We start from the raw sequence: 144179 nt of genomic DNA, 5'->3' as shown, positions 1-144179 counted from the left end.
ACATATTAGGTATAAAAAATATAGAAAAAATTAACTCCATAGCCTTTTCTCAGATGTTGGGAAAAGATTTCATTATTTTACAAAACTGGAAAAGCAAACTGGCATAAACTAGGACAGGCCAACATCACACACCTGTATTTCATGATAAATTTCAAATGAGTATGTGACCTATACATCAAAAAAATTTAAAGGAGCAAGAAAAGCATTACTTCTCATATATATCTATGAGTAAGGAAACAATTGATGGCCAAATATGGAACAGAGGGGACCATAGAAGATGATATGGATAATTTTGATTAAAGCAAATACAATTTTTTTTTGCACAAGCAAAATCAATGCAACTAAAATTCAAAGGGCAACATTAACTGGAAGAAAATCTTTGTAGTAAGTTTCTCTGAAAAGTAAGTTTCTCTCATTTCAAACATAAGGAAGTGAGTTAAATGTATAAGACCAAGAGTCATTTCCTAATAATAAAAGTTCAAAGGATATGAAGTCAGTTTTTAAAGGAAGAAATCTTAATTACCAACAAACACAGGAGAATGTTCCAAATCATTAATTCTTAGAGAATTGTAAATTAAAATCAATTCTGAGGCTCTACTTCATACCTAGCAGGATGAAAAAATGAAAATTGTTGGAAGGGCTATAGGACAATAACATCAATGCACTTTTGGAGAGCTATAAATTAGTCTAACCATTCTGGAAAACAATTTGAAACTATGCCTTAAATTTTACTAACCCAGCAATAACACTATTAGATCTGTAGATCTGTATGTCAAAGAGATGAAAGAAAAAGGAAATATACATGTCCAAAAATATTTATGGTAATCCTTTTTGTGGTGAGAAAAAATGAGAACTAAATATGTGCCCATCATTTGGAAAATGACTGGAGAAAATTAGGGTAAATTAATAGAATATTATTGTGCTATAAGAAATTACAAAAGGAATAGCTTCAGAGAAATCTGGAAGATATATGGGCTCATGCAGAGTGAAGAAAGCAGACTCAAGAGAATCAAAATAACGGCAATATCATTGAGGAAAAACAATGTTTAAAGACTTGAGAACTCTGATCTTTCTTCCAGAGGATCAATGATAAGCATGGAATACACTCTTCTAACAAAGAGATGTTGGTTCAGGGTGCAGGTTACAGAATGAGACATAATTTTTTTGAAAATGGTCAGTGTAGGCGGCTAGGTGGCACAGTGGATAAAGCACCAGCCCTGGAGTCAGGAGTACCTGGGTTCAAATTCAGTCTCAGACACTTAATAATTACCTAGCTGTGTGACCTTGGGCAAGCCACTTAACCCCATTTGCCTTGCAAAAACCTAAAAAAAATGCTCAATGTAACTATTTGCATTGTTTCACTGTTCAAATGTTTTTTTAAATATAGAATGAAGAGGAAAAAATACATTTTCATCAATTAAAAAAAAGAAAATTTTAATATTTAGATTTAAAGGAATTCCCAGAACTCAGAAAGACAGTTTTTCTCTCTCCACAGTTGCCATTTCTAGGGCTGAAAGATAATACCTTTGATAATGCATGGTTGGAGCCAGAATCTTGTGCCCAGTAATTCTTCTGGGACCAAGTGGTTTAGAGGTTTGCCACTTCCTTTTGTTGAAACCTTTCCAACCCTGTGGATGAAAGCACACATGCTTGTAATATGTTTGCTCCAAAGCTGTCATCAGGGATTCCCAGAGGAAAGGTTCTATTATTGTACAAGTTTCTGGCCCCTTCTCTATTGCATCTGCTTTTGTGTCCAGTTTTCTCTCTAGATCTTTCAAAAAGTCGTCTCAGGTTTTTAAACTTTCTCTTAGAGGTTCAACTATAACCTTCAGAACCTAAAGCCAACTCCATAATCCCCAATTAAGGAGATTTAAAAAGATGCCTTCAGTTTTCTTAAAGAAATACATGCTTACAATTTCCATAAGAAGATGCTATCAAAGTACCCAAAAAAGGATATAACTGCATATAAATTCATAAACCTGAGCAAGTTTCTCTGATCAATGGAATTTCTCTCCCATTCTCCTTCCTCCTCCTCTCTTTTCCTTCTGTCCTTTTCTTCTGTTTCTGGCCTCCACACTTTTGCACAAATGTCCCTATATTGGCAACTCTTTTCTCTCTCATCACCACATCTCTGAACTTTTATTTTCTTCAGGGTGCTGCCCTAGTTTCATTTCCTACAAGAGGATTTTCCTGATTCTGTCAGTTATTAATTTGTATTCAACAAATTATTTCATATTTCTTTTCCTATATATTTTATATTTACTTCTCCAGTGTAATGTAATCTCCTTGAGTATGATAACTGTTTGTTTTTGTCATTGTATCTCCATTAAAGCACAGTGCCTAACATGTACCATACACTTAATAAGTGCTTGGAGGTTTGAATTTAATTGAATAGAATAAATGACATATGAGTGATACAAATTAAGTGTTGTAAGAGTTCTTAAGAGGGTGCAATTGCTTCCAGCCGGAGTGAACAGAGAAGGAATCTTGAAAGACGTGTCATTTGAGTGGATCCTTAAGGGATGCATAGTATAGGGCTAACATAAATTAAATGTGTTATCCTTCAAAACACTCCTCTTGAGAAGCCACCCATTTATTCCAACCTTGTTATTAGATGGGTTATTATACTATCATTGCTCCACAAGTCTATTGAAATTTGGATTGGGGGAAAATTTCCTTCAGAGTCAGCTTCTGAGTCACAGAAGAAAGTTATTCTTAACATTTTATCTCATTTCCTAATTTTTTTAACCTAAATGAAGATTGCCCTCTAGCTTGAATGAATAACTTTTGGATATCTCAAAAAATGAATAACTTTTAGATATCTCAAAAAAATATATAATCCACCCATAGTGAATCAGGTTTGCCACCACTAAGGATAGTAAAAATCATGTGTTATAGGTCTGAAGGCAATTCCTCATGTGGATTTTAAAAAATACTTTGGTCAAGTTAGAATAATTAGGATTGATATAATTCCTTTCAAGACATCTTCAAGATGACACTTATTTGAATTTGTAAGAAATGTTCTGGAACTACTATCCTAATTCCATCTCAGAATGTGGCTATCCCTTTTCTCAATTCAGGACTCCAATAATATTCTGAAATGGAAATGGGGAAGGACGAGTTTGTATTATCAGCTCAAACTCCCAATCTAATGTGTTTTCTCTGGGATATGAGTTGAAAATGGGTATTTAATAAGGTGGAACAAAGCATCCCTCCAAAAGTCTATGATATTCTCTCCCTCAAGTACATATTGAATCCAGGGAAAGGTGGGCTCAAACTTGGGAAGCATATGTGAAGAGTGAATAATTTATAATTTCTTGTTTATAGAAATCCCTTTCTCCCCTTCTCAGAGGTACTCAAGAAATTTGACTTAGGCATGGTGTATTTTCTTTACAAAACTCTTTGTAGAGCAGTGTATGTGTCCAATCTGTTTTTGATTATTGATATAGCCCTGCTACCTGCTACTATTATTCCAGGGAATGTTACTAGGATGCCAAGGGAAAGATGGGAATTCTAAAATTCTCTGAAAACTTCACTGGGTCTCCTTCAGCAAAAGTGGGGGGGGGGGGCAGATCCTGTAATTTATCTTTTGTTTTTGAAGACCACATAGGTGATGCTATGAATTTAAACGAGGGAGGGCTATGCAAGTTACCAACCTCACTTTTTCTGGATCCAGTGACAAGATAAAAATCAGGACAACTTGGGGATGACCCTGGATATAGAGGGAGACCTTGGCTTTTTTAAGTTAAGGTCTTTAACCACTCTTAGTTTGCCTGAGTCAATAGAAAGACCTAGACTAAGATCAAAACAGAGGTCTCTCTTTCCCTGCCTACAATCTCTACAGAGATTTTACTAAAATACCATACTTATTCTAGCTTTGGAATAACCTCCGTTCTCCTGACCTCTTTTATTCAGTCTATCCAAGCATGAATCCTGTGTATTATCACTCTAGTTCCAAGATTTCTTTTTCACACATAGCCTAAAATCTATGATTAATTGATTGATTGAAATTAAAACCTAGTATTGAGATTTATTGCTTGTTGTCAACTGGTTAAGTTACCAAGGCATCTTATTGCTTTCTCTAAAGTATTTATTTTTTTTAATTTAAATTTAAGGGAGGGAGTAGTGACTTGATTGATTCTCTCAATTAGTATCTCACTCGTAAGTTCTGATGAAAGCATTCACACATAGTATGTCCTAGGTATGTTCTGGATGTCTTGTAAGCTCAATTCAACAAAGATTTATCAAGCACCAACTACTATACAAAGGCACTATTCTAAATTTTGGGAATACAAATGCAAAACTGATACATTATACATTTCAGTGGGAAGATACAGCTTGCATGTAGAAAATTATGAGTTAATTTGAGAAGGGAACAATATAATAATAAAATATAATGGAGAGAATAAGGAAAAACTTCTCAGATGAGGTGGCACCTGAACTGAGCTTTGAAGTTATCAAAGATTCTGAAAGTCAGAATTGAGGAGGAATATATAAGGCCTGGGGAGCCAGGAATACAAAGGTTGGGGATGTATGGGGGAGGTATAAATGGAATAAAATGTTAAGTCTGAGGAGCAGCTAATTAGCTAGAAAATGAAGTACATGAGAGGAAGTTGTTTAAAATACAGATGGAAAGGTAGGTTGGGGCCAGATTGTGGATGTTCTTAAATGCCAGGCTAAGGAGTTTGTATTTTATCCCAAAGGCAATGGGAAGTCAGTGAATTTTTTTGAGCAGGAAAGTAATACAGTGAGGTCTATGGAAAGGTAGCTTTATGGAGGAAGGAGAGGTGAGAGCTCAGAAGCTGTGAGACTAATAAGAAAGCTATTAGAGTAATCCAGACAAGAGTAGATGAATGGAGAGAAGGGCTCAGAATGAGGGATATTTTAGAGACAGAATTTATGAGTGATAGAATGTGGGTTGAGAGTGAAGAAAGAAGGGGGAAGAAAATATCAGAATACAAATATCATCCCATATCTCATTCCTTTTGTGGCTCAACTCTTTTATGCCCTCTACAATAGGTGTCTCCACTTCCTTTCCTCTTATTCCCTTAACTCTATAGTTTGACTTCCAAGCTCATCTGTGGAACAGAAACTCTCTTCAAAATTGCTAATGTCTAAAATCCTTTTCTCAATCTCCATCCTTCTTAACCTTTCTGTAACTTTTGACACTGTCAGTCACTTTCTCTTCAATATTCTCTTTTCTCTAGGTTTTTATGATACTTTTCTCTCCTGGTTCTTCTCATCTAATCCCTCATTCTCAGATTCCTTTGTTGAATTTTTGTCAAGGTCACACTTGTTAACTCTGGGTGACCCTACAGGTTCTATCCTGGCTTCTCCCCTCTGGGTGACCCTACAGGTTCTAACCTGGCTTCTCCCCTCTTCTATCTATATACCACTTCACTTGGCAATCTCATCACCTCCCATGGACTCCATTATCATTTTTATACTGATGATTTTCAAATCTAATTATCCAAACCTAATCTTGCTACTGACCACAGGGCTCAATTTTCAACTGCTTATTGAACATCTTGAATCAGATGTCCTATAGACATAAAAAAACTCATCATCTTTTCCACCAAACCCTCCCTTTTCTTAACTTCTTTGTGATTGCAGTGAGTGGCATCATCTTCCCAATAACCTAGCAGCTCTACTTCTCACTCTCTCTTACACCCCAACCAGTCATATCCAATTCATTATCAAAGCCTGACAATTTTAACTTTGTAAGAAATCTAGTATATGTATATTTCCTTCTTTCTTCTACACCAGCACCTAGACTATTGACATAACCTGCTGGTTGATCTCTCTGCCACAAATCTCTCCTTTTTTTAATTTCATTCTTTGGCTGCCAAAGTAACTTTCCTAAAGCATAACCATGCCATTACCACCCAATAAATTCCAAAGGCTCTCTTTTGTCTCTAGGATCAAATATAAAATCCTCTGTTATTCAAAATCCTTCATAACTTGCCTCCTCCCTTTTTTTTTTCTAGTGTTCTTATACCTTACATTCCCCTCTTCTTATGTGTTCTTGAGTTCAGTAGCACCAGTCTCCTTGCTGTACCTGGAAAAAGATTCTTCATGTCCCCACTCCCAATATAGCTGTCCCCCATATCTGGAATGCTCTCCTTTTTCATCTCCAATTAAGTTCCAGTTAATACCATACCTTCTATAGGAAACCATTATTCATCCTCAATTTTAATGCCTTCCCTAAATGATTTTTTTCTTGCCTGTTGATTGTTTTCAAGTTCTCAATTATATGGTTTGTACTTAGCGATTTGGGGTTCTCTCCACATTTTGAGCTTCTTTTATTTTTGTCTTTATCTCCAGTGTTTACTTAGCACAATTTCTCATCCACTGCATTCATTTTTATTGACTATAAGAAAGTTTGGAGGAAGATGATGAGTTTGACTTTGGAGGTGGAGTTTGAAATGCTATCCAGCTGATGATTGAGGGTGTGGGGCTTGAATTCACCTGAGATACTAGGATCAGATATATTGATTGGGGGGGGGGGTAAGAATGTCCTATAATTTCAAACTTGATATCAGGGTAATGGGATTTGCTTCCTCCATCCTACCAAATTCATAATTCAACTCATTCAGTAAAGATTTATGGAGTATTCTATTTAAGGCTTCACAAAACAGTAATGTAGAATCCACAGGGTCAGCACATTATAAGCAATAGCAAGATTTCAGGAGAACTTAAAAGTTCTACCCATCCCTCCCTTCTCTCCTGTCCCATCTCCATTCCCCACCCCACCCAACCTCAATCTGCTCACTGTCAGCTAAAATGCTTTTAAGTAGGATAATCCAAAAATCAGAGAGAAAATTCAAATGCAAATACTCCTGGGTATGGTCCTTTCTTTAAGGTCTTTTTTGTTGGAGGGAGGGTCAGAGAATGAGTGAGTTAAAGTGGGAGGGAGAAAAATGGGGTACCAGAAGTGGAAAAATGAGAAAAAAGAGTTGAAAAGGGAGGTTTTGGAAATTATCTCTATTCCAGTTTTATTTTTCCCTAGGGCTAACTCTTTAAGTACTCTCTGAAGGTCACAAGAATTTACTGAAGATTAATCACTCAGAGTGGTTAGTCCAGTAGCCCATGGTCTTGGTCTGCAAGTGAAAGTGCTAAAGTCCACACTTTTTCTTAAATGTGTTAAAGCCAAAGGAATAACCTTTGCACTGTTGGTGGGCTAGGTATCTGTTTATTTTCCAGTTAAAGATTGCTGAAGACTTTATCCATTTGTTTGTTTGCTTATTTTGGGGCAGGAGCTCCCAAATTTCTAGCTGCAAACCTTTCCTTCTGAAAAAAAAAATTGCCTGACATTCTGTATAAAGACATTCTGCATTCCTTTGGGTATTTTACCTACACTTTGATGGCATCTGTTTCTAACTTAAGTGAAGTTCGAGAACTGTTATCAGAGCCTTAACTAGAAATTCTGGGGTCAGAGACTAGTTTTGCAAACTACACCTAACCCAAGCTAGGTACATCAAAAATATATGCAAACTAAAGTGCAATGAAAATCTCAACATGAAAACATCCTACAACCAGTTTTTTAAATTACAAATTCCATTGATCTACATTGATCTACCTTGTCCACAGACAAGGTTCTGTGGCCTTAGAGGCTCTGGGGTACCTGATACCTCACTGTGGGTAGAAAAGAGCAAAAAAGGCAGTCCAGGCAGGTGAGGCCAGAGTCGCTTACTTTGCATCCTTTCTCCCTTTCTGTGAGGGGTAGGAAAGATGCCATCTGGTAGGTTCCTATTTTAGCTAATTAATCTTGCTAACTGGGTGCTAAGCTCAGTTGTTTCTATTCTTGAGCTAGTCAGATTTGGGGAATTCAAGGAAAACGATTGCCAATTAAGCTAGCCAGGCTTGGAAATTCAAAGAGCGGAGAGCAACAACGTTTACTTTAAGGTGACTGCAAGGTCTATTGGATAGCAGCAGGCAGGCAAGCTACCAGTTGAACACTTCCCTCCTTGCCCCCTTCTCCTCCAGTGCCATTGATACAGAGAATTCCCAGACAGTAAAGTTTCTTTATCAGTGCTGGTCAGCATTTGCTCTATTACTCAAAGTCTTGTTTGTTTACATGTAGGCTTTGAAAGAGAGAGTGGGGCTGATGACTTTGCATAGTTCTGCCTCCCTTGAATTCAACTCACTTGCAAGTCTAGATGTCACCCTCCTAAAGTCATTGGTCCTTTTCAAGAACAAAGGACAAACAACAACAGAGAATTTCCTTTAAACACTTAGAGGTTAAATGACTCCCCCAGAGGAAATAGATCTCAGACTAAGGAACAGTTTTTCTGTAGTGACAAGGAAGGTGAGGGGATGTCTGGGAGGTGAATCTGTCACTGAGGGGTACCAGTAACTAGATGCACAATTGAAAAGACTGCTAGGCTTAGAATCAGGAATACTTGAGTTCAGACCTAGCCATGACTAATTCTTCACCCTTGGACACAACCTGAGTTTGCCTCAGCTTCCTCAACTGTAAAAATGATAGCACCTACCTCCCAGGATTGTTGTGAGGATCCAGTAAGATAATATTTATATATTGTTTAGCAATTTGTCATAACTGATGAGGCACAAAGGTCCTGGGTTTGGGAGGAACATTACTTCCTGGCATGTGTTCCTGTACATACAGGTGGTAGTAGTAGTAGGCATGTAGTGCCTAATTAATAAATGCTTATACTGTCCCTTTTTGTACTATGTAATACATGTGATTAGAGATGCATATCTTGCAAATTTGGGAATAATCCAAATTAGCATGACTTTAGCATAACACACTTGGGAATTATTTAAGTACACCTTATTGTTACTTTGCTCTCTTGATTATTTCCAGTTTATCTTGTATATAGTATATTTTACATAGTTATTTGCCTGTTGTCTACCCCATTGGGCTACTCATTGAGTGCAGAGACTATTTTCTGTCATTTTTTTCCCCCTTTTTTTGTATCACATAGTAGGCACTTAAATGTTAAGTGACTGACTGACCTAGTTTCCTCTTCTGCACTCCCCTCACCCACCCGCGAGGTTGTGTCTAAGAGGCTATATACCAGCTAGTGAAAGCTGTTTGCCCTCTTCCCCACATTCCTGTCTAGACCTCTGGAAAGCTCGATCTCGTCTCTATTAATAGCTCTTTCCTCTGTTGTTGGTATCTCCTGCTGACAAACTCTGGCTACTTCTAATCATCCATGGTGCCACTGGGACTTTTATTAGCTTCTTTTTGCTATCATCTATGTCCCCTCTTCCCTCCTCCTTCACAACTTTTGTGTGAGAAAGGCAGGCCTTTAGAATCAGAGCAAGCTTTTCTTTTTGTCAGCAAAATGTCCAATTTCATCTAGTTAGGGGTAATCATTAGGTTTTTGGTGCCTCTCAGTTGTTTCTGTCACTGTTTGTTGCTCAATGTTTAATGAAAATCCTGGGAAGACGATCTGAGTTTTTCATCAGACCTGCCTTCTTCTCTTTCCCCTTTTTCTTCCTCTCCTTCCCTACTTCCTTCCTCCACTCTTCCACTTGTGCTAGAAGACTGGGTTACACTACAGCTTCGTGAACATAATGTTCTAACCAACTGAACTAAATAGTTATACAAGCCAAGCCTGGCTAGTAAAGGTATCCAGGAAGAAAAATTAGGAAATTAACTTATTTCTATTTCAATTGTTGAAAGTAAAAGTAAATATGTTAAATAATGTTTTCTGTCTAGCAGATATATGATAGCATAAAATATGTTGAAGCTTACTTCCTAAATTTGAAATGTAAGGTGATATATAATAGGTGAAGTGAAAAGAATATTACATTTGGTATTTGGTGGAGCCTAGATTAAAAACTATCTCTGACACTTGGTAGCTACATGACAACCAGCCTGTATTTTGTAGCAATTAATCAATAAATTGATCAATAAATATTTATTAAGTATCTAAGACACTAAACACTGGGAATACAAAAGAGCTAAAGACAATCCCTGCCTTCAAGGAACTTATGTAAAAGGGGGATTATGTCTGCAATATTTGCATACCCCCCAAGTTGTCATGACAATCAATAATATATGCAAACTAAAGTGCAATGAAAATGTCAGCTATAATTATTTCTAACATAACGATAGTTTATTAATAAGAACATCATTAATTAGTTTGGTCTTAAAGTAATAATTACATTAAATTCTCATTAATCTCCAGAATTTGTCCTTATACAGAACAAATGTTAACCTTCAGGGTTTGGATTTAAGAAAGATCAAAACAGAAATAGGTTAATATACATATTCATTAACATTTCTCTAAGCTTGCAAGTATATGGGGTCTGTCTAGAGAAACAAACTCTCTAAGATACACCTTGGAACTGAGTCTTTATACATTCCACTATCTGAAAAGTTACTTCCCCATCAAGGAAGGAAGTGGCCTTCAATTTAGAATGGGGCTGAATATCAGACACACCTGTATGTCCAGGACAGGGCTCTTCCTAAACTCAGGATCTTTGTGCCTGCCAAGCCCTCTGAATTGTCAATCTTCCCCCTCAAGATTGCACACCCAGTGACCTTTGATTCAATAGAATTTGTTATTAGGGGTCAAAACTACTCATCAATAATGATTAATAATGAAAGCATCAAATGCTAGTTTAAAAGTAGCTTCTTTGTTTTAAAATATAAATAGCATATAATTCAGATTTAAACTGTTATTCCTTTTCATGAATATTAGCAGCATTTAATCTTTTTCCACTTTGTTTTGTTCTGAACTTAACAGAAAAACAAAATATAAGCATCTAAATAAAGTGAGCATTTCCATAAACATTATACAAGAAAGATTTGCACATGAAATTGCAAATCTCTAGTATACTGAGCTTGCTTTTCTTTTTAAATATGTAATGAATTCAACATGTAATTTCAAACCTTTACTATCTATAATTCCTTATGGCCTTCCTTATGTTCTTTTCTAATTTGGAAGGGGTGGGGTGGAGAGAAGAGTAACTAGCCATCCTTTCCCTCCTAACTCCTTACCCTAATTGAAAAAGTAAGAAAAACAAAACCCTTATAACAATTATGAACAGTAAAGGAAAAAAAATTCCCCCCCTCAGCCATGACCAGAAATATATGTTTATTTTGCATCTTAAATTAATTATTTCCCTATCAGGAGAGGAGCTGCACAATATTCAGTCTTCAATCCTGATGCAATACACATCTGTAACCATAGGAAAGTGAATTTATAATGCTTTTGTCTACAAACTGATGGATTTGGGAGGTCCTAGAATTGTATTCTTATACACAATTCTTAGTTTGCCTCTGTCAGGGTATGAAATGGACTGTGTTTAGTGAGGATAGTGACCCAGAAAATGAACCAGATTGATTTGTCCTTCATTTTGTCCTTTACCACACATCATCAATCGCTTTCCTGTTGCTTGGCTCAGTAAACTGAGCATAGATTTAATTGGACTCACTGACCCTAGTTTTGGTGACCTGAAGGGGACAAGTACACTCCATTGCTCTTCTGTGTCACATGTAATAATAATAATAATAACCACTGACATTTAGACTGTGCTTTGCAATTTATGATAGACTTCACATATATCTCATTTGATCAGGTATTCCTAGATCCATTTTACAGATAAAGTCACTGAAACTGAGAGATATCATGATTTATGTAAAGTCATATTGTTTGGTTCTTATCTTTCATTATCGAAGAAGACCAAAATGACATCACTATGTTTGAGACAAATTACAATGTATCTGACTGTGGTTGATCCGACCAATATGAGCTTGGAATGCTCCACCACAGATCTGGGACAAATAGTCCAAAATCATATTAACTTTTATGTGGTAGACCTGTGGTTTTAATCTGTTCATTTGACCCTAAATCCAATGTTCTCTCTACTATAACACTAAATGAAAACTATCAGGCAATAATGAAGAGTCACAGTTTCAGTTCTATGTCCATAACCAACACTTCTTAGGAGGATATTCTTTAAATACTATGAAGCCAACCCATTAATTACAGCATCACAGAATGTCAGAGTGGCAAGGGACTTTAATGATCAACAAACTCTGTTATTTTCTTTCTGTGGATAAGGAAGCCAAGAAAAGACCAGTGCCTAGCTAATTAGATGATGAGCTCCCTGAGGGTGAGGATTGTCTTAATTTTCCATTTGTACTCCCAGTACTTCGAGAGTACCAAGCACTTAAGTGCTTAATAATGCTTCCTTCATTCATTTCAGCTGCATGAAGCTATATAAATCTCTTCCCCCATCCCTCCCTCTCTCTTTTCTCTTTGTCCTCTTCTCCCTCTCTTCCCCTCTCCTCATCCCAGATGGTTCTGACTCAAGACTCTAAGAATCCCAGCTAAAGATTTATTTTGAATCACATTTATGCCAAGATTTAGGCAGATGTGAGTGTGCATATGCTCCCATCAGAGCCTCAAATTCATTTTCAGGAGAGTAAACTACCTGATGCTCCTTTTTCTGGGTGGTTTATGGCATTTCATTGAATGGGGCTATAAATTTCTGCACGAGAAATAAAAATTCCACAGTAAGCATCCATTCCCATGTCATTGTGCCGCCTTCATCCATAACAAATATGGCCCATTCTGTTTATATCTGGAATGGAAGGTAGATATTGACTCTGAGTATTTGGCTGCTTGAACCAGAAAAAAGCATCCAGAGAAAAACCTCTTCCAGTTTAGAGCAGCAGTTCTCAAAGGATATTCTGAGAGCCCTCCAGCTGGAAGGGGTTAGTACACTAAATGTGAGCAATACACTAATTAGTTCATTGGAGCACAAATTTTAGACTAGATGATCCTGCAAAAAAAAAGGGGGACATATAGTCCACCACCACTTCCTTTTATAAACAATAAATACATAACCAATGGAAGTTAAGGTGACTTTGGACAAGGTCACACAAGTAGTAAGAATTTGGCAGGATTTGAACCAGGTTCTCTGACTACAGAACCTCTATATAACTATTGTACCATGTTGACTCTCCCAGATTTTTCAGGGAACTCTGATAGTATTATAAATCACTCCTGAATACTTAGTTCAGAGTGATTAAAATGATTTTTTATTAAGACTTCTTAATAAATGGCACTCCTCTCTCAAGGAGGGGAGGGGCACGCCTTGTGGCCCCTTCATGCCAATCATTGGCTGGGGTCACAATCTAATTAATACATTGGTCCTCATACGTTTCTCTGCCCTGCTCATTATACTGAGCCTCCTCCTTAAGCATATGCAAAGAAGAAGGTTGAAGACCCTAGGTTAATTTAGAAATAGGTGGGGGCAGACCTGTCCTAATCTCAGTTTTTGATCGGATTGAGGCTAAATCTTTTAACTCAGTACCTGACCATAGGCAACAATATAGGTAGACCCCAGTCTTTGTAAAGTCACAATTCTCCCTTCACATTCTTGTGGAACCCAAACACCCCCACATTCCTCACATTAGTGCTCAAAGTGAACTTTACTCCAGATAATCAATTAGAATTTATGAACTTTTGCTCAATGGAAGAAACAGATACCAGTAAAGATTGGGAATGTGAGGGCTTCAAATTTGGCATAGTGGATACAGCACTGACTTTGGATGTAGAATCCAGTCTTAGACACTTGCCACTTCCTAGCTGTGAGATCTTGGGCAAGTCACCTAAACCTGATTGCCTTACATCCAGGTTCATCTCCAGTCATCCTGATTCATATCTGGCCTCTGGACCCAGATGGTTCTGGAGGAGAAAGTGAGGCTGGTGACTTAACACAGCACCCCCCCCCAACTCAAATGCAATTCACATGTATGTCATAGCATTACCTCCCTGATGTCACGGTCCTTTTCAAAAATAAAGGACAAACATGAGTTGTCACTTGGCCTCATGAACCTAACACCAGCTTGAACATAATATCAGCATTCTAAATATCTCTCTGGTGTATGTCAAATAAAATAGTTAATTGTTTATGATCATAAAATTGCATAATGGGAAAAAGGGACTGGTTTTGGTTCCAGGCAAATAGTGCTCACTGCTTCATTTTGCCTCTGAGTTAAATAATTTATGGCATCAAATCATTACAGGTTCTGACTCACTCATTAATAGTTTGCAACATGTCAATTTACCCTGTTGGCTGATACAAGAGAATCTCATAATACATTATAAAGCTAGCAAAAGTATCTTCTCCTAAATTAATACAGATTGTGTTTTCTTAATTTTTTCATTAACAGGCTCCTAAACTTGCTGAATTATAAGAGCAGTTTCATGATCTTTCAAACATTTCCCTCATACATGGCCTTTTAAAAAAAGAAATGGTTTGATTATTATGCAGCAGCTAATTTGGATAAAGGACAATGATATCTGTTCAATTTGGCAAGCTAAAGAATCTACAACTACCTGGAAAATGTTGATCCCCAGGCAGGCGTATTCAGAGCTTGTGTCAATGGACTTAATAGGATTTTGATTTTCAAAATCTCCAAAATTGGCAATGGTTAAAAAAAAAGGACTTAATTTATTGTTGTGTTGATTGTTTAGACTTAAGAAAGTGGTGAAGATATTAGCAATGTAAATCAAACTTAAAAGTGTGTCATGAGAACATTTTAGGGGGGATAACCTGTGGTTCAATGTTTAACAGAAATACTGATCACAGGTCTACTGTTTGTGAAGAATGGAGATCCCCAAATGCCATTTTCATTGGCCTAATGTGTATCAATTAGACAATTATTGTTTTGTTGCTAAATAGTATACCTTCCATAACCAGAGAATAATTAACTTTGAGATGGATAGAATTTGGCTCCAATTATTTTAAACATCATTGAGTTAAATGTCTAGAAGAAATTGAATTTTTCAAAACATAAATAAAATTCATGACTCTGATCCCAAAGAGTTTAAATGTAAAGAAGAGAGAGCACAACTGTAGCTACACTACAATCCAAAAAATAAAGCTATCTACAAAGGTAAAATAAAGTAGACATTGTAGTTAGATTTTGAGGTTTAATTGTCTTGTGTTTTATACCTCCTCCATCTCTGATGTCTGGACTCACAGCCGAGTCTCATGGATTACCCAACCCTCCTTCAACTCCCCTATACTCCAAAACACATACCATACATCCCTACTCCCACCAATTTTCAATCCTTTCTTTTTTTTTTTTTAACAATTCAACAAACATTAATTTAGTCCTTGCAATGTACTGAAAGGAGAAATAAAACAAAGTATCCAAAGACACAGTAAAGCAGATGGTTTCACACACCACTGTAAGAACAATTTGTGTAGTTCTTAAATAGGAGATGCCTGTGGATATCTCTAAAATTCAAGAATAAAACAATGATATTACCTCAATCCTGCTATCATAGATTAAATGGATTTCTTTAAAAATTGTAAAAGTATTTGATCATCTCTTCTTTTCTTACCTTGAACAGGGATTAATGTTCTCTTTCCAACTATTGACCACCTGGCTTCTGTTAAGTCCCAACTAAGGTACCATTTTTGACTAGAAGCCTTTCCTAATCTACCTTAATCCTTGTGCCTTCTGTTATTTATTTCCTTTCTGTTGCTATTGCTCATCCTTCATTCTCAAAGAGGACCATGACATCAGGGAGATGATGTCATGACTTGCAAATGAATTGGATCTGAGTGATAGAAGACTTTGCAAAGTCACTAGTCCTACTTTTTCTTCTGGAGCCATCTGGGTCCAGTGACCAAATATGCATCAGAACAGCTGGAGATGGCTCCAGAAGTAGTGGGAAACCTTATTTCCTATTTATTCTATATTTATCTTGCTTCAAATAGATTTGTTAGTTTGTTGTCTCCCCCATTAGACTGTAGGCTTCTAGAGGACAGAGTCTTTTTTCTTTTTTTTTAGATACTTAGTAAATGTTTACTGATTGACATTGTGTAATTCTAACAAAAAAAAAATCTGTCGGTTGCATTCTTACTACTTCTTCCCCAAACTCCTTTTCTCCTCTATTATATATTCCACCTTCTTCTGCCCTCTCTCCCCCCTGGGAAAAGTGTTACTTATCTTTCCTAAATTACAGTAGTGTACTCTAAGTAGGGTTGAAAAAATCACAAAAATCTATGTCTGCTGAAGCTACTACCAGCAAGATATCTTCCTTAACATACTAGTAAAATTTTTTTTAATGTTAAATTAAAGAGTTTGTATTTTAACTCAGAAGTTAATAGGCAGTCATTGAAGGCTTTTGAGTAGAGTGTAACCTAGGCTTTAGGAATATCAGTTTGGTATTCTCTTAGCCTTGCTCCATATGTTGACCTCTCTCAGTTCTGAAACTTTTGATCTTGAACTCAAGTGTATTACTTTTTGCCTTAACCTCTGAATTGGTTGGCCTGTCTTTCTATTTACCTGCTTAACCCTTGATTTGGACCATGTCTAGAACACCCCAGATGTCTTCTTTCCTTCTGGAACTTATGTCTACCAATCTCTACTATGTATTGAATCAGATCTTATTTTTTCATTCTTTTCCCTCTATGGAACAGGGTCCCAACAGCTGGTATTTGAGAATAGATACTAAGTAAAAAAAGATAGTCTCCTTTCCTTCTTCATTAAGGATGATTTCACAAAGGAAATATGTGGTAGGAAATCTTTGAAGTGCTGTTAAAAATGAAACCTGGAAATGTGTTCTATGAAAGAAGAAACCACATTTGAAAGAAATGAAGGGCTAAGTGGAAGCCAGTTGCCAGGGAAAATAGGGGGTTAAACATGGAAAGTGAAGATAGACTGAGAAAATCATTGCTTAGTATGGCTGAGAAAGGAAAGCTGTCAATTATCTTTTTCTAGATTTTGGATCAAATTTTGATTTAATAATGTTAATAAAATTCTTTGAACCTAAAAAGTACTAAATCAATGATTACAGTTGGTAGTAGTAATAGTAGCATCATTATAAGATGGATTGTAGTGGATGATCTAGTTTTAGAGTCAGGAACTCTTGAGTTCAGGTCCTTTCACTGACATTATACTGACTGTGTGGCCTTTGGCAAATCACTTGACCTCTAGGAGCCCCAGGCAACTTTCTAAGGTATAGCTTTCCTTACCAGAAGATTCCTACACCACTGAAGTCAGTAGTTTGGGGAGGGGGGGGGGGAGAATGGGTAGAATTCATCAAAACAATCTATTACTCCTTTTAGAAAAGCAGTTCCAGGATCATGTCCTACAGTTGTGTATCAAGGACAACACATCAAATTGAAACAGTCCATTTTAAACTTGCATCATAAATCTATACTGTTATTTTTGAAAGATCCCTTTATCTGGCAGAGAGAATCTATTTTTCATGCTCTAACCTAAAATATACCACATATACTATGAAAAATGAAGACAAGAAAGGGAGTTGAAAGTTCTATGCTTAGATGGACACAAGATTTAAGACATTAGTTCACATGGAGTTTATCCTTGTGTTCCTGCTTCTTTAAATTATATTCTGCAGGCATTTCATATATATATATATATATATATATATATATATATATATATATAAAACACATGTATATACACATGCATGTATTCGCATGTTTATATATGTGCACACACATTTTTGCTGTAATTACTTTATCGTTATAGAAGAATAATCAACATTTTGGTCAAACTCAAGGCTTACACAGTATAAAATTAATTTTACCTGATAACACTCACATTTGAACATCAACTTTTTTTAAAAAATCTTAACAGTATTTCATTTTTTTCCAATTACAAGTAAAGATAGTTTTCAACATTCATTTTTGTAAAATTTTCCTTCCCCCCTCCCCAAGAAAGCAACCTGATATCAGTTATACATGCACAATTATGTTAAACTTATTTTCATATTAGTCAGGTTGTAAAAGAAGAATCATAGCAAAAGGGAAAACCCATGAGAAGAATACACACATATTCTTGAATATTATTAAGGATTTGAGAAAGACTAGCAGCCTATATTTGCCATCTTCACTGTCTGACAAAGGTTAAGGAGTTAAAGTGGTCAATTCACTTATCTTCTCTTACCTTTAGTTTCCTTATCTGTGAGATGATAATAGTAGAGCTCTACCTTACAAGATTATTGTGAACCTCAAATGAGAATATGGATATAAAATTGTAAGAGGCTGAGCCTTTGAGGTTTGTCATTAGGACAACTAGGTGCTGCAATCGGTATAATGCCAGACCTGAAATCAGAAAGACTCATCTTCCTGAGTGTAAATTTTACCTCAGACATTTACTAACTATATGACCCTGGGGCAAGCCACTTAGCTCTTTGTCTTGTTTTTCTCATCTATAAAATGAGCTGGAGAAGGACATGGAGAACCACTATAGTAACTTTGCCAAGGAAACCTCAAATGGCATTGAAGAATCAGACATGACTGAAAATTATGGAACAAGTATTTAGAGATATAAATTTTCCTCTGATTACTGCTTTTGCACAAATTTTGAAAAGGTTGTATCATTATTGTTAATCTGTTTCTATCTTTAACCCATTCATTCTTTAGGATTAGGTTATTTAATCTCTAATTCATTTTTAATCTATTTCAATGGTTTTTTATTAAATTTAATTTTTATTACATTATAATCTGGAAAATATGCATTTAATATTTCTGCTCCTCTGGATTTAATTATAAAGCTTTTATATATGGTCAATTTTTGTAAAAATACTGCCAAGAAAAAGGTATATTCCCTTCTATTCCCATTCAATTCTCTCCAGATATCTATCATATCTAGGTGTAGAAACCTGGGGTGTGGATTCATTAATCTATAAAAAATCATAATAGTTTGTACCCTTTTCAAGCAGGAAAGTCAGGATAAGAGTTTTTGAGCAAAAGTCTCTTGATAAGGGGCCGCTAGGTGGCACAGTAGATAGAGTACTGGACCTGGAGTCAGGAGTATCTGAGTTCAAATGTGATCTCAGACACTTAATAATTACCTAGCTGTGTGGCCTTGGGCAAGCCGCTTAACCCCATTTGTCTTGCAAAAAAAAACAAAAGTCTCTTGATAGTGAAGTTCATGATTTGGGTTTCCAGCAAAAGTTTCTATCAGTGAAAGCCATAATAAAAATGAGTCCGTTTACTCAATTAATAATGTAAACCAAATGTAAGCCAAAACCAAAAAAGCATAATGACCAGAGTACAACCAGTCCATAGACTTGCATGCTTAGAACTGTAGCCAAAACAGAACTGTTTTGGTACATATGTTTAGTATTCATATTACTTCATTATCTATGATACTTTCTAATATATTGTAGTTTCCCCAATTATTGCTTTTTGATTAAATCTATTTTAGCTTTATCTTTGCCCAAGATCATGATTGTTATTCCTGATTTTTTTCTTTTGACATCATTCAAAGCACAAAAATTCTATTTCTACCCTTTATTTTTACTCTATATGTTTCTCATTGTTAAATGTGTTTCTTGTAAACATATTATTGGTTTCTGGTTTTTGATCTATTCTACAATTTATTTCCATTTTATGAGAGTATTCATCCCATTCACATTCAAATTTGTAGTTCCTAGGCATATACTTTCCTTTACCCTATTTTTCCCTTCATGTTTATCTTTCTCTCTCTCTTTTTACCCTATCCTTCCTCAGAAATATAATTTACTTCTGACCCTTGTCTACATAAACAGTATACCCTTCTAAAAACTCTTCCTTTATTTTTTTTGCCCTTGCTCACATATTTCCCTGTAAGTGAAGATTTTTATACCCTCCTAAATGCATATATTATTCCCTCTTTAATATAATTCTGAGAAGAATAAAGTTCCCCACACTTCCTGACTTCCATCCTATCCTCCAGTCCTCTATAACGATTCTTTCATTCACCTCTTTTGTATGGGTTAATTTACTCTGTTTTACTTCTTTCTATCTAATTTTTTTTAGGATCATACCATCATAATCAACTCAACCCCAAATTTTCTATCACTGTATACTTTTAAAATCTACTCTAGTAATAGCATTTTTTCTTTTTAATATTTTTTCCAATTACATGTAAAAAAGTATTAACACTCATTTTTAATAAAATTTTGAGTCCAAATTTTTCCCTTTCCTCTCTCTCCCTAAAATAGTAAGCAATTTGATATTGATTTTATATGTGCAATCATGTAAGATTTATTTCCATATTAGTCATGTTGTGAAAGAAGAAACAATTTGGAAAAAAAATTTGTCTGCAAAAAGAAAAAACAAGAAAAAATAAAGTGAAAATAGTATGCTTTGATGTACATTCAGACCCTGAATGATACCATTCTTTTTAGATTTTTGCAAGGCAATGGGATTAAATGGCTTGCCCAATGTCACACAGTTAAGCTAATTATGAAGTGTCTGAGGTGGGACTTGAACTCAGGTCCTACAGACTCCAGGGCCAATCCTCTATTCACTACACCACCTAGCTGACCCCTCCAAATGATACCATTTTTAAGAGTTACAAATATCATTTTCCTATATCAGAAGTAAATAGTTAAGCCTTATTAAATTCCTTATTAATCTTTCAAATTAACTTCTGTTTCTCCTGGTTCTTGTAAACAAAATTTTCTATTTAGTTCTGATCTTTTGCTCAAGATTATCTGAAGATCCTTCAGTTCATCAATGTCTAGTTTTTCCATGCAGATTTTAACTCAGTTTTGGTGGATAGGTTATCTTTAGTTGCAAATCCAATTCTTTTGCTCTTTGGCATGTTATATATTCCATGTCCTTCAGTCTTTTAATGTATTAGATATGAAATTTCATGTCCTGATTGTAGCTCCACAATATTTAAATTGTTCTTTCTAGTTGCTAGTAATATTTTTTCACTGATTTGGGAGTTTTGAAACAGCTATAATGTTCTCCATTTTAGGATTTCTTTCAGGCAGTGCATCAATTTCTATTTTAGTATTTCAGGGCAACTTAATTTTTTTGAGGGGGTGAGGCTATCAAGGTTAAGTGACTTACTCAGGGTCACACAGCTAATAAGTGTAAAGTGTTTAATTTCTTGATGCATAGTGTTTAGATACTTTCTAAATCAAAAATTTCAAGTAGTCCAACGTGTTATATTACCTTTTCCTATTTTCTAGGTCATTTGTTTTTCTGATGAGATGTTTCACATTCTCTTCTATTTTTCCCATTCTTTTGGTTTTGTTTTATAATTATTTTTAATTGGAGACAATTAGGGTTAAGAAACTTGCCCAATGTCACAAAACCAGTAAATGAACTCTGGTCTTCTTGACTTCAGGGTCAATGCTCTATCCACTATGCACCTTCTTTTTTTTTTCCTTCAAATCAAATGTAATTTTTAAGAAGCCATTTTTCTTTAGAAAGTTTTTGGCTTTCTTCTTCCAATTGGTTGACTTTCTTTTCATACTTTTCCTTTATTTTCTTGTATTACTTTTATTTTTTTCTTCCCATTTTTTTCCTAAACCTCTTTAAATTCTTCTAAGAACACTTTTGGAGCTTGTGATCATTTTATATTTTTCTTTGAAACTTGGCAAGAACTATTTTATCCACTGAGTTTGATCTTCTCTATCATGATAGTAGCTATAGTCAGGGTTTTTCTCTGTTGTTTTTACTCATTTTTAAGTGGCTTATTTCTTGACTTAATTTTTTTTTTTATTAGAATCCTGTTTTGCTGCTAGGGTGTCTCAGGCTTCAAGTTTTTCATGCTGTTGTTTTGTGGGTCTTTGACTTTTTGGTTCTTCTGTTGAGGTCAGATGTGGTCACTGTTTCTCTGATTCAGACCTTGGTTTATAAGTAACCTCAGGTAATTCACTTTGCCACTGTACCATAACCAAGGCACTCTGTCCTACTGCCACGCAAACATTCTAGTTCCCTGAACTCTTTTGTATGACTAAGTGTCAGATTATCCCTCTACCCCTGTACTAGCAGAGGGTCCTATCATAGTCTTTCCCAAATCAGCCACCCAATTCCCACACATTTTGTGTATATATGTGTAAGTTCCTCTTCTAAGTCATTTGTGGGGGAATTTGGGAGAGTCAGGTAGTTTCCTATCTTATTCTGCCATCTTCCTTTTTTTTTCTTTAAACTAACTACTTGATTGAAACTTGTTTTCTTGACATTTTGGCGGGGGCTGTGCTCCACACTGCCCATTGCAGTTCTAAATACAACTTTCTTTAATAAATCTTTCTTGATTTTTTTCTCCCAAAAATGTAGGGAATAAAAAATTTCCACTAGAGCAAATTCTATTGTAAATTTAAGAGACAAGGGACAGCTAGGTGGCGTAGTAGATAAATCACCGGCCTTGGAGTCAGGAGTACCTGGGTTCAAATCTGGTCTCAGACACTTAATAATTACCTAGCTGTGTGGCCTTGGGCAAGCCACTTAACCCCGTTTGCCTTGCAAAAAAAAAAAAAAACCTAAAAGAAAAAGAGACTATACTTGAAGGTTACCTCCCAATAGAATTATATTTTTGAAATAAAGAAAAATGGTGGAGCTAGCCATATCCTGAGATGATGTCAGTTTTCCAATTCACAGGAGGCTTTCAGTGTTGGTTAATTAATACAATATTTATGCCAAACCTCTACAACTAAGCATTTGCCAAATGATTAAAAAAAATTCCACAAAGTTTTCCTTTGAAATACATGCAGGTGATTCACCTGCAGCAATGAGATTTGCGAGAAAGCTGATGATTTTTTTTTAAATGGGGTGGCTAGGTGGTGCAGTGGATAGAGTACTGGCCCTGGAGTCAGGAGGACCTGAGTTCAAATCTAGCCTAGACCTTAATAATTGCCTAGGTGTGTGGCCTTGGGCAAGTCACTTAACCCCATTGCCTTGTTTTTTTGTGTGTTTTTAGGTTTTTGCAAGGCAAACGGGGTTAAGTGACTTGCCCAAGGCCATACAGCTAGGTAATTATTAAGTGTCTGAGACCAGATTTGAACTCCGGTATTCCTGACTCCAGGGCCGGTGCTCTATCCACTACGCCACCTAGCGGCCTACCCCATCGCCTTGTAAAAAAACAAAAAACAAAAACAAGAACTATTTTATAATCCCGGGGCGGGGAGGGGGAGGAGGAAGATAGAACTTTAAAAATACATGGCTTAACATAGTTATACATGTAGAGCCTATATTAGATTGCTTTCTATCAGGGAAGGGAGGGAGAAAAATGTAAAAACTCAAAACCTTGCAAAAAATGATTGTGAAAACTACCATATAGTTGGAAAAACAAACAAATTTTAAAATAAAATACATGGCGTAAGCCTAAGGGAATCATGAAAGAATGATGATCACTACAGTATTGCCTGTGCCTTATTAACTACCCTCTGAAAGTCCAGAAGTGGTATTTTAGATTAGAACCACTATGAACAAAGCCTCTGGGAATAGGCAGACTTAGAGAGAGGAAATGGAAAGGATACTTTCAGATGCCTTCCCTCTTTTGATTTGTGAATGACCTACATTGAGCTTTGTACATTAAGCCTTTTGCAGGCACATGTAACTGTTGAACAACACACACACACGCGCGCGCACACACACACACACACACACACACACAGATAACCCGTACAATGTTAACCCATCATTTAAATACATTGCCACCAGTTGGTTAAGGTGCCTTAGTCACAGACTTGGGACTGCATATGAAATGCATGTTTTATCTTAATGGGGCTTTTGACTCAAGCTCTTCATAAATTTATAATTTTAAAAAAATTTTTTTTTGCCTTTTTGCAAAGCAGTGGGGTTAAGTGACTTGCCCAAGGTCACACAGCTAGGTTAATTATTAAGTGCCCGAGGCCACATTTGAACTGAGATCCTCCTGACTCCAGGGCTGGGGCTTTCTTTACAAGTAAGTATTCCTTTAAAGCTACAATCTTTTAAAAAAAAATCAGTCAATTCTAGGTACAATTGATTATCTTTCTTTTGATTATCACTCACAAATTAAATGAGTCAATCCAATGAATGGTTTAAGAGACATCAGACATGAGGTTAGTCAAGATCACAACTCCCAAGACTGGATACATTGTGCAACCTTATCCTCTCAAGTTCATGTTTAAATTATAGGCAACAGTGAGAGAAAAACTGAAAACAATAATTTCTGACAATGTTGGTTAGAAATCGAAATGATCCCTCTCTCTGAAAACTCCTTTTCCCATAATGCCGTGGACTCAGAGCTAATGGGGAGGAGGGGAATGAGCTGAAAATACTAGAGCAAAGAACCAGTTTCATTGATGGATAGAGTAGCATCTGGTGAGGATGGAAAAGAATTTTAGCTGATTGGACAAAAGTGCCTGAGGAAAGCTAGGAATTACAGAACAGAAGATGACTGTGGCAAGCAGGTGGTGGTAAAATCTAGGAACCAGGCTAAAGGGATCCCATATCAATTCAACCAAACTATTGAGATGTTACTGATTACTATCATGAATCTGGCTAAGACAGTTATCAGAGATATGGGAGAAGGACCAGAAAACTCAGTTTGATGGACATTGCTTTGAGTTTAAATCTCGGTAACATCAATTGCCTACACAAAGGAAATTAGTTTCTCCTTGGGAAAGGGGGGCTAAAATGATTCTAATATTTTAGAATCTTTTGGGTGGGGGCAAGTATATGTCCTGAAAGTATTATTGAGAAACTTTTAACATTTAATTGGGTCTCTCTAAATTTAAAGCTTTTTTTCCTATAATGATAACAGATCATTGATTACACCCAGATTGTAATTAAAATTGTCTTTCTAACTCAACAAGCCTAACTTGATTCTTCCAGGTCTAGGATATACCTTCAGGACTTCAGGCCAGCTTGCTATATCAGCCCTTAGAGTTTTTCTCATCTCTCAAATAAATGTCTCAATTTGAACAATTATTTCCTCTTTTGTTTTCTTTGGCTGCGCAACTAGGCAGTGCAGTGGATACAACACTGGTATTGGAATCAGGAGGATGGAAGTTCAAAATCAGCCTCAGACACTTACCACTTACTAGCTGGGTGACCTTGGACAAGTCACTTAACCCTGACTGCCTCACATCTTGGGCTATTTCCAGTTGCCCTGATTCACATCTGGCCACTGGACCCAGATAATTCTTGGAGGAGGAAGTGAGGCTGGTGACTTAGCACAGCACCCCCTCACTCAAATCTAATTAATGTGCTTGTCATGGCATCGCCTCCCTGATGTATTGGTCTTCTTCAAGAATGAAGGACAGGGGCCGTGTGGCCTTCGGCAAGCCACTTAACCCCATTTGCCTTGCAAAAAAAAAAAAGAATGAAGGGTAAATATTAGTGTTTAAGTAATTCCCCACAGAATTCATTTCTTTGTCCTTTTCAATTTCTTTGATCTTCTCTTTTCTCATTTTTCCATGGCAGGAGAAATGAGAATTGCTCTGTGAGAAGATTCTCTTCATACAAGGGGTATGTAATGCTCCAGTTTATTCAATTTTGTAGTTAAAAATATTTTTGTTTTATTTTTAATATCACAATCATTTCCCCTTCACTGTATTCTACTTCTACCACTTAAGCTTTCCCTATAACAAAGAAGCATATTCAAATAAAGCTATATGACACAACAGAATTGACAAAGTATCCTTAATTTCATATTTGGGAGCTACACAAACTATTCTTCCTTTAATAATACCATAGCTTAGTTATCTCCAGCTTTTACTGATTACATCAGTAAGAAAATTCTTAAATTATTGTATGAAAGATTCTGCATTCCTTAGAGTTTTTTAATTTTGCTCAATATTTTTTAATATAGATTAAACTGGTTTTATTTCGGTTTTTCTCTTCCCAATCCACCTGTCTCTTTCTACTTAGTTCTGAATCTAGCCCACCTTATCTGTAACACCTATCCAAGAACCAGGTAGATCCTGTAAATAATAGCTGACATTTTTATAACCCATGAACAGGATCTTTAACTTGATCAAAGTTTGACCCCTCTAGTTAGAGTTGCCACTTATATAAAAATAAGTTAAACATAATTTCACAGATTAAATTTTAAATGTTTTGCACAACTAAAACAAATACAGTTGAGATCAAAAGGAAAGCAAACAATTAGGAAGAAATTTTTGTGTGCAAATTAAAAGATAAAGGTCTCATCAAAAATATATAAAAAACTGCTAAATATATAAGAATATAAGTCATTCCCAAAGGTAAATTGTCAAAGGATATGAATAGGTAGTCTGGACCATTATATAGCAATCATCACTATCCAGGTCCCATTTTTGTTTTTACTTTACCATGAAATGATTTAATTTTACCTGCTTTTCCTCTAACTTAAGGGCCATGTGTGTGAACTCTATGTAAAAGTTTAGAGTTGCCGGGAAAGTCCCTCCTTGTTTTGGTAAAAAAAGCTGGATTTGAGGATTTTCATTGAAATTGCTAAAGAGCAAACTACTCTAGTGGCTTGCACTGCTCAAGAAATTCCCCTCTCATTAGAAGATCAAATTTTAGGACTGAGTTCTAGCCAGGAAATCTCCCATACACAATCCAAAAGACAAGGATTCTGTTATTTTCCCTCACTTGGACATATAGTTATCTTCTCTCCAGGCATCTTAGGCTGAGAGATTGTATCACTGCTTATTCAAGACTAGGATGAGAAACTGTAGGCATAATAGCACATGAAGCTTCCACATCCATTTGCCTCAGGGCAGTCATTAGTATCTTCTAGATGGAAAGGGAAGTAGTGATAGACCTACAGAAACTAGATCAACTTTGCTGTACTCTGATCTGTCCTCCATGTTTGGGGGAAACAAAAGAAAAAGCCCAGAAACAAAACAGGCCCAAGTCAGAAATTGAAGACTCCCTTTTATAGATCAACACAAATGATGGCCCCTTCTATAAGTCTTTATTCTATAGGGGTTCAAGCCAATCTTTTCATCTATGATCAGTGAGATTTATCTTACAAGAGGCTTCAAGATATATGTCTGAACTCCTTTCAAGTAGATATTCAAAAATTCCAATTAAAGCATCACAATTCTGTAAATTCATCAGTTGGATTATAATCTCCTTCTGACTCTAAGTATGTTACACTATACTATCTGTTAGAGAGTTAGGTGGTCAGATGAATAAATATGGATCAATCCACTTGACTGTTCATGAAGCTACTTTTCATAATTTAAGCATAATACCTTGTCACTTTCTTTGTTTTTTCCAGAATGGATGGTTAAACCAGTCTCCTTCAAATAAGCAAAAAAATTTCTTCTAGAAATAGGAACATTTGCAGAACCCTTTCAGTAACATGGACACACTTCTGCTTGAAACTCTATTCAAGATACCTTCCTCGACTTTGACAACTACCTTAAGCAGTAGAGTTTTACAGGAAAAACCAATGAACAAAGCTATCTACACAGTCACCACTGTCATAGGACCTAATACTCTTAAATGTATGGGAGATAACTTTTGAAAAGACACTTAAAAGATGCATTCTCACGTCAAGTTAGCAAGTATGTATTAAGTACCTATTAAGTGCCAAAGACCTTCTCAATAGGCTGATCTTTCACCTGGAAGATGGTCACCTTCCTGAGAACCAGTGTGGCTTCATAAAGGGTCAAGAACATCAATATGGTGTTTACTGCCTGACAACTCCAGGAAAAATGCCAGGAGCAGAAGACACATCCATATACAACATTGGTAAATCTGACCAAGGCCTTTGATACTGTCAGTCATGAATTTTCCATTAATGGAAAATTATGTCAAAATTTGGTTGCCTGGAGAAGTTCATCAATATTGTACTTCAATTTCACAATGACTTGCTTGCCCAGGTTTGGGATAGAGGATGATGCTCTTGAGATTTCCCAGTCACCAATGGAGGTGATGAGTCCTTGCTCCCATGCTTTCTAGCGTAATGTTTTCAGCCATGCTATCAAATGCCTTCTCTGAGGATGAACATGACCTCAAGGTCAGCTACCTCACTGATGTCAAATTCTTCAACTTGAAAAGGCTACAAGCCAAGACCAAAGTGGAGGGAATGTTGGTGCATGATCTTCTGTTTGCAGATGATTGTGCACTCAATGTGGTCTCTGAAGCTGAGATGCAACAAAGTATGGATCAAGTCTCAGTTGCTTGTGTTGATTTTGTTCTAACAATTAACACCAAGAAAACACAGCCAGCACCACACCATACATATGTGGAACCAAATGGAGAAGTTTTGAGTACTTTGGACAAGTTCACTTAGCTTGGCAGTGTCCTTTCCAGGGAAGTATATATACATTGACAATGAGGTTGACATTCACATTACCAGAGCTAGCTCAGTATTTGGGAGGCTCCAAAAGAAAGTGTGGGAGAGAAGAGGGATTAGATTGATTTCCAAACTGAAGGTCTACAAAGCCATTGTGCTGACCTCATTGCTATATACATGTGAAACCTGGACAGTCTATCAGTGCCATGTCAGGAAACTGAATCACTTCCATATAAACTATCTTGGGAAGATTCTGAAGATCACATGACAGGAGAATATACCAGATACTGAGGTCCTTTCTCAAGCTAAACTGTCTAGCATTCCAACATTATCATAGAGAGTGCAAGTATGATGGGTTGGTCATGTTGTTAGAATTCCAGAAGCTATGCTTGCCCAAAAAACTGTTCTGTGGAGAACTCACACAGGACACATTCTCACAAGGGGGGTCAGAAGAGCAATATCAGAACACCCTGGTGGTCTCTCTTAAGAACTTTGGAATTGGTTGTACAGCATGGGAGACACGAGCGCAGGATCATCTAGCATGGCATGCCCTCATCAGTGAGGGTGCTGTGCTTTATGAGGACAGAACTGAAGCAGCTCAAAGGAAACATGACATCCCTAAGTTTAGAGTACCCATCCCAGGTGTTCACATGGACTATTTGTGCCCAACCTGTGATAGAGCATTCTGAGTTGAGTCCTGATGAGTCACAATTAGACACACTGTAATTTATCTCAAATATAGTGATGTCATTTTGGTCTTCTTTGATAATGAAAGGATAAGAACCAACCAAGTGCCAGAGACTGATCTGAATACTGAGAATACAAAGACAGTTCAAAGACTACCTCAAGAAGCTCACATTCAAATAGGAGAAGCAACATGCAAAAAGCTACCTAGATACAAAACATAAACAGGATAAATTGGAGATAATTTCAGAGCAAAGGTGCTTTTATTGAAAAAAAAATGAAAAAGACTTTTTGTGGAAGGTAGAATTTTAGCAGAGACTTGAAGAAAGCCTTGAGAAACTAGGAGGGGAAATGAGGAAGAATGCTCCAGGGACTGCCAATCAAAATGCACAAAATTGGAAGATAGAATCTTTTGTAAGGATTAGCAAGGAAGCTATTAGATTGTAGTATACACAGAGAGGAGAATTTTAAGAAGACTAGAAAGTAGGAAAGACGGAATTCAGAAGGGATTTAAAAACCAAATAGAAGATTTTATATTTGATCTTGGAAGTAATAGGGAGCCCTGGGGTTTCTTTCTTGGCCCTGAAACATGACAAATGTATGATCATGAACAGGTCCCTTAAACTCTCTCTGAGAGTCTTCATCTGTAAAATGGGAGAAATAATTGCACTGACTCTTGTTGGGTTGCCATTGGAAAGCACTGAAAACTTTTAAAAGCCATAAACATGGCATTGCTATTATTCAGATAGATCTTCACTTGACAAGATTCCCAACACTAGCTGCAGATATCTCTGTTTACTGTCTCTCTGTCAAGTTAATAAATATTTATACATCATAAGGACACTCCTCTGTTTACAAAAAGATTCATGACAGTATTCTTTAAAATAGTTACACTCTTTAATGAAATTCTGGTGTCTCATTGGCAATCACTATTAACCAAAAAGATACTTGTTTTGTAAAATCTCTAGAATTAAATATTCTTTTACAAAAAGTGTTGCTACCTTCAGATAAGCATGAACTAAGCACAAAATTAAATAAATGTAGACTACTGGGATGGATTGCATTTGGGAAACTGCAGTGCTTACTGATCCTAAGGGGCCTGCTACAGCAAAGCCCTATATATTTTTAATTAAATTTTGTATTTTCAATTAACCAGCATTTGTTTTCTTTCCTTTCTACCTCCTCTCCCATTGGAAAAAGAAAAAGAACAAGATTCTTATAACAGATATGTATAGTCAAGCAAAATAAATTTCCATTTTACAAAGCCCCATCTTTTTTAACACTAATATTCTACTGGAGATTAAATGGCTGCAAATAACTGAATGTCACAATTTTAGAAGAATTGAAATTTCAGGTAATCTAATGTTACCAGTTATAACTACATACAAGAAGTGTCCAAAAAAACAAACTCCAGTATACAGGACATGTATGGCAAGAAAAAGGAGGGGGACAAGAAAAGAATAAGGAATATTAGATGTGCAGCCTGAATGTTGCACCAAGATTAACAAACTATTAAAAGAACTAGAGAAAGGCTCCCAATACATTGAATAAATCCTGAATGAAGGATTTACGGGTAAGAAAAACAAATTTAAAGGCTTTTCTCCAACATTTCTATCATATAAATGTCAAAATTGTGCAAGAATCCTTGAAAAACAAAGACAACCTTGTTCAATGACTTTCTGATCAATATTAGTCAAAGTACAAAACTGGAAGATATGTTCTCTACTGACATGAAAGATCTAATATGAGTTAAAGAGGAACTTCCTCTCAATGGTGAAGTCCTCCAGATTCCTTTGTGGATAACATTGTCTTGATGGCATTACGGTCATAAGACATTATAGAGCCTCCAAAATGATACTGATAATTTGACTCATCCAAATAGGAAAAACCAAGTAGATGAAGATGATAATCTTCCAGATGATAATATAAATCCAGAAGAACAATATGAAATTCATTCATCACTATGTATATCTTGGAAAAATTATGAAAATTGGCAAAAGAGTTGAATCCAGAATTGAACTAAAAGGAGGAGAGTGAGCTAACTGCCTTTGGAAAACTGAATCCACAAAGCTGGCAATAATGCTCATACAGGACTTGTGATCTTATTGCTAGAGAATTGCTTCTATTTAGCAAAACCATTATGGAATAAACAATAGTAAAGCAGCGCAAATTTTGGCTAGTACTGAATTGTAGGCAAGTTTATTTTAAGAATAAGAAGTGGGGGGGGGTGCAGTTAGGTGGTGCAGTGGATAGATCACTGACCCTGGAGTCAGGAGGACCTGAGTTTAAATCCAGCCTCAGACATATAATAATTACTGAGCTGTGGGACCTTGGACAAGTCACAACCCCATTGCCTTATACAAAAAAGAAAAAAAATACAAAAAAAATAGAGTGAGCAGTGAACAAAGAATATTCACAGTTATGACATCACAAGTTCATTAAATTGTCCAGATTTAGAGTTTTTAAAGGGCCATAGTTTGCTCATGAAAGAGTCACTTCTTTAAGGTTTTCCCAACTGTCCCTGTCCTCAAGTCCAATCTGAAAGTTATGCCTCTCTCCTCAGATTTCTCATAACCCCTTACCTAGATCTCTCTTTTTGTTAGAGGCAGACTTAATGGCAGACCTCTCTTAGTTGAAGTTTTTGTTAGTATGAAGTTATTGAAGCATTTAAAAGTTAGTAAACCATTAACAAGAGAAGGTTTACTTTGCCCTAATATGACAAGGTTACATAACCTGATAACACTTAGCCATCAGGGTATGGTGACTCGTGTTGTTTTGTTTTTTTTTGATTTGGAGGTAAATTCAAATCAAGGAAGGCAAGAGTCAAATCCTAGAGATAGATTTGTTGCCTTTTAGGGAAATCCAATCTCGTTAGCAAGAAAAAAAGACAGGTGGGACTAACCCATATGAGGACAGAGACTTGGGTCTTCCTCATCAATTTTATGAGAAAATGCTTGTATGTATTAATCCTTAGACACCTTTGTACTTAGCATGTTCTCATTTGTACCACAGTTATTTGAGAACATATCTTTTTCCTTTCTTAGACTGTATGTCCTGTGAGGGGATAATCTGTGCCTTCATATTCCTAGAATCTAATAGTGTCTTGCACATAGTCAGAACTTAATAAGTTATCTATAGAATTGAAATAAAATTAATAAGTCCATATTTTTATTAAGTTACTACATTTATAATAATAATCTAATGGACATGGTATGATTCAACTAGGGATATAAACCCAAGTGGAGCATCCCTGTTGTCCAGGCTTTTTCAAGGAAATTTAGAAGAAACAATGGGGATTCTCATTCCACAACTTTACGTTATATGTATCTGAAGGAACTCTGTTGGCATGTAAAGGTTACTTCTCTATCAAGAATCCCATAGACTTGTTTGAGAACTTTAGAGTTAATGAAATAGGGAAAAGATGGGCACAAAGTGAGGGAGCTGAGACCTGAAACCACTGATTTCATCACTTGACACAGCTTCTGGGATATATAGGTACTTAATGTTTCTGGCTGAATTGATGGCTCTTCCCAACATATTATATACTACTACTTTTAAAATAAGAAGGATCAAACAGAATGGTAGCAAATTGCCAATGATTCTCATGGAGCAGCTCACTGAGGCAGCTAGGTAGTATAGGCCAAATCTAGCCTCAAATAATTATTAGCTGTGTAACCTTAGGCAAGTTACTTAATCTCCGCAGTTTCCACTGTTCCTGAGAATAGTAATAGTGTTTGTCTTAGAGAGTTGGTGTTAGGATCAAATGAGATGATAATTGTAAATGTTATTAGTACAAAGTTGAATACTTAGTTGGTGCTTAATAAAAGTTTATTTCCTTCTCCTACCACAGGCAGATATAACCTTACCCTACTTTTCAAATGAAATCCCTAGAATAGAGATAACAATCGGAGATTCAGATTTGGAAGACTCTTAGTGGTTCACAGTATCATATGAGATTTAGAGCTGGGAGACATCTTAGAAGTCATGAATTCCAAGCTCCTCATTTTGCACATGTGGAAACCCAGACCCAGGGAAGTGAAATCTAACCCAAGATTAGACAGGTTAAAATGACTGAACTGGAATTCTAACTCATTTTCTCATTTAGTGATGATTTGATGTGGAGACCATGTTTTCCTTTTTAAAGGAGAACGTAACCTAGTGCATAGCTGCTGTGTTATCTGAAAGATCATAACCTCATGAAATGAAAGTTGACTACATTTTAGGTTTAACAGTAAGATAATTAAAACTTTAAGCTTGTAATTGAAGCATCCATAAAATCAAGTTAACAAGTATTTATTAAGGTGCCTACTATGTGATAGGAAAATAACCACACACATATTTGCCAACTGCAGATTTCTAGCATCTCTTTGGCTTTATAATGCTACATAGGTAAAGACACAGTGCAATGACTGTGGTGATTATAAATAAAAGCCCTTTTCTTACAGGCAAAATGATTTTTCACAGACAGTGTCAAATGTCTCTTAACCCTGGAACAATTGTTAGAACACACAACTCCTTCAGGCATAATGGTCCTGACATTTAATCAGTATGCAATTAAAACACTTTTTCTAAAATACTGGCTCCAAATTCTTGATGGATAGGGAAAAAAAGCAACTGTATTGTGTATGTGAGAATTGAGAAGTCTGTCTTCCAACTCTTGGTTCTTTGCTTCCTGCAAAGGAAAAGAAAAGGGAGCTGAAGAATGGTAGTGCTCTCTATTGGCCTAATGCTGAAATGTTCAGTGTTTGTACACTAGTGTATCTTTATTAAAATACTTCCCCATCATCTTCCAGGGAAAAATCATAGAGAAAACAAAAGCCTATCAGAGCTTTTGAACCCAGTGTCTTTTCTTCCAACATAAGAGAAACCAAATAGCCTAAAGAATCATTGGGGGAAACCAAGAGGAAATCAAATCTACAAAGAATATGAGAAATATGACTGGCTAAGTTTAAATTAAAGGAGGAATTAACTATGAAAGAAGAAAGGAAAAGCAATGCCAAAACATTAATCTTTTTCCTAGAAGTTATATGACTGGTAAGTGGTAAGAACAAGGACTGAAACCCAAGTCTCTCAGACCAACCCAAATATGTTAAAGTGAAAATTCAGTTATAACTATTCTAAGCAAGTATTTTGAGTGTCCTTTTTTTGGCATGGACTGGTACCTACTTGGAAATTTGCTTGCTATAAATTATAAGAATTTATATTAATCAATCAACAAGCATTTATTAAGTGCTGATGATTCAAAAAGAGCCAAAAGACAGTCTCTATTCCAAGGAGCTTATAATCTAACAGGAGAGACGATTTGTAAAGCAATATATACAAAGCAAGCTATATTCAGGATAAATAGAAAGTAATTTTCAAAGGAAAGACACTACAATTAAGAGGGGTTGTTAGAAAAGGGTATCTAAAGAAGGTGATATTTTATTTGGGATTTAAAGGAAACTAGTAGGTGGAAATAGAAAAACATTCTGGAACCAAATGATGGAATGCCATTTGTGGAACATCCAGGAAGACCAATGTGACTGGATCAAAATATGTGTGATAGGAAGTAAGATGTAAGAAGGTTAGAAAGGTAGGAGGGGGGTAGGTTATAAAAGACTTTGAGTGTCAAATAGCATTTTCTATTTGATCCTGGAGGCAATAGGGAACCACTAGCCTATCGAGTGGGAAAGTGACATGGTCAAACTTGATAACTTTGTAGAGAGCACTTTTGGTGGAATGAGGACAGAGGAGAGAAAATAAAAGTACCTATTGTAGACAGCCTTTTTGAGGAGTTTAGGTGCAAAGTGCACAAGAGGTTTAAGATAATAATGAGCACAAAAGAATCAAGTTAAAGTGTTTTTCAGAATAGGAGAGACACAGGCATTTTTTTTTTTTTTTAGAAAGTAGAGAATAAGCCAGTAAACAGGGAGAAAATGAAAATAAATGATAGATTGGGAATGACAGAGGAGGCAATTTGGAGGAGATGGGATGGAATAAGATCACTTGAATAGATAAGAGCAGATAACCTTGTATCACTCTCATTTATTTTCCTAATTTTTCTTCTACCTCTCTTATATTTGATTTTTTTAAAACTCCTTTTGAAGTCTGCTGTGAGTTCTTTCCTGGCCTAAGACCAATTCCCATTTTTCTTTGGGGGTGGTTTTGCCCATAGCATAGGTGTTTTGACATTGGTGATCAACATGTGTTGATCTTCTCTGTCATTATATTAAATTTGTATGGGGAGACTCTTTTGTTGTCCTTATTGTTTGCTCTTTTTCTCTGACTTTTCCCCTTACTTTAAATTTCAGCTCTGTTTCTGGGGTGGAAGAGAGGCATAGTCCCTTCCTGTGCCAGGAGCAACAAGCTCTGGCTATTTACCTGGTTCATTGGTGTTGCCCTGAGAACCAAGGGGGACCCTCTTACCTGGTACTGAGGGGCTGGTTGAAGTGGGTCTAGTAGCTTACCTGATGCTGAGCTGAGGCATTTTGTTGGGGGGGGGTGGGATTTGTTCTGCTGCTGGTAGTTGCTCAGTGCTGAGGCCTGGGAGGGGCTCAATGTTGGCATTTGCCTGTTTGCCTTGGACTACACTGAAGCACGAAGTGGATCCAGTTGCTGGAATCAGCCCCATTTTCTTGACTATGCTGAAGCCCGTGGGGAGGGGGGAGAGCAAGGGAATAGAGAAGGGGAGTCAGGATTCTTGGCATTTGCCTGTTCTGCTGCACTAAAACTCAAGACCCCCCGGGGGTTTAGTAAGTGGTGAATTTGGGGGGCGTTGCTGATGGCTTGCCAGTTTGCTTCCTGATCTGGACTGAGCTCCCTTTCACCCAAGTGAGATCAGGGGCGTGCTGTTTCACCTGGCTTGTGCAGCAGGTGTATTGAGCTCAACCCTTCTCAGTCAGAGGTCAGGCTCAGCTAGCTCTGCCTCACCTGCCACCCTCTCACCCCCAGGTCCCTGGGCGAGACAGACCTTTCCTACGAACCATCCAAATTTCTTAGGCTAGAAGATTGTTTCACTTTGTCTTTTTGATGGTTCTGCTGTTTCAGGATTCATTTGGGGGGGGGTTATTATTTGGGGGGGTAAGGCGATTTCCTACTTATCTTCCATCGTGGCTCCTGGAAGTCCAAGTACAATAGATAATAGTATGAATCTCAAAGGAAAAGATATCTGTGAGGCAGGGTTTATTTCTCATCATAAAAAGTTCAAATCTTAAATTATCAGACAATTTTGTTTCATTTGAGAAATAGAATTCTGACATTGGGGTTTTCTTTTGGGATTTGTTACTGGCTACTTTATATGGAAGACACTGTTCTACAGTAGCTAAGTAAAATTATCAGAAAAACTAGGAAAAATTATTCACAATGCATTTTTCACATTTTTGGATTTTTTGGTAAAGATTTTATTTGTTTTGAGTTTTACAATTTTCCCCTAATCTTACTTCCCCTCTCCCCCCCCTCTCCCCACAGAAGGCAATTTGCCAGTCTTTACATTGTTTCTTGGATTATTTTTTAAATTAACAAAGGAAGTCTTGGAAATTTATGAAAAATATCTACCTTCTTGTACCTAAGAACTTTGTTTATGATTTTTAAAGCATGAATTTACATATTGTTTACTGGAGTATATTCTGTGGTCATGGAAAAAAAAGCAAAACTAACTTCACCTTATTCAAGATTCAAATTATTGACCATCTAACTTAACTTGAAATTACAAGATTTATGCTTTATCACTGCAGAAGTATTCAAGTCCAATCACCTCATTTTACAGGTAAGGGAAAATAAAGTTAAGGGAGTTGCCAGAGTTCTATTGCTAGGAAGTATATAAAATGGGATTTGAACCTCAGTCTTCCTGACTCCAAACCCAGCATTCTACCACCATACCACCAATGCAGACAAATTTCCAAAGTTTACCTATGTGACCTTGAGCAAATCATTTAATCTCTGTAGGCCTATAATAGTCAAATTCCAAGCTTGTTGAAATAGTTCACTGTGATTCAATGCTATTCTGCAAACATTTGTCATGCTCAGTGAATTCTGAGGCCTGTGAAATCTTAAAGTATCTAAAGCTTAGTCTTGCTCACCTGAAGTCTCTCTAATGCACAATGAGATACTTGGGCTCAACAGCTAAATCTTCTTGATTCCTGAACATGAGGCAGCTTTGTTGGCTAGGCTCAATTCTTATTTTATCTGCTGGGGAAGTCTATATTTTCAATGTCATTTTAAAGCACAGCCAAATATGTAGTTCAGCTTTTTGGCATAGACATACATATAGCAGCACTAGGCCTCTAGTTAGATTGGAGGGAATTTTCAAATTCCATTTATTCCTAAGAGAAATGCTTACAGTTACCAAACATATGCTGACTTGTATTGTTAGGTCGCTGTGAGTTATCTACTTCAACAAAATCACAATTCTTATCTCCCCCCCCCATTATTATAAAATGCTGATTAATATGTCTGGGAACATAGAATAAGGCAACATGGTATAGCAGATTAAGATATTTCATAATGACATACTGTGCTAAGTACTTTGCAAATATTTCTTTTGACATTCACAATTACATTGAAGAGTGCTATTATTATCCTCATTTTACAGAGAAACTTAGGCAAACAGAAGTGATTTGTTCAGGGTCATACAGCTTGTATTGTCTGTGGCCAATTTTGAACTGGGGTCTTCTTGATTCCAGGTCTGACATTCTATCTACAGTGACTCCTAAAAGAAAGAAGAGAGGATAGAGTCTTTCCAAAGTTTACCTACATGACCTTGAGCAAAGCATTTAATCTCTGTGGGCTTACTGGAACATTTAATGTGTTTGAGGAATTATGTTACTAGGGATACAAATACACATAAACAGGACTGCTCTGCTTCCAATGAATTTCTATTCTAATAGGTGAAACCAAGATATACAGGAGTTCTGGAAAACAAGGGAGAGGAGGAGGGTGCATAGAAGAAGCTAAGGCAAGAGAGACTTCAGTAACTGGCCTAATTACCTATGCCCAAATACAGTACAAGTTTCGCCTAAGGACCAGAGAAGGAGCCCAAGTTTGTGATAAGGTTGAGATAAAGAAGTGATTGGAGAATGGACCACTGTAATGCAAATTCGGAAAATACTGAGAAACAAATTCGGGAAATACCAAGAAGTGTGATTCCTTCATTGACTTTGGGGTCAGGAATGCCTGGTTTAGTGGCACATACATGATTGTGATCCTATAGCAAATTCTTTAACTTCTGGATGTCCCAAGCAACTTTCTAAGACTATAGATTGTAAAGTCTATGCCCATCTATATTGGTAGGAACAGTTCTTCACAAGCAGCAACCCATCCCAATGAAATCATAGCACTAATTTGAAAGAAAGAAAAAGAATGCATATGTAAACAAAAATAAAAATGAAAATAACTTTGCCTGCAAGGAGCTTATACTCCATTGTCTTTTTCATTGTTTCATGTCTCCCCAACAAGATCTTAAATTTCAATGTATAAACCAGGGTTCCATGGTAGGGATCATGTCTAAAATTTACTTTTTAGGAATTTCATTGTACCTAGTTATCATAATGCTGGGCATATACTTGGTAATTCAAGAATAGTTTTTGATTGATCATTCCCATTTCAGATACTTTCCAACCATGTGATCAGCATCAAGTCACTTCTCCCCTCAGAGCCATGATTCATTTGTCTGTTTAAGAAGACCAATATTGGGGCAGCTAGGTTGTGCAGTGGATAGAGTACTGGCCCTGGAGTCAGGAGTACTTGAGTTTAAATCCAGCCTCAGACACTTAATAATTACCTAGCTGTGTGGCCTTGGGCAAGCCACTTAACCCCATTTGCCTTGCAAAGAAAAACCTTTAAAAAAAAAAAGGAAGACCTAGCTTAGAAGATTTTGGTGAGGAAAGCACTTTGCAAACCTTAAAGTGCAATGCAATAGTGTCTTGGTATCATGATTATTATCCCACCTGAGTCAATGGTTTGTGGAGCTGCAGCTGTTGTTCTATTTTTGCTGACAGCTGTGCATGGGCTGGCCAGCAGCCAGGTATCAACTGCTGGTAACACATGGCTACAGTGGCATTCTCCCAGCTCCGGCTGAATTAAAAGTAGCCAAAACAAGTGAAGATTTATTCCCCCTTCTCCTTTAGTGTGCTTCCTGCTGAGGTTCTTTATGGACATTTTAAGATGATCTCTACCTTTGATTGGGCTTCTATTGAAGTTTGAGTTTAAAGATATTTGTTTTACTCTACTTATCCTCAAAAATTATAATAGTGCTTGCAACAGAGAGACACGATAAAAAATTCTTGTTGAATCATTAAACCTGTATCAGACTATTTGATGTCATAGAGAGCAGAAGGGAGGTAGAAAAATGTGGAACTAAAAATCTTACAGAAAATGAATGTTGAAAACTATCTTTCCATGTAATTGGAAAAAATAAAATTAACATTAAAAATATTCTTGTTGATTGATGCTAAGCATGGATGGAATTGTTTCTTTGAATAGGGTTATAGCCTGACAAGATTGAGTAGATGTGACTGTCTCTAAAGAAGGCTCCTATTTATGGGGCTCTGCCAAGCTAGAAAGAAGTGGGAAATGAAAGTCAAGAATATTAACCGTCTTAGGTTGCATTTAGAATAATTTCAAGGAATAAAGAGATGAAAGTGCTACCATACTCTGGTTAAGGCTCATCTGTATTATTGCTTTGGTTCTGGTGGAGACCTGCAGTGAGGGGGTGTCAGGTAAGGCAGACCTGAACCTCACCTCACCTCTGATTGCAAAGGACTGAGCACATGCACCTGGCTCATACACAAAATACATTCCAGGTGTATGTGCTCAACCCTTCACAATGAGAGGTAAGGCTCAGCTCTGCCTCACCTGCCACCCCCTTACTCCACCACCCTTACCCTTGGTTCTGAGCACCACTAAGGACATTGATAAGCCATAAAAAGAGTATCAATCCACAACCAGAAGATGACAACCATCATGGTAAAGAGTCTTGAGTCCATATCCTGAGAGGAGTAGTTGAAGGAAACAGATGTTAAACTTGGAGAACTGAAGACTCAGAGAAAAACATGATAGATATTTTCAAGTATTTGAAAGACTTTCATGTGGAGAGATTAAATATGATCTATTTAGATCCAGAGGGCAAAAATAGTAGCAATGACAGGAAGTTACAAAGAAGCAAATTTAGGTTTGAATTTAAGTAAAAAGAAAAAACTTTGAATTATCCAAAAGTCATATAAACTGCCCAGGAAAGTGGTGAGTTCTCCTTCATCAGAAGTCTTTGAGCAAAGTTGGATGACTACCTGTTAGTTGCTTTGTAGTGATAATTTTTTTTCCAGTACAGGTTGAATTAGATGGACTCTGTCCCTTTTAATTCTATAATTTTTGTGACTACCTTTATCTCCTATGTAGGAGAAATCTTTGACTTATTAGGAATACTTTAGCTTTGATCCAAATGTTTCCAAAAAGCAGGCCAACTTTCATAATCTGACTGAAGTAAAGTAATAATAACACCATCCCCAAAACAAATTAAAATAAATTTGACTGGCTCATCTTGTTAGCACCAAGAGAATTATTAAGGATCTCAAGAACAAAGTCAGACACAATCAGCATTTGGAAGAAACATCAATAGCCATCAAGTACAATCCATACAAGAAGGCAATTACCAGTGGAATATATCCAACAAGTGTTCAGGCAGTCTCTGGATGATTAGATACCTCCTCTAAGGAGGAGGAATCCACCACCTCTCAAAACAACCTATTCTATTTTTATACAGCTCTAATTGTTAGGAAGCTATTCCTGATATCAGGCCTAAATTTATCTCTTTGCAACTTCCACCCATTGTTCCTGCTTCTATCCTTTGGCACCTAACAGAGTAAGGCTAATCCCTTCTCCACCAGACAGTACTTGAAATGCTTGAACATAGCTACCACATCTCCCCTGAGTTTTCTAAAGGCAGAATGAACATACTCATTTCCTTCAATTCAAACCTCATATGGCATGGATTCAAGGACTTTTACCGTCCTGCTTGTCCTCCTCTGGATACTTTTCAGTTTATCTATATTTTTAAAGCATCATACCTAGAACCAAACACAGTACTCCAGATGAGGTCTGACCAGAGCAGAATAGAGAAGGATTACTCCTTTGTTTTGGACAATAGGCTTCTATTAATACAAGATCCCAATGGCTTTTTTTTTAGCTACCTCATCACACTGCTGCCTCACATTGAGTTTGCAGTCTTCTAAAACAGTGGTATCAAACTCAAATATAAATCAAACTCAAAAATAAATATAAACTAAACTATATATAATTATATCATGTATAAATTATATACAATATATAGCCTGTGAGCTACATATTGACTTAAAAGAACAAATATATATATTAACTTTGTAAAACTACATGTTTACACACACATGTGTATATATAAGCACATACATATATAATATGCCTATTGTATATCATAAACATATTAAAATCAAATATGACATGTATTTTAACCAGTTTTGGTCCATACTCAATAACAATGGACTTTATGCATCCAGACTATGTGCTTGAGGGGTGGCTAGGTGGCGTGGTGGATAAGAGTACTGGCCTTGGAGTTAGGAGTGCCTGAGTTCAAATCCGACCTAAGACACTTAATAATTACCTAGCTGTGTGGCCTTGGGCAAGCCACTTAACCCCATTTGCCTTGAAAAAACCTAAAAAAAAAAAGTAAAAAAAAAAAACCCAGACTATGTACTTGAGGCCTCTGCCTAAAAGCCCCAAATCTTTTCAGAACAATTTCCATCCAGCCATTCTTTCTCCAATCTTATACTTATGAAGTTGATTCTAAGAGTAAGAGATTAGATTGCAATGTATAAAAATGTGACCGATACCACATATGACCCTAGTAGAGATGGCATATTCAGATGCATAATTGTGTGGTGAATGGACAAGAATTAAAGTACAATGACATCTTGAGACTCTTCTGATGCTTCTACAATCAGCTACTTAGTCATCATTGTACCTTGCCTGGAGAGAAGAAACAGGGTGTGTGCTTTTGGGAGACTAATCGCACCACTCTGAAAGGAAATTACCACTGACCAGGATGGTGTAATCTCAAGTTCAGAATGGGTACTATGATGACAGAGGAAGGGTGAGATCATTTTGCTCACTTCAATGCAGTCATCAACCTCCACCCTGGTCACCTTTGGTCAACAGGGAAGGCTGTTATCAGGGCTGCAAACTGAAAGAGAGTGAGTAGAAGGTGGTATCCTTACTCATTTCATCCTCAAGAATATGTGCATGCTAACCACTCTTAACTAGCAAATGAAGGTGTAGGAAATAAGGGGTATGTAGATGTTGGGATGGAAGGAATTCAATAGATGTTGCTTAAATTCCTTTTTCTCTTTACCACTGGTGTATTTTTTTTTCTTTTTAGGATTTTGCAAGGCAAATGGAGTTAAGTGGCTTGCCCAAGGCCACACAATTAGGTAATTATTAAAGTGTCCGAGGTCAGATTTGAACTCAGGTACTCCTGACTCCAGGGCCAGTGCTTTATCCACTGTGCCACCTAGCTGCCCCCCACTGGCGAATTTTTAATAAAAGTTAAATTGTAGGAAACTGAACAGGATCTCACTGCATCATTCTCACCTCCAACTGGAGCAGGAACTCTTATTGGCATATCCTTGCTTAGCCTAGGAGAAGATTTTGAGTTTCTGACCCTATTTGCAAATAGGATGAGTATTTGGGGGCTCTCTTAAAAGAGAAGCAGTGTCCAAAAGGAGAATGGGAGAATGAGGGAATGGCACCAAGATCCTAAATCCTGAGAGGTTTTTCTGTGTCTATGTAGAAAAAGTTTGTAAACCTAAGAAAGGAGGGAGGGTGAAGGGTTGGTTATAGATTTGCTCCCTCATAACATGGAAGAGCTGGTGAACCCTACCCTGAACAGAACCCTTAGGCTGAGTGATCACCTCAATAACTGAGAAATCAGCTAGAAGAAAATGTAACAGAACATTCTTTTTGCCTAGGCAGTGACAAATATGTATTGGACACAGAACCATAGAATTAGTTCTGGAAAAGACTCTTAGAAGTCACCAAGTACAATTGTCACTGTACAGATGAGGGAACTGAGATACCAAAAGATTGACTGATGGTTAGCACGAGGTAGGATTTGAACTCAGATCTTCCTAATTCCCAGTCTAACATTCTACTATGTCGCCTTTTGATTCTTTGGGTTATTAAAATATACTTATTATAAAGCACAGAAGGGATGACTGGGTGGAACAGTAGATAGAACAGGTCTAGAGAAAGACCTGGGTTCAAATCTGCTCTCAGACACTTACTGGTTATATGACTCTGGGCAAGTCACTTAATCCTATTTGCCTCAGTTACTTCTGTAAAATGAGCTGAAGAAGGAATATGAAGGTCAATGTGGTATTTCTTTGCTAAGAAAACCTCAAATGGGATCATAAATAATTGAAATGACTAAACAGCTACAACAACAAAAGTAGAATGCTTTTGGTTTCCTTAATAAAACCCTTCCTCTAATACATTTTAACCAGATTGCTTATAAGTGAGGTGGCTCAGCTCAGGCACCACCTCTTCAGCAAAGTCTTTCCTGACTAATCAGTTGTTCGTATTTTCTCTCTCTTCAAACTGCCTTGTTTTTGCTTCTTTAAGTACATCTTGGATCTCTCTAATACAATGTAAGGTCACTAATGGCAAGAATTAGTTTTTGTATCCTGTACTTAACTGCATACACTTAATAAATGTTTGTTAAATTGAATTGGTGTCAGCCTTCTGGGATAAGTGAAAAGACTTTCCTGGAACTGAGGGTGATAGGGAAGGAGTTCAAAAGCAATAGGACATCTCCACAAATAATCTGGACCCTTCATATGATAAGCATATTTGATGCTAGCACTATATCATATTCAACTAGCTTCAGGACTACACACTCAATGAAATTAAAGCACATTTGTGATTGTTAATTGATTAAACTTTATTTGAACATATCTGACAACCATAAATACAGCTGGTTTCCAACTTTTTTGCTTTTAAAAATAGAGTAACTCTGAATATTTTCAAAAAAGATACATCCTTTTTTTCCATCAGTAATCTTGTTTTAGTTATAAACTTGTAGTTAGAGGATGGGTCAAAGGGTTTGATGAATTTTGTAACTTTTGGGGGGGTATAAATCTAAATTGCTTCCCAGAATAGTTAAATTAAGCCCCAACATCAATGGATTAATGTGCTTGCTTTCTCTCAGCCCTTACAACACTAAAAGTTTTACCCATCATTTTCCTGACCTTTTTGTATAAGTAATCTTTTTATATGACCTTACTTAATGCTTCTCTTTATGTAACGCAGATTTATAAGTGTTATTTAGATACATAGATATACCATAATTTAGTGTAATCTTTTCTTAGACATGTTTCCAGTTTTGGGCTAATACAAATTAATCAACTATTGATAATTTTAAAAAAAATTTATTGTTTGCCAAATTGATATGTAGAAGATGATATATGAAAATTAAACCAGACTCTCTCATCAGACAGTTATGAGATTAGTAATATCCAGAAATGTATAGAGGTAATAGCACAGGATATATAATCAGAGGAATACTATTCTAAGAGTTTGAATCCCAGGTGTCCTAATAACTACCATTATGATTTTAACCTCTCAGGGTCTCAGTTAACATCGTTAAAATAAAGACTCTGAATGAAATGATCACTAAGGATCATAAACTCTAGATCTTATGATCTCCATATTTTACCAAAAAAAGATATTTATTAAGGGAAAGACTTTCAAATGAGGAGTTATTGCATAAAACAAGACACATTTAGGGATTATAATTTTGGGAGCATCTTTAGGGTAAACAGAAATGATTAAAAAATTAATAAGATAGCTTCCCTGGATTTTGCTTCCCTTCCTTTTACTACACTATATGTATGCTTCATTCTAGCTTTCTCTCTGGTCCACTCCCACTCCCCCATACTATCTTTAAAAGACCAATAATTTTTCTTTCAAGGAAGTTATTATTTCTCTTAGTTGATGAATAGTTGTACTGATTCATAGGTCTTAATTCACTGAGCAAAAGATGAGCAAAAGTTAGACTAACTTGTTGCCACAGGATGGTCAAAGTGCCTGGACTTTTGGACTAGGTTGAAGGAGGTTAATGCAAAAATTATGTGAATAAAAAAATCCAACAGAATGAGTAACTAAGAAATCAGAATGTAAATATATATAGAGAGATAGCTAGATATAGATATCTAGCTATGTATATATTTGACAAAGAGAAAGATAATTATAAACAAGGCAGGAGCCAAGAGATGAGAGCCAAAGGTCCCCTCATCAGGGTGGCATAAGAAACAAGAATTCACATACTACTACAGCAGGAAGGCTCTATCTGGAAGGGTATTTTCTGAGTATTCTCGATTGACTCAGCAGTTTCTATTATTGGTCCATTCCATTACCAAGGCCAGACCACAAGTAATCCTGGCAAAGCTGACTTCCCTCCCCCCCACCCCACCTACTTTGAAAATTCTTATTCTAGTGTCTTTAACCAATGGTTTCCCCTGGTTCCATAATGAAGAGTAATTGTATAATTTCTCTCAATGTTGAATGGGTTTTTACTTTAGAGACCTGAGAAGTTCACTTAAGAGTGTTTATAATTGCACTTGGGTGTATATTCTTCATCTTGAATGACAAGAGAAGGGATGGGAAAAGTAGTAGAAGGGCAAGGTAAGGAGAGGAAAGAGGAAAGAAAAGGCAAGGAAAATGGAAAGAGAAGAAAAGGAAAGGAGAAAGGAAAGGAAGGAAAGAAGGAAGGGAAGGGAAAGGAAAAAGGGGAAGGGAAGAAGAAAGGGAAAGGGAAAGGGAAGAAGAGGAAGGAGGTTGTGGGGAATAAAGGCTAGAGAAAACAACTTGAGTTGTAGCAAGTCAGATTTGGACAGGTGTAGGACCTAAAAAGCTAATAGAAAAGTATATTTGGTGTATTATGCATCCTCTTAAAATCTCTACATAGTTGTCAGGTAATAATGTTGTACTATCTGTATGATTTCTATTGAACCATTAACTAAGTCCTTTCATTCATCTTTATTTCAATTCATCAAATGATTTCTATCCTATAATGATACATACAGATCTTGCTTCTCAAGGAGTTTATAGTTTACTGATTAACTTGCTATGAAGCTGTCAGGCTCTCCTACTTGATTTGAATCTCTTGGGGAGAAATATCTGAAAATACTACTTGATACCTTACAACAGACTACTTTCACAGGCTTTCAGTACAATCTTGTAAAGCAGTGAAGAGAACTCTAGGAGGAAGGAACATGGGACAGAAATTTTCCTGAGTTATGAAGGTGAGTCTCCTAGCCTCAAAATCTCTCTAGTTAAGCCTAGTTTTTTTTTCATTCTATTTCATTAAGAAGAGGAAATATCCCTTCTATCTAGGACTAATACTTCATTTATCCCATTGATTCCATTCTTTCCTTCCTTTCTTTTCAAAAATCTCTTTGTCCTAGAGCCTTCAGTTTCTTCCTTTCCATTTGTTCCTTCCTTCATGCTTTTAAAACAGGAACACATTTCACTTAACCTGTCAAAATCTTCACTTGACCTTGATACTGTCGTTATTATCATATTTTAATTTTTTGTTTCAATAGAATTTTTCAGCTTAATGATCTATCAGACCATCTTGTTCTGTTTATTTGCTCTCCAAACTTTTATAATCTATCTACTATTTTTATCACTCTACTGAAATTATTTCAATAACCACCATATCTCCAAACTCTGTTTTTTGGAGTAGCATGGCATAGTAGAAAGAATATTAAATTTGGAGACAAGAAAGATGTAGGTTCAAATTCTTCCTCCAAGCTACACTAGTTTGGTTACTTGCCTTCTTTGAGTCTTTATTTCCTTTCCCCAGTATTGAAAAACACAGGTTGAGTGGGTCTCTAATGAGCAAGAAAAATGAAAAAGGGCTCTTGATGGAGGTAAGACTGGAGCTCAGACATAAAGAGGGTATTATTTGTAACTTAAGGATAATTTTATCAATAATTCCTCCAAGGATTAGTGTGAGAATCAAGTGGGATAATTCATGTAAAGCACCTCACAAAAATTAAAAATTATATTATATAAATATATGTACACAAATATAATATATATGTATATCAGTTATTGTTACTTTTTTTCTTGCTGAAATATTTGAATATACTGACCTCCCTGACCTGGAAATGGTCTCCCCTCAGCTTCTATTCTACTATTCTTGTTATCAGTGTTTTTCCTTTCTTTATATCCTCAGCATTTAGAACAGAGCCTGATATAGTAGATATTTAATAGATGCTAATAAATGTCAGAATGATGATTGATTTACCTTCTTAGAGAAACCCTATTTCTCCTTTTTTCCTAAATTAATCCAGTTCTAGATATCAGTCATTCTAGCTGTCTCCATCTATACCTTTTTCCTTATATGAGAGGTAGCAAAGTCTTACCAGGTTTTATCATATACCCTAGATATTTTATGGACAAGGTTGACTTCTTAACCCTGCTATTCTCTTTATGTGGGGATCTTATCCACTTTTGTGACTTATTACCTCTATTCATTCAGATGACTCTCAAAGCTAGATCTCTGACCTCAGATCCAAAGAGTAAAATGGCCAGGGGAGATTAAGGAATCATCTGGAGAGCAGCAGAAAAGGAGGAAACAGATAAGTAATTCAATTATCTAATTAGATAAACTCTTCTTGGTTATCAGATTATTGACTTGCCTTTCACTAGACCACATCCCTTCTTTGGACTCTCTCAGTGATGTCACTTTATTTATTTAATATTTTTGTTTTTTGCAAAGCAATGGGATTAAGTGACTTGCCGAATATCACACAGCTAGGTCCGATTTGAATATAGGTCCTCCTGACTCCAGGGCCAGTCCTCTCTCCACTTCGACACCTAACTTCCACTGTGTTATCACTTTAAAAGAAGACCATCTGAAAACTATTTTATACCCCTGAGAAATTTAGAATCTCCTTTCCTTTTGTAATATTGTTGACAGGAATGAGGCAATTGTCAAATAAAGGTAGCTGAGCAGATACTGTCCTCCAGGGAAACTCAACACCAAGCAATTAAACATTCCTCAGAAGAACCAAACAATTGAGTCCTAGTGATCAAGCACCTAAGACAGAAAAACAGTGTGACCAAGAAATAGGTTGCCATAATCATGAGCTATGAGGACTGGACTATTTCTTGACAAAAGTAATTCTATATTTGATCACTGATTGGTCCATCTATTTCCTGAAAAGTTGCTATGCTCAGTTTGGTTTGGTCAGCTATATTTAGGCAATTCATGTAAAACTTTCTTGATCATAACCAGTTTAGCCACCATGATCTAATCGAGGTTAACCCTGTTTAACAAGCTTTACTAATTCCAATGTTGGATCCTGGGGGGGGGGGGTGGTGAACAGGGGTTGAAATCCAGACCATCTACTGACTGACTGCCTCCAATATACCCCTTTGATCAGGGTACAAATCTTTGTTTCCTTCTTGAACACTTCTTCCATACTTTTCTTTTTTTTAATTCAATTTTATTTTCAGTTTCAGATTTTCTCCATGCCCCTTGCCCACTCAATGAGAAGGCAGGAAAATGAAAGCCCCATTACAAATACCATTATTTTGTTTTTTCAAGGTTCACTTTCCGATCTCTGATAACCCGAATAGAAGAGACATTCCTTTGGCCCTTTCACCCAATCTACACTTTATCCTTATGTGTCTATTAGTAGGTACTGGTATGAATATAAATAACCCACAATTTTCCTTGAAGTGACTTCTTTGAAATAAGAATATGATTCCATTGTCTTCTTATTGGCAACTCTCTTGAGGGTAAGATACCAAGAGTGAACACAACAAGCATTCAAAAGATCATAAGCCCAGCAGTTTATTAGGCATATAAGCCTGCCCCAAGGGCAATGATCACAAATGGTGTACAGGTATGATGAACCATGACCAAGAACTCAGATCTCTATGACTGTGCCCTTATATCTATTTCTGGGTATATTTACAGTGATGGAGTCCTTTGAAGCTTTCAATTAGCAGACCATCTGGGCTGTATCCTCCTCCCCCATTATCAAACATAAGAACATTGTGATTGGCAAACTTTGTTAACATGGCTAATCTGAATTAGATAAATGATGATAGCTAAATTGGTCATGATCTGGAGAGCTTTGTGTTAATAGCTGAAATGGGTACAAAGGAACTTCTCAGTAAAAAGATCAGTTAATCATTGGTCAAACATGGGATCACTTCTGTCAGGGAAGACCTAGAAATAGTCCAGTCCTCATAGCTCACTACTGTGGCAACCTATTTATGGTCACGCTGATTCTCCAAATCAAGGTCTTAGTCATTGGGACTCAGGTCCTTCGTCTGTCTGAGTAAGTTATAACTGCTTTATAATGAACTTTCCAAAATAATATAGTATCATTTCATTTTTTAAAAGAAAATTACAGGAGGAATTATTCTATAAAAGGCATTATTACTGAGATTTTCTGGTGCATGTGCAGAGTGCCTCAGATGGCATTTCTCTATGTGATGAGACTGGGAGGCTGCTACTGGGAGAGTCAGGATGACATGTAATGAAAATGGCTTGCATAATGGAAAGTAGAGAATGCACAGATATGGGGGCAGCTAGGTGGCACAGTGGATAGAACACTGGCCCTGGAGAAACAGAGACCCAAAGAGGTTCCAATTCTCTTTGCCAGGCCAACATGGTGCCTTGATACCTGCTCACCTGCTTCTGTGTGGCCTCACTCAATAGCAGTCGATTTAGAGAGGGTCTATTTTCTTGCCTGGGGGGTCAGCCCCCTCCCCTTGAACTGCCTGCATATGGACCTGAGTTCAGATCTGACCTCAGACACTTGATAATTACCTAACTCTATGATCTTGGGCAAGTCACTTAATCCCACTGACATGCAAAAAAAAAGCAAAATAAAAAAGGAGAATACATATATATTCTGGAACTGGTTCTAGCTTACTAATTACATGGTGAAGGGGAGGCTTCAGGAGCATTTAAAAGGCTCTGAGAACAGAGAAGCCTAAAGGACTAAAGGCCTAGTAGACCCAGAGCTGTGACCCTTTCAGCCATAGTTAGAGATTATGTTGTAAGATGAAAGGTTTTGGGGTATTGTCCATTTTGAAGTCATGTAGCCTAAGAAATTTATTTTAGACCTTCGTTTCTATTCTTTTCTACTCCAGAAAATCAAGTGGAAATTCTGTGACTTTGTGGGATTTAGAAAGCTCCTGAGGGTTCTTTGGCATTCCAGAGTTCAATAGTATACCAGGCTGAGTTTTGAAGCCAGTTTAGCATCAATGAGTCAAGCAGCAGAGAGTGATTTTATGAATACATACCCACCAGTGGAAGTTGAAGTGAAGACCAATCTGGCAAATGTACTACAACTGGACATGAACTTTGTGGGACCAATGCTGTATGAGCTAGGCTGATTCTGCTCCTCCTATATACTGAATGCCATCCCCAGATACTGAGGGTATTTTTTCTTTTGCATTTGTTTGTTATATCTTTGAAATAAGTATTCTAGGGGCAGCTAGGTGGCACAGTGGATAGAGCACTGGCCCTGGAGTCAGGAGTACCTGAGTTCAAATTCGGCCTCAGACAATAATAATTACCTAGCCATGTGGCTTTGTACAAGCCACTTAACCCCATTAGTCTTGCAAAAAAAAAAAAGAAATAAGGTTTCTTTTGTAAAAACTATTTAAAGCTAAGTGCTTCAATGGATCTGGAACCTAATATTGAGAAGAACACAGATGGTAGGGACATGAACTAATGAGATACTCTAAAACCCTGAGAGGTAGATACAGCAGCTTGTCTGTAGGAGAATAAGCCAGGGTGTATTTAATATATATAACAAAAAGGGAGGAACCATGTGCTAAAGCAAAAATGACAAGCACCTTATAAATGACCATTCATCAAAGAGCTTGAGAAAAAGGAGGAAAAAAACTGGGCTAAGACTTATATGTCTTCAGATTAATCTTTTAAAACATCTCTCTCATCATGGCATTTTTCTGCTCAGTGATTTTTTTTTTTTATTTTTTCAAGGCAATGGAATTAAGTGGCTTGCCTGACGCCACATGGTTAGGTAATTTTTAAGTGTCTGAAGCTGCATTTGAACTCAGGTACTCCTGACTCCAGGGCCAGTGCTCTATCCACTGCGCCACCTAGCTGCCCCATGCTCAGTGGTCTTTTAACTGTTTCCCATTGCCTACAAAGTGCAAACTCCTTAATTTGGTTTCCAAGGTTCCTCTAAATCTAATGTCAATCAATCTTGCCAAGTATAACCTTTGTATCAGAGATGTTCATAACATTTAACCCTTCCTTCAACATATTTGTTATTTTATATTTAATAACTATTTTATGAGTCATATTCACCTCATCCCTGAGCTATATTATTACTTTCCTGATGCAAAACAAAATTTTGAACCTCCTTTCTAACTCTCAGGAACCCAGGTCTATACTCCTTACATACTGTTTAATAAATGTTTGTTCAGTTGAATTAAATATCTACAATATTCAAGAGTTAGAGCAACTAGGATGGTGTAATGGATAGACTGCCAAACTTGGAGTTGGAAGATTCTTCTTGAGTTCAAATGAATGTGGCCTCAAACAATTATTAGTGTAACCCTTGGCAAATCACTTAATCCCATTTGCTTCAGTTTCCTCATCTGTATAATGAGCAAGAGAAGGAAACAACAAACCACCCCAGTGTCTTTGCCAAGAAAACTCGAAATGTGCTCACCAAGAATTGGATACAACTGAAAACATTCAATAATATACAAGAAATGGTCTTCAGATTTACTTAATTATATGATATGCCTGTAGATGTCACTAAGACCTTACCTCAAGATGCTAATATTTGTGGGAGAGGAGGGAGTAGGAGGGATGTGTTTCTTTGGATCACATACCTGGTCCCAGCATTATGATACCCCTTTTCTGGAGCCAACTTTTCCCTCCTTTTTACCTACCCCATCGTTTTTTTTTTTTCTCCTGGGAGTTGAGGAAGAGAATCAAGGATTATTAGATGTACTATAGGATTGTGGGGAATGTTTGAAAGATGATCACTCCTCTCCTGGTAGGACTGTTTAGGACTCTGTAATTCTTGGCTCAATATCCTATCCCTAACTTGAGAAATCTCTTCAGTGGACAAGTTATGGAGTTGATACTGATGATCTACCTGCAAAACCCCATGACTACAAGAAGCTGTGCTAAAACTAAAGAGAAATTTTCTTTTAAAACTAAAGAGAGGGGTGGCTAGGTGGTGCAGTGGATAAAGTACTGACCCTGGAGTCAGGAGTATCTGGGTTCAAATCCAGTCTCAGACACTTAATAATTAACTAGATGTGTGGCCTTGGGCAAGCCACAACCCCATTTGCCTTGCAAAAAAACCCCAAAAAACTAAAGAGAGATTAACAAGCACTACATCTTCTACGAGTTACCATAGCAACTTCAAATTTCCTATGGGTATTGATGGGGTCTGTTCATAGGCCTAGCATCTTTATCAAAACTGAACATGCTGTACTATCTTAATGAATTGATTAAATTTTGCATCAAAAGAGAATTATTATCACAAAATTTTAAGAAATAAACAAAATAAAGTTTGGATATGTTATTATAAATAGTAAAAAACATCCATAATGCCAAAGTTAGCCCTAGTAGTTTTTACCTGGTAGGTAATTCACATCTTTACTACTCTCCCTTCCCTTGATAGAACCTGTCTAGGTCTCCCCCAGCTCTGTTATAGCCTAGCACAAACCTCCTGTGGAGGCCAATGACATCCTAACTACTATTATTTCTCTTTCAAGAAGTGATTGGTCTCTGCCCAGCCTGGTTGCATGGACTGATAACAGTGGGAGGTCAACAGATCAGAAGAAATGAAAAAATTAATCAAAGAAACTGGTAATCCTGTTTACTTTTGGTGGATATTCCTAAAAAAAAGACAAAGAAAGGAAACAAAGTACAGAAATTTGAGATAGGAGAAAGTAGTGTAGCATAATTTCCCCTTCCCTCAGCTTTTAATGCCTTTACTCCATAGATTGTCTTCTGTACAGACATCTACATATGCACACATTCCCATTTAGAAAACAAGAACCTGCAGCTCAGAGACTCACTTTTGTGTGTGTTTTTTTCAGTGCTTAGCATAGTGCTTGGGACTTATTAGGCACTTAATATATTTTGATTGATTGATGGATGAATTAATAAGAGCTGTGCTGCATTTTGGCCAATTTGTCCTTTTTGATTTCAAAAGACCACACAGTGAGTGGCATGAAGGGAAGAAAAATCTGTCCCCCATTATGGCTCTCTGAGTTCCTACCAGATGTGAGATTATGATAGTTTGGGCACCAAAATTATTCAGCTTTTAGCTAGTGTACCTGTATAGTTATCAATTAATGCACTTTTCAGAATGTGCCTTAAGCTCCTTTAGGAAACTATTACTTTAGGATGAATTAAAAAAAAAAAGGTATTACCATCTCCTAGAGAATACAGAGGTATTTTGTATTATTGACTCTATGGCTGGTCCATAAGTCATTCCCTTAAAATTGGGGTGGAGAGTAAACGTGTGTAGGAAACTTCAGGATGAGGGAATTCTCTCTACCAATACAGGTAGGCACCTTATTGACAAGTTGTTTTCTAGAGTTGCCTAGAACATTGAGAGGTTAAATGCAAGTTATGATGTTTGCCCTTTGTTCTCAAAGAAGATTATGAAATCAGGTAGGTGATGATTTGGGGGGGGGGGCTGTGCTAAGCCATCAGCCACACTTTCTCCTCCAGAGCCATCAGGATCCAGTGGCTAGATATGAATCAGGTTGACTGGAGATGGTCTTATATGCAAGTCAATAAGGGTTAAGTGACTTGTCAGGGTCACACAGCTACTAAGCTTCTGAGGGTGAGATGCAAGCTCCCATCCTCTTGACTCTAAGGTCAATGCTCTAGCTACAGAGCCATCTGGCTTCTTCAGTGATCTATTGCTTCCAGTCCTGCTAGTAAACTAGGGTTGATGAAGGATCTGTTGAAGGAAGCTCTCTTGGAAGAGGAGGAGGCATTACCTAGTCTGTAGCTTTTATATTAACTGCTATACTTCTCACAGAAGTACCCTCACAATTGCCAGTTGTGAGGAGGTGCTGAGATACAATGAATGACCTATACCCTAAGACCTACTTGGACTTATTCAAATTGTCTTTATCTCATTCTGAAAATTAACAATTAAAAACTGACTCCATCTTGATATCCTTGTTCATGTCCAGTGATCAGCTTTCCAATGTATTGTCACATTGGTCTATTTTTTAACAAACTCCTTTTAATTCTCTTTGTCCTAAGTTTTTCATTGTTGATCAGGGCAAAAGTCTAAACAAAGGCTTTTCCTTTTAATATGATTTATTCAGTGCCACAGTGTCATAGGTCATCCTTGATCTTAGAGCTTGACTTTGAGACTGACTCTTTATTTAACCTCTAGTGTCACAATATGGTATAATCTAGGATTATGAAGCTAGCACTTGAAGTTAGAGGTAACACTGACTTTCTGGGCCCTGTAATCTACTGTATCCTATAGAATTTCTTTTAATTTACCTCTTTCCTCTTATTGGTGCCCACCTGTGTTCCATGCCTGAACCTTTACCCTCTTGCTCGCCTAAACCTTTACTTCTCCTGTTCTGAAATTCCAGATGAGTATTTTGTGTTTCCAATTTAAAAAAAAACAACAACTAGATTAGGCTAAATGAACTCATCTCCCTGAGAAACTTCCTCTACAAATGCAGATTCCCATCTTCTGGGCAATTTACAATCTTAGAGAATTTCCTGGGTACTAAAATATTAAGTCCCTTGTCCAGATTTTCAACCACTGTGTATCAGATGTGAGACTTGAATCCAAGTCTTTCTGACTACAAGGCTAGCTTTCTATCCACTACGTGGAGAGACAGACAGACAGGCAGGCAGGCAGAGGCAGAGACAGAGTGAAAGAGGAATGGGAGGATAGGTGAAAAATAGTTTTTATGGCCTTTAAAAAAGTGTGTCATTGAAATATACTGTTTTTGTTAATAGGTTGACTAGGATTGTACTTTTCACCCTTCCCTCCAGCACTATGTAGAGGGGAAAATTAAATCAATATATCTCAATAGGGGCAACTAGATACAATTAGTGGATTCACCATGCCAAAGAAACTGGTATCAACCCCAAAGTATCTTTTTCAAAAAGCTGACTTGACTCTAATTTGTATGCTCAGGCAGGTGAAGAAAATTCCTTTACCTAAGATTGTGCCTCAGGCAATCCTTCTCTTTGAGCCTAAAGATATAATCCCACCTAGCACTTTATCACCTCAGGCCAATCTAAATGAAGTTTCATTTCCAAGAACTGAACCAATACAGGACTCAAAAGATATCAATGACACAAAAGCATATCTTATTTTTTGAGTGAGTTTTTCACAAGTAGTTTTTATGCTATGAAAAACTATTATTAAATTATAGGTGAGTTCTTGCTTCTTTGAAATCTTTGATGGAAATAATAGATGATAACAGTACTTGATGAGAATTATGTCAAGCTAAACAAAAAACCTCAATCTGTTCTCTATCCGTTAGATTTCCCAGAGCATTCTTTTATTTTTTTGGAAGGTTGAGGGAGGAAATTTGTGATTTTTATCAGCATAGGGAGCTCCTGGGAATGAAACTACCTCCATCAAAAGAGATAATTTATAATTTTGAAAGCTGCAAGAGGACACTGGGTGGTAAATGATTTTTCCATGGTCATAGTAATATAGCCAGTAGGTGTCAGAGGTAGGGTTTGACCCCAGATCTTCCTGATTCCAATGTCATCCTTCTGTCTACTCTACCATGCTGATTCTCCAGACAATCATGTTATTTTTCTAAATATAATTTTGGTTTATATTAGGAAAAATATCAGTCAGCCAATAAATATTTATGAAGTGTTTACAATATGACAGGCATTATGCTAAATGCCTAGGGTTAAAAAGAGATTCAAAACACAGTCCTTGGCCTCAAGGAGTTTCCAGTTTAAAACAACTATGACCAATACAAACCATATAAATTTGAAGTAATCAACAGAGGAAACACACTAAAATTAAGGAAGATTGGGAAAGACTACTTGCCAGAAGTAGAAGGCCACCAAGAGGCAGATGCAGAGAGAGAGATGATTCTGATTGGGGAACAGTGCATGTGATGGAAAATGGAATGTTTTGTGTGAGGAAGAGCAAGAAAGCCAGAGTCACTGGGTTGTAGATCACATGATGGGGTTTAAGGTGTAAGAAGACTACAAAGATGGGGGGGGGTGCAGGTTAAAATAAGACTTGGAATGTCAAACAGAATTTTACTGGAGGTGACAGGGAATTTACTAATGGTAAGGGAGAGGCATGATTAGAGCTGTAATTTAGGGAGATGACTTTGGCAGATGAATGTAGGAAGGACTAACGTTGGAAAGATTTGTGGGAGGGAGACTAACCAGCAGGCTATTACAATAGTACAAGAATGAGGAGATAATGAATTTTACTAGGGTAGAGTGCTGATAGTGTCAGATTAAAAAAGAAAGCATATTTGAGAGATGTTATGAAGGTAAAATTAGCATACTTAGACAACAGATTATATATAAAGAATGAGAGAGAGCAAGGAATGGAGAATGATATCTGGTTGTGAAACTCAGTAACTGGGAGGATGGCTGTACCCTTTATGGTCATAGAACAGAAGAGGGGAAGGTTTGAAGGGAAATATACTGAGTTCAGTTTTTGATATATAGGATATCTACAGGACATTGAGTTAGAGATGTCCAGTAGGCAGCTGGAGATGGATGACTAGAGAGAGATTAGGGCTGGAGAAATAGATTTGAGAATTATGCACAGAGATGATAATTGAATTCATGGGGATTGATGAGATCACTAAGTAAAATAATGTAGAGAGAGAAGAGAAGTGAGCGATACTCACAATTAGAGGGTATGACCTGGAAGAAGATCCAGCAAAGAAGACTGAGAAGAAGCAGTTAGGTAGGAAGAGAACTGAGAGAAAGCAATATCATAAAAACCTAGAAAGAGGAGAATATCAGTAGAAAAGAGAGAGGTCAAGGAGGATGAGGATCAAGAAAAAGCCATTAGACTGTGATTAAGAGACTGTTAACAATTTTGGAAGAGCAACTTTGAATGATGCAAATTATGTATCCTGGATTGTGAGATAATTTGATTTGATTTTTCGTAGCAATTGCTATATGTTCTTTGCCTTAGTTTTAGTTGGAAATGACTTGAGAAGCAGTCTAGTAATATAAATAAATAGTAAGATGGCCTTGGCATTAGAAAGAACTGAATTCAAGCCCACCCCCTGATACATACTGGCTTTTTGATTCTGGACAAGTCACTGAAACATTCAGTGATCAAAGGCAATTCTCTGATTCACTAAATTTACCTTCACATTAGCCATTCCTCATGCCAATGAAAGCACAGATACTGCCCAAAAAATAAATGTAGGCATAGAGATAGGCTGCATATGTGCCACAGACTCAACTCCATTGTCCTGTAAATCTTTGAAGCACTTAAAGTAACATTTTCTGGCAATGACTCTAGGCAAGGGGGAAAAATCTAGTATGACAATTAATGGGCCAGTTTTCATGATCTTTGTAAAACTAAAGATCATTTATGGAATTGTGAGGCCAATAGTCCTGTTTAGCTCAGGCATTCTATAAGTTATTTTATCATTTAGGCAGGAGGTAAACACCTCATGGTTCACCCAGCTTTATTAAAGGCTTACTGTTTGGGGAAGTTTCAATTTCCATGGAGATGAACATTAGAGTCGTGGTTCATAATTTTATGGTCACTATGACAACTATGAACTTTTTAAAGGAATTTCTGAATCTACAAACAAAAGTAGCAATATATGAGATCCAACTTTAAATGAGTGTAGGAATAAAGATGGGGAAATAATTCTATTTTTCTTGCCTTAAGTCTTATGACTGGGAATAGAAATCTTAAAGCTAGAGGCAACATGGTATTGTGAAAAGAGGACTAGGAGTTGGAAGGTATGAATTTTAGTTCTAACTCTGCCATTCGTTAGTAGTGTGACTTTGGAAGTTTCTTAACCTCTCTGGATCTCAGTTTTTCATTCAATAAAAAGTAAAAATTAAAGTGGATGATTCACCAAATCCCTCTCAGTTATAAAAACTCTACAACTCTCTTCTATGAGGATTGCCAGGAAATAATTTTATTTGCTTTATCATATAGTATTGATCCAATAATAATAATAACTAGCATTTATATAGTACTTTAAGATTTGCAAAACATTCTACAACTACCTCATTACAAACCTGGGAAGGTAAGTGCTATTATTATTCACATTCTATTGAAGAGGAAACAGATAGACAAAGGATTCAAAGTCTACCACAGCTAAGGCTGGAATTGAACTCAGATCTTCACTCCAGGTGCAGGACTCTTTCTTTGCTCCACTGAGCTGCCTGAGTAAAACCCATTAAGTACATGGCAGAAAATGAATTATCTTGACAAATACTAATGATTTGTTTCTTCCCAAACTTCCCAAAGTGTATAGATGCTATTTATAAATCATTTTGGGTAGTGTTCTATAATGAATTGGATGAGTGGGTGTTAGAATTATCTCAGTTTAGTTGTGTAACCTCGAGTGGTTTACCTTACACCCATCTTTTTTTTTATTTCCAATTTGTCTATATGCAATATGGGGCAAATATAATTCCTCACTGATACATTTAAGAGGAATGTAAAAGACTAATGATTGACTTATTAATAAATTATTCTTTATCATCCTTTATTAAATTCAGAATGTTTTAAGTTCCACAGTGGACCTACAAAAGAAACTGCCTCTATTTTAGAGGTTATATTACTTTGGGATCAAAAATGAGAACTATTTATGTGATTTATAATGATAGCTCACTTGATTTTTTCACTACACCCCCTTGAGATACATTGTGTAAGCGTTATCATCTTATTTTAGAGATGAGGCAAGGGAGGGTTTCCTCAGAGGGTTGAATGACTTACTTATTGCTACACAGAAGTGGGTCAATAAGTAAGAGTTAGAACTCACACTCTGATCTTCTTACTCCATGTTTAGTGTCCTAGCCTCTCAATATTGAAAAGGATCAAAAGCTACAAGGGGGCCCCAAACTACTGGATCTAATACTTCCCTTTTATAGTTGAGGAAACTGAGGCACAGGGCAATTAAATGACTTGCTCAAAGTCACATAGGTAGTAAACATTTGAGGTCCTCCAACATCAGAGCTAATGCTCTTTTCACTATAACAGACTCTTTTCAATATTCATACTTCACTATTATACCATTCTGAGGGTTAATACAATAATACTATTCTAAATAGAGATGGGTATGTACTAGAATAAAATAGAAATGACTTCCTTATCTATACCTATTGCCCTGACTTCTCTTCCTAGAACCAGACTTCCACTGCTGACTCCCTACAGCAGAGGTATCAAAACTGAAGTCTATAAAACTCGCGACTGTTGTCAGAACTAAATTAAACTGTAACTGGGAAATGTTTAACAAAATCAATAAAAATGAATTACAATATAGTGTTAATTTGTGATTTTCTAAATCATTGTGAGACCAGCAGAGATCCATATCTATTTCTCTGGCATATAGTATGCACTCTAGTATTTCCCATAACTAAAATATAATCTGGCTAGGATCCAAAATAGACAAGTATTATTACTAAATTCTGCATTCTAGTGGATCATGACTCAGGAAAATTCCCCAGTGTATAATTATTCTTGCAATAGTTTTCCCCATTCATTTCTTTGTATTTTCCCCTTTTTTGTTTGTAGCAAATTTTTTCCTTTCCTTTTCTTTGTAGCTAAATTTTCTTTTGTTTCAAATAATACTTTTGTCTGAAAGGGGGGAAAAAAACTGCTGAAGTGAGGCAGATAGTTTAACAGCAAATAAAAGCTGAATGCAACAAATGTAAATTGAGACTTCAAAGCATGACACAGGACAGTAATAAGCTGGGACTGGTGATGAGTGATTAGCATTACAATAATTTTGGAGATTTTGGTGATGTTTGATGAGCTGGCAGTTTTCTTTTCTTATACATAGATGTTCACTAAATACTTGTGAATTTGATTTGGCTTTGATTTTATAATTTCACTGTATACCTTTTTTGAAGATTTTAAATTGCATTTATTATATACATTTATAAAATAATCACGTACCATACCACCTTTACTGAAATCTAAGTAGCTTACGCAGAGGTACATTTGACATCAATTTCTAAAATAAAATATTTAGGTCACAAGTAAAGAAGGGAAAATTACAAATGGGATTTCAATGTTTGGCCTGGAGTAATGAATTGTATAACTCTTATGTTAAACATAACATTTCTCTAAAACTCATTCTACATATAGATTGGAGGAAATGGGTCTTTGGAAACTGAACCCTAGGAATAATTAAAAATGTATGGATAAAAGATGTTTCCACAGACAAAAAGGTTTAAGTCATAAAAATACAAACAAAAAACTTCTGTGAATACGACCTATGATCTCTGATCAGATAGGTTGGTTCCTTTTTTTAATATATGGAATGAAGAAGAATTTCTACTGAACTGATATAACCCTTCATGGCATGAGGTATTAGTTAACCCTTGCTTTGAAGGAAGACTGTCACCTAATCCTATGAACACTATTTTTGAATAAATTTATTCACAGAGAAAAAATTAAAGTGCGGAAAATCATTCATCCTCCCAGAATTTTCTGCAGCATTTCACACTACTGATCACCCTCTATTAGCTTTCATTTCTATCCTGAATAAAGGAATGCCATAGTCTCTGGTTTCTCTGCTTAGATTTCTAACTACTACTTCTCTCTTTTGATGTTCATTCTTTTTTCCTATCACTTAAAACATGTACTTCTTAAGGGTCTGCCCTCATTCCTCTTAATTTCTCTCTCCCATAGCAATATTTCCCCACAGCTTCAAATCTCACATTTACAGAGAAAACTTCTAAGTCTATATAGGCAGCTCAAATCTCTTTTTGTTAGCCCTTGATCTGCATTAATAATTGCCTCCATCTGGATGCCCCATCAGCATCTTAAGCACATTGTTGCAAAACCACATTCATTATATTTCTTCCAAAATCCAATTTCACTATTTCTATCAGTGGCATTATTTGTTCAATGTGCCATGTTCAAACCTTGGTGGATCTCTGACTTTTTTTCCTTTCACGTCTTATATTCAGTTACTTGCCAAGTTATTTGAATTCTGCTTTAACAAAATTTCTCCCTATGCTCTATTCAAACTACCACCTAATGCAAACTCTGGTTACCAACCCTAGAAGACTACTAGAAAATTATTTGCTTGTTTATTTTACAAGTTTATTTTCTCCTCTCCAGCCCTCCCAGACCCCAAATAATTAAAAAAAGAAAACCCTCACTACAAATATGCACAATCCATCAAAACTAATTCATTCATTCATTGGCTGTGTCCAAAAAAAAAAAGCACTTCTTTTTTCTGCACTCTAACCCATCCTTTGTCTGGCAGAGGATACACAAGTTATGTTTCATCTTCAGTTCTTTAGATCATTGTTTATCATCACCAAAATAACTTATTAATCATTTCTTGCTATTTCCACTCATTTTCCTCTCCAAACTTTCATACTACTGCCTATCTTTACAAAAAGATGTCATCATTCCTCTGTACATTACAGTTCAATGACTCCCTTTTGAATGAAGTTCAGAATCATTTCTCTGTCATAAAGCCCTCCATAATTTAAAACCACTCTTCTCCACATACTCAAGATGCTAGCTAAATTGGACTGCTTGCTATCCTTGTATATAACCTGTACTTTCCAATACCTGTGTCTTTACTCATGACTTGCTATCCCCATATATAACCTGTACTTTCCAATACCTGTGTCTTTAGTCATTACATCTCCTATGCATGGAATGCCTTGCCTTCCTTATTATGTTGAATTCCTACCTAGTCTTTAAATTTCAACTTCCTCCAGGTAACTTTCTGTGATTTACTTTGATGGTGACAACTTCCTCATTTGTTCCTCCAAAAGTACTTTTCTTGCACCTCTGGTATACTTATGTATTACTTTATACCTAGCATAGATAGCATGTTTTCTGCTAGACTATAAGTTATATGATCAGCATGGAACTGTGTTTCATCTAATTTTTTTTCTTCTATTATATACAAAACACAGAGTTCTGCCTATGTAGGAGATAGAGCACTAAACACATAGTCAGGAATTAACTGACTTAAAATCTAACCCTAGACGCTTATTTGGAAGTGTTCCTCATCTATAAAATAAGCTAAGAGAAGGAAATAGCAAATTACTCCAGTATTTTTGTCAAGAAAACTTCAAATGGGGACATAAAGACTAGGGGACATGATAAACAACAGCAACAAAATGAATGAGTTCATTAGTTTTTTTCCCTAAAGTTAAGCTTTTCCTAGGGAAAGGATAAAGTGGGGAAACATCCCTCCTAACTTCCTTTTAATGGTATAGGCACTACTACTACCACCCTTCTAGTTGTTCAGGTTCACAACCTAACTGGAGTTATTCTCAACTTTTCATTCTTCCTGTCCTTCCCATTTCCCTGCCTGTCCAATTATGCATCTCTTTTCTTCTCTCTGCTGATATAGATAGAATCCTACTCCAGATCTTCATAACCTTTTGCTATGGAACTACTGAAATATATGTTCCTTATTGGTCTCCTTGTGGCCTTCAATTCATTTCCACACAGGTGCCAAATTGATATTCCTAGAGCTGACCATGCCACTCCCCTGATCAAGAAGTTATACTACTTACATTTTCTTTAGGATAAAATTAAAACTCCTTATTTTAACTTTAAAGCCCTTCATGATCTTTGACTCTAGCTTATTTTTCTGGTGTGATTTCATAATACTCCCCTCACATACATATTGCATTCCAGCCAAACTGGATTGCTTGCTGTTTGCCATCTAGGGAATTCCATTTCCCTGCCTTGGTGAGTCGGACAAGCTGTCTTCCTAGTCTGGAACATTCTTCCTCTTCAGATGGCCAATTACCTCAGGAATTGGAACTCAGCTGCCATCTCAGACAAAAGGCCTTTCCTGATCTAAACAGTGCTACTGTTTTCCCACCCACTAACATTACTTTATATTTATATGTGTACATGTTGTTCCCCCTCATTAGAAAATGAATTCTTAAAGGATAACAATGGTTTTGATTTTGTCTCTCTTTCCTTCCCACTTTACCCTTTTTTTCTGTAACACCAAGTCACATAGTACTTTTGAACAGACTATTAAAATAAGGAAAATTCTCAAAATAAATAAAATCTTCAATTAAAAAATAAAATAAGGAAAATTGAGTGTATTATTCTAGGCCCAACATTGAAATCTTATTCTTTACTCTTGAATTAAATATTTTTTATTTTAGGAATTGATACCTATGCCCAAAGCTACTTATATATTAAGCAGCACATGTTTATGTATAGTAGTACAAATAATAAGTAGTACACAATGGACATTTAATATGTGTCAATTAAAATTCCTGGAAAAAAAGATGTAGGTGTCAGAGAACTGAAAAGCATGCCACTAAAATTTGAAAAAAAAATGATGCCCACTGAGGGATTTGGGGGAAAACACATTTGACAATTTTACTAAGAGTTAACTTTGTTATAGTCACTAATTGTTCTCAATCTTTTGGAGGATTTAAAGGCTCAAGTGCTCTGTCTGAATGCCAAATAAGCTCATATAGTCAAATGCAGCCTGATAAAAATGAAACTTAAACCTCTTACCAATCAAGACTTTAAAATTTTTTTTTATTTTTAGTTTTTTGCAAGGCAAATGGGGTTAAGTGGCTTGCCCAAGGCCACACAGCTAGGTAATTATTGTCTGAGGCTGGATTTGAACTCAGGTACTCCTGACTCCAGAGCCAGTGCTCTATCCACTGCGCCACCTAGCTGTCCCCCAATCAAGACTTTTTAAAAAAATTTTTCCTTACAATAGAGGTCCTAGTATGGAATAATTATATGCTTACTTCTGACTTTTACTAAATGTAGATTTTAGCTCATATTTGTCTTTGTTACTATTTATTAGATATGAATGTGGTAAAGTTTTGATTTATTATATTTAATGTGATAAAGTATTGTTTCTTATTGGAACATTTGCCAAAGATATTAAAAAAAATCTACCTTAAGAGTCAGAGCAGATGGCCCAGGTCACTGGGATTTTGATGTGATAGTAAAGTCAAGAGAATTGAAGACATGGAGTAAGATCATGGGTACTAAGAGATTTTGAAAAAAACTGTAGCTAGAAAGGCAAAGATCAGAACTGGTTACAAGTAGCACAACTAAAGCTTCCAGATATGATTGATATAGAAGAGGTTTTTTTAAGGGAGGGGCAGTGTAGAGACAAAAAAGCTAAGTCATGAGATAGTCTAGATAGAATCAACCAAGGTATGCTTAGTAAGCTAGAGGCAGTGAAGGGCAAGTACCAGGAATAGCCAGGGAACAGAAACGATAATGCAAGGGATTTGTGGAGAAGAGAATGGAGTATGTTTGTAGGCAAATATAAAGGAGGTAGCCTTATTAGAAGAGACTGAAAATGCTTACAAAAGGATTCCTGATGCAAAATTCTGAAAGAAGGGGAAAGGTACTGAAAATGCTTACAAGAGAATTCCTGATGTAAAATCCTGAAAGAAGGGGAAAGGTAGAAAATCTAGGAAGTGGGTAGAGGGTTTAGCCTAAGTGAGGAATCAAATTTCCTCTTCTAGTTCCAAAGGAAAGAAAGCAGAAGGGAAGGGATCATTCATTTATTAAGTACCTATTACTACTGTTCTAAGCACAAATATTATCTAATTTGATCCTCACAACAACTCTGTGAGATAGGTACTCTTATTATTTACATTTTACAGATGAGAAACCTGCGGCAGACACAGAGGTGAAGTGGTTTGTGTAGAGTCAGACAGCTGTAAGGCATCTGATGCAGAATCATGATTGTAGCTGCTAGATCTTCAGAGGTTGGCCTCCAACCTCAGTTATCTTCTGTCACAAGTCGGCGTTCTGCAGCATTTCCTTCTAGCTTCACTGGACCTGCTGCCAGGTTGCCTGTGGGCAGCCTGGGTCACCCCCTGCCCACGATGAGGCGGAGGAGTGGGTGCGGTCTCTAGTGGAGGCTTCTGAGTGACAAATGTAGTGAAGCAGCCACGTGGGGGTCACATGTAAAAATACTGTCGAGGCTGGCTATTTATAACTTCACCAGCTGTTAAATTCTCCGAAGTCAGCCCAGGAATTGGCCAAGTAAACTGGCAACGGATTCTTAGAGGGGGGAAAAAAAGGAAATTTTCCTAAGGAACAAATAAAGCAATGAACTTGACCCAGTGCAGCCTGACACTCCCTACCTGAGTCAGAGGGAGGAGGCCCCGGGGCTCGCACCTCGTGACTGGCCAGAGACCCGGGGGGGGGCGGGCACGAGGTGGGAGTCACGTGGGTGAAGCCGGCCAGCCACGGAAAGAAGCTGGGGGGGGGCTCCTAGGAAGCGCCACGCTCCCAGAAACACCATCCCCCAGCATGCCGCGCAGCAACGACCGCCCGACCTTTAGGTTCCACCGGGCGCGTTGCAGGATGGGACTGGGAGTCTACGCTTCTGACAGAGCCGACCGGATACGGGGTGGCGAGGAGGAAGGGCCGATCGGTCCGTCCGGATTGGTCAGTCGGGGCAGAGGCCCCGCCCATAGATGGTGACGACACGCGGCCCCGGTACATAAGGCGCTGTGGCCCCCGACCGCCCCGCCTTAGCTCCCGCGCTAGAGAGAAACATGTATCGATTTCGCTCACAGCTCTTCACGGGGATTTCTGCTGCCGCCATCGCCCACTTTTCCCCTCGCCGTTTCTCGCCCTTGTTGTTAGCCGAAGATTTATCTCTCAGCCACCCGCCGCACAGACGCACGAGTAAAAAGTGCAGCTCCATCGGCTGATCCTCGCTGTACTTCCGGCTCCAGGCGGCACCGGGCGTCCCACGATGCCGAAGAATAAGAAGCGGAACAGTTCCCACCGCGGCGGCGGCACAGGAGCGGCGGCGGCGGCGGCGGCAGGTAAGGGCTGTCCTACCACCGGCATTCCCGGCGCTGGCGGCCTGCTCCACGCGTCGCCCCCCCGGGCAGGGCATTGTGGGAGTTGTAGTGCGGCTCCTCCGTAGCGTACGCGTCGGGGGCTGCCCCGGTGGAGGGCCGGAGAACTACCACTCCCGTCATGCCTCTGAGGCCGCGCGCCGCGGCCCCCCTCGCGCACAATGGCGAAGGCCATGGGGCACCCAGGGACAAGGGGCGGGGTGTGTGGTACGTCGGGCCCTTGAACCCGAGCAGGAAGCGGGCTGCTGGGAGGAAGGGAGTTTTCCCGGGACCAGGAAGGAGCTCGGACTGGGCACTCCCGCCCTCCCCTCCCCCACTCCCACTTCCAAAATGGAGTCTCGGGGGAATGTCCGCCGCCCGCGGGCCGGCACCTTCCCTCCCGGAGGCGGGATTCTGGGTTGCTTCTGGCCCTTCCCCCCGCCACCCCCCCCCCGTGCGTAGGAGCGGCCGGCGCCTGCGTCAGCCGGAAGGCGCGAGGTTCCTGCCCCCGGGCCCGTGACCTCCGCTGCCCCCTGACCCTCGACCCCGGGCTGCCCCGTCTGCCCGCGTTCCCGTCCCAAAACGTGCCCCTCTCCACCCCCTCGTCTCTGTTCTGCCCCCTGGGGCCCTTTCCCTGGTGGATTCTTGCAGTTTTAGACCGAATTCACCCGGAGTAATGACTTGAAGCAACGCTCGTCTCTACATTCATCCCCCACATAGTCTGAAAGCAAATAAAAAGAATAGGGACGAGCAGATGAGAAAGCCAAACCTGTAAAGATAATCGGAAAAAAAACCCCGCAAAGTTCTTCCCTTATTTGGAAACTGACGTATAAATAACATTCTTTTTATTCTCAGTTGACCAAATGGCTGGGAGACTTTGCTTTATTCATTATTTCTCTGTCTGGAGTTGAGTTACGGACATCCGAGCTAAACTGTCCTGTTCAGAACTAAACAATCTAAAACCAAAACACATCATTATCCTTCTGAGGTGTTATTAAGATGATTGTTTAAGTTTATCAGTCTTAAGTTTTGAAGGACTATCAATCAGTATAGGCATATAAATAAGTAAAGCAAGGGTTTTGGGGAGAATTCTAATAACACCACCGATAATAGAAATTGAGAATGGATTTGTTTTATTTCATAAAGAATAGGTCAAATTTTAGCTTAGGGGATGATTCAGACAACTCTGTTCCTTTCCTGTTATGTATTATAATGACTTTATATTGTCAGAAATTATAGAAAGGTCTTAGAAGTTCACTTGCTAGCAATAACATGAGTAATACCGATACTGAACCTTTTTGTATTAGAAACACAGTATATAACTTTTGAAATATATATATATATACATATATATATATAAATGGAGTGGAGTTTTGCATTCTAGTTGTAAAACCCTTTTGTATTTTAAAATTTTTGTTTTTTCTTCACATAATATAATATAAACTATTTGATGTTTAGACATGGAGAAAGACTTTTAGACCATATGTTAAGAAGACTACTGTGAAAGGAACAAATTGGAGGGCTTAGGTGAGCTGGTATACCTTGACATATTTTTCTAGATGTACAAGGATTCAATGATCATCTCTATGCAAATAATTCTCAGATCTGTTTCCAACCCTAATGTCTATCTTGCCTCTAGTTTCCTACATCTGACTGCCAAATTGGACATGTCAAGTTGTGTTTCATAGACCTCTTAAGCACCACATGGCAGAAACAACTCATCTATCTTTCCTACTCCTACTACCATCCTTGAAGTCATCAGATTTACAGTCTAAATGTCAGACTCCTCTTTCTCACCACTCATATAATATACATTTAATAAGTTGCCAAATTCTTTTGGTTCCACCTTTGTAATATTTCTTTACACACCTCTTTTTTCAAGAACCTGCTGAATGTTGGTGCCTCAAGTCTCTTCCCACTCCAGAGTGCTCCATTCAGTTTCCCACTTGAATCCTCTCTGAAAGTGCAGGTCTTGACCATGTCATCCTACCTCCTTATTCAATAAACTCCAATGGCTTCCTATCACCTCTTGAATAAAATAAAAAAAATCTTTAGACATTAAAGCCCTTCTTAACCTTGCCCTTTCTAACTTTCCGATATTTTTAGAATTTCTTTTCTATCTGTTCTTCAATTCAATGATGCTGGCTTCCTTGGAGGCCATCTCTTGCCAATTCTGATAAAAAAATATATATATGTGTATGTATGTATCTTCTCACTGGACCTAGATGATTCCAGAGAAGACAGTGAGTTTGGTAATTTTGCACAGCCATCCCTCACTGAAATTTAATGCGTAACATCACCTTCCTGGTGTCATGGTCCCCTTTCAAGAATGAAGGGCAAGCAACAGCCTGTGAGTAACATTACCAGTTGCCCCATTGGAACTGGGCTAGTTGAATAACATGGTCTTCCTTTTCCCCCTTTCCTCCTTCTGTCTACATAGGGTTATCATACTTGTGCATTCTCTACCCAAAAATATAAATTTTGATCACTGACACCGCAGAAGATATCTTGGGTATAAGGGATAGATTTCTTTTTTAAGGACCATGCCTTAAATCTCTTCCAAGAATGAAGGACAAACAACTGGCTTCCTTGGCAATATATTCCTCAAAGATCTCCTGACTTTGCATTTTCAGACTGTTCCCCTATGTCTGGAATTCTCTCTCCTGGCTTTCCTTCAAGTCTTAGCCAAAGTTTGCAAAAAGCCTTCAAAACCATCATCTGCAAGAAACATTTTCTAATCATCCTTAATATAATACCTCTTCTCTGATAATCTCCAATTTATTGTGTATATAACATGTTTATATGTTGCCTCCCCATTAGACTTGAACTCCTTGAGAACAGGAACTATGATTTGCCTTTTTTTGTATCAGTACTTCAGGAGAGAAGAGGGAACAGAGGCACATAATTCTTGTTTACTTGACACAAGAGACTGTTCTTGACTGGTGTAGTTCTTGGAGAAGGGGAGATCTACAGCCCACTAGAGAATTTGACCTGTGCTGGTGACCCCAACACTCTGAAAGGGAGGCAGCAAATGAGAGAAAACAGCAGTGGGGAAGATGAATCATTAGGAAATGGGACACTTGGTCAGTGTCTCTTCCACATCTTGGCACATTCATTAATGGATCTGGCCTTGATATTATTGAATCATTGTTGAATCTAGTTAATTTTGAGAGGTAACTAAGTGGCACAAGTTTATAAAGTGCCATCCTGGTGCCTGACACTACAATTATGACCCTGGGCAGGTCACTTAACTTCCTTTGCCTCAGTTTCTTCCTCTTTAAAATGAGAATAATAACATCTGCCTCTCAGTGTTGTAATGGTAAAGTGATAGAAAAATACTTGTAAGAGACTGCAAATCCTAAAGAATTATTCAAATGCTTGTTATTATTGTTTGTAAAATCCTTTCCATTTATAAAATCCCATAATTCTGTATTTTAACTCTGACCTTGGAAAAATTTCCTTAAATTTGAGTTTGATGACTGAGACTTAACCATGTCAGTACTTTACTCTCTGATTTAGTACTGTTCAGTTAATGCATGCTAAATATGTGTTTGGGTAGGTTCTTTTAGGGGATATAGGGATAGTCTTAATTTTAGTAATACTGAAAGGTATTATAGATAATAACTTTTTATTATATGGTACTTTATGATTTTGCAAAGTGCTTTAAATATAGCAGCATCTCATGATATCCTCTGAAGTATAGACCACAGTATATGAAGTATAACTTCATTTTAAATCTTTGAGTCTCAGAATGGTTAGATTACTTATCCCTTCCACATCTTAACTTTCCCTATCACGGTTTCAATATATCTTGAGTTGCCATGAGAAATAAAATGGCAGTATTTTGGGGAGTTCTCCAGGAGCTGTACCTGACATGTAAAGGCCAGCAGAGGACACAGATCTTAGGACCAAATACTTAACACAAATTTTACAATAAGATACTGTAAGCACACCCCATAAGAGAAGATGAAAAAATTCAAACTTTTCTGGAACAGAATTTTTTAGAACGGGGGTGGGTATCATGCCCATACCCCCCCCCCCCCCCCATATGGAAGGGATAATTTAGTAAATGTCAAAGGCAGATTTTCAGTGCAGGTCTAGCTTCCAGATTTAGTACTCTTTCTTCTACAAGTATGTTAACTTAAGGAGTAGTACGGATGGAGGAAATAAAAGGAGCCTTTTTAATGTTTCCTTTAGAGATTTGTGTTGAATTATCACCTACAGTGAAATTGTTACCTACAGTGAAAGTGTTAAAATTCATGTAACAAAATTCTTTGGTTCTGGTAGGTACCAATTCAGGATCAAATCACCCATGTAGGAGACAGAAAATGGGAAGAAAATTTATAGGTTAGATCTTTAAGATTTCCATCTTTTATGGACCCAGCAATAGATCACATAAATAAACATTTTAAAGGTAAATTTTAATTAATATCTTTTGTTTTTATATCTGCCTAAATTTTCCTATTTCCCCTGCCCCCATTCCAGAGAACTATCCCAAATAGCGAAGAAGAGGAGGAACAGGGAAAAAAATGACAACATATGCAATATTCACCTCTGTGAACCCCCCTCTACAAAAAATATCTGTTATCTCTTTGTAGTCAGGTTTCTTGTTTATAACATTTATTTTTGTTTGTTTTTGTGGGTTGTTCTTTCCATTTACATTCTTGTAGTGTATATATATATTGTTTTCTTGGCTCTGCTTGCTTCACTTTGTATTAAATTTGTGAAAATTTTTCCCATGCTATATTCATCATAGTCTTTGTTTCTTGTAGCTGAGTAAGTTACATTGCATTCATAATTTCTTAGGTCATTTGTTATTTGTTCAATCATTTTCCAAGCTGTGGGTACCTACTTTGTTTCCATTTCTTTGTTAGTCATGATCTTTTAATATTTTGTGACTAACAGTATAGCAATTAAAAACTATATATAGATTACATTGTAGAAAATAATTACATGCAGTTAAGTATAGATTCCAAAAACTATCATAGTCAGACGCTTTTCCTTGCTACTTCTGATCAATCACGTCTAGTGAAAACAATTGAAGTCTGACACCTCAGACTTAGATTTACATAAATATCACACCAGCTTGTTATGTGACTTGTGCAAGGTCACGTAATATATCAGGTGGAACTTGAATTCAGGTCTTCTACTGACTCTTGAGTCGATCTACCACACTACATCCCATTAATATTTAAAAGAATGAAATCTGTTGTACAGAGATAGAAATTCTGAATATGGATTCATAAGACCTGTTTTCTAGTCCCAACTTCTACTCTTGTGATCATGAGGAAATCATTTCACTCCTGAGCTTTAGGATTTTCTCTAGAAAGTGAAGTAATAAATGAAGTCTAAGATCTTTTCTATTTTTAAAATTATAAGAGAATTGTGTGTTCTGCACTTTTGCAATCTCATTAGGTCCTGAATTGCTAAATTTTAGGACACTTAAAGTACCAGTTATCTTAAAAGGAGAAACTTATCGGTGTGCTCTGCTGCTTTGGGAAAAGACTATCTCTTATTATAGCACTTGCTTTTTTCTTTCATAATAAGAAAATAGAATTATTTATGTTCTTGGAAACTTTGTGAAACTTTTGTTTTCCTTAATACAATTAAGGCAATATATAACACATTATACAAGAATTTGAAGGTTCCCATGAGATATTTTCTTGGATCTGAGAATAGTGGGCACAATCACAATACTCTATTTGTCTTTTAACTTGTATTAGACTAGTCTAGGTTTTCTGACTCTGTCCAGTGTTTTTGATGATCTCTGTTACCACCACTGTCAAGTGTAATTGGTTTAATTTTTTTTTAGGTTTTTGTAAGGCAATGGGGTTAAGTAGCTTGCTAGCCCAAGGCCCTCAGGTATTCCTGACTCTGGGGCCAGCTGGTGCACTATCCCCACTGCCCTCCCCCCCCCCCCAGTTCCCTGCACTGTAAGCCACAAAGGCTGTAAGTTGGAGTCTGAGCATGACCCCCTTGTGGGTTTACTAAATCTTTTAGTCAAGCCAAGCTACCACAGATACCTCACTAAAATGGCAAATCAAAATTTATTGTCTATTGTTTCAATAAATCTTTTAGAAGTAAGTTGAGGGGGGGTGGCTAGGTGGCACAATGGATAGAGTACTGGCCCTGGAGTCAGGAGTGCCTGAGTTCAAATCCAGCCTCAGACACTTAATAATTACCTAGCTGTTTGGCCTCAAGCAAGCCACTTAACCTCATTTACCTTGGAAAAAAACCTAAAAAAAAGTGGACAACCTGGCATAAATCAATGAATCACACATTCAGTCCAAAATAGTGTTAATAACATGAGTGAAATTGCTATGTATACAGATTATGAGGATATCATTTGGTAAGGTAATTATAGTTTTAAAAGGAGGTTTTGATGTGATGAAAATATTGATGTAGTATTTAGAACAAAGGAAACCTATTTTTTCTTTAAATACCATGTATATAAAATGTAATCATCCCATCTTTTAATCAGTAGTGGTTAACATTGGAGTTTGTAGTGAATCTATTTCCATTTAATAGTGATCCTGCCCTATTCCCTCATCACTCAAATTTTGCAAATATGGACTTTTGTTGCTAATATTATGTAATATAAACTGGAAGGAATTAAGATCTTTGAGTTCAGCTGTCTCGTTTTGTAGGTTAGGAAACCAAAGTATTTAAAAACTGTTTATTGATTGACAGGCTTCCTTCAGACCCTGAATCCAAGTCTGGCTCTCTTCACTCCTACAAGGGCTCCCCTGAGAGATTAATTATTAAGGATTTACTACTATATGCACAATTGTGCTGCTGGACATTAGAGGTCCTTATGAATCATGGTTTTATGATCTGATTATGAAAAAACATATCCATAAGTAATAGGTCATGTTCATGTGTAAGAAAAATAGAAATAAAAAATGCTTAAAATGGCCACTCTTGTATTTTAAAATCCTCCTGAAAATCAGGTGAATATATTATCAAATTAGCTAATTTTTTTTTCCTTCCCTCCCAGGTGGCCAACATCGAAATGTGCAGCCATTTAGTGATGAAGATGCATCAATTGAAACTATGAGCCATTGCAGTGGTTTCAGTGATCCTGCTAGCTTTGCTGAGGATGGTATGCTTCCTTTTGCAACTATAAGAACAGATTTTGCTTCAGATGAAAGGGTGTTTAAAAATATAATTATGGAAAATCTTTCAAAAACTGAGAACAAGCAATTGTTCTTATTCCTTCCTCTTTCTTTTAAAGCTAATATTTCTTGGCTTGTATTTCATTAGGACCAGAAGTTCTTGATGAAGAGGGAACTCAGGAAGATTTAGAATATAAACTGAAGGGATTAATTGATTTAACATTTGACAAGAGGTAAGCAGAATTTTAAAAAATTCCTGTGGAACATCTTAATTATTTTACTTTTTTTATGTAGGTCTTCTATGTACAGGCCTCCATTAATACAGTATTTTATTTTCAGAAGTCCATGCTTTTGAATTTTGAAAATTTTTGTTTTGAATTCTGAATCTAGGCAATGGAATTATTAGCCAGAATATTATAGATAAATGGACTCATGATTAATTTTTTAGAGCAATGATCACATGCAGTTGGTAGGTGTCTGCATTTAAAAAATTTATTGAAATAAATTTGACATGTTCAAAATTGATTTTTTTTTAACCAGAAAGTCCAAAAATGTCATTAGCTTTGTCCTCCTGCCTAGTAATATCATTAAATAGTAGTTTCACAAGAATCTTGGTTTTTTTGTGAGAATATTTTTAGATTTTATTGGAAAATAGTTGAAATGTATAGTCCTAGAGTTATAAAAAAATGAACTAACAAATGTCAGTCTAAAAGTATCTTAGCTTTTTCATGTCTAAATGTTTCGTTTTCTACAGTGCGAAGACAAGGCAGGCTGCTCTTGAAGGCATTAAAAATGCAATGGCTTCTAAAATTCTTTATGAATTTATTCTGGAGAGAAGGATAACATTAACAGACAGCATTGAGCGCTGCTTAAAAAAAGGTAATCCTTTTAAAAATTAATAACAGTTATATAAACAATCTTATTTTTCACCTTCCTTAGAATAGCATTTTGATGACCATAATAATTTTGGGTGGTCTTACTTTGGAATAACCATCATGGTTGTTGTGGTAAGCTTTTTCTGAAAGTTTCTTATAATTTTAATACCAAGGCAATTTGAGATAGATACAGTTTACCTGTATAAGTCTATTCAGGAGGACTTAAATTTTTCAACTGTTTAAAAGTCTAGTGGGATACTCTAGATGGCTCTTTGGTTGTAGATATTTCTGAATCTTAGCATTTCATTTTTTAAAAACATTGATCATAACTATGTCTATGTTACATGTATAATGGATATGAATTATAGAACTTTAGATAAGCTGTTTTAGAACCTTTTGCTTATATTTAAAATAAAAACTTAAAATACTTTCTAGTATTGCTTTAATTTCACTTGAATATGTGTGTGAGTTTTTAGTCTCATTCTCTAAAAATGATTTTTTAGTCATATAAGAATAAGTTTGTCATACACAGTAGTACAATTAAAAATTCTTGACTATCAAGGTAAATTTTATAAAGAGAGCTCTATGTAGACTGCTAGTCTGGGAATTTCCATTTTTATTCTAAAGGCAAGCCCTCCCACCACCTTTCTCTCCTTTGGCTTATTTCTTAATCTATTGTCCAACTAGATCTTCATTTAGGAAGGAGCAGTGACTGGTGATTGATTCAGGAATACTTTGGAGGATAGGCTGGGCAGGAGGGAATGATAAACCCTAAGAAAGAAAAAAAAATATACAAGTAAATATTTTTTACAGAGACCAGAACTCTATTTAAAGGTGAGGTATAGGTTAAGCAATAACAGAAATAATGTGAAATGTTTTCGAAGAAATCAACAAACTGTTGTTATTAAGCTCCTTTTTTGTTGTTAGTTGTTTCACTCCTGCCTGACTCATTTGTGACCTCATTTGGGTTATTCTTTGCCAAAGATATTGGAATGGATTGCCATTTCCTTCTCCCAATTCATTTTACAGATGAGGAAACTGAGACAAATAGGATGAAGTGACTTACCCCGGGTCACATAGCTAGGAGGTATCTGAGGCCAACTCAGGAAAATGAGTTCCTGATTTCAGACTCTGTTCTATCCACTGAACCACCTAGCTCTACCCTAATCTCTTATTATTGACTTTTTATATTTTATTAAGTTTTAGACATTTAGTACAAAATATGCAAAGATTATACAAAAGTTTTTTAGCTATCCATACAACACTTATAGGAGCTTGGGAAATAGGCATTATAAAGTCAAGTAAGATTTAATGTTGGTGTTTTTTAGAAAAATGGTAATCATCCCTCCTAAATTAGGGTTAATTTACCCTGTGGGCTTTGCATAGTCAGTTATATTTTTACTTTTGTTTCCTCTCCAGGAAAAAGTGATGAACAGCGTGCAGCTGCAGGACTGGCATGTATTCTTTGTGTACAACTGGGGCCTGGAATTGAAAGTGAAGAGGTTTTAAAGACTCTTGCACCTATTCTGAAGAAAATAATATGTGATGGAACAGCTAGTATCCAGGCTAGACAGTCTGTAAGTATGATGAATCAGTGTTCCCAGTTTAAGTATTCATCAGGGAAATCCAGGCATAAGTGGCACATGTATTTTGATAACTTTCTCCTTTGATAATTTTATTCCTAGTAGTCCTTATTGATCTTTGCTTTAGTTTTAAGAAACAATTAACATTATTTAAACTTTTCTCTTGTCTTTTGAGATTTTTTTTCTTGAATCGTATTTAGCAGATTTCTGAAAGTTAAAACTGTTGTACTATTAAATAATTAAATACGTTACCAAGGAAATCTCTTAAAATAGTCCTGTCCTCAGTCTGCTTTGAATAGTTTAGGGATCAACTATGCAAGTAGTTCAAAAAATAAAACATCTGACTACTTTGCCTAGGTATGCAGCAAACAAATGACATTTTTTTTTTCAAATGGGGCTAAGAATAGGGAACAGTATGACTTCTTTAATTGATTTGTCTAGCTCAATTCACTCCTGACCTTTTCCAATGGAAATACTTTGGATAAATTCTCCCTTCCTCTTCAGATGCTCACATTATTTTTTTTTTTAGTTTTTTGCAAGGCAGATGGGGTTAAGTGGCTTGCCCAAGGCCACACAGCTAAGTAATTATTAAGTGTCTGAGACCGCATTTGAACCCAGGTACTCCTGACTCCAAGGCCAGTGCTTTATCCACTACGCCACCTAGCCGCCCCAAGATGCTCGCATTATTAATCTGTTTTATTCTGCATGTAGAATGATTGTTCCTTGAGAGGGATGACTTTTTTCTTTGGTCTTTTTATCCCCAGTCCCAGAAGAATGTCTTGCAAAGCGTTAATATTGTTAGATTGGATTTGAGTGATTATTTGGAATAGGCAAGATTCAAAGATGTTGATTTTTTTAAAAAAAATTTTATTTAAGGCAGTGGGGTTAAATGACTTGCCCCAAGGTCACACAGCGAGGGGTCAAATTTGAACTCAGATCCTCTTGACCTCAGGGCTGGAGTTCTATCCACTGTGCCACCTAGCTGCCCCTAAAGATGTTGTTTTCAAAGTGCTTCTTCTAATTGGGTGCTTAAGAATTACAAATTGTTTGTAATCATTTTATCTTAATATACTGGATCTAACATGAGAATCCAGTTGAATAATTAAATAATAAAAAGAAAAATATAGCAGCCATAGGTGCTGAAAGAGCAATTTCTTTTTAACCTTTTCTTTTATGCTTCCAACCATTTCATGACATGGTTCTGTTTTTGCTTTTTAAAATTTTATTATGTAAGATTTCTTTTGCTATGATTAGGGAGAGGAGGTAATGGAAATAAGTTTTCTTGATTGTGGGGAGAGAATTGATGATTCCAGTTTATATTGCAATTATATTAATTATATGTGCTATACTTATGAAACTGTATTAAAAAAAAAGTAGGGTCATGGAATGATTTCCCCAAGTCCATAATCAAATTCTAACAGAGCTAGAATTAGTCCCCAAGTATGTGAAGTACTGCTCAAGTGCTTTTCTGCAGGGCTGCTCTTGGGCAACTTCATAAATAGATATCATTTAAACAATTTTCTCATGAACTTAAATTACAATTTAATTAGAAAACAAATCTTCAGTTAAATAGAAATAAAATAGTAAGCATTAAATTACTTCCCTTCTCTTTTATGTTTAGTGTGCAATTTGCTTTGGAGTTTGCTGTTTTATTGCCACAGATGACATTACTGTAAGTATAAAACTTAAAATATTTTTTAATACATCTAGTCTAGTATTATAATACTAAAGATTAAATGGTCATCTTAATTTATGTTCTTGTGAATTAGGAGTTATATTCAACTATGGAATGTTTGGAAAATATCTTCACCAAGTCATATCACAAAGAGAAAGACACTAATGGCTTCTGCAGCACCCCTAATACAGTGCTTCATATCAGCTCTCTTTTAGTGTGGACTTTGTTATTGACTATCTGCCCAATCAATGAAGTAAAGAAAAAGATTGAGATGTGAGTTTAATTTTTGCCTGTTTGATTTCTATAAAGAAATATTTCTGATAGTACATTTAAGTATAAATTTCATTTAAAAATTTTTTTTTGTAAATAGTCTAATAACAGGTAATTGTGTTTTCTAGGCATTTACACAAACTTCCAAGCTTGCTGTCTTGTGATGATGTAAACATGAGAATTGCTGCTGGTGAAACTTTGGCTCTTCTTTTTGAACTTGCAAGAGAAACTGATAATGTATGTATGTCAGGTTGTCTAGAATTACATTTGAATGTATGGCATAGTTACATTTGATTATTTTGTTCTCTGACCAACTTTTTGGATTTGAAGTAGTATGTTATTTGTTTGAGTAATTGGTATATCTCAAGGAGAAAAAAATAGATAATTATAGAGAGATATAAGAATTGCATGCTCATTTGGTTGGCATGAATGCCTAAAATATCAAAGGAGAAATAATGTTACGTATAACATACATTGTTTTATGGTTTACAAAATGCTTTTACACATATACCTCTTTTAATTTAGTTAATTTTATGAGGTAGGTAGGGCAAGTGAATTCCATATTGTAAAAAGGTAAACACATTCAGAGAGATTAAGTGATTTTTTTTCTCAGATCACACAATATCAGTTATTCTTTTTTTTTTTCAGTTGTGTACAATTCTTTGTGATCCTATTTTTGCCTTCTAGGCAAAGATACTGGAATGGTGGTTTTGCCATTTCCTTCTCCAGCTCATTTTACATATGAAAAAACTGAAGCAAGCAGGGAGAGCTAAGTGATTTACCCAGGGCATCACTTGCTAGTAAGTGTCTGAGGTTAGATTTGAATTTAGGAAGAGGAGTCTTCGTGAATGTTGCCTGACACTCTTATCCACTATGCCACATACCTACCAGTTTCTGAACAGAACTCAAAATCTTCCTGATGCCAGGCCCAGTGCTTTCATCCACATTATATTGTCTTCCACAAATGGTAAGAAATAAGCCTTGGTATGATACAAGCTCATGGTGAATAAAACAAGTTCTGTTCATTCTTTTGTTGAGGAACAGATTAACTGTTGGACAAAATCTAGCATCTAATAAAATAAATCATTGGCATGCATGTCATTTTTCCAAGTCATGCCTAAAAATTGGCAGGTGTCTTTATTTTAATAATTTATTATCAGAGGGGAGGCTAGGTGGCGCAGTGAATAGAGCATGAGTCCTGGAGTCAGGAGTACGTGGGTTCAAATCCGGTCTCAGATACTTAATAATTACCTAGCTGTGTGGCCTTGGGCAAGCCACTTAACCCCATTGCCTTGCAAAAACTAAAATAATAATAATAATAATAATAATTTATTATCAGGTTTGGATTCATTCCTGTATTCAAAAGGCAAATTTTCTGGCATTGACAATGGTGAGCAATTTCAAGAACAGACTAAATTCTGTAGATAGGCATACTTAGTCATAAGTAGTCAGAAAACATGAACTTCAAAGTCTAAACTTTTCTTACATTCAAAATTTACCCACTACTTATAAATTATTCAAAATTATCAGTCTTACTACATGTTTGAAAGAAGATACTTCTCTATTGCTCTTGTAGTTTTCTAAGAACATTTATTTCTTTATTTGCTCAAGAATCAGGACCTTCTGAAATTAGAGAGAACTAGTCACATTTTTTGGCATCTAATTGTGATCAGTTTTGTTTTTGTTGTTTTTTCATAGAGAGAATGGTTTATTTTTTTAACTTTATTTTTTAATCTTTGAGTTCTAAATTCTCTCCTTTCCATCCTTTCCCCCACTCACTGAGAAGGCAAGTATTCTCAGTAGATACGTGAAGTCATAAAAACATTTTCCTGTTAATTCTGCTCAGAAAAAAAGAAAATAAATATATTTTTCAGTTTGCACTTCGAGTTCAATTCTTTCTCTGGAAGTGGAAAACATCTTTCATCATGAGTACTTTGGAACCTCATGGATCATTGTATTGATCATAGCTTAAGTTTTCGTAGTTGATAATCTTTACATTATTGCTATTACAGGGTACAGTGGTCTCTTGGGTTTGCCATTAGTTCATATAAGTTTTCCCAGGTTTTTCTAAAACCATAACTGCACATTGTTTCTTAAAGCACAACAGTATTCCATCACAATTATATGCCACAACTTGTTTGGCCATTCCCCAGTTGGATAGACATTCTCAATTTCCAATTCTTAAGCAAAAAGAAAGGTTATAAATATTTTTGTACGTGTGGTTCTTTTTCTTATTTCTTAGATATTTTGGGGATCTATAAAGTCCTTATAGTGGTATTGCTAAGTCAAAGTGTGTGCACAGTTTGATAGCCTTTTTGGGTAGAGTTCCAAATTTTTGGTGTGAAGTTAGTGAGATGGAAGTGTTAGTTTTTGAATTGTTTTAATCAATTAAATGCTGAAGGGGAAAGTCAAGCAACTCTTGCGTATTCTCTATGATTCCCAATTTCACTCAGCCCTTGCTGCTGCATAGCAATTGGATATTTCTCTATTTGACTCTCTTACACTCTTCACAGTGACTGGACAGATATCCTTTCTCTGCAGACTTATTGCGTTATCTCCTCCCTTGTTCCTTAGTAGGTCTTTGTCCTCATTAACCATAATCTTTTCCTTTCCTTCAGTTTCTAATTGAGGCAGGATATTCTTCTTGAGGCACAATCACTTGTCTCTTCATTCACTTTTGTGTCATTTCCTTTGGAAATTTGTTATCCTTAATAACTTACTCTTTCTTATCCACTGTTCCTTTTCTGTCCCCTTAAAAACATTCCTAGATCTCTTCCAACCTTAAAATCAAAACCAAAACAAAACAAAAACCCCTTGAGGTAACCTTGTCAGTCTTAGATAATTTTTCAACTTTTGACAGCCAAACATCTAGAAAAGATTGTCTGTTAATTTTCATTTGCTTGGTTCTTTTTCACTCCTTTTCAATTTGACTTCAGTACTTCACCTGTGATCCAGTGATTTCTTTCAGTGTTCTCATTCTGTTTGACCTGCTCTCCTGTATCCTCATATTCCTGAAGGTTCTTTCCTCCCTATGTATTTTCCTTTGGATATTTGATCAGTTCCTGTGGGTTCTAATTATATCTAATTGTAGATGATTTCCAGTCTTTATGACCCATGTGATGTTCAAGATTGCCTTGTGGGGTGGTTTGTTTTGAATGTATCTGCCCTTTCTCCAACTCTTAAGATCCTGATGGGTAAGGATCATGTTGAATCTCTTGTGAAACAGTCTTGGAAAACAGATAGTTTGGACCTACCTACATGAATTTAGAAGAGAAATGGCAATTGAGAACATGTTTGGCAAATAAATGATCACAAATATATACATACACACACACACACATAATGCTGAGGTCTCATCTAAATGGAAGAATAGCTGAATATTGATGAGGAAGTTGATACTTTTTTTTCCAAAAATTCTTTACAATGTGATTTCCAAAAGACATTAGGAATATGACCAGGAAAAAATCAGTTTTGTTTTCTTTACCAGGATTTTTATTATGAGGACATGGAATCTTTGACTCAGAAGCTCAGAGCATTGGCTACAGATGGGAATAAACACAGAGCCAAAATTGACAAAAGGAAGCAGCGATCTGTCTTCAGAGATGTTCTGAGAGCTGTGGAGGTAATCTTATTCTTTTGCTTAGGCTATGTGAATCTGGAGCTACTTTTAGTTACTGTTAACCAGAAAAACTACTTGATTGTTTGTATACTCTGTAGAGTACAATGTAGTATTTTTAGTTAAGGTTAGTACTTTTCATTTTTCTAAGCAGTTTTGCATATTATTTGTTTTTCATGACAGAATATTGAGGCAGATAAGATTAATATAATCCCAGTTTTACAGATGAGGTAACTAAGATAGTAGTGTAGAGACTTACATAAATCAATTAGCTTATTAGTGGCAGAGCTAGAATTAAAATTCATAGCTTCTCTCAGCCTCATTCTCTGACCTTCTATTGAGCTGTTTGCCTATTGGGGTTTACTAAATGCTGTAGGTTTTGAGATGCCTTTGAGCTATAGGACAGCTTTTATATAAGGACATGACTTTGGTAAAATAATCTTTGTTACTATTGTCCTTTTTTTTTTTTTGCAAAGAATGGGATTAAGTGACTTGTCCAAGATCACACAGCTAGCAATTATAAGTGTCTGAGGCCAGATTTGAACTCAGCTCCCCCCTGACTCCAGGGCTGGTGCACTATCCACTATGCCACCTAGCTACCCTGCCACATCATTTTTTTTTTTTAGTTTTTTTTGCAAGGCAAATGGGGTTAAGTGGCTTGCCCGAGGCCACACAGCTAGGTAATTATTAAGTGTCTGAGACCGGATTTGAACCCAGGTACTCCTGACTCCAAGGCCGGTGCTTTATCCACTACACCACTTAGCTGCCCCTCACATCATTTCTTTAAAAATTCCTTTTCTGTTTTTCTTTTGAGGGCTTTGGGCTGAAATAATCAACTGCATCCTTTTAACTTATATGTCATTTATGTGTAACACATAAATGCTTAATAAACAGTTGTTGATTGAATGTTCCTCCCTTGAGGAACATGTTTCGCAAATAAATGATAATTTTTCATTGTTTTGATCTCAAAATATTTCTGTGATAAGTTTTTGTATTGTTATACATGGAATTTAGAATACTGTAACTTAGCAAAAATGGACTTAGTTTATTTCTCAAGGGACCCTTAGAGTTCTAAAATTCTGTGATTCTTATAATTTTACCTTGAGTGTTTAGAATGGGAGGAAATATAACCGAGCACGGTAATAAATGTTCCCAGATTGTCATTTCTCTGTCTATAAAAATTTGGAAATTCCCTACAGGATAGTATAGAAACAGAGCTAGCTGCTTCCAATGTCCTTGACAATATTGTCTTTAAAAGAGCAATACTTTTGATATCTTAGGATTTTAGATAAAGAGCTGAGATATTAGACATCATCTCTCTAGTTCAGTCATCTCATTTTATAGAACAGCAAGCTTAACACCCAGAAGGGTTGTTATTTTTCCAAGATCAGACACAGAGGCACAAATGCACAAAGTTGGATTTCAAACTAGATCCTCTGATTCCCAGGTTGAATGGAAAAGTTGGTATTCTTTGCTCCATACCACAAGTGATCTGGCTTTCAAGTTTTGACTCTTCCACTAATACTTATCACTTAACTTATCTGGGCCTAACTAAGCTCTTATATCTGTAAAATTAAAGAACTTTTATACTAAGGTAATCTCCAAGTCATTTTTTGCAAATTCATTTAGCATTGCACTTATTTTTAACATATGTGCATCTATGTACTTTTTTTAAAAATAGGAGCGTGATTTTCCAACAGAAACTGTTAAATTTGGACCTGAACGTATGTATATTGATTGCTGGGTCAAAAAACAAACTTATGACACTTTTAAGGAGATTCTGGGAACAGGGATGCAATATCATCTGCAGGTAGGTTGCTACTTTTTGCCTGCATATTTCGCATTTAAATTTTTGATCATTTATTTAGTTTAATTTTTGTATTTGGGATATGAGTGAATGCTTTTCTATATAATATTTTAGCAGTAAATAGGTTTTTTTGGATAACACTTTTAAATATACATTGTACACTTCGAAGTATCTTTATTTTAGTCTTTCACAATTTCCATAGTTAGAAATACAAGGTCAAAAAATTCATTTCTGTGATATAAATATAAAATCTAAGGTTTGGGGACTGTATCATTGATTTTTTTTGGTATAGCAAACTCTTCTAGGTAAGGAAATTCCCTTTACTAATATAGGTCATTTCCTTTTTTGCAACCCTTTAGTCTTAAGTCAGTTGCCTGGAATCACTGTTGTTAATTAACTAACTTGTCCAGGATCAGCATAACTAATATATATCAAAAGCAGGACTGGAACCCTGGTTTTCTGGACTTCAAGGCTAGCACTCTTTTCACTATGCCATGTTAATTGACAGAAATCTATATTTATGCTGTTATATTTTTAGGTTCTTTGAATTATTTACTTAAAGACCTCTTATTGATTTATTTTTGTTAGTCAAATGAATTTCTTCGGAATGTATTTGAGCTTGGACCACCAGTGATGCTTGATCCTGCCACACTTAAAACAATGAAAATTTCTCGTTTTGAAAGGGTATGTTTTTAAAGCCTTATTCAATACATGCAAGAAAAATTGGACTGTACAAAACATTTGCATTAATAGGTTTTAACCATATCTTCCAGTGATTTGGACTTTAGTGATTTATGTTACTGTGATCTTGATGTTATTACTATGACCTTAGCTTTATTTCAGTTGAGTTGGGATCTGTTTTTTTTAATGTTCCTGAATTATGGTTTGATTTCCTAAATCCTTAGCATCATCTACTTATTTGTGGGTGCATGCATGCACACATACACTTACACATTTATGTATTTATTATACAAATAAGTATGTATTATGAATGATCCACCCCAATTAGAAATGGCCACCTAGGAATGACTATGCTTAAGAGTTCTTGTCTTAGCTCCCTACATTTAAGATTTCTCTCCTTTTTCATTTATCTTTTTCTAAACATTTTTTCATATTACTACGATAGTCTTGATGTAAAGGTAAGCATAATCTCCCCCCCCCCCAAAAAAAAAAGAAACTTCAAGAAAAAGTGAGATGGAAAAAAACAAAGTGCTTCAGTCTAAATTCAGATCATCGGTTCTGTCCTGGGATGGCTAGCATTCTGCATTCTTTTTTTTTCTTTTCTTTTTTTTTTTTTAGGTTTTTTTGCAAGGCAAAAGGGTTTTAAGTGGCTTGCCCAAGGCCACACAGCTAGGTAATAAGTGTCTGGTGCTGGATTTGAACTTGGATACTCCTGACTCCAGGGCTGGTGCTCTATCCACTGTGCCACCTAGCTGCCCCTGGATAGCATTCTTTATCTTTATCATAAGCCCATCTTGAGAAACTGCTTCAGTATTTTTCCTTACAGCTGCTATTGCTAACTATGTTTCCTTTCATCTTGTGCTCCCCACTCCCATTTATTCTATTTTCTCTCTCCTTTCACTTTGTCCTTCCTCAAAAGTATATTAGATCTAACACCTTCTCCTGTGATCTTCCCTCACCCTCCACCCCCATCCTGTTTCTCTCCAACTCTTTCCTCTCTTTTTTTTCTTCTAGGATAAGACAGTTTTCTATTCCCAATTGAAGTGTGTTGTATGTTATTTCCTCTCTGAACCACTTCTGAGAATGAAGGCTCACTCATTCCCCCTTAATTTCTTCCACTCCATTGCAAAAGCTTTTTCCTTGCCTCTTATAGGAAATATCTTAGCCCATTCTAACTCTCCTTTCCCTTTCTTCCAGTACTTTCCTTTCTTGCTCATTAACTCCATCTTTACGATATGTTATACCATCATATTCATCTCCCTCCTGTGCCTTGTCTATTTATATCCTTTCTAACTGTTCTAATAAATGAGAAGGTTCATGAGTTATCAGTATCATCTTCCCATGTAGGAATTCAAGTAGTTCAGCATCATTAAATTCCTCTAATTTATCCTTGCTGTTCACTCTCTCTATGCGTCTGTCACACGAGTTCTGTACTTGAAGATCAGACTTTCTGTTTAGCTCTGATCTTTTCATCAGGGACATTTGACAGTCCCCTATTTCATTGAATGTCCATCTTTTCCCCTGAAAGAGGATGTTCAGTTTTGCTAGATAGTTGATGCTTAGTTGTAATCCAAGCTCTTTTCCCTTCCAGATATCATATTCCAAACCCTATGAGCCCTTAATATGGAAGTTGTTAAATCCAGTGTGTAGCTTCATGATATTTGAATTGTTTCTTCTGATAGCTTATAATATTTTCTTTTTGATTTGGAGGTTCTGCAATTTGGCTATAATCTGGGAGTTTTTATTTTGGGATCCCTATTTTACCCTCTGCTTCTAGGATATCGGGCCATTTTCTTGGAGAATTTCTTGAAAAATGAAGCCTCAGGTGTTCTTTTTTGGTCATGACTTTCAGGTAGTCCAATAATTTTAAAATTAACTCTCCTGGATCAGTTTTCCAGGTCAGTTGTTTTTCCAATGAGATAATTGCACATTCTCTATTTGTTTTTCATTCTTTTGGTTTTATTGTTTCTTGATTTCTCACAAAGTTATCAACTTCCTTTAGTTCCATTCTATATTTGAAGGAATTATTTTCTTCCTTATTTCTTACATTATTTCTTTTCCATCTGCTCAGTTCTGTTTTTTAAAGCTTTCTTCTTAAAGCCTTTTGGACTGCTTTTTCCATTTGACCTAAACTGGTTTTTAAGATATTTTCTTCAGTATTTTTTTTTTTTTGGTATCTCATTCACCAAGTTTCTGGCTTGGTTTTCATGATTTTTCTGCAAATGCTTTCAATTTTCTTCCCAAATTTTCCTTTCTCCCTTACTTTTTGAGCTCTTCCATAACCTAAGACCAATTCTATTTATTTCTTAGAGGCTTTAGATATAGAAGCTTTGCCCTTATTATAAGTCTATGGTTTGGGTTTTTTCTTCTGTTTGCTCATTTCCCCAGTCTCTGATTTGTCAAAAGTGAAAGCAAAGTGAGAAATGGTGGAGCCAGACGCCAGAGGAATGCTTCTATTACAAGTTAAAATTTATACACTCATAATTTTGCCTTTGTGTTCTAGCTTTTGTATCAAACCATATATAACATTTACATGAAAAAAATAGTTTCAAGTAACTAGTTTATAAACACAGTCCTTTTCAGCATTAGACCAAAAAGTGTATAAAGTTTAGCTGTAGAAACACATAAAGTTTTACTTGACTGATTGTTGTTCTTTTGTTTTTTTTAGCATTTATATAACTCTGCAGCATTTAAAGCTCGAACAAAAGCTAGAAGTAAATGCCGTGACAAAAGAGCAGATGTTGGAGAATTCTTCTAGATTTCTGCTATTTGAAAACAACTACTCATTTCCTAATTCAAGATATTTTCTATAATTTACAAAGTATTTAACAATTTTTATCATGGGGGTGGGGGATAGGGTGAACATATATAACTTAGATAAATTTTGTATTGGGGCCTAAATTCCTTATAACATTTATTAATATGATATAACATTTATTACTGCAGTATTGCAAATAAGTATAATTATTGAAGCTTCTTTGTATATAGAGTTAGTAAACTTTTAAATAAAGTTTTTATAATGCTTGATCAGAATCCATTTATGAAGCAGGGCAAAAATTGTCATGATTCATTTCAGATAATTTCCTTGAATGATAAAAGGCATTTAATAAGTTGTATAAGGTTATGTATATTCTGACTCTTTAGTTTCCAGAATTATTAATTGACTATTAATCAAAATCCCTACCCCTTAACTTAAGGGTTATACATTTCTACTATAAGGTAGAAAAATAGTGACTTAATTGTGAAAGTTTCCTAGAATATTAAAAATCTGCTTTATTTGCCCAACTTTAAATGGAACTTGATAATTGTAATCATTCATTTGGCAGACTGGACTTAGAAGGAATTCCATTGCACAAAATATGGAAACTTTAAGCCACATAAGGGCTTGGTAATAATGAAATGTTATATTCAACTTCTCTTTAACAGCAATAACACTGATTTTATCTCCTGTGTTAAGACCATGTGTTCATTGCTTTAAAATAAAGATCTTTTCTTATAAAGTGTTTCTTTTGGGAAACTTTATTAATTGAGAGTAAATGCTTCTAATTGACTTTGGAAGGACAAGCCTAATCCTTGTACTTATTTCTTATGTGATGCTAAAAATCTGCAAATATGTGCCATATGATTGCTATAAAAAGCTATTGACTGACTAATAATTAGACTGATTAGATTTCTTGTTGAAATATTTTTTCCTTTTTAAGTAGACAAGAAAAATTTTAATGTCCTTATTCCTTTGAAATATTCTAGAAGACATTGTTTAAAAGTTTGAAACTCATTAATCTAGAATGTACTGTTAGTGGAATAGTAACTATGTAGGAAAAGGTGTGAAGGATCAGGTATTCCTCAAACAGTAAGTCTTGGGTCCAGACTAACTTCATGAAGACTTCAGTATTAATAGGAGTAAAGTGAAAAACAGCGAAAACCTGGTGCACAAGTGAATCTGAAAAAAAAAATTGTGCAAGTTTTGTACATGGGAACAGTATGATGTGGCTGCTAGATATCTCTGTTTATTAATATTCTCTTGGGCCAGTTGGCTAAGATTTCTTTCCTTGGAATTTAGGAGTAAGTTTAAGAGGTTGAGATTTCTAGCTAATTGTTTAGCTCCCTTCTCTGTGTTCCATCAGTCAATGTACTGACATCAATTAGCTTTTACTGTGGGATATTTATTTAGAAGATAAGAGCAATAGCAGTAGTTACACGGGGAATCCCCCCCCCCCCCCCAACAAGCATGCACAGCTCTTGGGAGAGTGGGCTGGTTCTAGGAGTCACTTGCTTAACCCTCCTACCAAGCTCACTTTGGGGCAAGGTATTGGCAATGAACAGATTACTCCTTTGTTCTGTCAGCCTTCCTTCTGAAAGATTGACAGGTTAATCCACTGCCAGGCTGAGTCACACCATTTCAATCACATTCAACTGCTGTTGCCACTAGCTCTAGTTGCCAATAAGACTTCTCTGACAGGCTTTCCAAAGTGACTTGACTATCTAGGGCACTTCCTAATACTTTCTCATGTAAATCTGGAAGGGATAAATAAGAAGCTTCATGTGCCTGTGTAAACACTTGATAGCCAGATGGAGATATGGGCTAGGTTTGGTAGGTTCCTTTTCCTCACTGGAAGTTCTTGCTATCCAGATGAGGTGGTAGCACAACTTGAACACAACCACTGAGGTTCACTATTAGTAGTCAATTAAGGCTCTATCACCGTTGCACAATGCAATACCCTTTTTTGCTCTGGAACTCTAGATGTCTGAAATTTGGATGTTGTAGGTCCAGAAGGTCTTAACAGCAAAGCCTAGCTGGCTTCCACTAATTTAATATTTGATATGATTTTTAAATTTTGCTCCTTTGGTCTTTGGAATTGTTTTTATATGATTTCCAGGTTCCTCTTTAGCAATGTTCATGCTCTTTCTTTATGTGGGATAATTATAAACTTACTATGCTGACTAGAAGGGAGTGGAGGTGTCAGGGACCAGAACAAATACAATTTTAACACAGTTATTTAGCAAAGTGGATGGTATGAGAGTGGGTATTTAAATGCTTATTGATTTGAAAACACAAAGGAAGGCAAGTCTGGTGAAGAATCTCAAAATCAGGTCATGAACATTTGGTTAAAGGAACTGGGAATGTGTAGCTTAGAAAAGAGACTCCATTGGGGAATGTAACATCTGTCCAACTTTTATTTGATGAGCTGTCACATGGTAGAACTGATCTGTTCTCTTTGGCTCTAGGATTAAGGACTAGGTATAATTTGCAGAGACAAATTTTGGTTTGATCTAAGAAAAACTTCAAATTAGAGTTGGGAAGTATAGGGTTTTCCATCACTAGACATCAAGAAACTGGTGGTATGTTGTAAGGAGGCTTCTTATGTTGAATTAGTTTGCCTTGGGTTCCTCCTGACCAACATCTTCTGAAGTAGCCTTTCATATAAATAAGTATAATTCTTCATTGCATTTGTAGAGATTTTGTCTGCTTGTCCTCCCAAAACAACCTTGTGTTCTGGGAAGCTATATCACACAACATAGAACACAAGCACCTAGGAGGACCTTCCAAGTTGTAAAGACTTGTATATTGACCTGGTCCAGCAAGTTAAATTTGGAGAGGTTGTTCACTAGTCCTGGTCACCAGGTCCTATTTGGATCACTCACACCAACTTAAGATTGTTGTGAGCTGTGCAGTCTGAATTAATGGAAGGAGCCAGGCTGATGAAATAGGAATTGTTGAAAGTCAATTATAATTGTTGGAAGTCAAATCAAGGAAGCAAATTATTAAGTAACTTATATGTTCCAGTGACTGTTCTAAGTGCTGATGGGGAAAGAGGGAGAAGGTGACAGGAGAGAAACATTGAAGGAAGTAGTAGTTAATGAGCTTTTAAATTACTTTGATCCACAGAAAGTATAAGCATTCCCTTCATTCCACTTATCATCACTACTTCACTACTTTGGTGCAGATCATCTCACACCTGTACTATAGTGATAGCCTTCTCATTGGTCTTCCTGTCTGAGGGGAGTCTCTTCCCCACTGCAGTTCATCCTCTGCTCATCTGCCAGTGATTTTCCTAAAGTTCTCTAACCATGTCACACACACTCCTCTTCCCCAGGCCACAAGGGGAATCATACCACGTACTTGTGGGTGCTCTGCCCAAAGGAATATAAATTTTGATTATTGAAACCTCACAAAATATCTTGGGATTTGTGGCTAGATTTTTTTTCTTCTCTATTTTATCATTAAAAAAAAATTCGGACAATTAACTCTTGTCCCCAAAGTTTCATTTATGATTTCTTGAAAATAGAGCACTGGAAAACCTGGCTTTGATAAAGCCCATTGGGGATTCAAATGGAGCCAAATCATTTTGACTCTCACTGATTGACCAAAAATAGGGCGTATCCAAGCCTCCCTTGGTCATTGGGTTTTGATGACTCAGTGAATTGTTTCTGCTCTCTAGCCAGAAATCCTGAGTCTTACCCTCTCTGTTTGATTTTTTTTTTGAGTAGACTAGCCATATTTTGCCTCATTTCTTAACTAGTCACGAATCACTGAATGGGTGTTTCCTCACACAGAGCTGGGAAAGACAGCTTTAAAAGACCAAGGTCTATCACTGTATCTGGGGTCATCTCCAGTCATCCTGATATATTTTGCCACTGGTCTCAGATGACTGGAAGAATGAGTAATGATTTTGCACAGCTCTCCTCTGCATGAGTTTGGCCTTAAAACATTAAGTTTTAACCTCCAGAGTTTAACCTCAAGAAAGAAAACAATTAGGTTTACAACATTAATATTTCTCTAAGCTTGCTGGCAGCCTGGCTAGGGAACTGGATTTGCAAAATGGTATTTTGGAAAGGTTTTTTTTAAAAATAGTATGGCTATCAGAATGTGGAGTCCTGACTTTGAAAATCAAGGAAGGGAGCAGCCCTTGTTCAGGATGAGGCAGAGGAGCTGGGTATCAGACATTCTAATAAAAGGAATACTGTATCGGTTATGCTAAAGATCTCCACAAAACAATGTGAATCTTTCCCCCTTCTAAGATGTCCACACCTTTGATACAGTGGGATTAGAGATCATCCTTTCATCTTTTTTTTACCATTTTGGTCAAAGTGAAACCACGGTGTCACCTGTAGACCAATGAAGAAAGATGTGGGGATATGAGGGACATAATGGGGGGAAATTGCACAGCTTGAAGCAAAACATTACCAAATCTAGGGCTGCCAAGGGATATGAACTATGTAGAGCCTATAAGGGTAGAAAATGGGAGAGGGAAAGGGAAAGATGAATGGTGCTTTGTCAAAATCAAAGGGGACAGTCTCCTTTGAAAAGAGGACTTTAAAAATAAGGGAGGGGCAGTGAAGCAAAATTCCATTCCTCTGGAAACAGCCAATGCACTTTTGTGGTTTGGGAACAGCCTCAAAAGTAGGTCCTCTGCTTAAAAGAGCATCTTAACACAAATTTTACTTTGCTAATACCAGGTCAAAACTTATAGCTTTATTATAAGAGTGAAATTTGGAACCTTTTAGACTAGGGGTCTTGCAATTAAATTAGCTAATTATATTATTATACGTAGAAAACTCGAATGCAAACAAAATTAGAACCCAGTTTTTATATTTGGCGTTATTCATTCCCCCATTTGAAGGATGAGATTCAACTAAATAAACACTCATAAGAATATAGGCTCTTAAGACAAAAGTGAAGTCATTTAAAGTTGCCAGATTAACTTCAGTTGTAGTAGAAGGTTCAGGGATGGTATATATAAATACATTTAAAAACATATCAAGTAAATTACTTACAAAAAACAATTTCAACTTCTAGTTATGTTTAAATAAATAACTTCTGGCAGAAATGGATCTCTTAAGACATTTTCAAGCTAGACTACAAACCATCCTTTCTGATAGTACTAATTTTATTGGTATTTCTTTCCTTTAAACAGAACCAGGACAGTTATGATATTTGCTAAATAACAGAATCATATCCTGATTTCACAAATCTTCATCGTTCACCTAGATATCCCTGTAGCATAACGAGAAATTAAAGTCTCTTAACCAGGAATATGCCAATTGATTAGCTAGCTCTTTTTAGAATATAAAGGATTAGAGGTGAAATGACTCAAGTCTTATACCTACTTTGTACTGTAGTCAGATGTGTTGTAGTATTAGCTTATAAGATAAGGGATTTAATTTATATTTATACTTATCAGTAGACATGTTTATAGAAATTTGCCATAAAAACCATAAGAGGACCTAAAGGAAAGTGTTCACTAATTTTAGTGTTAATTTATAAGCAAAGGTATTGTATTTGTATATGTATTTGGTCAATTGTATTGAGCTAAGTGGGATATTGTAAATGTCATATAAGGGAAAGAGTCAGGAGAGTCTTGCCTCAGCTCATGCTGATTGTAGTTCCCCAGCCTTTCCCACAAGAACCCACCTGCAAGTAAAATCCCATTGCTGGAATCATAGACTATTGGTCCAATAGACTCAGAATAATATCAGCTAATATTTCCATAAGTTGTTTCAAAAGCAAGTTCCAATAATCAGAACTTCAGATGAATTCAGTTCACAAGGATCAAATATCCTAATGACTGATCTCAGGTTGGTAACAGCAAAAGATACACAGAAAAATCACTTCTCTTTACAGCACAAGTGGTTTTGCTGTAAGATACTTTAATAACAAACAACAAAAACTTTGGATGTATAAATACAATAATTTCAAATGACACTTATTTTACAAAACATCTATGGTAATGTTTTATTATTAACTGCTCAAATAGAATAAACATAGATTACTGTTTTCTGAATCCCTTTAAAACAGAACATTTTTAGGTGACACTAAAACATTTTGCATTCATTTCTGAACATGTTCTAATTCCAGATTAGGCAATCAAACAGAAGAAAAAATCAGATTTACAATCTGGGTGACACAAAATAGCACATAAATTATTATTCACTAATATTTCTGTGCTGAAATCTTATTTCTTAGAACTGTTTTTGTTTTTATTTCTAATTATATTTATATCATTCTGAAAGAATGATATAAATTAAGAATATAAATTAAATCTCATCATAAGCTCTGGTATGATAGCAGATTCACATTAAAACAGCAAGATGACTAGTTAAGGACCTTGACCATTTACTCTTTTTCTAAAACCACCCATTTAAGGATGGTCTAAGGACACAGCAAACCTAAAAATGAAATTTCAAAAAAGAATGCTCAGTGTCCCAAAGTGTCACTATTCCAGTAGGTTGGTCATAATTGTTATTAATGGCATTATTACAATAAATTAGCATTTAGATGAAAATTAGCACAGTCTTCTACAAATCACATAAGACTTTTACAAAAGTTTTTTTTGCCAAATTTAAATATCTTTCCTAAAATATTTAACTTCTACAAAAAGATGGATATCTCTTATTCAGTCTTAGCTTTAAGTATCATAAAGAAATCCTAGAAGTTTAAAAAGCAAAAATAAATCCCTAATTACCACAAAGTTTATAAGTACTATCTTCCTTTAGCCAAAAGATTTTTACAATAGTGAGGAGTCTTGAGATTTTCCTTTAAATCAAAGAGAACATATTTTATTACAATGAAGTTTATCAGACCTTTAAAATTCACACAATATATTTTTGTCTTTAAATATATCACTAGAAATAATACCACGTAGATAATAAATCCCTAGAATAACAGCAGTCTAATTGCATAAACCACTAAGTTAATTTGTATATAGATATAATCTTAGATGAAGATGAAGGCTTGAAAATTACACCCCATTTTTACAAGGGTTTCCATAGAATTTCCATAACACAGGAATGTCTTGCAAAGGGTTGATGCAAGATTTTCTTTTGTTAATACCTATGCAAACACTTGGATCAAAACAATAACTTCAAACAACTAAGTTAACAGTCTTCCAATTTTCATAATAATGGTCAAAAACATTAGGTTAATTTTCTTTCAATATAGACAAAAACTTGGAAGTTTATAATTTCTTAAATTATACTAATTTAAGATATTGCAAATACATAGTTAGCAGTGTTAAAACCCCAATCAAAGCAATTCCTGATATTGACAACTGACTCTAGCCTTCTCTATTTTGCCCAGGTTAGAGACTGGTTTAGTAAAAAAAAATCCTATTAATAGCGGGAATGACCTACCTAAAAATTTCCTCCTTTAATTTCTTCAATTGTACAATCTTTAATCTGAAATCTAAAGAAACATCTAGATTATGAGAGAAATTGCCATTTTACACAGTTTATCAAATTTTAAATAAAAAAACTTTAGGAGCATAATACCATAAACATTATATATTGTTTAATACATAAATATTAAAGTTTATTATCTTGTCAATATTGAATTTGCTTTAAGATCATAATAAACTTGAAACAAGCTTATTAATTATCAAACATGTGATTTTAATTTAGTTAAATGTACTTCCTTATACCGGTACCCTACACAGAAAATTGTCTCAAGAACATTGACATTGAATGCTAAAGCCATATGAAGTTATAAAGCAATTACATCTAATTAAAGAGATAATTAAAAAAATTTACATTTGTATAGCATTTGTCTTATGCCAAGCACTTTAAAATCATGTGATCCTCACTATAACCCAAGGAGATATGGGTCTCATTATTATCCCTTTAACAGAATAGTAAACTGAGGTAGAACTTTTAGGGACTATATTACTAATAAATTTCTTTGTTTTTGCAAGGCAATGGGGTTAAGTGACTTGCCTGAGGTCACACTAATAAATTTCTTAATGTCATATGTTCTCATTTCCTTCAGGACTAAATTTTGACAAATAAAATCAAATTCAGATTGATAATAGCTGATAGTAATATGCTAATTTTATCTCTAAAGAGCTACAATCTTCTGCCTTTACCTTTGAGCCTTATCAAATAAGAAACTGATTCAAACACTCGAATCTTCCCCATTTCCATTTTGCCAAAGATTTTAAGCTACAAATACAAGGAAATACATATAAATAGAGAATACAAATAAAGTCTGAAATTTTAAGATTTTATACAATTAGCATTTCACAAATTCTATTTTTCAATAGATGAACTGCGTACTTAATACAGCTTTCTAAATTAAAAGTAAATTATATTTTTCTTTCTCCCAAGAAAGGATGCATGGAGGCAGTTCAAGAGTCTGGTCCTTAGAAATAGGCAGATCCACTCTCTTTTAGGACAATTTCCCTTGAGGGGGAGCAGTGGAGTCTGGGTCTGGGGTGGGAGCTAAGTGACTGCAAAGCTACTGCATAGAAAAGCCTGTGGGGAAATTCTTTGTGAAATTTGCCTCATTCAGAGATTTAAACTAGACTGCATTGTGAAATAATTTATCTTTTAGTCTTTAATCTGGACAGTCTCAGGGCTCTACCCTTTGATCAACACAGGTAAGAGTGGGGTTAGGACCTTCAAAGAGCATGAGAAGAGGGTGGAGGAGTGAAAAAATGGTGAAGGGAAGCTGCAACAAGGTTACAAAAGGAGAAACTTCTATAAACCAGAGACTGTAAAATTAGACATCTAGAAATTTTGGGTTTAGTTTCAGCAATCTAATTTAGAATCCCGGGTCAACAGAAACCCACTAGGGTTTGTAATTTAGGGTCATATGCTGGTATTGACTGATGCCTAATTTAGGGGTAGCCCCAGACAAAAGCCTCCACAATAATGTATGGTCTTTATCCCCAGAGTGAACTTAGAGAAATATGGACTCATTCAAAACAGACATTATTTGAGCAATGAATTGAGGAGGGGAAGGCAGCAGATACCCCCCTTTCCAAAACTGATTCCAGGTACAACCTGGGGACAACCATCACAGCTTGTCAAAAGGAAGTCTAGTCTCTAGTCTTATCCAAATTTCACTGCACTATGCTGACAATTTCTGTGAATTTGGTCTTAAAATAATAATTAAATTAAAAAGTTAACCATCCAAATTTGTCCTAATATAAATGTTAGACACTAGATTTTAGCCTCAAGAAAGTAAATACAGAATTAAATTAACATACAAACATATTTCTTTAAGCTTGCTGATTATACAGATATGTGTGTGGGGCCTTAGAGAACCAGACTCCAAAATGGAGTGTTAGAGATTTTTATACAATTTGATTCTTAGAAGGTGGGATCTGAAAAGCTACTTCTGTTTTGTTTTTTTTTTTCGTCAAGGAAGGGAGCAGCCCTCAACTTAGAATGGATAGGACCAGGGACAAAGAGGATGGTGCTGGGGAGTTGAATGTCAGACCTTCCATTACAAGGAGTGATTTAAATTAGTTTTGTTTTACTTGCACAAAGCAAAGTGAATCTTTCCCTCTCCTGGGAACCCTTGATACAATGGAATTAGAGCTCCTTATTTTATCAATCTCACCTAAATCCAATTCACTTGGAAGTCAAGGCAAACAACCATGACAACCCATTCACCTCCACACTACTCAAACTCCAGTGGTTCCATTTTACTTCTAGTATAAAAAAAATGAAGTCCTTTGACTTTTAGAACCTTTCAGAGTTTTACAATGGTATTGGACAGTGCTTAACCTCAGTTTAATTGGAATTGATTCAAAGAAAAATGTATATATATGTGTGTGTGTGTGTGTGTGTGTACATATATACATATATGTATATATATGTACTCAGTTGTGTATGGAACTATAACTTACCCAAAAGGGAAGTAGATAAGGGGAAGGGGACTTAATGTAAGTGAGGGTGGATTTAGAGAGGCAGTGATTAGAAGCACAGTAGACTTTAAAAATTTAATGCAATGGGGTAAAGTGACTTGCCCAAAGTAACACAGCTAGGCAATTATTAAGTGTCTGAGGTCAAATTTGAACTCAGGAACTCCTGACTCCAGGGCGGGTGCTCTATCCACTGTGCCACCTAGTTGTCCCCACAATAGACTTTTGAGTAGGGACAGGATTGAAAAAAGAGGAAGAAATAACAAAAGGGAAAGCAGGGAAATATACAGTAATCAAAACTATGAATTGGAATAGGATCAAATCACTCACATAATGGAAGTAGATAACAGAATGGATTAGAAACCAGAAACCAACAATATGTCCTTTATAAGAGACATACTTTAAAAGGATTGGAGCAGAATCTAAAATGCTTCAGTTGAAGAAAAAAAGGAATAGCCATCATGATCTCAAAAGATCTGTGATAATAGACCTAATTAAAAGAGATTAGGGAAACTGCATTTCTCAAAAAGGTATAATAGCCAAGGAAGTAATATCAAAAATTTTGTTTTTCTGACAAAGTTCTTATTTCTCAATTATTACACTAAATACAAAATTAAATAAAATTCATAAAAATAAGAGCCATTCCCCAATTGATAAATGGTCAGAGAATAGAAAGTTTTCAGGAGAAGAAATCAAAACTATATCATATAAAAATGCTCTCTATCACTATTGATTTGAGAAATGCAAATTAAAACAATTCTGAGGTATCATACTTAATAGAAATGACAAATACTGGGGGAATGAGGGGGAAATCGGTCTCTAGTGAATTGATAGTGGAAAGGTGAACTGATCCAACCATCTGTATATGTATATATATATATATATATATATATATATATATATATATATATATATGTATATAATCTTTGCCTCAAAACTATGAACTCCTTGAGGGCAGGAACTTTGGTAAAAAGCATTTCTTTGTATTCCTAATCTTAGTATGGTTCTTGTATAGCAATCCTAATATTTGTTGACTGGTATGAGTTCTGATTTAGAATCTCTGTTAGAGTGGCCAGGAGATTAACCTACTAGTTATTGAGTTTGTGGTGGGTAAAAAATGAAATGGCTGATTAAGAGATGAAATGAATTTACTGATTTATTAAGCATATTGATTTATTAAGCAATGCATATCCCTTACTGGACCCTGAATATAGGGAGAGAGATTTTTAAACATTAAAAACAATTAGTCAAATAAAACCCAACTAATTAAAAGGAAACAACGTAACATTAAGCAATCTGATTTCTAGTTGGATGAAAGATTAAGGATTTTCCATGTTGAGAGGGTGAGAACAAACATGTGCAATTCCCTGAAATTAGAAAAAGAATGTTCTGCTACCTCCCCCAAGGGGAACATGAAAGCAATAATGGTTGGACCATTCGAGACTAGTTTTCAGATAAGACACAGGGGTTGCTTGAAATGTATGTTTGTTTTTTTTTAGATAACTTTATTGATATTTTATTTTTCCAGTTATTTTTCAGCATTCATCCACATGCATATTTTTTTTTGCAAGGCAGTGGGGTTAAGTAGCCTGCCCAAGGCCACACAGCTAGGTAATTATTAAGAGTCTGAGGTCAAATTTGTTCTCAGATCCTCCTGACTCCAAGGCCATATTCTATCCACTATGCCACCTAGCTGCCCCCTTCCACATGCATATTTATATTTATAAATTACAAAATTTTCTTCCACCCTCCCTTCCTACCCCACTCCCAGTCTATTAAATATGGTACATATGCATTTGTGTTTAACATGTTTATATATTAATCATTTTCTATATGAGGAATTAAAACTATGGGAAAGGAAAATCATGGATAGGAAGAAAAAAATGAGAAATTTTTAAAAAAGTGAATATAGTGTTCAGATTCTATAGTTTTTTTGTTTTGTTTTATTTTGCTTTCATCATTTGGATGTGGATGGCGCTGTCCACAACAAATCTTCTAGGGTTGTCTCTGGACTGCTGAGAGGAGCTGCAACTGTCAAAGTAGAACAACTCCTAATGTTGTTAATGTGTACAGTGTTCTCTTGGCTCTTCTCCCTTTGCTCAGCATCAGTTGCTATAAATTGTTCTATGTTTCTCTAGAGTCTGATCATTCATGTTTCTTATAGAAAAATATTACTCCATGGTATTCATATACCATAACTTGTTCAGACATTCCCCAATTGATAGGCATTGAGATGTATAATTGTGAAAAAAATTCCTTGTATTTATCTTTGGATCTGACAGAATTTCTGGTCATCATAACCTAAGTCCTTACTTAAGGGTCTCTTAGCATGGGTAGAAATGCAGCTTTCCAGTCATGAAGGGCTAAGTTCAAACAATTCAATAAAGTCCTCACACAGTTTGAAGTGATAAAGTAGATCTAAGGGAGAACTAGCTCAGGTACAAGTGGATAACTTGTACTACTAATGCACCTGGTGGTCTAATGGTAGTTATGAGGGGTATTCTGTTTGCCCTTCAGGTCTTGGTTACTAGGTAAGAAGCATGATAGCATTCTAGGGGTTGATTGCTGTTAAATGTAAAGAAAATGAACAACGGCAACACTTAGATTTGCATTCAGTTTATTAATACTACCTTCCTAAAGGTTAGTGCATTCAGAGTCGCAAGATGTGCTTTACTGCACATAAATTCATTGTCTTCAAATATTATTTATATTTTCTGATGGATAAGTAAATGATATGCCAATAATAATAGTGTGCCTTAATCTATGAGAAATCATCAATAATTCATGGAATCTATTTGACAAAAGTAGCTTTTTTTTTTAACACAACATTGATTTGTGTTTTTAACACAATTGTAATTAAGTTTGGGTTCTCGTTAATTCATTTAAGTCCATCAATGAAAGAAGTCATACTTTTCTTCCCTTGTTACCAAGTAGGAAAAATAATCTATTTTCAGAAATTTCAATTACTTTCTCAATCAAAGTATAAAATAAAATGCTTTGTGTTTTTTCTTTCTACAAAGCCAGATAGAAATGAAATCAAAATATAAAATGTCCTTAAATAATGTTCACTGGCAATATATATTATATATATAATTATATGATATATATTATATGTATGTTTGTAACATATACATATTTTATTATTAAAGAAAATCCTTGATCAAATTTCACACTGATCAATAAAAAAAACTCAGAAAATAAGATAGTTTATCAGCATACCACTCCTTTTTATACAAAGAAGTAAACAACTTCCATATAAGATCAAAAGTATTTTGATTGGTATATATATTTATGAGATGGAATTAGGGCTCTGTCAACAAATTGCTCATTAATGAATCATAGGGAGAAGGCCTTAGTGCTCATGCTCATGTGTGCTTCTGGACCATCACTTATGGTGGGCGGCCTAAACAGGATGTTTAAATGATTGACAGCACAAGTAGCTGACCTTACATAATCCCTGCTTTGATGCTAACAGATTCATGGAGCAACTGAACCTATATTGCTCCACTGTCTTCAACTGCCTTATCCTAATCTCTACCTCTTGTAATTTGGAAATGAGCTTGGAAAATAGTTTTTTGTTCCAAGGGAGGATTATAAACACAATAAACCCACAATTCTTATGAAGGGCACACATGAGAAAACTCATATTTACTTTAACCATGAGAGATTTGGGAACTTCAAAATCTAAAGAGATTTAAATTGGGGTCAGTCAGACTTAATTCTGCATAAGTATCTGATTGCACAATATGGTGCCAAATAACATGCCTTGACTGTCTTCTACCTTGGGGGTACACTTTGCCCTGTACCCACCCCACCCCCATTCCCAATGGTGAATTCCTCTCAGAAACTTCATTTTGAGGAAAGGCCTAGCCAAGATATCTTTAAAAATTCCTGTATCAATGTTCTGAAAGGTGAAATTTTAGAAAACAAAGCTATTTTTTCATTGACTGATAATTTTATAAGGACATGTTCCTAATAATTAAAAAAACTGATCTCAGCTTAGTGGTAGTATTGGGGTGTCTATACCCTGTCTCTAGGTTTTCTCCCTTGCCACTGACTTTTCACTGTCAAACTATAAATGTGGTCCCAGGAAACTATAAATCAAGGATTCCATATCTGGAATAAATGTTCTTATATTCAGGGTTATGAGAACAGGGGTATAGGAAAACTGATTATATTTTTCTATAGAAACATTCCAAAAGAAATAATCTTAGATGGTGGAGTCAGGGAGAAAGGGATTGTGGATTGGAGAGGAAGGTCAAAGTGAGGGAAATGTTATTGTCCACCTGGAAAATTTGAAAGAGACAACTGAAAGAATAATTCCTAATGACCAAAACCAAATGAATAAAGTTTGCCTACAGTACTCTAAATATTGAGCTAGGAAAAAATTCAGTTACAATACCCAGTGAAAGATGAGTTGATCAAACTCTAAAAACTCTTGAACTGATTTCCAGTCAAAAGTGACAAAATTTTTGGTGTATCATTAGAGAAGCAAATAATTCTTTCAAGATAATGAAAATCTTGCTAAACGTACTCAAGGCTTTAATCCCACTTAAACAATTTATCTCTGTGAATTGGGATCATTAGTCCTGTTCTCAATCAAATCCAAAAACCCAAATTAGATTGTAAGCTCCTTGAGAACAGGAATTGTCTTCTGTCCCTTTTTTTTTTGTATCTCCAGCACTTAAGCACAATGCTTATTATATACAAGGTGCTTATTAAATAATGATTGATTGAACCAGAGGTTGAATGTATTATGCTGAATATATTTTCTTTATGAAAAATTATTCTATTTTGTTTATTTACTTCTGTATGGTTAAATTCTAGAATTTATTTCCTTCCCTATTTCATACTGAACAGGAGATACAGGAAGATTTATGGAAAAACCCTGAGGAAAAAAAAGGAACCCCTACTTTGACTATTGTAGCAACTACAGAATAACCTACAGCTTCATTAATTTTGTCCCAACTACTTGAGCTGGACTCCTTCTTGCACCATGGAATATTTCCAACCTTCTCCAGGATATTTATATGCTGTTCAACATGAGAAAGAAGTCTGAAAAATTCCAGTATCACTTTACACAGAGGTATAATGAACTCCAAACTTAAAAGTGGATCTGAATAAACAATTTTTAGCAATTTCATCATAGCATTATTTGGGGGTTATGATAGGTTCACAAAATCCCTAATCTTTCCTTTGCTAGAAATGGAAAGATAGTATGACTTATTTTTAAAAAAGTAATGAAAAAAATTATCAATATTTGGAACCCATACTACTGGGTCTAACTGAGCACTAAATATAGATGATAGTTTCATGCTGTGTTTTACAGGAACTATAGGAACTCACATGCTCTGAGGAAAGGGGGGGAAGAAAAGGACAGGAACTTGAAGGAAGTTTTTATTTTTTGGCTGTTGTTTTCCTTTAGTGGCTTCCTGAGTGATTTCCATTTGGAACTGGTCCCTTTGAGCAGCAACTTTGGAATTGGTGTAAGTCATTTGAATGCGATCACACTTCTGAAGTCTGAGTTGGCTTTCTTGGGGGGTGAGTTTCAATTACCTATTCTAAATGATCATAACTTTTAATGGATGTTACTTAACTCTTTTAGATTAGATTTTTAAAAAATTCTGATTGGGAAGAGACAATAAGTCCCAAATGAAAATTTTTAAAAATTATGATTCATTCAATAAAGATTTTCATTATCCTTGGCTTAAACTCTTTTGGGAAAAATTTTCTATTTGTTGGTCAGAAATAGAAATGTGTACTTGTTGTTTCTGTGCCTTGTTACTAAGGAACTGTGAGGAAAATAAACAGTTCAACAGAATGTTTATAGAAAGTAATTTTTATTTGTCACATTCTTACAATGGTAACCAGAGTACTTTCAAATAGTGACAAGGAGAAAAATCATTGGTTAGTTAGCACTGAGATAATTGGAGAGAAAAATGAAATTACTCACAGGTATTTGAGTTTGGGGGGTTGAAGGAATCTTGGTAAAATTGTTTTTTGAAGGGTCTCTCTACCATCTGGCTTAGCAAATGTGGTATGACTGGAGAATCATTATGACAATGAAGAAAGGCTATTAAAACTAAGTCTCCCAACAAACCCAGCTGGTCCCAGATAACCTCATAAGGAAAGGCTAGAAATAGCAACAACTATGTGACCAGCAGCTGCAAGTTTTGACTTTGTAGGCTGCTCAAAACTGTGGATGGGCAGATAGGTTTAAAACTCAGTTATCTAATCCAATGCCTTCATTTTAGATAGGGGGAAAAAAACCAGATCATTTTATCAAGGGATTGCTATGTTCTAGGCACTGTTTTCCCCAATACTTGGAATCCAAGTAAGCAAAATAGCTCCTGTCCTGAAGGAATTTATATTCTAATGGGGGAGGACTACATAGAAAGAGGAACTGAAAGGGGAGATGGGTTGGGATGGTTTGGAAATGATTATTGATAACTGGTTTAAAGAACTGGTTCCAGCAACTTGGTGGCATAGCTGCTAGAATGATAGAGTTGGAATCAGGAAGACCTACTAGCCATCAAATTCGGCAAGTCATTTAACCTCTCTGTCTCAGTTTCCTCGAGGATTTATCTCAGAGGAAGGAAATACAATACGTAAAATACTATTTGTATAGTAGCTAGATAAGATAAGGCAAACATCTATTAGAGGCTGATGTCTAAGGTGAGGGTTAGGAACAGAGGTGAGGAAAATCACTGAAGAATAGGCAACATGTTGTAGAAATGGTGACCCAGAAACAGGAGTCAAGAAGTGAAGAGTATTGCCTAAGGCTATGGTTTAAGCAACTGAACAGGATTTGAACTCAAGTCCTTTGACTTCAAATCCAGAACCTCTTTAGTTATCTCATACCGTACCAATAGCCTGAACCATATTCCTGAAAACCCTATTCAACTTGTCTCTCTTCAAGTTATTTCTTGACTCTTCTAAATTTGCATTTTATAATTTCTTTAAAAAATTATATTACATGTAACTATATTTAGCATAATTACACATGTGGAGCCTATATAAGATTGCTTTCTATCAGAGGGAATGGGAAGGGAAGGGAGGGAAGGAGAAAAATGTAAAACTCAAAACCTTGCCAAAAAAAATGATTGGTAAGAACTACCATTGCATGTTGCTGGAAAAACAAATAAATAAAAATATTTAAATAGAAAAAAATATATTACAATCTTTTCATTTCCATGGCTTCTGATATGCCATTTCCTCCCAAGAGAACAATGTTCGGATTTAATTTGTCTTCTCTGGGCCGTCTTCAGAATTCTCTTGGGTCCAATAAGTAACTACCCGGGGACACATACTTTGAGTGGGTGGAAATCCCAGCATGTCTACTTCTGTCTACTGAATTGTTGCTTTTCCGTTTCTATAGCTATGACTCTTCCTGCTACTGATCTAGTATTTCACAAACATTAATTAAGCATCGAGTGAGAATTAAGTAATAATAGCACCAGTTTCCAGTGGAGGAAGTAAAGGTAGAAGCAGATCAGATCACTGATTCAAGAATGTAACATGAGTCATTCAGGGTTAATGAGTAAGAGTCATGAGTTTGGAATTCAACAAGCCTCTTCTGGAATTTAACAAGTATAACTCAGAAAAGTATTCCATCTTGATCCTCTGTATTATGAATAATCTGAAGATTTGATACTGGTAAATTCAAACTTCCCTGAAATATTTCCAAAAGGCCAGCCTAAAAAATGTGAAACTCTTACTACCTGTATGACTTTGCACAGATAGACCACTATCTTTATGAGTCCTCAGTTTCCTTATCTGTAAGAAGGTGAATTAGAGGATTTATAAAGTTTCTTTCAGCTTTAAAATATGATTCTTATATGAAAGTATTTCATTCTCTATGACATTTTTTTCCTATTCTGTCAGGAAGTTACTTGGTGTTCAATAACATTTATATAGGAATAGCCCGCTAATATCTCTATTAACCAAAAATTTTGGAACATGAGGTAGTTGAATGGGGAAATGGGAGGGAATTGTGTATGGGGGAAGTAACTCAGTTTTGTTGCTAAAAAATCCTTACATTCAGATTTTGTCTGTGTGTGTGTGTGTGTGTATGAAATAAGCTTTTTTCTGTTTTAAGTTTGTGGAAGGAAATTATTCTTGAAATGTTACTTATATACTGATCTTTACTTTAGACCAGTGTATTTATCACCAAATACAATCCAGGGTCATACCCAAAAATGAACAGGATACAAGTGGAACATTTATTCCATTTGTTTTTCCTATGTCTCATATAATAAAATAATAATGTAGAGAACATTCTCTTCTTCCTAACCCTGTAAGATTATGTTGGTAAATGTTTAACAAAAGGAAAAGAATGTTCATACACTTTTAAGTTTTATCTATTTTAGTAGCATTTTTTCCATCATTATCTTAATCAACAAATTAGTAAGTCATTCATCAAAACAATAACTCAAACCCCTATTTGTAGAATTTGCTGATTTCTGAGGCATAAATATTCACCCAGAAAATTTAACAATCTGCTCAGGAGCTGGTTTGAGGTGGTTATTGTACACCTGTTTATTTGTGACTTATTTGCACCTTCCATCTTCAGTCCTTTGAGAGCAAGATAGGATTAAAATTCTAACTTAAAAAAAATTATTTTATTATTTCAGTTCCACACTTCATATACTCTCTGATCACAAATCAGCTGTATTGTAACTAGTATAGAGTGAATGGAGCTTTGCCTCAGAGCACCAAGTTCTGGGAAGTCATTCTGCCCCCCCAAAATCTTGACTTGCAATTCACTAAATTCACTATCTGTGTTTGTTCAGTACAACTACCACAGTAGATTCCAAGTCCACCTTTCTCTTCAAATCCTCTGGATGCAATGACTAGAACATGAATTTTATCAAGTTATATATATATATATATATATATATATATATATATATATATATATATACTTCTGTAATTTTTTGGAATTTTGGTACATTTGTCAAACATAATGATGAAACTGAAATGTGTGATCAAAATCATTTTTTTAATTATGAAGACTACAAAGATTTCAAAAATTTTAAGAACCATATTGTGTTTTTCCATTTTTCAGCCTCTTGCAGATATATTAGCATGATACAACTAACTCAATTTTTAGCCAACACAGTTAGGTGGCACAATGAATATACATCTGGGTCTGGAATCAGGAAGACCTGTGTGAATTCAAATGTGAACTCAAATACTTACTAGCTGTGTGATCTTGGACAAATCACTTAAGCTCTGCCTACTTCAGTTTTCTCAACTGTAAAATGATAATAATAATAATAATAATAATAATAATAATAATAATAGCTCCTACCTTCCAGGGTTATTGTAAGATAAAATGACATAATATTTATAAAGCACTGAGTACAGTGTCTGGCATGTTGTATGCCTTTAATAAATACTTATTCACTTCTCCCTTCTTTATTGAGGAGGATGCTACAGTGCCTTCAGTCAATCTGACTGTGTATTCTTGTTGTGCTGTGGATGAAAATAAAGATATTGAGTTGAATCTGTACTGATATGAGGGGAAAAAATCCTTGAATTTGCTTTTTTTGAACAAATCTCTGATCTCAGATTTTTTTTTTTTGCACCCCCCCCAAGAAGTAGAGTGCAAACATATAAACTGTAGAAAGTGAGAGTAGATCCAGGTCCTGGGAATTGTCCTAAAGTTCTAGTCCTGAGTCCACTGGCCCGCAATATGTGAATATAGGCAAAAGTACTCAAGAATTTAATGAAATTTTTACATAATTAAGATGTTTTACATTCATGTCAAGATAACTAAGATGACTATGGTATGTTACTGATGAAGTTAAGATATTTACCTATTTGTAAAATGAGAGTATTCAAATAGATAATCTCTAAAGTCCTCCCCACCTATAAAATATACTTTATACTATTTAATAGTCAAGCTATACAGAAGATACAATCTAATCTAACTTTGCTCATAGGCAAGAAAACTTAACCTGAAAATCAATAAAGTAAAGGAATGGAGACTGATTTCTATTTCTATTTGATTCATTCTAGAAATGTACTTAAAAAATCATTTCTTAGTGTCCTACAGGATTCAGCTTCTTCTCAGTACCTTGATACTCATTCAGGAAGTGTCCAATGGTGATTAATCCTACCTAAATGCTTGGTGATATCATAGAAAAAATAACTCCTCTAGAAAAATTGTTCAACTTATATGTCACCTGCAGGATATGAAGAATAATCTAGTCCATTTATTTAAGAGTTGAGATGACTAGAGTGATTTTTCATTTTTCCAATAGATTTTAACTTTTTAAATAACCATATGGTAGTGGAAATCAACTCTCTTCACTTTCTTTAGCTATAATATAAATTTTAGTTTTCTAATGAATGATGATTAACCCAAAGAAACAATGATAGTTTTTCATGTTTACTGATTATTTTTTAATTTTTAATTTTTTAACTTTAACCTTCATTTTTGAATCTATCCCCCAATCTCTCCTACCTAACAAGTCATCTCTTATAACAAAGAATAAAAAAAAGATTTTAAAATTCCACAAAACGAAATAACACATCAACTAAGTCTGACAGTATCTTCAGTGTTATATATACCCAAACCTCCACTTGGAAGCATTTTGGTGGTCAGGTAATGAATAGATAACTGGGTCTGGAATCAAGAAGACCTGAGTTCATATTTGACTTCAGATAATTGCTAGCTGTGTAATACTTGATAAATAAATAAATTCATTTCTTCCATTTTCCTCAATTGTAGAATGGAAATAATACCTCCTACTTCTCACAGTTGTTGTGAAGATCAGACTAGATAGTATAGGTAAAGCATTTGACACATCACCTGGCAGACAGGATTTAGGTTCTTAATAAAGGCTTACTCCCTTCCCTTCCCTTCCCATTTCTTCAAAGAAGAGTACATTTTTTTCATCTCTTCTCCAGTCTTAGTCACTATACCTATTCAGAATTCAATTTCCTTTTATTCTTTTCATTTGTTATCTTTTATATTATCCTGATTTTGTTTGCTTCACACTGTCACTTCATACAAATTATTTCTTCTGAAGAAGTACCATTCCATTATACTCATAAACACAGTTTTTAATTCATTCCTAAATTGATAGATATCTACTTTATTTCTGGTACTTCTCTAATACAAAAGTGCTACGATGAATATTTTAGAATAGGTAGGATCTTTCTTTCTCTCTTTGAGTTTCATAGGGTATTTGCCTAGTGGTGGGATAATTGAGCCAAATGGTATGGGCATTTAAGTCATCATTTTTTGTGTAATTTAAATTACTTTTCATATTGATTAGATCAATTTAAACTTCTATTGATAGAGTATATTAGTGCATCTGTCTTTCTACATCATCTCCAACATTGACTCCATATATTTTGTTATCTTTAACCATTTATTTGTAGTAAAATAACTGGTCACACTTTCTAAGCCAAATGTAAAATGGAAAGAACAGACCTTTCCATTAGATTACATTGAATTTATTTAATTGGTATACAGAACTTCCAATGAGGAAACTCTGTCTACCAGTATACCTACCCTAAAAATCACAGTCTTAGACTGTGGGAGAAAAAGGGGAGGGAATTAGATATTAGGTTATTTGTCCAGGGTCACACAGTCAGTATGTGTCAAGGGGAGGGAGTCAGGTCTTCTTTGACAGCTTTGACTTGACTGGTTATCTATTTGTGATACCACTCTATCTTTCATTCTTCCCACATTTATGTGTATCTTCTCAGATATATTTCATTGACCACGTCATTCTTCTACCCTGAAACCTGTAGTGATTTTCCATTGTTTCCACAATTAAGTATAAACTCCTCATCTGGGTATTTGATTCCCTCTACAATCTAAGGATAAACTATCAATTGTATTGCATATAATTTTTCATCATGAATTAATGTGGTATAGTGGATAGCTTTGGATTCAGAATGAGGTTAAAAATCCTGCCTCTGACATTTAGTAGCTTTGTGACCATGGGCAAGTCAATTTCTATAAGCTTTAAATGAGTTTTCTCATATGCAGAATGGAAATACTAATGCTCCTACAACTAATATTAATAACATTTATAGTACCTATCCCAGGGTAGGTAATACCCTAGGCTACTATTACCCCAGGATAATAATAAAGCTTAAAGCAGATAGTGAATTAAAATGCTTTGCAAATTGTAAAGCCCTTTGCAAACTATAAAGCCATGCCAAGTTATTATAGTTTTATCACTGCTAATTCCAGCCAAACTGTACTACTGGGGCATCCTTGTTCTTTATTTGATCCCTCCTTGCCTTTGCTCATTCTGATACCTATGATTGAAATGACTTGTTGAGATTTACCTCACTTCCTCCATAAAGCTTCTTCTTTTTTGCCTAACTGAAAAGTATCCCTTCTTCCTCAAACTTCTCACAGATTTTTTTCCTGGACTCCTTTGCTTTTATACCACTGGTGTCATATTTATTTGTGTACTTGTAAGCTCATAGAGAGCAGATTGTGTTTCATATCTATTTTTGTATTCACTTAGCATCATTCCAAAAGACACAAAATACATGTTTGTAGGACTGGACTGAATTTACTCTAAAATATTGGTATTGGCTCCTGCCCTCAGGCCTAAAATGCCTACCTTTAATTGGCTGTGGGTATGTGCAAGGTGGAATAAATTTTGCTTTACCATGGAGCTGTAAAATTAAGATACCATAACTCTGGAGAAGCAGTTTTGCACAGAGCACAGAAAGTTGACCTCAGAGTGGTTAAGATCTGAATTCAAGGGGCGGCTAGGGGGCATAGTGGATAAAGCACTGGCCCTAGAGTCAGGAGTACCTGAGTTCAAATTTGACCTCAGACACTTAATAATTACCTAGCTGTGTGGCCTTGGGCAAGCCACTTAACCCCATTTGCCTTGCAAAAACTAAAACAACAACAACAACAGCAGCAGCAGCAACAAAAGATCTGAATTCAAGTTCTAGTTCTGACATAAGTGGGTAACCTTAAGGAAAATCATTTTCTCTCTAAACCCCAGGCAATTCTCCAAAAGTGTAAATTACAGTTCAAGCGATAATCTGGGTAATGGGAGTTTTCTTACAGGAAGTTCCTGATGGAATCAGATGGAATCAGAGCTCCAATCCCCAACACTCACCACACACCTCCCCCCAAAACCACTGATCCAGTAAAAGTATCCTACAAAGAGGCAAGGAGATTCTTGCAAGAGGAAACCAAGGTTGTAATTCCCAAAAATCAGTATCCTACATTTCAAACTATTCTATTTCTTGCTACTCAGAAAGTGGCTAAGAAGGGTTTTATTTTTTAATTGACCAGAATTTGCTTTCCTTGCTTACTTACCTACATTTCCTTCCCATCTCATTTAAAAACCATTCTCTTAGATTACAAAATAGAGACTTCTTAAAAGGTAAAATGTTTGTTCAATCTTTCCTGTGCTGATTGAAGTCACACTTGCCATTGAAAGATATTATATTAAATGTGGCTTCTCCTAAACCTCAATTATTTTAATATTTGCTACTAAATTGACCCAATCCTACCTGAGCACATTATCTATTTTATTTTATAGTCAGAGCCAAAGAAAAAATAAATGTAATTGAAAATATTTTGTAAGGGTGACTATTTCCTGCCCTTAATCTTTAAAAAATTTATTAAGCAACAACAATGGAATCTATAAAACTCTGAGGGTGAGGGGGTTGCGGGGAGGGGGAGGGCTCTAGGTACTCATAATGGGTCCTGCCAATTGTTTGCTTCAGCATCCTTGCTCTAGTGAGGGATCATGCCTGAGAATTTTTGGGACAAATTCCTATTCTGAAAAAATCTTACTCATGGTACAATAGGAGAATCCTTGGTTTCTTTTCTTTCTTTCTTTCTCTCTTTTTTGGAAGTATTTGGAGTTAAGTGACTTGCCCTGAATCATATAACTTGCAAGTATCTGAAACCTGAATTGATCTCAGCTCCTCTTTACTCTAGAGCTGATGCCCTATTCACTTGACATGATTTCTTTTTTGTTTTTAGGAGTCTTCTTTTTTTTAAAATATTTATTTTCTTTTTGTACAGATAATTCTTTTTTTATACATTAATAAAATATTCTTGTTTAAGAGTAAACAGAATACCCCCCCACAAAATATAGACTCGTTTGAGCGATAAAGGGGAGAGAAAAAAATTAAAATTAAAAAAAATAATAGTAATAATTGTAGGCATGGCCAGGTGGTGCAATGGATGAAGCACCAGCCCTGGAGCCACGAGCATCCGAGCCCATATCCAGCCCTGTAGACCCAACAATCACCCAACCGTGTGACATGCAAGCCACCCCAACCCCACTGCCCTGCAAAAACCAAAAAAAAAAAGAAAAAAAAAGACCCAAAATAAAATAAAATAGTAATGATAGTAGAGGTGGCTGGGTGGCAGACAGAGCATTGGCCCTTGAGCCAGGAGCACCCTGGTCCAAATCTGGCCTCAGACACTCAAAAGATCACCCTGATATGTGGCTCCAGGCAGACCACCCAGCCCCATTTGCCCTGCACCCCCCCCCCCAAATAATAATAATAAAAAATGTACTTCAGTCTTTGTTCCAACACCAACAATTCTGTTGCGGGTGGATCACATTCTTTATGGTAAGTCCATTGCAAAAGTTACTTCCATATTTTTCCACCATTGCCATTGCTGATCTCAACTCCCTCCTTTCGTATTTCTCCACTACCGTGTACTATATTTTCTCTCTCCTTTCACTCTGACTCTGCTGTAGGGTAGCTGAGTGGTGCAGTGGACAGATCCCTGGCTCTGGGGCCAAGAGTCCCCAAGCCTCCATACCACCCCTTAGGCCCAGCATCCACCTGGCCCTATGGTCCCGGACAGGCCATCCAATCCCAGCCCCTTGCTAGAAGTAAAAAAGAAAATGTGTTATATCTGACCACTCTCCCCCCATGGTCCATTCTCTTGTCCATCACTCACATCCCCCCTTCCCCCTGTCCCCCCCTTTTCTTCTTACTCCTGATGTCTATACCCCATTGAGTATATATGCTGTTTCCTCTCCTAGCCACCTCTGATGAGAGCGAAGATTCCCTCATTCCCCCTTGCTGTCCCCCCCTTCCATATCATTGCAATAGCTCATTGTAATAAAGAAAAAACTTATTATATGAGATATCTTGGCCTATTCCCCCTCTCCTTTTCTCTTTCTCCCATGACATTTCCTTTTTTTTGCTATTGATTCCATTTTTACACTATATTTTATCTTCAAATTCAGCTTTTTCCTGTGCTTCAACTATAAAAGCTCCCTCTACCTGCTCTATTAACTGAGAAGGTTCATATGAGTATTATCAGTGTCATTTTTCTATGCAGGAATACATGCAGTTCATCATCAAGTCCCTCATATTTTCCCCCCCTCTCCTCCAATCTCCATGCTTCACCTGAGTCCTGTATCTGAAGATCAAACCTTCTGTTCAGCTCTAGTCATTCCAACAGGAACATGTGAAATTCCCCTGGTTCATTGAAAGTCCATCTTTTTCCCTGGAAAAGGACATTCAGCCTTGCTGGGTAGTTGATTCTCGGTTGCATTCTAAGCTCTTTTGCCTTCTGGTATATTATATTCCAAGCCCTACAAGCTTCCATTGTAGTTGCTGCTAAGTCCTGTGTGATCCTGACTGCAGCTCCACAATATTTGAATTGTGTCCTTCTGGCTGCTTGTAATATTTTCTCTTTGACTTGGGAGTTCTGGAACTTGGCTATAATATTCCTAGGGGTTGGTTTTTTGGGATCTCTTTCTCGGGGGGATTGGTGGATTCTCTCCATTTCTATTTTGCCCTCTGCTTCTAGGATATCAGGGCAATTTTCCTGTAGTAATTCTTTGAAAATGATGTCAAGGCTCTTTTCCTGATCATGACTTTCAGGTATTCCAATAATTTTTAAATTATCTTTTCTAAGTCCGTTTTCCATATCAGTTGTTTTTTCAATGAGATGTTTCACATTTTCTGCTAATTTTTCATTTTTTTGGTTTTGAAGTAATGAATACTGGTTTCTCGTAAATTCATTAATCTCACTGAGTTCCATTCTTTGTCTGAAGGATTTGTTCTCCTCAGAGAGTTTTCTTATCTCTTTTTCCATCTGACCAATTTTGCTTTTTAAAGCATTCTTCTCCTCCATAACTTTTTGAACTGTTTTATCCATTTGACCTAAGCTGGTTTTTAGCATGCTATTTTCTTCAGCATTTTTTTGGATTTCCTTGACTAGGCTGCTGACTTCATTTTCATGTTTTTCCTGAATCTCTCTCCTTTCTTTTCCTAGTTTTTCTTCTAACTCCCTCATTTTATTTTCAAAGTCTTTTTTGAGCTGTCATAGCCTGAGCCCAATTTCTGTTTTTCTTGGAGTCTTTAGATTCAGGAGCTTGTGCTTCCTCATCTTCAGACTGAGTATTTTGATCCTTCTTGGGCTCATATGCAAAATATTTCTCAATGATCTTCTTGTTTCTCTGCTTGCTCATTTTCCCAGCCTGAGCCTAGTTTTAGGGTGCTTCCTGAGTTTTTGGGACACTCCCACAAGGATCTCAGTGTGTGAGGCTCTGTCCTCCCTCCTGGTCTATGAATGACCACATGTGCCCCCACTTGCCACGGGGCTCAGGTGGGGGGAAGCCCTGCTGTTTTATTGGGGGTCCTAGACTGCGATCAAGATCTGAATGTGGTTAGAGCCCCAGAGTCCTGTTGCAGAGGCAGAGGACAGAGCTCTGCAGTCTCTCTCTCTTCACTCCCCTCCCTCAGCTCAATGGGCTCATGCCCTGGGGGCTCCTGCTTACCTGCACTGCCTGCTTCTGTTTCCTGGATCTGGGCTGTGCTGGTCAAGCTGCTGGCTGTGTGCCCCGAGGGCTGGGCTTCAGTGCTTGCTCTTGCAGAGGTGCCCCCCCCATGCTGTTCCCCCACTTTGTGCCGGTGCTCCTCGGGGTGCAGCTCAGGAGACTCCCCCACTGCAGTGAGCTGTGGCTCCCAGTGCCCTGGGGCTGCCTCCGGGAGGCTGAAATTCTTTCGCTCTGGCAGCAGCATCCTCTGGCAGGCCACCCCTCCGACCCCGGGGAGCAGAGCCTTTCTGCTCTTTTCCAGGTTACCTTGAGTAGAACTGCCTCATTGGGTCCTTCTGTGGGTTCTGTCTTTCAAAAGTTTAGTTAGGGTCCTTAGTTTTGAAGTTTTATGAGAGAGCACCTAAGAGGCTTTGCTCTCTTGTGGCCATCTTGGCTCCACCCCTCCCATGATTTCTTTTTAAAGATTACTTTTGAACTCTATTGATGTATTTTGTTTTGATACAACAAATTCTTCCCAACAAATACCCCCATAAGAAATCCTTTACAAAATACATTTCTTTCCAAATGGTTAGTTAACAATTAACAGTTGTTAATACAAATGAGGGACGTGCCCTACAAATTTCACAATACAGTACTACCCCCAGAGCATCTGACCAGAGCTTTGTTGTCTCTCCATGCTGACTTTCTTTACACTGTTGCACTTGTAACACTAGCGTGTGCCCTGTGGAAAGTAGTATGGACAGACTGTCACTCCACCTTTTCTATCACCTCCTCTCATCTGGTCAGTGACAGAGCTAAATCCTTCTGAACTTCACCTATGTCTCTCATAGTGACAGCTAAAGATTTACTCAAGCATGCTTTATGACAAAAATTAGTTTGCTTTGGGACTAAGGGCAATATAATGACCTTTAGGTTCTTGTGATCCATTTCTTTGTTATTTTTATGAGTTTTTGTATTAGATGATATACTTGTTTATTTTTTTAAAAATACAAGATAATTTTAATAATTGTTGCTTCTTATCCACCATATGTTTGGTATAGATACCTCCCACAATTCACCAATGAGTTTGAGACTTTCTCAGTTACCTTCACCCTGGTTTAGCCTACCTGCTGAAATGGTTTACTGGAGTGTGGCCACTGTGCATACCACATTTTCTTGGAGTCACAGGTGAGAGTCAGGTAGCTCAGGTGGACATCAAAGGTGGAAAGTAGCCCAGAAAAAGACTTAGTAGCCCTCATAACAGAGTTGCTAATCATCCTTGAACAAAGCCTACATTCCATCTTCCATTTTTATAAAAGTAAAGGAAATAGATTGTGCTTTAACAGGCACAGAGGTATTTCTTTTTAGTCATTGCTGGTAAGATTCTTGCCAGAATCCTCAATAGGTTAAACCTTCACCTGGAAGTTTGTCACCTTCCTGAGAACCCATGTAGCTTCAGAAAGGGTCAATATGGTGTTTGCTGCCCAACAACTCCAGGAAAAATGCCAGGAGCATAACAGAGGTCTGTATATAATGTTTGTGAATGTGACCGAGGCCTTTGATACCATCAGTCATGAGGGCTTTTAGAAAATTATGTCAAGTATGTCAAAATTATGTCAGTATTATACATCAATTCCATGATGGAGTGCATGCTCCGGTTCTGGGTTGTGGCCAATGATCTCGAGATTTCCTGGTCACCAATGGAGTGAAACAAGGATGTGTCCTTGCTCCCATGCTTTTTAGCATGATGTTTTCAGTCATGTTTTCAAATATCTTCACTGAGGATGAACATGATCTCAAGGTCAGCTATCTCACTGATGGTAAATTCTTCAACTTGAAAAGACTACAAGCCAAGACCAAAGTTGGTGCATGATTTTCGGTTTGCAGTTGAATGTGCTTTCAATGCAGCCTTTGAAGCTGAGATGCAACAAAGTATGAATAGATTCTCTGCTGCTTATGCTAATTTTGGTCTATCAATTAACACTGAGAAAACAGAGGTGCTCCCTCAGCCAGCACCATACCATCCTTATGTGAAATCATTGATTACAACAAATGGAGAAATTTTGAGTATTATAGACAAGTTCACTTACCTTGGCAGTGTCCTTTTCGGGGAGGTACACATTGACAATGAAGTTGACACTAGTATTGCCAGAGCTAGCTCAGCCTTTAGGAGGCTCCCAAAGAAAGTTTGGGAGAGAAGAGTTATTAGACTGACTACCAAACTGAAGGTCTACTAGTACCATGTCAGGTAATTGAATTGCTTCCATTTAAATTGTCTTAGGAAGATTCTGAGGATCACCTGGCAAGAAAAGATAGTGACACTGAGGTCCTTTCTCAAGCTAAATTACCTAGCATTGTAACATTACTACAGAGAGTGCAACTACAATGGGCTGGTCATGTTGTTAGAATGCCAGAAGTATGCTTGCCAAAAAAGAATATTTTATGGGAAATTCACACAGGGCAAGCACTCACAAGGGGGTCAGAGGAAATAATACCAGGACACCCTGAAGGTCTCTCTTAAGAAATATGGGAACTCTTATGAAGCATGGGAGACACTGGCACGAGACCACCCAGCATGATGTGCCCTCATCAGTGAGGGTGTGGTGATCTATGAGGAAGGTAGAATTGAAGTGGCTCAGAGGAAATGTGAAATACACAAATTTAGAGTACCCACCCCTGGTGTTCACATGGACTATTTGTGTCTGACATTCTAAGTTCATATTGGTCTCATCAGCCACAGTCTGATTATACATTGTAATTTGCTTATAGTTATGTCATTTTGGTTTTCTTTGACAACAAAGGACCAGAACCAACCAATCAATAATTATTGCTTTGTACTAAACTCTGAGATCCAGAACTAAATCCTCTTGTCTTCCTATTATCTACCATAATTGTTATTCCTTAATATTGATATTTTTGAAATTCTGTTTTTAAAAAATTCGTATATTTTAAAACTTATCATAATACAAAATTTGTAGAATAATTTGAAAAAAGTATAATCCTCTTTTTATCTTGATGTGGCCAAATCTACAAATGCCTGGGCTACTTTCTTAGCTCATTTCCATTCAGCCCCACCCCCAATCCTAGGCGATAATATCCTTTTGATCTGAAGGTCTAGCTCTGTACACTTCTAAGGAATCAGCATGACCCCAGAGGGAAGTAATTGTTTCTGGTAAGGGGATCTCAGAATTTATTCCATCAAGTCTCTCCTGTAAGCCATGCCAAGTGCATACTATCTACACAAAGAAAAACAAGTAAATTAATTTTCATAAATCTGCTGTGTGTGTGTGTGTGTGTGTGTGTGTGTGTGTGTGTGTGTGTTTGTATGTGTTGTTTCCTAGATACTTGGTACATTAAGTTGGTTTAAATGGAATTTCGTTTCTTCTTCTTTCTGAGATTGTGAATGATTTACAGAAAAGTTCTTTATTTTTTATGAATTTATTTTACATCACATTATTCAATTGAAGCAATTTATTGTCTTGGAAAAGTGATATATAGAAGATAAAAGGTTTGATTTGTAGACAGGAAGACCTGGCTTCAAGTCTTGCCTCTGACACAAACTGAATGTGACCAAGGGCAAAATTACTTAATCTCTCAGAGCCTCAGATATTGCTTGAGTTGTAAGTTATGGATGAAAACTAAGTTATATTAGTGGGGAGAATTCAAAAAATCACAAGTCCTTGAGGTATTAATTTTTGACTGATTCTCTAGAATTTTAAAGTCAATTTGAACACACATAAATATGGATAATTTTGTTTATGATTACTCTTTCAATTTTTTTTGTAATTGTTATAGCTAACATAACTAGAACATTATTTCAAATAATGGTAGAGACACTGACATATTTGCTTTATCTTTCAGCTTACCGGGAAAGATTCTCTTGATTAGGCTATAAAAAAAAACTGTTGGATACATATTTTTTGACTATACTAAGAAAAGAACTTTTTATTCCTGTTTTTATTTTTCAAAAACTCTCATAAATGAATGTCATATTTTGGTAAAGGATTTTTCTGTGTCTGTTGAAATGTCTCGAAAATTAGGTTGAAGAATAGTTGGTGATTTGCATTGATAGTGAGTTTCCTTCCTTATACTGATAAAATTAAAAGTTCAGAAAAAGGCAATTGTGATTTTTAATTGATTTTTGCCATTAATGTCATTTGTCTATAGTCTTCCTAATGTTGATCTATACTATAAATCATCCTGATCACAGTGAATAATTTTATTCTATATCTGAAGCTCTTAGTTAATATTACATTTAATATTTTTGTTCTAATATTAGTGAGTGTAAACTAGAATTTTCTTTCTCAGTTCTATCTCCCCTTGTTTTAGGTCTAAGTATAATATTTTTCTGAAATAAGGAATTTGGTAAAGTGCCTTTTTCTCTCTTTTACAAACAATTTAATATAATATTTAAAAAATATTTAATAACATTTTCCTATAAGTCTTTCTGAATTAGTTTTTTCCTTTAGGAACTTAGACTTGCTAGATTTTTCTTTCTGAGAATGAATTATTTAAACTTATTTCATATTTTGTCAATCTGTATATTTTATACATATTGACTATGTTTCAGGTTTATTGAGATATAATTGATAATATAGTTACTTCTCATTTTCTTTTATTTCCTCTACATTAATTGAATTCCTCTTCTTTTCATTAAAAATGGTAATTAGGGTTTATTATTTCTCTTTTACAAAAAAAGATAACTAATAGTTTATTTATTTTAGCAGTGTTTTCAAAACCTTGGTTTTGAAGAAGTCTGGAGTGTCTAACAAGATAAGTTTTATCTGAATGATCTAAAGCCAACAATTTTTCATGGTAATGGAAAGGGAATTTATTGTAATAATAATAATAATTACATTTATAGAGATTTAAGGTTTATAAAATATTTTCCTTACTATAATTCCTCACTATAACTCAATTGAGAAAAATGCAGACATAAAAACTTAGTGATATAATATACAATTACTTAATTACCCATTGGAGTGCTCCCTTCTGGCAATCACCTCAATCATGATCATCTTGACTAACTCTCCAGGGATGCTGTATTGACTTATGGTAGAATTTGCCTTTCTGGGCTACTTATGTTTAACCCCTTTTTTCTTTTAGGAACAATGAATCATTCTGCCCTGGAATTTGACTCCTGTGATACCCATGAAGAGAGAAAACTCTATGTTATTGATTCCTTAAATGACTTAAACAAAGTGATCCTCTCTCCTGCTGAATCCCAGCGTGTAAACTGTATGTGTGTGCCAGGGGAGGTTTGGCAATTACTTCTTTGTTTACAGTTTGTCTAAAAATAACAAATGTTAATATGAGAATATGGGTTCATCTTCAGATTTTGGAACTAACTGTTTATCACTAGGAAATTGATCCTGCTTTTTGATTTTGTTTACTAAATTCTTGACAAAATTATAGAATTGTTCAAACTAACATGGAAAGTCTCTTAAATCCTTGGCCTTTCCTGGTTTTTTTTCTTAAGGTTTGGTTTTCATGTTGCTCAGTCTATAGCTGCTCATAATCCCAACTCTACTACTAATCAATAAAATTTTTTTCATTTATAGCCATGGGATTAAGTGACTTGCCCAAGGTCACACAGCTAGGTAATTATTATTAAGTGTCTGAGGCTGGATTTGAACTCAGATCCTCCTGACTCCAGGGCCTGTGCTCTATCTACAGGGCTAGTGCTCTATCCACTGCACCACCTAGATGCCCCTGACCTATTTTTTAAATACCTGGGCTCCTGCTTGAATAGTCTGTTGGCCCCCCTATTATTGGGATTTACCATATTGGTTTTAAACTTGTAGTAGACAATGAATGCCAACCTCAAATGATCCACCAGCCTTAGTCTCACCAGCAGATGGGATTACAGTTATATGCCACATTACCCACTGTTATTCTTACTGAGGCTTTTCAGATACCAAGAAGGAAGAAATTCAGCCCTCTCCCTCCCCCAATTCTAGGAACATTTCTCTACAACTCTCACTTTTCTACCACTTATTGTTATTAGCTCAAGGTTTCCATTTTCATTTATTCATTTCTCCCCAAATTTCTATCTACTATTCAAAAAAATCTTTTGTGATATTTATAGACTCCCAGAAACTCAGACCTTCATGTCCAACTAATGCAACACACACTTGAAAAAGGTGTATAGAACCTAGCCCACATGTAATCATACCACCTTTGCTTGAAGCCCTAAAGTAAGGGGAATTTGTAGTCTGGTGTAGATTATTCAGCTTTTGAATACTTCTAATTCAGAAAATTTTTTCCTGACCTGAAATATAAATTTATTTCTCTGTAACATATCCATTGCTCTAAATTTTACCCTCTGAGGTCAAACAGAGCTGTTCTATTCACTTTTTTACATGTAAAAAATTGTAGATACCTGTCTTTTGTCCCCTCAGAGTACTCCTTCTTGCCTTATCTTGTTAGACACTCCAAACTTCTTCAAAACCTTAAGTCAACTATTACTGGACTTTGACTATTCACACAGCTGTGAAATGAACAGGAACGGGTTATGGCTAATCCACTCACTTGAGCCCTCTTCCTGTCTGATGTGGATCACTGCATGATTGCTTTGGCCATAACAAATAGATATTGATCATGAAAGAGGCTGATATGAACTGTCTGCTTCAGTGACTATGAAGTACTATGTTTGCATCTTAGCCCCATATCTATTTTTATGTGACTTCAATTGTAAGATTGCAGTAAACATATTTCCACCAAAAGGAAATCAAGAGAGATGAGTTTCTTTTTTATTTTTTTAACCTAAGGGAAGAATTTTTAATATTTCATATACCACAAAGAACTTAAAGCTCAGTTATCCTATGCATATAAAGGAGGTGTTGACACATCTTTCACATCAATCAACAAAATATTAACTACTTTGTGGTAGTTATAGTGGGAGAACATGAAAACTATGAGGCACAATTCTGTTCTAAAAGAGCTTATAAAATAATAATAATAATAATAATAATAAAAACCTCAACCTATAATCTCATCAGTTTGGAGAGCTCCCTAGGACAAAAGCTCCCCAGAAGCTGGGCCAAGGTGGCATGGTGTAGTGGTTATAATCTTGGAATAGAATCAGGAAGACTAGAAGTTCTATGACATCACACTTTGAATTATTCCTGCTCCTTGCTTTCCTTGTTGCTCTTGGGATTCTTGGTCAATTTTGACCTGAAATGGTCTCTGCTTTGGTCTTATTTGGACAATAAAATAATTACTACTATTACTATTGCTACTACTGATTTATAAAAAAACTTCAATTTTACAAAATGTTTTACTTACATTATTTTATTTGTCCTCCACGACAACCCTGTGAGGTAGATATTATTATTTCCATTTTTTATAAATGAGGAAACTGAGGCTGGGAGGTAAGATTTTCCTAATTCTAAGTCTGACACTTAATCAGAAGGTACTTCTAGAAAGCCTCAACTACTTCTAGCAGTGTCACCCTGGGCAAGTCATTCAACTTCTGAGTCTCAATTTCAATAAAATGTAAAAATGAAGACAATAGGCATTCATCTCAAAGTTATTCTGAGGCTCAGATTATACACACACACACACACACACACACACACACACACACACACACACATATATATATGTATATATCTAGTATTTTGAAAATCTTAAAACCCTAGTAAGCTTTTACTGTTACTGGACCCTAATTTTTTTATGTAGAAGAAGGTCCTTGCCTCAACTAACCCAAATCTCTATCCCCTTCACTAAGGGATTTTAGGGTACTGTTTTAGTCCACTAAGCAAATTTTCCTACCACCAGAGTTTAGACAGTAGCTGAATAGTTTGCTGTCCTAACTTGTTCTCTTTACAGCCTACATATTCCTCCTGACCTTCAAAATCAAGTTTCTAATCCACTGAATGTTGTCTTGTTTTGTAGACTTGGATGTCACATCAAATAAAATAGATTTGGACCTTGACTAACAAGTCTTTCCAATCTTGCCCTTCCCAGTTGGTAGTTGAAATGCTAGATAGATAGATAGATTCCAGTCTGGCACTCCTTACCCAGGAGTTACTAAACACCAGCGACCTAAGTGGATGACTTTAGGTAGTAGGGTTCTTTTGTCTAGTATTACAAAATCTGATCATTTCTGGAACTTGAGGAAATTTGCCATCTGTCCCTAGAACTGACAGAAGCAATATATGAAGCAAATGGATGTGGTCTCCACCTATAGTCAGATCCAGTCAGACCTTGAATCAGAAACCTTTTAGCAATAAGATTAAGTCCAGGTTAAACAAGTCTGTGATTGATTAATCCATCATTCTGGCCAATAAAAATTGCTTACTTACCTAGGGTGAGCTAGAAACAGTACCCCTGAAGAAGTTTCTTGGGGAAAAAATAACCTATTAACCAATAAAGAGACAGATGGACTTAGCATCTAAGTTTCTACTTCATTTACTTTAGTGACTAGAGCCTTGGAAGGTGAATAAATGGACGAAACAAAGCATCAAACTCAATTTTACAGTCAGCAGAATAGATTGGTCTATACCTGATACAGCTTGCCCAGCTCCCATTATGATCTACCCTTCTCTCAAACCTAACTACTATCACTTTCGCCTTTTGACTGGACATTGATCCTTCTTTCCCTCTCCCTATTCCTGGAGAAGGAAGCCCAGAGCCCTCATTCCACTCTTATCCTTGGGCTCACTCCTCACTTTCTAACAGCTGTGAGTCCTGTCATGTGACCACTCTCACCACTTTCATTAGCAAGGAACTACCAACATTAGCCTCTAAGCCTTATGGCTTAATTACTTACTTAATAAGTGCTTCAATTCGTTCGCTTCATAAATCAATACACATTTATTAAGTGCTTACTATGTTACAGGATCTATTCTAGTCTCCGGGGATGGGAATACCAAAAAATACAAATTAGGTGTTATTAGGGATATACAACATATCCACATATGAATACACATAGAATAAATATGTATACATACTTAGGCATACATGTACACAGAGTGAGAGATGGGGACTGGGTAGGGAGACTAATAGCTGGGGAAATCAGATAAGGCTTCTTAAAGGAGCTGGTACTTGAGCTAAACCTTGAAAGGAACTAGGGGATCCACCAGGTAGAGGAGGACAAGGGACACTATTGCAGGCATAGAGGACAATCTGTGCAAAGACACAGAAAGGAATGCTAGAATATCATGAACAGAAAATAGACTAGGCTGGTTGGAGTCTAGGGTATAAAAAAAGAGAGTAATGTAAAATCAGTCTGAAAAAAAATAATTGTTCAGCTCTTTGTGATACCATTTGGGGTTTTCTTGGCAAAGATGCTGAAGTGCTTTGTCATTTTCTTCTCCAACTCATTTTACAGATGAGGCAACTAAGGCAAACAGGTTTAAGTAACTTGTCCAGTGTCTCACAGACAGTACTTATCTGAGGCTGGATCTGAACTCAGTTCTTCCTTGCTCCAGGCTCAGTGTTTTATCCACTGCTCCACTTAGCTGCCCCAGCTTATAATTTAGGAAGAGAAAAGAATAGGACCTTTCTTACATTTGAATTATGGTCCTGATTCTGCCATTTAGATTCAATAACTGCATGACCCATCTCTTCAGATTAGATAAACTGTAAGATCACATTAGTTCCACTTCAGACCTATTTCAAGCAAAATTACAGTTTAGATTGTAAATTCTCCATACCCATGAAAACAGAAGCCTTCACTCAAGGCTATATTTGGAGTCCACTAAACTGCTGAGGGCCAATTGTTAAATTTTCAGTGTGAACATTTGCTACTAATATAATCTTGATTTATGGTTTAGGTGAGTGTTCCTCTAGACTGTAGAAAGTGATGGAGAAACTGTTAATAATGCAGATTAAATTTAGAAGTATGTATTTTTTTTTTCCTGGAGAGCTAGCTGTAAGACTTTCCACCATTAGTGCTGCACAGATTTTAAAAAATACACACAATCTAGCCTGTATAGGAAAAGGTAACATTGGTATTAAACTCAAATAGAAACAATCTGGGCCATTATTGACTTAGAAAACTACAAATTAACATTATTTATTTGTATTGTATTTTTGTTTCTTTTGTTAAACATTTCCCAGTTACATATAGTACCTAGGACTTTTGCTTCTAGTTTGCAGCCTGAGTTTGATGATGTCTCTGCTTTAGATAACCCTGAGACAAATTTATTTGATAGATGAAGGAAAGTAAAAGATGTTTCAGAGAACACCTCAATTCATCCTTCCCAAAATTTCCAATTTATTGAAAAATTTTTGTGAAAACAAGTCTATTGCATTTTTTATTTCAGTGACAAAACAGTTAGTAAAGATTTTCCACACAGCAAACCAAATTTATTTGTGGTAATAGGGTTAAGTGACTTGCCCAAGGCCACACAGCTAGGTGATTATTAAGTGTCTGAGACCAGATTTGAGCTCAGGTCCTCCTGACTCCAGGGCTAGGGCTCTATCCATTGTGGCACCTAGCTACCTTAAGCAAACCAAATTTAGAAGCACCTTTAACATTTGGGAATGTCTCAGAGCCAGATTCAGGCATCAAATTTTATCTCAAATTACTCCTTAGGAAAAATTCTAAGGCCTTATTTTTTCATAGAAAGGAGAAATCCCATAGCCACTCCAATTTTGGGGTCTTAGTCTCCATAATACTTTTGTCTACTTCAGGGAAAAGGATAGAGACTGTACCAGCTCTTTTGCCTGACATCTTTCTTTCACCTCTCAAGATAAAAATAAATCCAACATAAAGCAATAGGCCCACTTCTATAATTGGCTACCACCTGAATGCTCTAAGTTCTTGGAAATTATCTGACCTTTTAAAAGGAAAGGAAAATTAAGTAACAGAATCAGAAGGACCTATGTTAGAATCCTACCTTAACTATTTATTAGTTGTGTGATACTGTCCAAATCACTTAAATTTTCTCAGTCTCAATTTCCTCATCTGTAAAATGTAGATTAAAAACACTTATTTTACCTTATTATTGTGAAAATAAATGAGACAGTATGTTTTCCAAAAGTCTTAGTGTGTTTTAAAGCTATCAAAGCTTAAATTGTTATTTCATTTCAAATAATAATATAAGTATTTATTTGATTAAAGTCATTTAGGCTTTTAATGCTTAAAACTGCACTAAGACTTTTTAAGCTATAATAGTTTTAAAATGCATTAAAACTTTTGGGATTGTGAAGTGTGTGCAAAGCTCCTTGTAAACATTAATAAGTTATATAAATGTTATAATTAAGGGCAACTAGGTGGCATAATGGATAGGTTGCCTAGCCTGGAGTCACACCAATTCATCTTCCTGAGTTTAAATCATCCCTCAGGCACTTATTAGCTGAGTGACTCTGGGCAAGTCTCTTAACCTTGTTTACCTCAATTTCCTTATCTATAAAATGAACTGAAAAAAGGAAATGACAAACCACTTCAGTATTGCCAAGAAAACCCCAAATGGGGCCATGTCAGATCAACTGAACAATGACAAGAGCAACAAATCTTAACACTGTTTATGTTTTGAATGAGAATGAAATAAAGGGAGGAAATCTTTATTAATAACGTAAGTTCTAGAACAAAAGCTAAATAATTCATATTTGTAGTCTCTCCTCAAGACAACTTCTCAAACATCATGATAATAGAGATTAACATTTCTATAGGGCTTACTTGTGCAGGGCTGCTAGATAGTACAGTAGGTAGAGGGTGACCCTGAAATAAGATGGACCTGAGTTCAAATGCAGCCTCAGAAACTTACTAGTTGTGTGACCTTGGGCAAGTCATTTACATCTGAATGCTTTTCATTCAGGGCTATCTCCAGTCATCCTGATTCCTATCTGGCCACAGGACATAGATGGCTCTGGAAGAGAAAGTGGGGCTAGTGACTAAGCATCCTACCCACTCTCTCAAATCCATTTCACATGTCATGGTATCTATCACTTGTCTGATATCATGGTTTTCTTTGAGAATGAAGGACAAAAATCATCATCATCACCACTGTGCTAAGCCCTTTACAATTATTATCACATTTGGTCCTCATGACAACTTGGAAGGCAGATGTAATTATTATTATTCCTATTTTACAGATAAGGAAATTGAGGCAAACAGAGTAAATAAATGGCTTACCTAAAGCCATTCAGGTAGTAAGCATCTGATGCTGACTTTGGACTCCAGTCTTTGTGACCAGGCTTGTTGTTCTATCACCTATCCTAGGTGCCACCTAAACATAAATTTAGAGGAGAAAATAATCTGAGGGATCACAATTCAATTCTATCATTTTGACTAAATCATGGTCCAGAGGTTAAGTGACAGCAGGGAGCTGAAATGAGATTTGAACTCAGGTCTAAATTCAACATTCTTTTTATTTCATCACAGTTTTCCTAACTGTTGTGCTGATTTCAGCAGAGCTGTTTTCTCTCATTACCATTCCATCTGTTTTCCATAGCAGAGAACCTTGGAATAAAGTTTGAGTCACTAAGTCTTTTTCTCATTTGTTTTACATTAGCTCAAGAAAAGAAGTTCATAGGAGGTGCTGTTAACATAGGGAATGGAATCAGAAACCGAAGCTTATTCTTTGTGGGATTGATCATTACCTTGATCGTCAGCTTGACTCTGGTTTTTTTTGTGATATTCTTACTAAGTAAGTAAAAAACACAGCAGGAACCTTATTACTTAAAATGTTTCTTAAGGCTTTAATAGAATGTGTATCCTTCAATTAGCTTCATGGTTAAGTTTTAATGCTTTGTGCAGTTCTCTCTAGAGGGTGCAGTAATATGCATGAATATAACATCTTTTAGTTCTGTGAAGTATTTAGGGATTCTCTAGGATAAAAGATATAAAATAACACCTTAAAATGTAAATTCCTTGAGAGTATTAATTGTTTCATTCTTTGTATATATTGTATATAAAAATTGTATATACCTTGTTCTTCTTTTCTCCATTTGATTGCAAGCTCCCCAAACCGGCTGGGGTTTTGCCTTTTTAAAATATGTCTTCATTACACAGTTGCTCACACTCGGTAAATGTTTACTAAATGCTTGTTGAGGCATTGTTTAATCCAGTATTTAACCTAGTGCCTGGCACATAAAACTTGTTTAACAAATGCTCAATTGATGTGGGTAACTCCTTCTTAGAAAGCAATTTCTTCCTTGTATTGATAATAAAATAGTTGCTGTTTGTATAGCTTTAAGTTTTACAAAGCACTTTACATATAATATCTCATTTGATGTTTGAAACAATCCTGTATGGTGGGTAATATTATTTATCCCTATTTTACTTAAGAAGAAATTGAGGCTTGGAGAGATTAAAAGACTTGTCCAGGATCATGCAGCTAAGTAAATGTCTGAGGTAGAATTTGAATTCAGGTCTTCTTGAATCCAGGTATGGTGAAAACCTTAAAACACTAGATAAAAGGAAGTGATAATGATGATAGTGGTGGTAGTGGTGATAATGATAATGACATAGACAGAGGCAATCAAAAATCTGTTCTTTAGGAAGAAGTTACGCAGATCTGAGAATTCTCTGGTATCTTTTATCCTATAGAAGTATTTTATGAAACTGAAAGAAAAATTACTTAGGCATATTACTTTACTGCTTAGAGAAGTGCTATTTCTGTGGTCAACAGGGTACGAAGTCAATAGAAAATTGTTCTTTGTCACCGACATCATAATTTTCATCATCATCAATCATATATGAAATTGGAAGGAAATTTGATGATTTACAAAGTGCAGAAAATCCTGTGCACATCTCTCTTTTTCTCTCTCCCTATTAGTGATGATTGTAAAGTTAAAATCAATGACCTAAACTGTATTTATGGACAAGGGGGTTATTGAGTTTTATAATAATCTTCAATTGCCATGACTTTTTTTTTTTTGCATGTAGGATATAAGGATCCTATTGAGAAGGGAACACATTCTATTTCAGTTCAACAATTCATTAAATATTCATTAATAGGGATTCCAGCTTATCTTTGTTAGACATTTCATATTTTTCCCCTTCAAAGACTTCTCTTTCTGTTTCCCAAACTTGAAATTGTATCTACTGCCCCTTTGCCTTTACATAGGCCTTCCCCTATGTCTGGAATTCTTTTTTCCCTCTTAGAAACTTTAGCATCTTCAAGACTTAGCTTATTTCTTAGGAAGACCTTTCTGATTCTTCTGGTTACTGTTCTATTGTCCTTCAAATTATCTCCTATTGACTTGTCTTTCTTTGTTTCTACAAGTAGAATGCTACCTCCTTGAGGGCAATTTATGATTTCTACCTTTGTATTCCAGCCACTTGTTCTGTGCCTTACAAATTATAGGCACTTTAAAAAGTGCTTCTTGAATTAATACATTTTTATTGAATTAAATTAAGTACCTGTTATGGAAAGATCATTGTCCTATGTGATAGAGTTGCTAAAATTGGAAAGTGACTTTGGCCTTTAAGGAGCTTATATCCTAATAGAGGGATGATTCTCATACAAATACCACTGATAAAAAATGAGAAAATCATTAAGAGAACAGGAGAGCTCAACCTGAGTGGCCTGAGAGACTTTTAGAGGGAGAATATCACTTCTAGCTAAGGAGATCAGGGTGAAATTCACTTTCAACACATTTCTTGAGATAGAAAATATTTTTTGGAATCATTCAGATCAGAAACTGACCAAAGCCCTATGTAAGACTTGGTACAGAAGCCTTTTCTTAGGGTTTGAAGGGGGAGTAGGGATGGGGGGAAGGTGAGGGTTAATTCCTGAAGGTTTAATGCTTTGGCATTAAACAGAATTAATTTTGTTTTATAGGTTATTTCTCATTTTATGTCTCAAATTTCTCACAACATTTACCCTGGAAAGTAATGTACATATAAATACACATGTGTGTGTATGCATATATACAATATATATAGCTAGTGTTTATATCTAGTAATATATATATATATATATATATATATATATATATATATATATAGAGAGAGAGAGAGAGAGAGAGAGAGAGAGAGAGAGAGACATTAGCCTATTGAGAAGGATTCTGGCAAGAATCTTACAAGCAATGACTAAAAGAGAAATAAAAAGTGCTTGTGATTGTCGCAGGACAATATATATTCCCTTTACCTTTATAGAGATGGACAATGAATTCTTGAATTCTTGGGGATAAGCCCTTCATGCCATATAACCTGGAAAATTTCAGTTTTGGGATGAGCAATGGACCCCCCACACACACACACACACCATGTAGACCTCAGATAGAATAGAATCAGCACCAGGTGCTTTGCCACTTGAATGGAGCCTAATGGCATTCAAAACTTCTTCTTCAGTTGGAACTTTGGCTAGGGACTGATTGACTTCAACTTGAGGTAAATGGTCAGTGGCTTCTGCACTACTTAATGATAGTCTGTTAAGAACACTATGGAAGTGTTCAGTCCATCTCTCTAGGATCATGTCCCTAATCAATGTGGATACATCTACACTGAGTAGTTGAGATGCACCATACATTTTTGGCCCATAAATAGCCTTCAAGGTATCATAAAAGCATTTTTACTTATTTTCTGCATAAAATTGAATTTCATCTGCCTTGTTTCATCTTTCATCTTGCCTGAGCCAAGAGTCCTGCATCTCTTTAAGTTTCACTTGGACTTTACTTTTGATGGAATTAAATGCTACCTTCTTAGAAATGGATGAACTATCTTGTTGGTAAATGCTGTAGAGTTCTCATTTTTCATTTAGCAGATTCTGTATTTCCCCATCATTTTCATCAAATTGGTCTTGGTGTTTGCGAGTGTTCTGGGCCAAATGAGCAAATGCAGTACTGTACATCAGATCTCTGAAAGCTGCCCACTCCTTTTCTGCTCCAGTTTTCTCCTCCACTGTTGCCAATTGTGTGCTGGCTCAGTTTTCCCTCCAAGTTAGCAACAAACTGTTCCTGTTCAGAGAGATACTATAATGTCTTGACACTAATTCTTCTAGTATTTATTTTCCTTGGAGCCACCACTTTGGATGAATATGAATATTTAGCTTAGAGAGCATGAATCTGTGATCAGTCCAGCATTCTGAACCACACATTGCCCTTGTCACTCTCACATCTTGTCTGTCTCTTCTCCTTACAATAATAACATAGTCTAATAGATGCCAATGCTTGCTATGAAGATGCATCCAGGAAGTTTTATTGCATTTAGATAAATGAAAGACAGTGCTTGTGATGAGGTCATGGGATGTATAAGTCTTCAATAGAAGGTGACCATTACTGTTGCTTTTTCCAACTCTATTCCTCTCAAGAACTTCCTGCCATGTCTGGTAATCTGAGTTTACTCTAACATTAAAGTCACCCAGAATTATAAACTTGTCCTCTTTTGGTACATTGATAAAGGCCTCCAGGTCTTCATAAAATTTTTCTTTAAGTTCATCAGTCTTTGTCATGGTGGGAGCATAGACACTAATGATGGTGACATGGTGTTTTCTTGGAAGTGGCAATCTCATTGTCATGAGCCTATCATTCACTCCTTTTGATAGGCAATAAAAGATGTTGACTAGATTAGTTTTGATTGTAAAACCTACCCCAGCTTCATGGCATTCACTTTCATTGTGACCACATTCCTCAGAGTCAGAAGAGTGGCTTCAGAAAGGATTGAGGAACAATCGATACAGTGTTTTCTGCCCACAACTCCAGGAAAAATGCCAGGAACAGAGCAGAGGGCTGTATACAAATTTTTAGATCTGACCAAGGCCTATGATATCTTCAGTCTTGAAGATTTATGGAAAATTATGTCAAAATTTGGTTTTCCAGAGAACTTCATCAGTATTGTACTTCAATTTCATGATGATATGCACACCCAAGGTTCTGGATAGTGGGTGATGATCTTGAGATTTCCCAGTCACCAATGGAGTAAAATAAGGATGTGTCCTTGCTCCCATAGTTTTTAGCATGATGTTTTTAATCATGTTACCAAATGCCTTCACTGAGGATGAACATGGTCTCAAGATCAGCTACTGCACTGATGGCAAATTCTTCAACTTGAAAAGGTTGCAAGCCAAGACCAAAGTGGAGGGAATATTAGTGCATGATCTTCTCTTTGCAGATGATTTTGCAGTCAACGCAGCCTCTGAAGCTGAGATGTAACAAAGTATGGACCAATTCTCTGCTGCTTGTGCTAATTTTGATCTAACAATTAACACCAAGAAAACACAGGTTCTCCATCAGTCAGCACCACACCATCCATATGTCGAACCATTGATTCCAGCAAATGGAGAAGTTTTGAGTACTGTGAACAAGTTCACTTACCTTGGTAGTGTCCTTTCCAAGGAGGTACACATTGACAATGAGGTTGACACAAACACATTACCAGAGTTAATTCGGCATTTGAGAGGCTCCAAAAGAAAGTATGGGAGAGAAGAGTTATTAGATTGACCAGCAAACTGAAGGTCTACAGAGCCATTGTGCTGACCTCATTGTTCTATGCTTGTAAAACCTGGAGTCTACCAGTTCCATGTCAGGAAACTGAATCACTTCCATTTAAATTGTCTTAGGAAGATCCTGAAGATCACCTGACAGGAGAAGATTTACTGAGGTCCTTTCTTGAGCTAAACTATGGAGTATTACTACAGAGAGTGCAATTACAATGGGCTGGTCATGTTGTTAGAATGCCAGAAGTATACTTGCCCAAAAAACTATTTTATGGAGAACTCACACAGGGCAAGCACTCACAAGAGGGTCAGAAGAAGCAATACTAAGACACCCTGAAGGTCTTGAAAAAGTTTGGAATTGGGGCAGCTAGGTGGCACAGTGGATAGAGCACCAGCCCTGGAGTCAGGAGTACCTGACTTCAAATCTGGCCTCAGACACTTAATAATTACCTAGCTGTGTGGCCTTGGGCAAGCCAATTAACCCCATTTGCCTTGCAAAAAAAAAGAAAAGAAAAGAAAAAGAAAAACTTTAGAATTGATTGTACAATATGGGAGACACTGGCATAGGATCATCTAGCATGGCATGCCCTCATCAATAAGGGTGCTTCACTCTATGAGGAAGGTAGAATTGAAGCAGCTCAAAGGAAACATGACATCTATAAATTTAGAGTACCCACCCCAGGTGTTCGCATGGACTATTTGTGCCCAACCTGTAGTAGAGCACTTTGAGCTCATATTGGTCTGATCATCCACAGTCTGACACAGTGTAATTTGTGTGTGCGTGTGTGTGTGTGTGTGTGCTTCTGTATATGTGTTTATATATGTATGTCTGTATATATATATGTTTGTGTGTGTGTGTGTGTGTGTGTGTGTGTGTGTGTGTATTATCATCATCATCACTAGGTCTGAGTTAGGAAGACCTTGTTTAAATCCAGACTGGCATTAATTAGCTGTGTGATCCCAAATTGTTCTTTGCCTCAGTTTCTTCATCTACAAAATAGGAATTAACATCTACCTTCTAGAGTTATTGTGGGGATCAGATGAAACAATATTTGCAAATCATTTAGCATAATGCCTGCCATATGTAGGAACTATATACATTTTTCTTTCTCTTTCTCTGATATTACAGACTTGCCTAAAAAAAATGAGGTCCTCTCCATCACAAAATAAAACAATTGAGCAAAGCCAAGAGGCACTAGAGTACTTAACATCCCACATCCATTCCCATTTCTTTACTGAGAGGAGGGTGGTGTATTTCATTATCTTTGTTTTGGGTCCAAGATTCTTCATTAAAATGAATCAGAGATTAGCATCCTTTTTGTATCATTTACATTTACATTATTGAGGCATGTCAAATCCTTGTTGCTTGATTTAGAGTTAGAGAACCTGGGTTTGAGTCCAGATTCTGCTATTTGACACTCATGTTACCTTTGGGAAGTCATTTACCTTCCAGGGGGCCTCCTTTACCTCCTTTACATTAATGAGAGGGTTGGACTAGGTGATCTCTGAGAACTCTTTGAGCTCCAAAGATGTCATCCTATGATCTTATGATTTGAGGTTTTTCCTAGTTCCAAATCCCTAATCCTGTGCTTTCTTAATTTTTAATGGAGAGAAAAATGTGGCTTTTCTTCTTGGGTTAATAAGGCTCTTATTATGATTAAGAACAGATTTAAGGAGTTTCCCCAGAGAAGAAAGAACGTTACTGTCAAAATATACAATGATACATGTTGGTGGAGGTGCCATGAAATAACTTGAATTACATACTTCCTCCTGGAAGTATATGATATACTGTAGCTGGGCTAAGCTCCTTTCCTTCTCTCATGGCTTGATGAATACTACAATTCAGTTGAAATAATTTCAGATTCAAAGAGGAACAGTTGCTCTACAGGGCACTTATTTCAAGGCTGGAAGGTTCAGTATGAAAATCTAGTTTACCTTTCCATAATACTTTATCAGCTGAGAACCATAGCAAGGTATCAGTATAATTAGTCCTTGAAAGGTGGACCTTGAAAAAAACTTCATGAAACTGTGATATAAATAGTAGATTTAAAAGAGTAATAGATTTTGTTCTATAGTTCTGGGAAATTTTAACTTCTGTAAATACCAGTGATGGTGTTGTTTAATAGATTACTAAATTGCCAGGAACTCTATTGAAGTCATATTGTTTTCATTTCTGGCTTTGGATCCCCAGTGCTTGGCAGGGTGCCTGGACAAAGTTGATTTTCAAATAAGTTTTTATTGGATTTAATTGACTTGAAAATATTTTTCTTTCTCTCTCAAAAGTAATTTGAAGGAAATTATTATTCTAGAGTTATGTCCAAATAATTCTAAAAAAGACATTAAAAAAATATTATGTCTTTTGTTTTTTGGCATTTCCTGATATACCGACACCTCCCACTCAGCCCTCCTTTGTAGCAAAAGAAAACAGTGAAACAAAATCAGTAAAAACTGAAATGATATCATGTTGCATACCATTCTGGTCCCAAGTTCCACCATCTTCCAACTGAAAGAAATGTGTTTCATTACAACAAATAACATTTCCAAAATGAAGAGTCAGATCCATTTTTGGAGGATGCTTTTCAGAAGGGGATATTGCAATAATCACTTTGAAGGGAATAATCATGCTGTCCATTTCAATGATGGTACAGTGGGTAGAATTCTGGGGACATAAGAATCAGGAAAATCTTGAGTTTGCACCCTCTGTCAGATACTTACTACCTGCAAAATTCCAGACCTGTTTCCTCATATCTTTTTTTTAATTTTATTTTTCCTAGTTACATGAAAAACCAAATTTCAACATTCACTTTTAAAACCTTGAATTCTGAATTCTCCTCCTTCTTCCCTCCAGTCCTCCTTATTGAGAAAACAAATTATTTGATATTGGTTAAAAATGTGTAGTCCTGAAAAACATCACAATGTCATGATATAAAAGTAAACATAACCCCCCAAAAAAGAAAAACCTCAAGAAAAATACAGTTAAAAAGTATGCTTTAGTCTGTACTTAGATACATCAGCTCTGTCTTTGGATTGGATAATATTCTTTATCATTAAGTCCTTCAGACTTGGTTCACAACATTACTGAGAAAAGATAGGTCATTCACAGCTGATTATATTATATTGCTGACACTTTGTATAAGGTACATTTTTCTTTTCTTTTTTTTTTTTAGGTTTTTTTTTTTTGCAAGGCAAACGTAGTTAAGTGGCTTGCCCAAGGCCACACAGCTAGGTAATTATTAAGTGTCTGAGACCGCATTTGAACCCAGGTACTCCTGACTCCAGGGCCTGTGCCACCTAGCCTCCCCTTAAGGTACATTTTTAGTTGGATCTGCTCATGTAAGTTTTTTACTGAGAGCATCCTGTTCATTTCTTATAGCAGAATAGCATTTCATCTTAATCACATGCCACAGTTTGTTCAGCCATTCCCCAACTGATGGGCTGCCCCCTCAAACTCCAGCTCTCTGCCACCAGAAAAGAGCTGTTATAAATATCCTATATGCATTACTAGGTCAAAGGATAAGCATGGTTTTAGAGCCCTTTGGGCATTTTAGTACTATGTTGCTCTATAGAATTGTTGAATTATTTCACAATTCCCCTAAGAGTTCAGTAATGTCTCATTTTCCCTAGATCTTCCCAACATTTGTCATTTGTCCAATTATCAAAACCAATAGATATAAGGTGGTACCACAGAATTGTTCCAACTCGCATCTCTCCTATCAATAGTAAGGGACATTTTTAAAAAATGATTTAAATAGATAGCATTGATAACTTCATCTGAAAACTGTTCATATCATATAATAAGAATGGCCCTTATTTTTTATAAATGAGGTCTTTATCAAAGAAATTTGTTTCAGTGTATTTCTCTCAAATCTATTCCCCTCAACATCCATTTATTCTATTCTCTTTCTCCTTTCATCCTGGCCCTCCTCAAAAATGTTTTTGCATCCAAATTCCCCCTTTCACAATCTTCCCTCCCTTCTACCCACCTCTGCCCCCCTTTCCCTTCCTACTTTTCTCTAGGGTAAAATGAATTTCCATACCAAATGAATATTTATTTTATTACCTCTCTGAGCCAATTCACTCACTGAGCCATTCACTCTCTCACCTCTTTTACTTTCCTGCTCCACTTTTTCTTGCTTCTTTTATGTAATTTAACTTATTCCATTCTCTCTCTCTCTCTCTCTCTCTCTCTCTCTCTCTGTCTCTCTCTCTCTCTCTCTCTCTCTCTCTCTCCCTTTCCCTTTCTTCCAGTTCATTCCTCTCTCACCCATTAATTCCAACTTTTTAATATCTTATCCTTTCAAATTCAATTTCCATCATATACTCCTTCTTACCCTAAGAAATGAGGAAGTTCATGTGAGTTATCAGCATCATCTTCCCATTCAGTAATATAAACAGTTTAACAGCATTAAATTCCTTAATGTTTGCTTTTCCTGTTTATCTTTTTATGTTACACTTGAGTCTTGTATTTGAACATCAGATTTTTTTGTTCAACTCTGGTCATTTCATAAGGAAAGTTTGAAAGTTCCCTATTTCATTGATTGATTATCTTTTCCCCTGAAAGAGTATGTTCAATTTTGCTGGGGAGTTAATACTTGGCTGAAATCACAACTCTTTTGCCTTCTATAATATCATATTCCAAGTCCTATGATCCCTTAAAGTAGAAGCTACTACATCTCGTATTATCCTGACTCTGACTTCATGATATTTAAGTTGTTTCTTTTTGACTACTTGCAATATTTCTCCTTAACTTGGGAGCTCTGAAATTTGACTATAATATTCCTGGCATTTTGTAATCTCTTTCAGAATGTGATTGATGGATTCTTTCAATTTCTGTTGTACCCCTCTGCTTCTAGAATGTCAGGGCAGTTTTCCTCGATATTGTTTTTTTTAGGTTGTTTTTGCAAGGCAATGGGGTTAAGTGGCTTGCCCAAGGACACACAACTAGGTAATTATTAAATGTCTAAGGTTGGATTTGAACTCAGGTACTCCTGACTCCAGGGCCTGTGCTCTATCCATTGCGCCACCTAGCCACCCCTCAATTGTTTTTCAATGAGATATTTCACATTTTCTTCTAGTTTTTTTATTCTTTGATTTTTTTGTTTTGTTTTTATTTTTCATTTTCATTTTTGTTTTCTTCCAAGGCAATGGGGTTAAATTACTTGCCTAAGGTCAGATAGCTAGGTAATTATTGTCTGAGGTTAAATTTGAACTCAGGTCCTCCTGATTCCAGGGCTAGTGCTCTAACCACTATTTTGATTTTATTTTAATGTTTCTTGATTTCTCACTAAGTCCATTCAGTATTTTAAGGAATTATTTTTTTAGTGAGCTTTTGTATCTCCTTTTTCCATTTGATCAATTCTGCTTTTTAAGGCTTTCTTTTCCTTATGTGCTTTTTGAACTTCTTTTTTCCATTTGGCCCAGTCTGGTTTTTAAGATGTTATTTTCTTCAGTATTTTTTGGCATCTCCTTCTCCAAGCTGTTGACTCACCTTTCATAATTTTCCCTCATCATTCTCATTTCTCCTCCCAATCTCCCTTACTTGATTTTCAAAACTCTTTTTTTGAGCTCTTCCATAGCCTGAGATCTATTCATATATTTTTTGTTTTCTTTCTTTAGATTTTTGCGAGGCAATGGGGTTAAGTGGCTTGCCCAAGGCCACACAGCTAGGTAATTATTAAGTGTCTGAATCTGGATTTGAACTCAGGTACTCCTGACTCCAGGGCTGGTGCTCTATCCACTGTGCCACCTAGATGCCCCCAACTTTTATCTTCTGCATGTTTATTTTGATCTGCCATGTCACAATAACTGTCTATGATATGATTTTTTTTCTTCTTTTGTTTGCTCATTTCCCCAGGCTTTGACTTGATTTTAGCTCTTTGTTAAAGTGGAGCTTTGTTTTCAGGGTGGAGGACCCCCCTGCCCCACATTTTTGAGGGTTTTTGCAACTGTTTTTTAGAGATATTTCTATGGACTTGCAAGTTTTTAATTCTTCCAAGGTCCTATGAAAAGTTATGACTACTCTCCTAGCCTATATTTTGGTCTGCCCTGGATCTGTGAGGAGAGTCCCTCCTCCACTGGGGCAGGAAATTCTGTTGTGCTTCTGCTCCTCCTCCTGAGACTGTGAACCCATACTGTGACCCAAATCTGAATGTGAACAAAACAATAGTCTCCCCTCAGTGATAGCAAAGAGACCCCAGTAATTTCCTTTTGACACCCTTACCATCTGTAGACTGAGAGCTCTGGAAGTAGCTGCCATTGCTGATTCAGAGGCTCCCAAGAACTGCTGCTGGTCTGCTGGGGAGTCATACCTGGACTGCTGAGGTCTGTGCTGGACCATGCTCCACTCATCCCATTGCCGCAGATTTTTTTTCTGCTGACCTTCCAAGTTGTCTTTGGCAATCTCTGGACTGAGAGGTCTGGAAACTACCACCACTGCTACTGATCCAGTCATCGCATGGTCTGTTCCGGATGACTGGGGCCAATTTTCTCTGGAGCAGCTCAGAGTTATACTGTGGGTCCTTTCTAACCCAAAAGACCCTTCCCATCAATTTTCCAAGCTTTTCTGGGCTGAAAAATTGCTTCTCTGTCTTTTTTTTGTGGGTTCTGCCACTCTAGACTTTATTTAGAATATTATTTAAAGATATTTGGAGTGGTTTGGGGAGAACTGGGGTTCACATATTCTACTATCCCTGCTTATATCCTCAATTATGATTCTGCCCCCCCTATTTTTTAAAGTTTTTTTTTGCTTTTGCTTTTGCAAGACAATGGGGTTATGTGATTTGCCTAAGGTCACACAGCTAGTTAGTATTATGTGTCTGAGGTTGGATTTGAACTCAAGTCCTGCTGATTTCAGGGCCGTTGCTCTATCCTCTTTACTACCTAATTACCCCTCCCTCATTTCAAATCTAGGGTAATGCACCCATATCACAGAATTGTGTATGAATCAAATGAGGTAATAAATCGATTATTATTGTCTTCATAAATGTATTTGATTTAGTCAAGGTTTATATTTATCTGCCAAGGGTATTCCATATTATCACCAGTCGACCACCAGATATTTCAATGAAGGGTGACCTCTTTTTCTTCTGTTCTTCCTTCTCCCTTCTCTCCCTGATCCTTCACTTGATATAATGTTATTTCACTTCCTGCTAGGCAGACTTGTCCTTGTACAATTGTTCTTTACAGTGTCTGGATTAATGTTAAACATTGAATAGTTATGGTAGAACACGTTCAAAACCAACTGACAATTTATTTTTTTCTTTTTAAAGTTCAAACTGGAAGCAAGATGGATGAAGTCTCGAAAAGATTAACAGCTGAAGGAAAAGATATCGATGAGCTCAAGAAAATAAACAGCATGATATTAAATCGTCTTAACCAATTGGATGCTATTGAAAACTAAAGAAGCCATCTGTAAAACATCAGTTGTGAAAGTCTGAAGATTCCTCTTAACTTTACATAGAATCTTCAAGGTGAACTTTTCAGGAGGTTACTATAAGAGGGCAACTGTCTGGGAGATGAAAAAGGAGTTGGTGATGTTCTTTCAATTGTACTCATGAGTAACAATTCTAGAAATAGCAATTTCTCAGGCCTCAGTGATACAGTTGTTAATTCTTTGTGAAGCTAAAAGATGTGAATGAGAAGATATTGTGGAGAGAGCACTGGATTTGCAGCGAGAAGTCCTGGGTTCTCTTCCTGGCACTACCACTTACATAACCTGTGTGATTTTAGGCAAATCACATATCCTCTCTGTGCATCAGCTTCATAGGATCATAATATCATAGGATTAGAGTTGGAAGGAACTTCAGTATATCTATTCCAATTGTCTCTTTTAACAGAGGGGAAGATTGAAGCTCAGGGAAGTTCAGTGACTTGTCCAAGTTCACACAGGGAGTAAAGATTAGGGTTTTAATTGAAATATTCTTACTTTAAAACCATTGTTCTTTTGATTATACTACAAATCCTTTCCGTAAGTGTAAAATGGAAGGTTGTTCTAGATGCATCTAATTTTTTTCCAGCACTGACATGTTTTGTATTCTAAGTTAAAGTGCTGGTATGAATGACACTAAAACCTTCTAAGTGAGCTTTAAACATAGCTTTTCAGATGATTGTACTTTTATTAGCTCTACCTTTCTAGTCTTATCTTTTCCTCTCCTCTCCCCTTCTACTTATCCCTTCACATACTCTACTATCCAGTGACAATGTCTTCCTTTCTATTCTTCACACATGACCTCCCATTATCCACTTCTAGGAATTTTCCATGGGTACCCCCCCCCATGCCTGAAACTCTCTCTGCCTCATGGCTTTCTTAACTTCGCATCTTTTTCAAGAAACCTTCCCTGATGGTCTCTGTCTCTGTCTCTGTCCCTGTCTCTGTGTGTGTGTGTGTGTGTGTCTTTCCCCAATGGGTTAAATGACTTGCCCAAAGTCACACAGTTAGGTAATTATTAAGTATCTGAGGTTGAATTTGAACTCAGGTCCTCCTGACTCCAGGTCCAGTGATCTTTATCTATTGTGCCACCTAACTGTCCCTCTTGATGATCTCTTGATGCTAATCTATTGACTATCTCCAATTTATTCAGTTATGTAGCTTATTTGTATATAGTTATTTTCATGTGTCTCTCTTTATTAGACTGCGAGTTCCTTGAGAACAGGGATTATTTTATGTTTTCCTTTGTATCTGCAATGTCTGGCTCACAGTAGTTGCTTAGTAATGCTTATTAACATCCCTTGACTCTATGTAAAAATAATAAAAAATATTTCCAGATTAGTTTCCTATGTATAGTACTAGTGTTTCTATGAGTATAAGAGAGAAATAAATAAAAATTTCTTCTACTTCAGTAAGTTTTTGTTGTAAATTTATCTTGTTTGTTGAATTTCCCATAAAAAAGAAAACTTTTTTTTTGAATGATCTTAACCTGTTGGTGAAGGACCTGTTTTTATTTCATATCATAGGAGGAATTGTAAACTTAAGGACTTAGAACATGCTAGCTACCCTTCCTTTAGCTAAGAGAGCAGAACTAGAATCAGTGAGTAGAAGTTGCAGAGAGGTAAATTTGAGTTTAATGTTAGGAAAAATTTGCTAACAATTCAAGCTGTCCAAAAATAGATTGGGCTGCTTTTTAAGGTAGTAGATTCCTGCTCACTGGCATTCCCAATTGACATTCCAATATCAAAGAATGAATGACCACACCAGATAGGCTATAAAATGTGTTATTTTTCAGATGTGTTGGATATAAATCTGACATTTCACAAATCTGACATTCTGTGATTCTGTATTAATAACAAGCAATGACTTTAGGAATTTTTGCCTTTCTAGGAGAAGATAATTCCTTAACTTAAAGGAATGTTCAGTGCTCATTTCTACATTAGTCTTATGTTGCACAACCTTGAACACATTTCTTCCTTACCTTTCACTTTTAAAATGCCCAATTCCTTCAGCTCAACCTCAGACTCATACTTAAGCATTACTTTCTACATGAAGTCTTTCCTTATTTTGTCCTCTCTCACCAGCTGTCTTCCCTTCCCTTCCAAAAGTAACCGTGTATTAACTTACTATTTTTCTGCATGTCCATCCTGAGAGAAATGTAAGATCCTTGAAGGCGGAGACTGTTTCACCTTTGGTTTGTATCTCTAGCACCTATTAACTCCTGAGACTTAACAGGAACTTATTAACTGTTTGATAACTGATTGGTAGTTTGATAGTCACTGGTGACAGCCTGGCAAATGAGATATTTAGGAGGTGAGAGGCTTTCCTGTGTCCATCAAGTGCCCCCCCGCACTTAGGTGACTGTCTGCAACCTAGGTGTAAAATTGTATTAAAATTTTATCTTGTTTTGTTCCTGGGACCCACTCTCTTCTAGTTAATTTAGTTAAATTTATAAGTAGGCAGTATAAAGTAACATTAACAGGAACTAAGATTGCAAAGGGGAACCTAGAAGTCACTTACAGATTGTACTATAGATCGATAATTTTCAAACTATAACATGTATTTACTAAAACTCAATGCACTATATAAAACTATATACTAAATCAGGGGAAACCCTGTAGACCTGGCTATCCTTTTTTTGGTCCTGTCATTTGTAAAACTCAGAAAAACTCCATTCTCAGTAAAACCCTGAAGGCTACTGACAACTTTGAGATGATGTTGATATGTTAATAAACTAAGAGTTAGTCTGTCCCCTACCAAGAAACCTGTCACAATGAAACTCCAAGCTCCTGTCCTCTGAGTGCTCCTTAATTACCATCTGGGTCCATGTTGCCCAAGTGCTCCTAACTCCAATCCTTGGTTATATGTGACTCTCCCCTTTCCCTTTCTTTTCCCCATGCTGTCTGCCTTAGGCAGCCCCTCCCATGCCATCTGCCTCCTATCCTCCCCCTTCTGTATTATCTTTGTACTTTTTGTGATACTTGCCCCTGCACCCTCTGTTCCTTATTAAAAATGCCTTACTTCCCACTGCCATTGTCATTTTTCCCCCAGAGGGAGCGAAGAACCAGTAGTTCTTGCCCTTATTTCATAGTTTCACAAATTAATTAGCAATTCACTGTCCTAAACTCTACTTACCATAACTGAAATAAACTGTTAACCATAGACTCTCTATATAACTTTAGGAAACTGAACATCTGGGAGATATGAAACATCAACTTCCCTGAATTTATTTCCTGCAGATCTATTTCTTACAGATACCTTTATGCTTCCTGAAAAAGTCTCTATGGTTGACTTAGTCATTGAATACCTACCTTCAGAGTATTTCTTATGGCTAACTACTGTGTATAACAAAAAATAAATGTTTGTTTTATATTTCATTTAATATATTGTATCTCATGGTTTATTATTTTACTATTATTTATACCCAAATCACCTAGTATTATTTTTTTATGTGAGGTAATCAGGGTTAAGTGACTTGCCCAGGGTCCTTCAGCTAGGAAATATCAAGTGTCTGAGACCAGATTTGATTTCAGGTTTTCCTGACTCCAAAGTCAGTGTTCTAGTATCTCATGGTAAACACTGTAGAAATTCTTGCATTTAGAGTTAATCTTAATTTTAGAGGATTATTTGCATGGAAACAAGACCTGTTGTGTCTAAGGTTGAGACATGTTTTTTTTTTCATTTTCCTCCTTCTTACAGACATATTTTGGTAGTGGAATAAGAGTAAAAATATGAGAAATACAATAATAAGAAATAAACAATTGCTAATAATAATTAATGACTTTGTTCCCCGCCCCCCCAAATGAAGGTGCAAGTGGATAGTGGGAACTTTAGATCCAATCTGTCCCTTAGGGGGAAAGATTTTTCTGTACTGTCTCTTCTTTCCTATTTTGTGGATATAGATTCAAAAACTCTCCAAAGAAATACTTTCATAGGAAAAATAGTATTAAAATCTAACTTCATTTTCATGGGTATAGGGATAAGTCTTTTGATAATGAGATATTTCTATCTTAATTGATTAAATTTGGATTGAAAATTTACTATTTTCACAACTCTGCTAGACTCTAATAGGGATACAGATTAGAAATCACTGTTCTTCTCAAATAGTTTACAATCTACTGAATGTAAAATTACAATTTATATATACTATGAAACAGGTAACAATGTTAGACATTAAGTGAGTAAAGGGTTTCAATAGCTTGTGCTTCAGAACCCTGGTTTCAAACTCAAATAAAATAGGGACCACTAAATTATACATAAGGAACCCTGCAGGCTATATATTAGCTTGAAAAAAATCACATATTAACATTATTTAATTATATTTTTAAATTTATTTTGTTAAATATCTCCAAATATACTTTATTTTGGTTCTGGTTGTACTCAGAAGCACTGCAAGTTTTGATATCTTTGCCCTAGAGCAATGATCACTTTGGCCTGACCCCAAAGGATATTAATCACAAAGCTGCTAAAGTGATTCTCCTAAAGCACAAAAATAGTCTGACCATGGCACTCCCCTACTCAATAGACTTCAGTGATTTCCTATTACCTCTAGGAACAGTCTTTTGTGTGTTATTTACACATAATTCACTATATAATTCCAGTTTTTATTATACGTTGGTTCCTTTCATATAGTCATATACAAATACAAACTAATATTCTTGCTACTCTTCACATAAATCATGTCATCTCCACATTTGTCCCTGTTCCTTTATAAAAGCCATCCCCTATACTTGGAATGCATTCCCCTAATGCTACCCACCTTCCATACTTGGAAGCTTTTCTTTCTTTTTAAAAATCATCTTGTTGGGGGGCAGCTAGGTAGCACAGTGGATAGAGCACTAGCCCTGGAGTCAGGAGTACCTGAGTTCAGATCCGGTCTCACACTTAATAATTACCTAGCTGTGTGACCTTGGGCAAGCCACTTAACTCCATTGCCTTGCAAAAACTTTAAAAAAATCATCTTGTTACCTTCTACACAAAGTCTTTCTTGATTCCTTCTTACATCTTCTAATGACCCCCAATGACTATTTATTTATTACATATATAGTTTATATATCTTTGCATATGTACAATTTGTCTCCCTGATAGAATACATGGTCCTAAGGATAGGGGCCAATTCATTTTTGTCTTTATAAAACAATGACTGCCTAGCTTAGAGAAGGTTCTTAGTAAATGTATGTTGATTGACTGGTTATGGATGGTTACATGAAGGTTAGAACTACAAATATTGTCTTTTCTAAGAGGAATGAGAATGCCAAACTAATAGAGTGGAGGGCAGTTGTAAGCTTGGATTTCTGATTTATTAATCTTCACAAATGAGAAGAGTCTTATCTAAATGAACTTTGAACCTTTAGTTATATAAATAAATTTAAAATATAGATTGTCCTAAAAGTCTTAATAAAATTTCAAACTGTAATGGCTCAAAATATAAAATTGTGAATTTTATTATATATAATTTATAAATTTAATATTTACATTGCAATATAAATGGTTTAATATAAAAATTATATACCAAGTATTTGGGAAGAGGGGAAGGAGCAGTGGTAGTAAGAGAATACTAATAACTAGAATAAGGAGGTTAAAGGAGGCAGCCCTGAACTGAGCCTTTCAGGGTTCCAGAGATTCCAAGAGTGGAAGCAAGCACAGAAAGAATTCCACACATATGATGTAAACCATGCAAGGTTCCTTCCAATTCTTAAATATTATAATTCTGTAATCTAAACAAGGATTAAAGGAGATTAGTAAGGCAGCAGTGTGTAGAATGGATGGACATAAACTAGGAATGAAAAAAAGTAAGACTATTTAGATTATTACATATAAAAAGCATCTAGGTGATAGAGCAGATAGTGTACTGGGTATAAAATCAGAAGATCTAAGTTCAAATGTTGCCCTGGATTCTTATGAGCTTTGGGATTCTAGGCAAGTCATTTAGGCTCTCTGTGGCTCATTAGCAAAATGAGAGGTTTGGACCCTATAGCCTTTAAAAACTCTTTGATCAATAGACCTTAGGATCCTAAGAATTACTCTGGCATGAGATGATAAAAGCCTGAACTAAGATCACAGCATTAGTAATGGAGAAGGAACAGACACAAGGAATATTTTGCCTAGAGGATGATGTTTTATAGGATGAAACAAGGAAAGTGGGGCAGATAGGACCAAAGAGATCTCTTAAGATTTCAAGAGTGGCTGATTGGGAGAATGGTGGCACTATGGATAGAAATAGGAAGCTGGGAAGTAGAATTGTTTTAAGTGAGAGCTTCTTTAGTTTCTCATTAGATTCCATTGATTCAATTCATTTATTTGCTAAACATTTCTAAAACACTTGCTGTATGTGAAGCACTATGACAGATGCTGAGAGATACAAAGCCTGTGATTGTCACAAATCAAAAAATGTAGATAACTTGTCAGACTCACAGATGGCAACTTCCTGTAGCTTATATTTTCAATATACTCTGAAACCTTTTATTTCCTTCATTTTATACAATGAAGATAAAAGAAACACCTTAAGTTCTTTCCATAGTCTGGTAATTCTAATGAAAGGAAATTCTCATTTTTTTTCAGATAAGAGTGAGGATAATCAAATGAGAATGAATTTCAGCAAAGAGATGTTATTTACTTTCCCTTAATCTTAGCACAGGTTCCTTAGTCCAACATTTATACTCCTTCCTCTTTCATGTTTATTCTCTAATTAATTTTCTTTT

The 144179-nt window shown here is 36.2% G+C and overlaps 3 protein-coding genes across 5 annotated transcripts; all 3 read left to right on the top strand.

The window, feature by feature from the left end:
* The first annotated feature begins 49006 nt into the window (after positions 1-49006).
* On the top strand, positions 49007-96829 carry IFRD1 (interferon related developmental regulator 1). Of its 2 annotated transcripts, none has more exons than XM_074193889.1 (12): positions 49007-49023; positions 72709-72813; positions 72975-73059; positions 73581-73705; positions 75121-75278; positions 76906-76956; positions 77054-77232; positions 77358-77466; positions 80717-80851; positions 82527-82655; positions 83241-83336; positions 86002-96829. In XM_074193889.1, exons 2-12 carry the CDS (start codon positions 72765-72767, stop codon positions 86089-86091), a joined length of 1206 nt encoding a protein of 401 aa, XP_074049990.1. In that variant the 5' UTR covers positions 49007-49023; positions 72709-72764; the 3' UTR covers positions 86092-96829. The 2 variants fall into 2 exon arrangements, with proteins under 2 accessions (XP_074049990.1, XP_074049989.1); XM_074193888.1 differs by lacking the exon at positions 49007-49023 and adding an exon at positions 65616-65696.
* Positions 65304-65579, top strand: LOC141493050 (uncharacterized). The gene has a single exon (XM_074193892.1). It carries the CDS (start codon positions 65421-65423, stop codon positions 65577-65579), a length of 159 nt encoding a protein of 52 aa, XP_074049993.1. The 5' UTR covers positions 65304-65420.
* Positions 96830-99108: 2279 nt separating the features above from the next.
* Positions 99109-140818, top strand: LSMEM1 (leucine rich single-pass membrane protein 1). 2 transcript variants are annotated; one of them, XM_074193890.1, is made up of 5 exons: positions 99109-101063; positions 101403-101518; positions 117823-117954; positions 125184-125318; positions 137321-140818. In XM_074193890.1, the coding sequence occupies exons 1-5, from the start codon at positions 101008-101010 to the stop codon at positions 137449-137451; spliced, it is 570 nt and encodes a 189-aa protein (XP_074049991.1). In that variant the 5' UTR covers positions 99109-101007; the 3' UTR covers positions 137452-140818. The 2 variants fall into 2 exon arrangements, with proteins under 2 accessions (XP_074049991.1, XP_074049992.1); XM_074193891.1 differs by lacking the exon at positions 99109-101063 and having other exon boundaries at positions 101095-101463.
* Positions 140819-144179: the final 3361 nt, after the last annotated feature.

Source organism: Macrotis lagotis, chromosome 7 (genome assembly GCF_037893015.1).
Source record: "Macrotis lagotis isolate mMagLag1 chromosome 7, bilby.v1.9.chrom.fasta, whole genome shotgun sequence".
In the NCBI taxonomy this organism is placed as follows: domain Eukaryota; kingdom Metazoa; phylum Chordata; class Mammalia; order Peramelemorphia; family Peramelidae; genus Macrotis; species Macrotis lagotis.
This window is presented reverse-complemented; position numbering and strand designations above follow the sequence as displayed.

Excerpts from the sequence above, each read along its gene's own strand:
- LOC141493050 (XM_074193892.1), top strand. The coding sequence starts at position 65,421 with ATGTATCGATTTCGCTCACAGCTCTTCACGGGGATTTCTGCTGCCGCC.
- IFRD1 (XM_074193888.1), top strand. The coding sequence starts at position 65,624 with ATGCCGAAGAATAAGAAGCGGAACAGTTCCCACCGCGGCGGCGGCACA. Across the intron at positions 65,697-72,708 it reads GGCGGCGGCGGCGGCGGCAG|GTGGCCAACATCGAAATGTG; the intron begins GTAAGGGCTGTC and ends CTTCCCTCCCAG. Across the intron at positions 75,279-76,905 it reads GTATCCAGGCTAGACAGTCT|TGTGCAATTTGCTTTGGAGT; the intron begins GTAAGTATGATG and ends TTTTATGTTTAG.
- LSMEM1 (XM_074193890.1), top strand. The coding sequence starts at position 101,008 with ATGCTGTTCAACATGAGAAAGAAGTCTGAAAAATTCCAGTATCACTTT. Across the intron at positions 117,955-125,183 it reads TGAATCCCAGCGTGTAAACT|CTCAAGAAAAGAAGTTCATA; the intron begins GTATGTGTGTGC and ends GTTTTACATTAG. Across the intron at positions 125,319-137,320 it reads TTTTGTGATATTCTTACTAA|TTCAAACTGGAAGCAAGATG; the intron begins GTAAGTAAAAAA and ends TTCTTTTTAAAG.